At 40.7% G+C, this 144,179-nt stretch overlaps 1 protein-coding gene across 31 annotated transcripts; it reads left to right on the top strand.

Annotated features, from left to right (window-relative positions):
- Positions 1–49,068: 49,068 nt before the first annotated feature.
- Positions 49,069–123,268, top strand: adgrl2a (adhesion G protein-coupled receptor L2a). 31 transcript variants are annotated; one of them, XM_028999718.1, is made up of 27 exons: positions 49,070–49,565; positions 63,024–63,204; positions 81,524–81,737; positions 85,241–85,350; positions 90,174–90,188; positions 91,228–92,028; positions 99,715–100,017; positions 100,319–100,422; positions 100,966–101,151; positions 102,037–102,075; positions 103,194–103,377; positions 104,559–104,681; positions 104,982–105,187; positions 105,704–105,877; positions 106,666–106,875; positions 107,606–107,826; positions 108,317–108,383; positions 111,235–111,326; positions 112,631–112,675; positions 112,854–112,880; positions 113,614–113,782; positions 114,838–114,966; positions 115,705–115,801; positions 119,093–119,221; positions 119,811–119,862; positions 120,914–120,966; positions 121,319–121,378. In XM_028999718.1, the coding sequence occupies exons 2-26, from the start codon at positions 63,102–63,104 to the stop codon at positions 120,921–120,923; spliced, it is 3,810 nt and encodes a 1,269-aa protein (XP_028855551.1). In that variant the 5' UTR covers positions 49,070–49,565; positions 63,024–63,101; the 3' UTR covers positions 120,924–120,966; positions 121,319–121,378. The 31 variants fall into 31 exon arrangements, with proteins under 31 accessions (XP_028855550.1, XP_028855551.1, XP_028855553.1 ...); XM_028999719.1 differs by having other exon boundaries at positions 49,071–49,565; positions 119,811–119,828; positions 121,319–121,459; XM_028999708.1 differs by lacking the exon at positions 120,914–120,966 and having other exon boundaries at positions 49,076–49,565; positions 91,228–91,325; positions 91,500–92,028; positions 119,811–119,828; positions 121,319–123,268.
- Positions 123,269–144,179: the final 20,911 nt, after the last annotated feature.

Below are 144,179 nucleotides of genomic sequence, written 5' to 3'. Positions count from 1 at the left end.
TATCGAATTTTTTCGCTGTCGAATTGCTTCTTTTCGACAAACAAAGAAAGAACTATTCATCTCTTCGTCTTTTGACTTTGTTTGCGAACACCTCAGATTGGTCATGTATTATAAACCACATCAAACCTTATCATGCTGTACGTGCATAATGGCTCCAAGCAACTGTAGAAACAGAGATGAACAAAATTGACAAAGTAAAAATTAATGATGTAGTTGATCCAACATTTGTTGATGCACCAAATAGTCTGAAGATTATTGTTGCAACAGTTTCATCTTTTTTTTCACAGCCGTGTGGGAAAAGGTTTTTAATAATCAATGAACTTGCCTCAGTGAACGCAGCATTCAATTGGAACTCAAGGCTAATTGCTGCTGATAAAGGGCTTCTCAACATTTATATTCCATTTATAAACAGGGTCTGAACAGTATTTTGATAAATATGATGTCATTGAAAAAAGGATCTTTTTCAAATGACCATTAATGATACAGTATAGAGTATATATGAGTAAAATACACCAGCCAAATGCAATGATCAAAATCAAACCCAATAAAAATGAGGGACACGCCTTTTCTGGAGGCCATCTCATAACTGCAGTGAGGATGTCAGAAAGTTGGCTGTTCTTGATGACTCTCTAGCTTCAAGGACTTGCCTTATATAAAATGTGAACGTCTGGGGAATTATAGTTTTGTTGAGTACACCATGTTATCTTCAATTCCCCTCCCTCCATGTTTCCCCAGATCTTTTTAATTAATGTTGATGACAATTATTCTTGCATACCAATATAGCTTGAATTCTAAATAGGAGCCACCGAGTACAGCGGCCATATGGTGTTGTCTGACATGAAGAAATTAGGCCATCACTGCTGTCGGCTTCTTGTCACACACTTAGCCACATGCTTGCTTTTCCTTTACTGTAGGACTGGTTTACATCACATTCCTAACCTGGTTGTTGCTTTTTTCTGGCTTTGCACCAAAGATAAAATATTAAATCTGTACATCTGGATTCTAATATAACATAATCAGACTTACAGGCTATGCGGGAATTGAACTGTAGACATAAATATCTATAGGTAATAAATTAAAATAAACGTTTTACAGGGAAGGTGGATGTGAGTCCAGAGCTGAACATGTTTAAATACCTTATTAAGAAGCACTGTACATACTGAACAAAACTGCTCCCAAATCACATGGGGGTAGAAAAGTGCATCCACTAAAAGTTGCGCACTGAACTTTTTCAACCACTATGAATCCCCACTGTGAAGCTGCAATGAAGTTTCATTTCCTGGCGTTTGGCAGACCTTTGTTTTAGTTTCCTCATTGCTCTTTACAGTCCTATATTATCTATCTATGGTGATGGAGGCACACATGCACCACATGGAGAAAAGTCATTTAGCAGGTTCTTTCAAATTAAAATGTAACCATACATGTACACCATACACTTTATGGTGGAATTTGCATGTGGATCCATATAATAAAAAGTTAGCTTTTTCAAAAGAACTGTTCTAAGCTGTTCAAAAAAAGGTTCTTAGATGTCCAGACGTTTTTCTTTCCCGAGCCAATGTCAAGTCATCTCTTTGTTATTAATTCATACTTCTGTTATTTCACCTCATCTCTTATTCACAAAATATAATTGATGCTCATTTAACTACTTCAATAAGGAATATAAAATGTTGAATCTGATACCAATATGCCACTGGCAAAATTCAAACCATATGCCATCTGGCTTTATACATTTCTATCATAAATTCTCTTGCTAGATAATACAACTCTTATTAGGAAGACTTCTCAGTTTCACGCCTGTTTGAAAGAGCATTGAGTTTTTAAAAAAGGCACTTATATTTTCATACAGTGCCACTGTTCGAATTTCACTGGTGTTCATCAGTCGAAGAAACTGTCGCCTTTTCACCCTCCACGAGCCGGTGAGCAGAGAGAGCTCCTAAATAAAATGGCTTTCTGCTGACCTGTGGAACAACAAAATGAGGCTGCTTTGGTCTGTGGTTTTGAATAATTAATTCACCTCCGGAGCAGGAATGTTTGCTAAACAGTGGGTTCCTCGGCAGTTCACCGCTTCTGCTCCGCCGCCACGGCGCCCAGGGGAGGGCCAAAGTGTGCGCTTTACTCAGCCCCTCGGAGTACTCTGTCTGTCGCAGGATACCATCTACAGATGGTAGAAATATGCTTTCTCCAGGAGGCAAAGCGAGGCATGTACTGTACAGCCAAGTAGTGGGAAAAAAAAATTAAAATAAAAATTTCAAGTTAACCCTTTAATTGTTCAATCAGTTGTGCTTTCCCCTCGCTGACGTCATCCTTTGCTGCGCCCGGCTAAAAAAAAGAAAATTGCTTAACGGTTAGCTTTACTTCGGTCCTGCCCATCTTGGAGTCGTTCCCCACCCTTGCCACGCGGACTTTAATCATGCATAGAGGAATAATGTAGTGTGGAGAAACGTTGCTGGGCCTTCCCTCAGCTGCCAGTGTGTGACAGCTACTTTGATCTCCTCGCGAAAGGGCTGAAGCTCCAGGAGAAATTATCAATGAGGAGGGGAGAGGGGCCAGAAGGAAACATTGCCCCTGCCAATTAAAAAGTTATTTATTATTCTGAGTGACTCGGGCCGCTTTTCATTACGTGGGCACACTATGGACGAGAGGGAAAGTTCGCGGCATTGACGGAGTCCAAAAAATAAGACCATCAGTTGGGAACCTTAACAGATACGTGCATTTCCACGCATCTGTCACCCACGTTGTATTTCCTGGTTAAAACACTGTGTGAGCTGTACCATGTATCCATAGCCTTCAAATTACAACGCACATTATCAATACACCCCAAAATTTGAAATCCTTTATTGGTGCTCAAAACTGCAACATCTGGTGATCTTGGAAGGACGGCAGGGAACGCTGAACAGTTTGTAATAAAAGCGCTGTAAACGGCCTGTGGAGGATGCAATGCTCCAAGAAGTGAAACACTTCTTCCGTAAAAACTCTGCGTCAGAAAAGTGTGAAATATTTATGAATTTTTTTTTTTTCAAAGGGCACAAAACGTTCCGTGGTATAACGCAGGTTTTTCTGTGAATGAATGAAGCATTTTGTGAGATTCGCAGTGGAGTGATAATGCATGTGAATGTTTAGTATATCAGGGAATTGGGATTTCACTATTTATGCCTCCTAAAAACCTCTTTACCCTGATATTTCAATCCATTATCCTAGTGCGCATATTTTTGTTGACACCACACAGACCTGATTTTACTGATTTGGCAGGAAGGGGGAGCTGTAGCTCCTCTTATTGGTCTGAGGTTGTAGTCAGCTTCTCTCCTGAGTCTCTCTCTTCTTCTCAGCCTGGTTCTCACACTTGCCCCCCCCTGCCTTCCCTTTCCATGTCACACAGATTTAAATGTATCTGCTGAAGGGAAAATAATCAATGCAAATTCTTCGGCAATACACTCAACAAATAAGACATGTTTGATTTATCAGGCTGCCACATCTGTGGCCGGGCCCACTTTCACTCTTCCTATCTTTGTTCCCCGCATTTGCACTCGGCCCTTGTGGAGAGGTGCTCATTGTAAAGCTGAATAAATGGAGTTGTTATAGGCTCTCAGTTTGGCTTGTGAAATCCACACAGTTTATCAGAGCCGGGACTGGCCAGTACCCTTCACAGAGAGGTAGGTGCATTTCAGATGTTCAAATTTCTGATTTTGCATAACTTTAAAACGCGTATATAGTTTAAACATACAAATGTGTTCGCTTTGTTTACGATAACGTGCTTAAGCACAAATTAAAAATTGAAATTACGTCTTCAACATGGCTGCCACAAAAACGACCTAAGAGGAACTGGCTCATTAAAAGTGTAATGTTCAATACATTCTGTTTATGTAAATAGAGTCCATAAAATATCCTGTGTGAAGAAAGGAAGGAATATCCCCCCCACAAAAAATGATTAATGTGGCGTTCAGGTACACAGAAGATTGAGTGGTCCTGTCATCACACCATATGGTACCCATTTAATCTGGTGAAGGAAAGGCGAGACCGCTGGAGAGGCTCCCATGACTCTGACTGTGCCGCCACTACGTACCACCACTCAGACATTTTCAAACTTATCCAAAAGGGAAATGCAAGAAATGGGGGTAGAAATTCGAATCAATTAAAAAATACAAACGAGGTTGATATATGTGTGCATTAAAAAAAATTTTTTTAATTATGCCCAAATGTAACTTGAATCAACCAAGAGAGAAGGGATCCATTTTGGGAAGCCGTCAATTTTTTAAATGTTGGAATTTTCTTTTTCTAAAAACAGTTCTTAATTGTTAATGGTTAATACCACTTTTAAATTAATCTTTGTTTCAAATTGTATTTTTCATTCCAGTTGTAAAGGTACGATTTCAGAAAAAAAACTAACTGGCCCTTTATGCTGCGCACTTTATATAGAACAGTTTATATAGAATATTTCATCTTAAATAAAAAATGTAATAAATCTGTAGATCTCTGGACAGAAGGGCTCAAGATTCCACAATATTTATTCGTTTTCTAAGCTTTTTCAGAGAAGTGAAAATTCCAAATAAGGCATGGACAGGGGTAACCAAGGTACCTCTCAGCGTGTCAAATCAAGTTGAAGGATGTAATTTGCCATGCTACGGGGTCATCCTTCACCGCTTATCTTGGCCATATTCTGTCTGTCCTTTCTTCCAAAATATAGAGATTCACAAGTGTTTTGTACTGGATTTCTCCTCCTGTCACCTGAACTTCAAAAACCCAAGACGCTATTTATAGCTTTTTATATGAATTTTCAAAACACATAAGTAATATTTTTAAATTGGGGTCTAGTTTGAGACCTGCCATCATGAACCAGTCCTTTGAACCAGTGACACAGCAAAAGCCATCTGGCATAACCCAGGCTGGCAATTGAGGACACTGCCAGGGTTATCAGTCACACTTATCGCAAGCCAAACAGTCATCAATTGCACTTTCTATTCACTTTATTTTATTTTTAAACGGCCTCTGTCTCCACCGATAAACTCGTGTAAATAGGCATTTGCTGAAAATACTGATAATGTAGGTACTGAAAAGAAGGTAGAACAGATTAATAGTTCAGTTCCTACCACTCGCTACTTCTTCCACATTGTTAATTCTTCCAGCCCTGCAGGGGACTGTGACTCGGAGAGATAAACCTCTTTCAGGACAAACTCAATTGGTTTTCATTATCCAAGATGTGATTCTACTTTAAAGAACTCTATCCAGACCAACTGCTCTTTCTACGCTGCTGAACAGAGCAGTGCATTTAAGTTGCTATTATTTATTAAAAAGCAGCGTTTTTTTTATTTTTTATACATCGATAAGCAATTTGAAAAGTGAGAGAAGAAACACGGACTGCAATCTGTCCATGTAACGGAACTAAAGAAATAATAATTGGTCTAAAGGTACTTTGCGTCATAATTGACTTTCGCTGACCAAAAGCGTATAATATTTTTACTTATATATATAAATTCCTTTGGATTTGTGGTAGAAATAGATAATTCATTCTTAGATTAGATTGCTCTGTTAATAGCATTTGCTAAAATATGAATGCTATGGTTATATCGCTATTATTATGTTTTGTTTTATATGTGTTCAGCAATTCAGCATCATTCTTTGCAGAAATATTCACCATTGTTCAACCTCAGAAGTTGTAGTTAGTTCAACAAAGAAAAAAAATGCTGCAGTCTATAGTGAATTTATTACATGATGTATTATGAAGGCGTAGTGGACCCTAGGTAAAGAGATACTGGTTAAATAATCCTGAAGATTACTGTCCAGAGGCTGGGTTTTAGGCCATTTTTAGGCACGCAAACGGAGCCATCTGCTCTGGTCTACGGGGCAGTGCCTGATTAATAAAGAGACGGCGTGAGAGATCCACCGTGGGTCCCAGTCGAGCGTATCGCAGTTGAGCGCAGTTCAAAACAACGTCCCTTTTTTAAAACGTGAGGAGTAGCTGCAGACTGAGCTAATTTAGTCGTGCAGCTCTCATCCCCTGGTGTAGGACCAAAGGAGACCTGAATAACTAAGAATAACAAAGGCGGGGGGAAAAACACACCCATTTTGGACGATGAATGTTTTTTATCAAACTTTCATCAGTGGTATAAAGTTACAGCAGAGAACAGTAATATTGATAGAATTTGTCCACTGCATACGAGTTTTCCTTGTCAGTGGTTAGTTCAGGAAGTATAAACTGTGATGTGGAACTAAAAGTGCTACAGTCCTGCCCACGATCATAAATGCATGATATTGCATGTCAACTAATTTATCATTTAGAAATGTAGCATTAATCATGATAGAATCATTTCATTGTTGATAGGTAATTCAGTAATTTGAATTTGTCTCCCAGAGACAGTATATACTACATGGGTCTTGAAACCCAAGGAACGCAAACTGTATTTTGGTTTTATGTCTAGGGAAATGAAAAGCCATGGAAATTTAAGTAATAGCTTACCAAACCACCTAACAGCAGCTTAGCAACTACAAACAGTAACATGCCATATATATATATATATATATGTGTGTGTGTGTGTGTGTGTGTGTGTGTGTGTGTGTGTTTGTATATACATATATATATGCAGTGTGACATGTTGTATATGATCTGTAGTGTTCAGTCACATCTGCACAAGTTCTGCTCCATTACATTTTAATTTTAATTACATTTTATCAAGTAAAATGTGTGACTCACTGTGTTGGCCTGAGCAACAAAGCCCCACGGAATTGTTCTTCAATCCTGGTTCTGCACGAAGCCCTAGAGCGCTGCACATTTTCTTTTTTTCCCAAACTCCAGGTAATTACTGGGACTTTTATGAGTTGAATCCAGGGAGTTGGAGATTAACAGCACAAGACAGTGGGACCCCAAACCAAATTGTGGATTAAAACCATTTATTCCACATGCAACAATGTTAGTGTTTCACGTTCTATGCTTATTCTTTCCTCTGAAGCGCCAGTCTTAAGGAGTCTTGCCAGCTGCCAAGTACAAATCAGAACAAATAAAGATTGTCCATGTAAATCACACTTGCACAAAAAAAAACAACATTTGATTCTACAGAGACAATCTAAGAAGAACAATAACCAACACACAACACTTTACCAGTGTATACTTTCATCTAGAAACTGATCCAGTAGAAAAAGGCTCTTTTGGCTAATTGGTCTCCCTGTTTAGTGTTTGGCAGTCTTGTAAGGACACCGACACACAGAGGGCAGCGATGCATAAGCAGAAGCTCTTTTGTTCTCCACTTTTCATCACACTGTGTCCACAGCATTGCATCACTTTTGACACACATGCATATATACAGCCCATATCACAATTATATATATATATATATATATGTATATGCATGTGTGTCAAAAGTGATGCAATATATATATATATATATATATATATATATATATATATATATTGAATTGTGATATAAAAGCGCTTTTTGTTTTTGACCTATTTCCACAAGTCTACCTAGAGCTCAATTAAATCTGTCTATTTTCCTGCGGATGTCGTTGGGCTGTAACGTTGTTTGGCAGCAGTGTTGTGGTTTGGGGAGCAAACTTTGAGCTTGACTGATAGTCAGTGGCTTATACTCCTTTTTTATGAGTGTGTCCATCTGAGCGTGTCATCCATGAGCTGTACAAGAATTTAAATTTTTTGTTTTTTAAACAGTGTTTATATGGTAATTTTTACCCACGTTTTTGACAAATACTGTGTTACCAATCTTCTGTGTTCATGCCTGTCTCCAGGACGTGAACCGCGAAAGCGGGGTTTTAATGTTTAGCCTGTTCACAGCTTGTTTGGTTAGATTTTGTAATCTATGGGCAGAATTTATTTGGCCTTGACAGCTCTGAGACATCTTGTGCTGCTTTTTCAGAACTCAACCTTGTTCCGTAGCAAAGATCCCCGTACCTCAGCAGCAATTATTGTATCATATATGTATTCATTTGTATATAACCATTTCCTTCTAGTCAGGTGCTCTGGACCCTAACCGAGTGACGCCGCGTGGCATGAATATCCTGTCCCTTTCAGAATTAATGTCCTCGCCTAGTCATTATTCCCGCTGCTGACACTGAAAGGCATGTTAAGGCGTAAACTCATATGAGGATAAAGGCCGATACTTCATGTCTTAGTGCAACTTGTGCACATCAGCGCACGCTGATCTGACATTTGGACCTGTTCCTGTCGCCCGGGAGAACCTCTGCGCTATCTACTTTTGTTTGCCAATCAGAAAAAGGTCTTAATCTTTACTCCATGGTTATAGCTAATCTTTGCCGAGAGATTACAGGATTTGGTATATTGAGCATTGTTTCGAGAGAGATTTCAAATGATTAGCATTTAAATAGGTATGGTCAAAGGGATAATTCCAAGCACACCTTTCTTTTCTCTTTTTTTTTTTTATGTTCCAAGGTTGTCCGTCTTTGAAAAGGGAGATGGTAATGTCTGCTGTCAGAAATATTTTTTTCATAATATTTTAGTGTCACGTGCTAATGCTTGATATCAGATAGAGGGATAAAGAGACAAATAAGAAGCCATGGTGTAATGGATAGATTGGTGCTTTTTTCCTCCTTTTTGGACACTTTGTAGTGTAGTCATCTGGAACAAATAAAGCAATTTGTTTAAAGCAGTCATCTGAATATCACTAATAATTGCCGGAAGAGACTTTTATGAATTGCTTGATAATGCATTTGTGAAGCGGTGTCTTAATAATTCTTAAAAACATAATTTTATGCAAAGCTTTTTTTAAATTGCTTTTTACTTCAAATAAATAAATAAAAACCTTTTAGCATGATTTTTAAGCATTTGCCAATATTTCTGAAGTGACTGAGACAGTGAGTAATGTCTGTACAGTTGTACATTTTTTTTTTTTTTTTATTGCCAGACAGAAAAATGTGTAATTATATTTAAACGTCATCATGATTGCTGTGCGTAACCTAATGCTGATTTTAACGTGATCAACTGATATCCATCTGCCTGTCCAGTCCATGAGTCTCCTAATATGATTAATGGCTTGGGAAACCTGTCCCCCTCAGAAACGATGGTCTCCACCCAAAATGTGTCTCGTTAGTCAAGTAGTCAGGAAAACATGTAGAAAACATGCGGTAGTGTGAACTTTACGTTCTCTCGAATTGTTGTATTATATACATTTTATTTAGATTCAACACATGCTTATATCAAACGAATAGGCAATAATAAAAACCATAATATTAACAACATGTAGCAATTTTAGTATTCTTATTCTTTAGTATTCTTTATTATTTTGCTTGTTTCCTGTCCCGTGGTTTCTTTCCAAGGAGTATGACTTGCATGCAATGCCAGTCAGCAACTTCCCTTTACCATCAAATGCCCGTGTTTTCAGGGTAAAGCACGGAATATCACAACATAATGTGTTCAGGGATCCGACTATTTTCTGGTTGATTACTGGAATCCCAGTTGATGTCACTGAGCAAATTAGGCCATATGAGATGGATGGCAGGTGGACGTCTAACCCGCCAGAGCTCTCTGCTCTCTGGGTCTGAGGCTCCAGTTTCCCCCACTGTTGACAGCAGGTAGCCAGTGGGGAGACGGACCCCACCACCGCCTCTTGCCTCCTGTTTCTTCCGTGTTGGTTTGGCTTTGCCTCCTCAGCGGAAGCCCCTTTGGCTCTCCACAGCTGTTTTTACATCCCCAGACCAACAGACGTTTACTGCAGTCGGCGTCCCCTCCCATGTGTCCTTTACTCTTTGCACCACAGGGGATGATTTGCGGTGCAATAAACAACCATTTTTTTTCAATTGCCTGAAACACATCAAACTTCTCCTTTGTGACTTTTTTCTAGATAGCCTTCCTCTATGTGGGCCACATTAATCTGCCTTTTAAATGAATGTCTTAATAGGCTAACATGTGGAATTTTTCCCCATTAAGATTTCTGCCTTTTGTTTTTTGCAGTGAGACTTGAAGGTCTTTCAGCAACCTGTCTTCAAGCTTTCAATAGTCTGACTGGATGTTTTATTCACAGTTCTATTTTTTATTTTTTTTTGGTGATGCTGTTATCTGTTCAGAAAAATATTAGATCCATTTCAGATATGTGCATGCTTATTGGTGAGAGATCTTTTTTTGGAACGCACATGTTACTTGCCAGTCATTTGTCTTAATAGTACATGGGTTAGGCTGCCACATAAATTAGCACACCTCAAACATTCTGATTCATTTTCATGACATCATCCAAGTCAGACAAAGACTGATAAATGCAAAAATACATCAAATAAATCAGTCTTTTTGAATTGGTTAACAATTGGTTCACTGTAAAATCAAATAGCTCAGAACATTAGTCATAAGAACGTAGGTATGTATTTTGCATATTTGCATGTATTTCCTTTGCTTCTTTTGTCAGTTTAAATGTGTCTGAATGCATGCTAAGGTATTCACACAAAACTTTAAGAGTTACACATTAAATTACACGAGCAAACAGTCTACCACCACAGGGAGACTGTTTCTCTGTTGCTTATTTCATAACTTTAGAAAGCAAGCAATGGGTTTTTTTTCCACTCTCCTTCACCTAATCCAATGAATTAATTTCAACCTTGGGTTTAGTGTGTAGCTACATTAGCTTACATGTCAGCTAAACCTGGCATGGAAACAAGTCCTCCACAATGCTTATGGCTGCAAACGCTATTCTGTATTTACTGTGGATTCAGGTTAGCTCATTTGCAACAAAATGCCCTTGGACTCTTGTGAGACAATATGAATATTTCTGATATAATGTAATCAGCGCAGTCTACTTCTGTGAGAACAATTTGTATTCAATCAGTCCTCTACAGCCCTCACTCTCAAGAATGTGAAGTTGTTTAAATTTATCAGCCGTGCAGTGCTGCAAAAAAAAAGACGAGAAAAGAAAAGAAAGACAAAGCAGTTTAGCGCAAAGTAATATTTAATGGTTGAAGAGAAACATTTCAGAAAACTGATGTTGGATGTTAGTCAAATTGCCTGTAAACAACACAGGGATGGATTTAATGTGATTATCTGTGAAATGTCAGTTCGCATAAAAAGCACGTTAGAATAGAAACGTTTCAGTTAATTGGACAGGTATTTAGACCCAAGGGTGGATTTTTATTTTATAATTTTTTTTTTTTTGCCCCTTCTCATCTTAGAACATCTTTTGTTCTTTATTTATTTAGGTGGCTCAAAGAAAAATTGAGTACGGACCAGTGATTCATTTTATGGCGCGATGAATTTCATAAATAATCCACCGGGAAAGGTAATTAGTGCAGGCGTTTTACACGTTTAAGCCATCAGGGTGCACAGTAGGTTCACCGTTGCTCAGGCGAATGCCGTTGTATTGCATTAGGCTCATGACAACCGGGGAGAAAAAAAAATTGGTAAGTAAGCTATGGGAAGCATCACGCTGCAGAGCGTGACACTGACGAATGTTAGATCAAAAAGTCCATAAAAACTTTACATTCAGAATGCCCTGTGAAGCCATAACAATGTGTAGAGAGGTGACAATGCAGTGCAGCCTCACCCATCATGATCAGGATAGCGAGTATTTACTGTAGGACATTGCTTGTCAGCATAGTGTGTCACCGATCGAGTTTCTTAAAAGACTCCATTCAACATGTGAAAGCCTTAAAGTTATTGGTGGCCTCCATTCTATCCGTGCTGTCTTTCAGGGGACAAGCTTCCATACCCCATAATTTAATGGCTAAACCGTAGAAGGTATAAACAGTAATGTACACAGAACAGACAGACATAATATTTAAACCCGATTTCTATCCAAAAAAAATAATAAAGTGGTCACATCCTATCACACATGCTTGTGCTGCTTTCTTTGGCATCAAGGTTTGGACTTGAAACATTTATTTATTAGAACGTTTCAGTGCAGTATGAATGCACGGCTAACTTAACTCCTTGATGTTTCCTGCCATAATATCTGCTTTTCACACAGCCTTTAGGCATTTAATGTAATACGCGATTTGCAGACTCCACAAGTTCGCACGGTGACTTGTGTTTAAGTTAATAGTTAAGTGAGGCAAAAAAAAAAACAACAAAAAAAAAAAGTTTTTTCACAACTATATTTTAATGAACATCACTTGCAGAATATCCGAATGTGAAAGGCCCTCAACAACAACAACAACAAAAAAAATATATGGTTACTTCCTAAACCCCATTTATCAAGTCTCACATCTTATGAAAACTTCTAGCAGCAAGCTAATAGTCTTACTGGAGACTTCAAATTTGAAAAAATTCTTGGGTTGCCTTTTTTTTCTCTTTTTTTAGATCTACCCATCCTATTTCATAGGTCAGGGGGACAATGATGACTTTATGTAATTTTTTTTTTTTTTAAATATGCTAATCGGTTTACAAAGGCCGATCTTTCCAGTGCCACCGGCTACGAAACGAGGCCAAAGCTTTAATCGAGCTACCCTCAAGCTTAATAGTTGGAACACTGCTCCAGCCAGACTTTTGGACAATGTACGCCAAAACCTTTTTTTTTTAGGATTCTTCAGGTTTCCAGAATGCATCAGGTTAATTTTGATGATCGCTGATTTGCTGAATTCCGTGACTGGGATGCAGGAAGGGTTTTCATCTGTTAACTCTGTTGTGAAGGTCTCAGCCGTTCAGGTGCACCCGCACTCCGGGGAATTTTCCTGAAGGTCTTTTTGAGTGTCAGCGCCATGTTAGTGTGTTTTGTGTGTATAGTGTAAGGAACGTTTTGTACATTTTGGACCCTCAGGCCCTATGATTTGGTCCCATAGAATGAACCTGCAGTAGTCAGAATCCCAGGCTGTTTGGGAGTTCCTGTTAAAATGAGATGGACAAAAATCGACCCGTTGTCATACGACTATGGATCTAGGGCTGCCCTAAATCTGTTTCTGCATTGTACTACAGTTTTCCATTAAAGGCTTGTAAAATGTAGGATTTTACCAAACACTTTATACACGATGAATCTGGGGGAAACTGTACAAAGTTGGCAAGCTGTGTTGTGTGCAACCTGTCACATCTGAGCAGTTTATTTAAGTGCAGTTTGTGGCTCATGGCTGTGTCCATGGCCACAGCGCTGGGATGAATTATTAGCCAACGCTCAAGTGCCGCGGTGTAATTAAACGGAGACGAGCGATCTCTTTTGGAAATGCAGCAAAACACCAAGCATGGGAGTAAGGAACTAAGACCATATTGGACTGATGCAAATGTTGTGCCGCTGTTCCACCTACACAGAAACACCTGCTTTTAATACAAGCTGCACATGCAATGCAAACGCTCCTCTCCGTCTAATTTGGCAGCACCCTGCATTGCTTCAAGGCACTTAGTAATGAGAGGTGCGCAGTGTGTGTGTGTTGACTGTCTATATGCGAGACAGAGAGGCAACGCCTCTTGCTTTTTTTTTTTTTTTTTTTTGTGACACTGTCAGGAAGGTGCTTTGCTGAAAAAAAAACAGGGTTTCCAAAAGGAAAAAGACAAATCAAGAACATAACATTTATAACAAAGCAGAATGGTGCAAGAAGGGAACAGGGAAATGAATGAATTGAAATATCATGCATATGAGACCAATTTTGAACTATTCTGGATAACAACAGTGGTGGTTGTGGGGTTATTTAATTTATTGTATATTCATTGCATGTTGTTCCATAGGGGCCTTGTTTTCTGTTATTTTATTCATTTTTTGTGCCATTTTGTGCCATTCCTTCTGAAAACCCCCCACACCTGGCTTGGAGGAGCTGGTTTAAAACCTGCGTAAACACCCACGCAGACCCTTGCCTTAGAGGAATGTAAGGCGATGCACTGTTTAGAGACAGTGATTATTTAAATTGCATTGCCTGGCTTGCACTGAAACACTTACCACAGGATCAACCTGCCCAGCACTGAGACGATTTCTGAATCCCGGCTTCCTCACTGATCTCTGTGAATCAGAGGGGGAACGCACTCTCCTTTTACTGAGTTAGCATGGCCCATGTGCAATGAGATTACCTACCTGCAGATGGATTAGCCGACTGGCTTTGATTTGGAGAAAAGCCCTGAAATGTGTGCTTCCCCTCTGGAATGTGCGGGGTTTACTGGAAATCTGTAACCTCTGTAACATGGGGGTATTGATCACCAGCTATCTGTCAGCTTCAGATGAGTCCACGGCCTCTACAGAGCGCCCCACAGTCCTCTCTGCTCCTTTTTTATTGACTTATGGAAAATATTTTGTAGTCTGAATTGTTCTCGATTTCCTTTTTGCTTGAGCAGCAAGAAAATTCATTACATAGCATTCATCCATGGTCAAGCAGGTTTACAACTGTCAGCCAAATAAATAAAATGTACTTCATGGTGGGCTTCTGGCACTTTTCATCAATCTTTACTTCATCTGACTGTTTATTCCAGAGGCAAATTTCATTTCAACCTGAATATCGTAACTTTTTTTACTTTAATCTCTGTAATTAGGCAATTGGGGCAGTGGTGGCGTTGCATGTAAGGAAGCTGACTTGTAACCAGAAGGTTGTGGGTTTGAATCCTGAACCGCCAAGGTGCCACTGACGTCCCCACACACTTTCGTGGCTGCCCACTGCTGACCAAGGGTGGTGGTTAAAAGCAGAACACAGTTTCAGTTGTTAATCTGTTTTGTGGTGCTGTGTGATATCAAGAAGACCAATTTCAACATGAGAACACAGATTGAAAAGAAAGTCCCATTTTAACGCATAATGCACAGCAAGATGATGTGTGTAAAAAAGACGATGCGTGTAGAAACCACCATTTTTTTTTCTCCACTTGTGCTCTATGTAATGCATTCTATGCCTATTCAGCCTTGTCCGGAAATGTCTTAGGGTGGTTGTAACCTAGTGGGTGACACAGGTTAAGACACTTAACCTTAAGTTGCTTCAGGGGGGGACTGTCCCTGTAACTACTGATTGTAAGGCGCTCTGGAAAAGGGCGTCTGATAAATGCTGTGAATATAAATGCATTTTTGGCTTTTTTGGTCAATATCTTAACTTTTTTGTAGTATCTATTCAGTGCCAGTAATTCCCTAGGACGTCTACACGCAGCTGCAGAAATTGGATATAGAAATCAGTTATAACTCTAATTCCATTTTTTTTTCCAGAAAATATCTATACGCGCATAGCGGTCGCTGTTGTTCATTTGCACATCACAGAGGAGTCGAGCGTTGTCCTTGGCAGAGGTCAACGTGCTTTTCTAGTCAGTACCATGTCCACTGCTGTTAAAGCGTCTGAGCAGCGGAACTATGTTTGATGAGCCCAACAACGTCTCTGACAGGCGATCACGATGCAGCACCCTTTTAATTTTATATCCGTTAATGCACAAATGTGTTCCACACCTGCATCCAAATTTTTCCAGAGGAGATTTCACTCCCTGAAATCTGAACTTTTTTTTTTTTTTTTTCCACCGACAGCTTGTTAACGTTCTTTGCACGTCCGGAGCACATTTCTAGGCACTGCCATTGTTATTCATTAAAAAGCTCCACAAACACTATCAGCTCCTCGTATTTTGGTATTGTTCCCTCCTGCTGATTTGTCATAAACGAGTCGGGTAAGGGTTTAACGATTCCGTAACAGCGATGGACACGGCGTTAATGACCTCTCCGCGTGTTGCCATTTATTCCTACATGAGGTAGAGAGAACTTCGGGGAGGAGTGACTGGTTTGTCTAAAATGTCTTTGTTTAGACGTATTTCTTGCTGGCTCGCGGCTGTGCCATCTTTCTTTACTTGCGCATTACTCTTGGCCTTGTGCCTGAGACGCTCTGTTTGTCATGAAACCGCTCACTCCGCTTTGTTTCCCTCCGCCTCTCCCTTCTTTCCCCATCACCCTTTGCACATGCATAGTGCATTTTGGCTTGGCAAGAAATCTTCTTTCAGCTTGATTTTATACACACACAGATGGGACCACAAGCATTCAGATTAAAGAATTATTATGTCTGCTGGGCAAAGTGGATCACTGCATTCACAATGTCAATTTTTTACAACAAAAAAAATATATAAACCGGGTTGACCCAAATAAATATTTTGTGTTAAGTAAATATGCGTGAACTGCATTTGAAATAGTTCTGCAGTGGATCTGAAAAATAGATTAGAAGGTGAAAATAATGTCCACAGAGCATTATAAATAATTACAATCGTGATGATGGTGAGCGGCTTGAATGGGACGTTGGAGACGTGATCTATATCAGAACAAATTGTACATATGCTGAGAGCAGAGTGAAGCTGTGCTGTCGGGATGAACTCGGAACTTCCACGGGGACACGCGTGGAAGATGCCGTTGGCGTGTTGTTTGCGGATTGCGCTCGCTTGCGCCAGTCAGTTGCACAAGGGCTGCAGATCAAACAAACGTGTGCCACGACCACTCCAGCTGACGTACGGCGGGGAGCACGGCCTGGAGTGACGGCGTTAAATTCCTGTACGTCCCAGTATGGCGCGTGCGGACGCGCAGCATGGAGACACTTCCTATTCAGAGCTCCATTCGGGCCCTCGTGGGAAGGACGAAGACAGGATGTTATCTGCTAATTATCTGACTTACTCAACCGTCTGCGAAACAAAACAGCCACGGGGCTTTAGCCGCTTGTTGACCGTTCAGGGGCTTTGACACACATATAAAACCTCAGCCAGTTCTCATCTGGTGCACGAGGTGTCCCAGTTGGCAGTTCTTAATCAGAGCAGGAGGCACAATTTATTTCCCAGCCAGTTCTGTTGTGGTGCGTGGGAATTTGGCTTTGAGAGGCGAATTTGAATATGCCTGCAGCAATTCCACTACGCCGGACCAGTGGCAACATTCAAGGCATTCGTGTACTACAGCAGCGTCAGCACAAATATTGGTGTCATTGACCAATCAAAATAGCCAGACACTTCACCCACACGTCCTGCTGCATTTGTAAATTTGTTGCTTGAAAATACCCTTATATTAATGTAGAAGAGAACTCGGAGAGTGGAGACCTTCACAAAGGACAACAGTCAACCTCGCTATGATATGCAGGAATGTTTGAAGAGAATCATTATGTAAGTTTGAATACATTTTTGAAAGCTTTTTGAACAAGTGCACCAAGACGACTGTTCTCTGTGTGAAGTTTGACCAACTGCATGTGTGCATATCAGAAAATTTCCAGTGGAGAACAAGGCTGCAGGATTGTCCTTGTCAAGGGAAATCAAGGCAAGTTTGGCTATGGTGAGATACTGCGAACTTTGAAAGTGAAGCTAAATTTGCATTCTGATTTTTTGCAAAAGGTTCAGCTGAAATCATGCTGCATAATCTTACACACCGAAAACACTGAAAATGTCAACATCAGCAAATATTCCACACAAATGCTCAATGTAGATAACGAGAAGCCAATTAAACTAACGAGGCAAAAACTTACAAATCTTATACCCCAATCTGGAAAAAAAATTCACAGACATTTCAAGCTCCTTGTAGACTTTTAAATCTCTCCAAAGCAACCTTAAGAGCCACCTGAATGAATGAGAAAGTATCAGTTTGCTATCTGGTTAAATCCATATGTGACTATTTGTTGATTTTCATTTAATTTTAAACCACAAATGGTTTAGCATATTGTATTCATAGTTCTATTGGTTGCTTACATCAAGCCTGGAAGTAGTAGTTATTGTAGTATTTATGTTCTGATCCTTTGCAAAATTACATCATATAAAATAGATTCCAACTGAAATTGAACTTTAGGCTGAAGTCATTTTGAACTTTAAGGGTTGCCAGATGTAAACATTCATTTATCTGTTCATTTTTCACCATAATATATATTACTATCACTATTTCTTGCTGGTGTTCACTGGTAATACCTCATTTTATTGTGTTTAAAGTGGTGGTTTTGCTCTAGACTAAAACAACTGTATTACAATATATGTTATTGCTTATTTGAATACATATGTCATATTTTCATTTTGTACTTGGAAACAGTCTGAGTTTTTATACTGCACATCTATGGTAACCCCACAACATCTCTGGGACCCATTATCAGAGGATGGGGGAGGGCAGGAATTCTACACATTTTATGCATTAATCAGTACTGTTACTGTAAAACGGGGTTCACCTGAGGTAATCTAAGGTGCTGATGTCTTGGAATATATGGGGTTAACAGCACAGGAAGTGTGATCCACCCGGGAGCGTTGCTGTATGCACACCTTCTTAAAGCTGTTAAGCCACCGGTGTGGGCCTTTAATTAGATGATCAGCTTTACATAGAGATGATCCACATTCTGCTCATGACCTAAATCCTATGCACTGCTTCTACAAGATCTGACCACCTCTACTCGCGTGTCCTGTGCTGATGTGACACAATCAAGGCCTCTGAGTTTGACTCCAGATGGTTGCGTGTTCTATAATTTTGGCTCAAATTGAACTAAAAAGCGTTTAGTCGTCCCCTGATATTCTGAAATAATGACCTGTCCCGGTGAAAGTGATGCTGCCTCTCTTTGCCACTTTTATTTTTAGCTAATCCAGACATGTAGCTCAGCGGGGAAAAACTGCTGCATCTAGTGTAACAAGAGCATGAATAATTAATACTCTGTTATTAATGAACTTCCAGACGTTATGTTAATGAGACTGATTTCAAGTCTAATTTGTCAGCTTGGATTCTGTTGTGTGTTCATTCTTTGTATGCAACAAGAGCTTATCATAATGGACTTGATAATGAAGCACAGGCATGCTGTGAGCAGGGCTTATTGTTTCGAAGAGTGCTCACTGGTGACTTAATACAGAGGTAGTGCAGGTTACAAGCATCCACTTGCAATCTTGTCTGCTGCTAGGATCTCTTTCGGAATGCCCTTGTCATCATAGCTCAAGTTCAAGAGCGTCTCAGCCGTCAAATTTGATTAAATTATCCAGTTGTTTTGCAGGTGATGCAAGGTTGAAGTGTTTACCTTATTTTTTAAAAGAGTAGCGTTGTTGCCCGACCTGCTAGCAAGCTGACAAAAAGAACAAAAAAACTAAAACGACAGCAAGAGTTGATGATTGTGCATCTGTGATCTTAATCCGAACTTTACAGTAATCTGAACATTTGCAAATCTTTTGCCTAATACAAGATCAACATGGTCTCACAAATGCATACATTACATATTCTACATTTACAATTATATTTGTGGCATTTATCCAGAGCGTCTTACAACCAGTAGTTACAGGGACAGTCCCCCTGGATAAACTCATGCTTAAGTGTCTTGCTCAGGGACACAATGGTCTTTGTGGTCTTCTGGTTCACAGGCGAGTGTGTTGCATACTAGGCTACTGTCACCCCATACACAATTACACACTTACACTAGCATGCGGTGTATCTCATGGGCATGCACTTCCTCAAAAATGTACCTGTTCAATTGAACTATTTCATGCATGCATGTTTACATATCGACTTTTCCTGTGATCAGTCTTATGCCTGATATTATGCTTAATGCCAGTTTATTTACTGGAGGTCCTATTCCAATTTAACAGGTTAATATATGTACATCATCCATAGCAAGCCTTAAAAAGCCATAATTAGACAGCCATGCAAATACATTTTGAACAACAGCAATAGGCTAAATACACTGAATGAATCCCATATATATCCATATATTGTTTTTATAAAGCTTAATACGTAGACAGCTCACTACTCTTATCATATATATAAAAAATTGATGTCCTTAATTCAATGTCAGCCCCAAATTGTTGTCTTTAACTAACAGAATTGATGGGAGCTGATTACATGATCATCAGCATTAATGTGCATCATATGTCCACATAATCTTTGCAGGGTGTCACAGCTGCGGGGTTACATGGTTTTAAGATGACAAGCATCTGTGCTCAGATGGATGCCTCAAAAAATATTTCATGTTGAACCAAGTAAGTATCAAGAAGATTATTCACGTTGAATGAAGACATTTCAAATGAGCAAACTGAAGCACTTGTCAGTTCAGAACACAAAAGCAATTATTAATTAAGCAATTCTTTAAGCACTAAAAAAAGATGTCGATCTGTTATGTACATGAAATCTATGTGACCGCTTTATATTCCCACATGCTTCTTTTAGAATGGTATGAATACGAATGATTTTGTATGCATGTGTGATTGGTCTCTTTAAATGCAGTTTTTCATTCTGAGAAATACTGGGGGATAAACAGACAAAGCCAGGCAAAGGGCAAAACAACCTTTTAGAAATGACGCTGGTGAGCATGTCTTTGCCTCCGGAGGGCAGTAGAACCAGGAACACCCCCTTCCTCTTGGTAGCTGCGCTGGAGCTGTTTGAGGGGCTAAAGGTCAGTTTACAATGGATTAGTGCCCTCTTCTCTAGTGGGGCTGTGGGAGATTCAGCTCTGATGCAGATTATCTCAAAAGGTTAGTGATGCAATATATTTAATTTAGCAGGGCATAGCATATTTTTCCATGTTCTTATTCTGCATATAATGCAACAAAAACACACAATTTGTTGAAATTAGACTTGAAAAAGACAGATTGATTCCTTTTATAACATGCATATTACTGGTACAAAATGATGTTATGTGTGGTTCATATTTCAAACCTGGTTCGTGTACAAGGTTTCTGGAACTTTAGAAAGATTGCGTACAGACCAGGCCACTAGACTCTGGAGATGAGGTCTGGTTCTAACTCAGTTTTTGTGGCATTGTCTTTAAGACAGCATGTGATCTTGAGCAGTTCAGAGAACTGGTTTCCGTTACTTCTGTGTAAATGGAAACCCTGGGCACCCTTGGCCTGAAGCTGTGGCTTAATCGACTGCAATAACTCAGCAGAACACCTTGCCTGAAACTAAACATAATACTTCCTGTCTTTAAGTAAATCCATTTTTCTACCTATTTTAACAAAAGAATCAAAACATGTCAATACCACACCCCAAAGACATGACATATAGCTCCAATATAAAGTTCATATAAATGGAAAGCGAAAAGTGTATTGACTATCATCAAGTATGCAATTTTGCATGATAATGACTTAGAGGCTGCTTTTCTAGAGATAGTTTTATAATTTTACTTCATTACACCATTTACTGAAACCATAGGTTTGATTTTTCATTGCAAATAAATGATGCCCAACTTACACACAACACATGCAAATAACTGAACAGAAAATATCCTGCATACACACTGCAGGCCGAAGGTAGAAATTTTATATGTTGCGGGTTGCTAGAGTGCAGGACCCAAGCTAAATGAACCAAAACTGAGATGACCAGGCCACAATTTGCATAGTAATACTTTTCACAGTGTGCTGTACACTATTCAGCTGTAAGGCGATACACAGAAGAAGAGACAGGAGTGACAGGGAAAGTTATGGATGTGTTTTTGGTGGTGTTCCAACAGTCCTGCTGCATGCATGGGTTCTTGTGTCTGGAGAACTTGTTTTGGAACAACTGCCATGAATAAGGGCTAAGGTTCACCGTTTCTTAAAGGATTTCAACTTCAGCCAGGAATGGAGACAGGTGCTTGGTAAGAATGCAGTCTGTGAGGGCGGGAATTGAGTGGTGGCCAGACGACAGACAGTCAGTCGTTCTAGTCAGACTCTGCTCATCATCCTGTAATTAGCGCCTCACCGCTTTCACTGGGTGCAACACCCAGCTGGCAGGGTGTCTATCCCACCAAAAAGCACCATCTTGTCATGACATCTCCTATGTATTCTGAGATATTGCACTATTGTCATTTAGGCCACGGGCAGTGGTCAAAGTGACATCTGACCTCCTCATTTCACACAACTTTAAGGGGTCTGAAAACTTTCCTCATGCACTTTATATTAAAATACATTTCATCATGAATATACAGTGTAACTGAAATATTTTAATGCATTTATTAAAAACACATGAATATATTGCAGGCAGTGTAATTTGGAGTTTATTGCTTGTGTGCAGCAAAAAAAAGAGAAAAGAGTCAACGTAGAAACACACCATGGGATGCATCCGAATGTTTGCTTGCAGTATGTACACAACACATTCCCATCGAGATAACCCCCACTTTTATTTTATTTTCATGGCTAAATAAGGCCATATGTGGTCCAAAACGGACATCCATTTCGGGCTAAATTAGAGTAAACAGACCAATTTTCCACATCTACGTCTAGTCTAAGTAACAACCAGGGCAGGCCGACCTGATCTGGCTCTAGAATAAACTTCGTGTGTGTTCTATCAGCCTGTGTCAGCTTGTCCACTGGACAAGGAACAAGACTAGATAAAGTCAGATTAAAAGAACAGACCATCTTTGACCGTCAGACCATCCTTGGAGCAGAGACATATATGCAACTGCAGAAATCATGTCTCTGAGACATGATTCAGGGCCTTAGGAACTTTCTGTTCACAGCAAACACTGACACATAATGTGTCACCTTCATCTTGTGTTGCATCATAGCTTTGTAGGTTTTTACTGGAAACATTCCGAAAATTTAATCTTCACATTGACTTCAACTGAAGTCAATGTCACACTTTTATTTACAATAACGAAGTTTTTACCTAATGTGCAGGAATTAGCCACATTATTATTATTTATTCAGTGTGTCCACTGCTTAATCCCTTCAGCAGGGGGGACAAGTCTGAATTATGCTGCTCATTTCATGTCATATCTGTACTCCCAAATGTTAGTCTGGTAATATTATTAAATATATTATTGTAATATATTTAATATCCTCCCATTACACATTTTTCAGCTTGCATTCGTAAGGAGTTGCAAATCGGGGATTCTGGAAAACACGAGCTTCAATTTCAATCCAACTGTTTTACTAAGAAGCAGGAATGGCCGCCTGTCCTCCATCCCTAACCGACCATTGATATTTCGAGGCACAGCCCACTTATAGTTTAGTTGCCTGGTGTCTAGGGAAAGAAATGTATAGCTGGGTTGTCCTGAAAGAAATATTTTACACATGAAACACATAGAAAGACTTTTCCTCTGTTCCCACAGACACGTTCATTCGACACATTATTGTCACACCAAAAGTTTGCCAGAATTGTTGCCGGTACAGTATTTCAACTGAGGACATTTCAAATTGATGATCTTTACGAGAGAGTGTTTTATTTGTCACTTTTTTCACATGGTATGACTGTAAAAGATATATTTTTGAATGCTGCCAATCCAACCCGGTGCCCATCTCCAAGGGCAGGTTCGCCCCTTTATCAGCATCACCGTATTCCCTCCATCATCGTGTTGGTAAACTACAGTAAAATGGTGTTGTTATTTAAATGAACTCCAGCCTGGCAGATGGGGAGGGCAGGCTTGAGCTTGTGGTAAATCCTCTCCTCTACCTCCTTGATTGCTCCGCCTGGAGTGGAATAAAGAGTCAAAAGAAAACCCGTAATCACATTGGATGTCATTAGCATATTACCAATAAGTGAGCGTCAATGGCAAGACGAAGCAAAGACATTTCTCCGAATTTAGGGCGAAGCATGAATTAATGGGGTGAGTATCCACGATCACAGCTGCTTGGCGAGAGAGATGCATGCATTTGAGATATGCGCGCCAGGAAGTTTACCATTTTGATTGGAACACTTGATGTTAATATTACATTCCGGTCTTCTTCTTCACCAGATTTGCAGCTCGGATGTGGTCTTTCTGTTTTTTCTTCTTCTTCTTCTTCTTCTTTCTTTTCTTTTCTTTTCTTCAAAACTCTTAAGTGGCCTCTCCATTTTCGGTGGAGTGTTGCATCGAACGGGCGAGCTGCATAAATTCTTGATTTGTTTAAAACAAACATGGGCGTGTGTCTGAGCTTTCATCCAGCCAGCGAGTCTTGTAGACCACTGTGGTGCATCTGCGCTGACACGGACCCCTTTTAATCCCCTTTTCCCCCAATTTACAGCTGCCAATTACCTGACACCTCGTAAGTTCATCGTGCCATGACTCACGCTTCAATCCGAGAGGGAAAAGCCTCCTTGGATGCATAAAACGGTGGCTTGTTTTTTCGCATATTAGTTACAAGAGTCGGGGGATTGTGCTGTGTGGGAGGATCGCTCCGTTCCTCTGACTTTCTCCTTCCACTTTACAGGTCGCTCATTGGCATCTGGGAGGGATTGAAGCGTGATGAAAGGACGGTTCTCCGACCCAGGAGCCAGTTGTGTTCCCGTCCCCGACAAGGCACAGCTGGGATGGGGACACGAGATTGCTGGGATCTGCTCTTATGCATGTTTTCATGAGGAACAAAAAAAAAAAAAACGCATCCGTTCTGAGAACAGTCGTGTGTGTTTGTGGTATGTGTGTGTACGTAAATCTCTGGTTCTCGTGGGATGAGGGGTGTATAAAAAAGCAGAAAAAGCAGACGCAAATAATTAAATGTTCTTAATTCTACTGAAGCATTTATTGATTTTAGAGTGGGTCATTTCTGAAAATAGGAAAAGATGAGCGCGATTTGACCACTTTCAAACCATGTTGTGATGTGTTCCGCGGTGGGGATGGTGACGCCGTTGCTGTTTTGATGGATGCACTTGCGGCCCCCAGCCGGAACCCTGCACACTTGACATGCTGGGGTAGACAGCAAAGATTGAAAGGGTTGCCTTAAATCTTTTTCTGGCCTCAAAGCTGCCGCGAAGGCAAGGTGGGTCTGGATGTAGTACGACACGAGGCCACTGCTTTGTGAAGTAAATATATGTACTAAAACTATTCTACTTAATATATTGCATGTAGTATTTAGCATATGAATTCAAACAATATTTATTAAAGGCCAAGGGTTAAATGTCAGACAAAAAGACCATTAAAATGAATGCGGTGTTACTGTTCCCCTTCGCCTGCGCCCACATGCATGTTAAGGAAATGCCAGTATGTCGTTCTCAATACCCATGAAAATGAAAATTTTACTTGGCAGGTAAGAGCATAACATGTGGTTTAGCCATTTCACAGCTAGAGGGAGTTTCTTACTATGAAAGGAGTGACTATAAACGCAGCTCCTGGAAGTGTTGAAGGTGAAACTTTTTCTGTTTTTTTGCCTATTCTATTTCAACCTGCTTTAATAGAGGGAAACATGCACGGTAAATAACCATTAAATAATTTTTTAATTTACTGAAAGGCTCATAATGGAAAAGGTATGGTTCATTTGCAGCAAGATTTCATTCCTGAAAATCTCACTATTTTGTCTTCATGTATATAAAAGGACGTGTACTGTCTAATTGTTAATTACTGAAACATTTCTAAAATGTCTATATGATGGATAGGCGCTCAGTGAACATGAGGAATACAGATTGGCTTCTTCCATTATTTGAGGCTGGCTCATCTCTTTTCAGTTTAAGGAGACATGCAGACAATGATCCATTATTTGTTGCCATATGTGTAAGGAACACAACCACAATACCACAGAAGCCACAATACATACATTTTTTTTGCTGCAAAGGGAATGGGGAGGGAGGCGGGGCTATTATTTTCCTACATTCGCAAAGGGTCCTTGGCCTTTGCTGAATTGAAATGTTTGTAGTGCCGTGCCACTAATGAACTCCTTTTATCCCGACCAAGAAGGCAGGAACTATTAATAATATCCCTGTCACATTACCATTCAGCTCAGGGAAAATAGAATATATCATTAATTACGAATTCTGTCGCCCACTGACAGCCTGCACGGCCGCTCGAGTCTCAGTGTGTCGAGGCATTGTCTTTACACCTTGTGACCAACTATTCTCTCCGCAGTCTGAATGGACACGTCCTTCTTACTAATTTATTAAAGGTTCCACAGGCCCCTGTCACATACTATGTCCCCGTCCTGGCAACACACTCACAATAGCCATAAGGTAGCTCTCATGGTGACACGCAAGCACATTAAATAATTGTGGTTAAGGGACATTTTCCAATTCACGCATAAACGCTGCAATTGAAATCTTCCTTTGCACCCCCCCCCTCTCATAATGGAGATCTCAGTCGGCTTCAGCGTCTCATATGAGGAAATGAATGAGAGGGCTTTCTTTGTACTTTTCATCACTGTGGTGAAAATTCCAGCTGCCTCCACTGAGGATATGCATTCTTGGGTAAGTACAAGTGGATCTGGTTACATAAAGAATGCTTTCAAACTTAAAGCCCGCGAGAGATAATGGAGAACAGTTTGTAAACAGAAGGCTACATTTCAGAGCAAAGGGATGTGCTTGCCAAAACCTTTCGCTAAATTATAACATTTTTCGCTGTTCTAAACCGAAGTGGCACGAGCAAGAATACTCCAAGGTCTCTCGCTTCAATTCACGGGGTAAATATTTGCATAGCTGTTTTTTTTTTTTTTCTTCTCATAATGATGATAATTCATCGCCATTGCCATTTTCAGTCAAGCCATATCTCATTTAGTATTTCAATCTGCAGAGGAAACAAAGTAAGATGTAATAATTACTTTCTGAAGGGAAAACCGAGCACAGTCTGTGCCTGCGTTTTCACTATTTCAGAGTCACTAAAATCTACACTCCAAGACCAATCAAGCTTGCCATATCGTTTCGGACACATTAAACGCACGCCTTTGTTTCTTAGTGAAGCTTTGAATTACACATTTAATTGAATTGACTTGTGAATTTGATTTATTTATCTGAAGTGGTTGCTGCCAGACTTTCCCTCTACCACTCGCTGTTGACTGCAATGTTTGGAGGCAGAATGGCTGTATTGAATACAAGTTATTGTCTGTTGGAATCTGATGGAAATGACCATGGGAACAATGAATTACCAGGAATATGAACCTGTTATCAAAAAATAAATGTTTGTTATGCTACGTGTTTTATATGTTGCATGTTTGGCTAATAACTGTTGCACAGCATGAATTTCACACCCTAATAAAGAAGAAATTATGTTTTTTTTTTTGTTTTTCAAAATCTGAAAATATTGATTCTCTAATTTGCCATTTCCGCATTTGAGCTACACGTAACCTCATCTCACCAGCCTTATCCGAAAGGCATGATTCAAATAAAGGAATGTGGGCTTCAGTGTACAGTAGAAATTCAGTAGAATTGCTATTGGCATTTTGGGCATTGCTGTGCATCTGATCTGTTGCTGATGGCAAACACTGTTAATGCTGATTAATTGCCACAGAAAGTGTTTAAGCAATAAAAATACGAATGCATACCTACATTCTGATGCTGCCCCTGTGACATTCCATGGTGCCAAAAGATGCAGTGGTTTAGACTTTTGAATCTGGCCCTTCCTGCAAGACCTTGCATCAGTCAGGCCAAGAATCTATTAGCCAAGTCCTCAAAATGTAAATTGTTCTCACACTGTACTTCACTGAGAGAATAGTTCTGAAATGCCCCTACCAAAATGGATTCAGGCCATTGGCTATGAACAGTGTGCATGCCCTGGGGGGAAGAGCCCTTAAGACTTTGCTGTCCGCTTCTGGGAGTCCGCTGCATGTCAAAGGCACCAGATAAAGATAACGCAGCAGGACCTAAGTGACGGGTTTGTCATCTACTGTAAGTGCTTTTGCCTCCTCTTTTCAGTGCATGTTTCATTGTTTCGTTTTAAATGTGAGGCTTAATCCACACAGTGACACTTTCTAATCTGCAAGCGATTTGCATGTAGCTTTGGTACCGCATTTGCTTTTGGAGCTGTGGGATATTTTCATGGTTCAGTGGATTTTTTTTAACCCATTTTCACTTCAGCATTAAAAGCAAAGTCTGATGAAGACAAGATTTAATCTGGAGTGGACATTTCTGTCCCTATGTCTATTTTGCTTGAACAAAACATGCCAGATGCTTGCAAATTGAAGAAAACTGCATGGTTTTGATGCCATATCTATTTAATAAATGAAAGATTGATGGATTTAATTAATTAATTAATTAACTAATTTATTAATAATTATGAAACACAATAGGAATAAAATTGTTTGTTATATACATGCATTCGTCTGCATGTGTGTCTGTGTTTGTGTGTGTGTATTTATATATATAATTCATAACAGTGATAAAACTGGCAACACAGTCTCAGTGGAAACCACTAATGATGTTAGCTATTGAACCAGTCATACATTCATACATTCACTGTAGACCTACAGAAACAAGTCTTAAAGGGGTAGAAACATTACTATATATTAGTGTACGCAGCTATTAGGCACATATATTAATACATAATGGGTGCATTGTGAGGTCAGTGGAAGGGAAAGCATGTACTATGGTACTGTTAAGGAAACACTTTTTTTTATTTAGTTGAAATAGTGTCTTAATGTATAAATAATTTCATTTACTCTTTGAATTAATAATAGGTATGAAGAATTAACATTTTATTCCACTAGTCTCATTCAAAGTGGTTTGCAAATGCTCATTAAGCCATTAGAAATTATAAGGATACAAATCTGTTATAATGTTTGCTACTCATGGCCCTTTGCATGGCTATTTGCATTATCAAATATGTGCGTGAAACCAATAAAAACTAAATTTGCTCGTCCATTCAGATTTGAATATACAGTTTGGTCTCTGCAGACTCTTGGTAAAATTGCTTTACTCTTTATAAAATTGCTTTCACCCCCTCTTTTGACCCTCTAGATGGGCCATTACTTTTTTTTTCCTGCTCTGTGTCAGTGTCTCCTTTCTCTATACAGACATTTGTTGACTGACCTTCAAAATGATTAAAGAGATTTAAGAAACCCCTTAAAGCATTAAAAATTATTCTGAGGAAAGTGAAGGTAAACTGGGGAACGTTGGGGTTACTGATAACAGCTATTGTACGTTGATTAGGGAGGTATAACATCTATCTCCGGTGTGCTGACATGCACTACACCAATCTAGAAATGTAATACTTACTTTATCAGACATGAAGAAGACCAAGAAGACCCTCTGAGCAGGATGTTAAGCCCTTCATTACGTGTGTAAAATGTCAATATTTCAAACAAATCATGCATCTTATACAAAATTGTTGCTGCACACATTTTTGTATGTAGCAATCTACAGATTTGTAGTCAGATGATATTATGAAGAATGTCACAAAATGTGCTTGAAAAGGACATTTCTGGAAATGGGAATGGTTATGGTAAGCAGATATGATTTATATATTTTTCATGGGCACATGCAAATGTCATCACACTGGTGGCAAAGCCAAAAAATCGCCTTTATTGATTTACGCTGTATTTTAGGTACATTTCAGTGTATTGCTCTCATGAAAGCATTTTGAAATTGCAATTCTACCTTGTCTAAAATCAAACATGACAAAGCCAATGTATTCAGATATTTCCTTAAACATACAACTTTGTACGACATAATCATCATGCCTGCATATGGGATCTAGAGTACTTTCTGCAGGAAGCCCTTAATTACTTGTTGCAGCTACATTTTTATTTTATCTTGTTGTTCCAAGTTGCCTTTTTAGTTCTTTGTGTGTCCAAACCAGCTTCCATGTAAGCATCAATCCAGCATTTTCTCTGTGTGTGTTATAAAAATCTAATAATTAAAAAGTTTTCTCACAAAACTTGGCCATAACCCGCACCATTCTGAACCTATTGGATCTTGGTATGCTAGCAGGATGTTACCCTAATTGGAGGCTCAAATGACCAAGACCTTTTTTTCTTCTTTATCAGACATCATCTTTGTTTGTAGAAGACTTAAAGATGGAGCCTTTGAATGAAAGGTCACCATGGGACATCCAACTCAACAGAACTTAGCTCGTTTCATTTCCATTGCATCAGCTAGATGATGTAACATAAGGTAAAAATTGTAATAATAATAATTGTATTATTGAAAACAACAGTAACTGTGATAAAAAAAAAACATAATCGTGAGAGTAATTATAATGGTTGTTACTATAATTGTTGTTGTTAACTAGGGCCATTTATAGCCAGTTCATTATCTTGTAATTATATGTCCATTTTTATAGGTGACCATAAACGTGTAAGCAACTGTATGCGTGAACAAGCATGAAAAAGCTCTTGTTGGCTTTGATGCAAAGCTTAATGTTACACTTTAATGGCCGGTCATATATTAATCAAATAAACGAAAAACACAAAGACTTTCAAGCTCATGGTTTTCTGACTAGTAATTGCTGTGCATGGCAGTGAGAGAGAGAGAGAGAGAGAGAGAGAGAGAGAGAGAGAAAATGCCCTGTGTGTGGGTTGCATTTGCTGCACGCACCACGGCAAAATGAGACTAGTCAGGGCTTCATGTAACCAGCAAAAGCAAGATCAAAATCCATACAAACTCAATTAGGAATCAATTTGAGTTTGTGTCAGACAGTCTGGTGCCAACAGAGAGGATTTCTAACTAGCTTATGGTCTGGGGAGAATGAAACACTTTTCATTTATGAATTTCGCTCTCCCCTGCTTTGCAATGTTTGAGGATCGCTCGCACATTGTTGTGCCTGTGCTACTCTGATTATGGCATGGCACAATAGGACACTTTAGAATTTGCTTATGTTGAGGGACTTTGAAAGAAAATCTTAACAAACGGCTTTTCTGGAAGCTGTTTCAAAAGCTTATTTACAGGATCGGAAGGATGGGGAGAAAAGAAACATTATAATGGCTGAAATAGGCCACCGGGTTCATTTTTTTGTTCAGCAAGTCTTAGCTGAAAGAATGTTTAGGGTTTAGACAAAGGGCTAAGAAGCACTGCAGTATTAAAATCCATAACACTTCATTGAACTGAAACTGTTGTCTGCAAGCTGAATAGAGTTTAATCCTGAAGTTCTTAGGTCTTTTAAATACCTAAACACGCACTTACAACAGCGCCTAATTAACGTCCTGTCCAAATGCACATAAAGATATCTACGATGTATATCTATGGTCAAGTTCCATCCGATTACCATGTGCCACAAATTCACATAAACTTACTAAACATTTACAAGCAAAAGCATTTCTGTTTAGACTTTCTGTATGCAGATGTGCCTACAGGATGTTTTATAGCAATTCATTTTTCTTACCTTATCTGCTCCTCTGGCCATAATTTTCGCTAAAATTGCAAGAGAAGTATTTCTCTCAGCTTGTAAAACAGCAGAACTATCTGAGCAAGGGAAAGGCAAAGTGAGGAAAATCCACATCCATCTCACAGAAATGTAGACAATATACTGTAGCTCAGCTGTGGATGTGCCTTGAATAAGTTATGTTTGCCTTCCATCTCCGAGCAGCTACGTGAGGACTCTGGTCAGGAGATTGCCAAGGTGCCTAAGGCAACTCTAAAAGAGTTAGTGAAATGGGGGAAACTGTGAACAGGATGACAATAGCATGAGTGCTTCTGGAATTTGGGTCGTTCGAGAAGGTAGCGGGGAAAAAAAAAGTGGATATGGAGGAAAAATGTCAGACAACCAGCAAGAGACTGAGATGAAGCAGGAAAAGGTATTTGGAGGAACCCTTTTTGTCTCGGGTGCAGTCCTGCTGAATCTCAGCTGCAGTGTCTTCAGTTTTCTCTTAACTTGTGTTACTGTACACGATTTGTACTGCCCTTATTTAACACATGTTTTTTCTATAAAGGAGTATGAGGGAGAATTTAGGAAAAAAGCACCTCCAAGCGGAAAGCACCTCCAGGGGCAGTGGTGGCCTAGCGGTTAAGGTTGCCGGTTCGAATCCACTGAGGTGCCACTGATCAAAAGCACCGTCCCCACACACTGCTCCCCGGGCGCCTGTCATGGCTGCCCACTGCTCACCAAGGGTGAGGGTTAAACTCAGAGGTGTTACACGTTAGTGATGTTAAATCAGACGAGCACAACAGCAAATAATAATACAGGAAAGTTGGGAAAATTTCTTTACAGGTGTACAATAAAAACATATAAAGATTTAAACAGATCAATTAAAACAAATGTAAGTTTTAGTCCTTCATTCATATTTATCCATTACCCATTTTTTGCATACAAAAATAAATTATGCAACAAATAAAGAAGCAATTATTCATGCAAAAAAAAGACACCTATTACAAATGTGTGGTTTATGATGTCAGTGCTCAATTACGCTTGATTATGACCAAGATATGTATTGTCTGCATTAAAACAATAAAAAATTACTCTGCAGCAGCACATGCTACAATGACTCCAGATTCTCAACAAATGTCCAGTCCAATTGAAGAACATCCCGCTGGGAGGTTTCCCAATCCTTCTGATTAACTGCTCCAACTATGCATGATGGGAGCAGAAACCTATGGATGCTACAGTGCCTTATAGACTGCTTAGAGAAGCACTGCTGTGGACCTGGTTCAATTGGGTCAGGCAACCGTGCAGCCAAATACCATTGATTTCTAATGGCATATGGCAGCAAAAATGTCTGATTGAATTACGCACTATGTTTAGAACCAAGTCAGCAAGCCTGTGCATCATCACAAGAACACCAGCCCTACCCTGAAGCACGGTGGGAGCAGCATAATGATACGAGGGGAAGCTTTTAGACTTCAGGGACCAGAAATCTCATAAAAATAGAGAACAAAATGGATGGAGCCAATGTAAGGTGAAGCTTACACGAAAACCTGCTGCTGTCTGTAAAAATCCAGGGATCTGGAGGAAATTCATGTTACAAGAGCAACAATACTGTATGTACAGCCATGTATGATATATGCTATTTTTTCTTTATAATAAATATGGTAATATTTTACTGCTTATTCAGTTATCAGTGCTCATTGGCCAATAAAAATGTATTGAACTGCACACAAAACACAAAAATTAATACACATCGTAAGAAATAGATATGAACAGAGGTCACATTTTTGCAGTTTGTTTTAATTTGTTACATTTTCTCTTTGATGTTTTAAAGGATAATGGATTTATATTTATGACATTTATCAGATGCCCTTATCCAGAGCGACTTACAATCAGCAGTTACAGGGACAGTCCCTGCTAGTTACAGGGACACAGTGCTAGTAAGTGGGGTTTGAACCTGGGCCTTCTGGTTCATAGGCGAGTATCTTACCCACTAGGCTACTGGAACTGAAACTGAAACAACAAACTGGCACTAAAAGACAAGCATCTGTGCAATAGTCTTGAACACGGCTGATTCTTAGATCTGGACACGTGTTTTGAAATTTAATTGGAGTGAAGAGTGACCCCACGCCTGATGCAGGAAATTTGCATTGTTTGTGTGACATACAATGAGGTTCTCCTACAAGATCAGCCATTATTGAGAACATATGTTCCTCCTGAGATGCCACCTGATGTCAGAATCCTAATTCCAATTTTATGAATATGTAAAAAGCAGTTTATTCAAACTTAATAAGACAACAGGGCAAAGATAAAGGCTAACAAGTATTTTACTGACAGGGTGCATATGTGTACAGGATTCCATTAGATAACACAATTCACTAGTCTGTGTTAAGCAAGAAATTAAGACCACAAGAGGCCTTTCTGGAATTTGAAATAATACTCTTGATAGTAATTTACTGGTGACCTGTCAGGGGTGGCTTCATTACTTCCAAATTGTGAGATATAGTTGGCACTCTTTCCAGTTTATTGACTCGCGGATGGTTGTTGCAGCACATTTGTGGGTCCATTAGCGGGAGAAACAGTAGGGAAGGAGGCAAGCCCAACACGATCACAGTGTGACATTGTCAAAGGCTTTGATTAAACATTTCAAAGACAGATTTTTTTTTTCCTTTTCCTTTTTTTTCTTTAAGTTCATTATCCACCTTTTTTTTTTAAACATATGAGTTCTGGGGGATGTTCAAGCGTTTTATGAAATTTGATTGTTCAAAAGAGAAAAAAAAAAACAGTTCGGAGTGTGCTGTCTGCCACTGTTAGTTAACGTCTGCAATTAAGCGATCAGTTAACTCGTAACTTAATTCGTAAAAGTCGTACATGTCGGCTTCAAATATCAGCATGAACTAAACGTCTGCTCTGCCCAATCGTGATAGTTTTATTATTAGTTTGAATAATTTTATAATTTGATGCCGGGTCCTGGCCAAGCTCGCAACGCCTCTTCAGTGTGTAAAACTCTGTGTGTAAAGCCACTTTGCACCGCCATATCTTCACCTTTTGATTAATACGAGTAATGGATGAGGAACTTAGTGATCCATTAAGCCAGCTACTCGGCTGAACTGTGGGCGCCGCGCAGGTTCTTCAGTTCTATGCGCGTGAAACAGGACACTGTTTGTTTTTTATTGATACGGTCTCATGCGAAAGCCCCCGTCCCGCCCGGGCTGTCAGGCCGCCCCCCTCAGCAGGGCTAATGTGGTCTCTCCGCTTGACTGGCCCGCGTCGCAGGGTTGCATATTTTCTAATCAAACAGCTTTGCAGGTACGTGTCGCCGTGAGGCGCGTTTGGGCCCCCCCGCTCCCTCCGTCAACTGCTAATTTATCATTGGCTCCGTTCGGCGCGCGCCACGCTGGGGCAGTGGGAGTGTAATTAGGTCAACTGATTTTGTTATTTAATTCTGTCGCAGGCTCGCGGCTAATGCGCCCGCCGCTCCGCCGCTGTTTGTTTTCACCGAGTGGAATTGTGAGCCACCGCATCGCCTATAAATCACGCCACGCCGCCTCGATCTTCGGTTCTGTTCGAAAGTTGCATTAAATGGAAGGTTTTGTCAAACGAAGTCGACGCTCTCGACTCTGTGAAACGGAAACTCCATGCGCGTGAATGAATTGCAAGCGATGTTGTGAAATTTGGTGGCCATGGTAACTATAGTTTGAGGAATCATCACGGCGAGTTCGGAGCTGGAAGGCTGCGCAGACATCTGCCGTGACTCAAGGGGCCAATGTCGGGGCTTAATGGAGACGTGTGATGACAGTCACCTGACCCCGAAACAGGAGTGGCTCGCTGACAACCAGTCACTCAAAGGCTCAGCCCCCCACGCGAGCGCGTGACACGAGCCGCCATGTCCTCGGTCGAGGCCGAATAATTCGCGTAATTGCTAATTACACACCGCCGTCAGGCTGACAGTTGTGGCTCTTTCGATTGATACATCAGCGTCATTTCTCCATGCATCTCCGATGCCAATTAAAGGTCGCGTCGCAAAATGAGGAAAACCAACAATTGTGCCATCAGCTGGACAAAGAATACGGTTCCATTGGCTGGCCGAATACTTGATTCTCATTGGCCGCTTGCTCTGTGTTTAAGCCATACCATGAATTTTATGAGTTAACCACACTTTACTTTGCTTTGTTTTTTCCAGTTTCATTTTTCCAAAGCAACTTTCAATCAATTTTATTGTTTTGATGTCAGGTCACGAATAAGCGAACTGTTTGTAACAGACAGGTGGTCCTGAAAAGTGGTCAACACAGTAGTAGAAAGTATATAATTCAAAAGCTATTTAAGCCGGGTAAACTGTCACCTTCTACAAACCGTCATTACTGCCCTGCCACAAGCAATATTTTAACCTGATGTGATGTGAAACACGTTAAAATATCATTCATGGTTTAAGCGTTATACAAGCGATTCTAATCTTCTGAACTCCCGAAAATAAACAGCTTTGAAGAGTGGCGAACAAATGTCTACTTCTGATGTTTTTGTGTCTTTTGGTGGTTTTGACCCCACAGATGATAGAAAATAGCTGTATTTGTGCATCCAAATGGTTCCAATTCAGAGGAGGTCTTTTTCGCAAATTGCTGGACGGAGCAAACCCGCTTCGTCTGTTGTTAAATCTAAGCTCAAGTACGATTGCTCATCTGACACCACAGTGCTAATGCAAGATGTCAAACGGCTTAACTGTCACAGCCTACTAAACTTAAATAAGGCCAGCGAGACAGCCTTCACCAGATACTGTACAAACAGTGCCCTGGTCACGTCTCCTTTATCAATTCTTTTGTCCCTTTGTGTTTAATACATTTAATAAATCTGGACCAAGGATATGTGTTGGTTGGGTTCAGCGGGGGGGACACATGGTTATAATTATCACAGTGTGAACTGAGTTTTGAATGACAAGGCATGAGGACACGGTGTGAGGATATGGATGAGCACTCACTTGCTCGCACTTTCCTGAAAGACTCCCTCAGCAAACACACTCAGACGAAGACAAATAGTACGGTGGAATCTGTCATTTCTCTCCGGCCCCTCTTAAACCGTCAGTATGTACGACTAAACCATTTTATTTTCATCCTATTTAAAACACAACGGTCTTTCATTGCTTATAACTGTTTTTACTCATTTTGTCTTTTTTATTGCATATAATTCAATGTATATATCATTTTCTAAAGTAATTTATAAATGTTATTATATTTACTATTTTTGTACTGCTACACGACCTTTGGGGACGTATGTGACCATCCATTTCTTGGTGTCGGTTCCAAGCCTGGATGAACAGGGAAGGTTGTCTCTGGAAGGACATCCGGTGTAAAACATTTACCAGATTTTTGTGCAGACAACCAGACTGGTTGATCCTAATGAGTGAACTGGAAGGAGACAACAACTGTTTCTGTACAGCACACTGGTATGACACTGCATTATCTGTTAATTGTGCTTTATGAATAAATTTGATTCTGAAAAAAAAAATCCTGAACAAATATGTTGTTGCAAGAGAACAATATGTTGCACATTATGTTGCATGGTGTCTATTTAAATTCCATATTTAGGATATTCTCAGCCCATCCTGGTCGCCAGCCTACTGCAATTTTTTAGCATCTTCCCTTTGTATAATGTAAAATCATAGTATGGATTTTTCTATTAAAGTAAAATTGTTATGTGATTGCAGTGCTATGAATAAAATGGGTTTATGGAAGCATGCATGCTGTATGTACTGCTATAACATACGCTAGCCCTATACTACTAAATATCAGCTTTGCTGAATAATAATTCTTATTAGTGGTTAAAGAAACCTGTTTCCTCCCATCAGGTGATGTAATAATCTGTACTAGTTTCAGTTCAGTACTGTTCTACTTCTGTTCTGTACTAGTAATGCGACCGCCCTCGGTGCACAAATGCCTGCTTCTGGGCCCTTGTTTTTCTAAGTTAATATTTCATCCTGCCTTACGGGCCTGCTTCTGGACCCCTGAAGTGTCGGACGCCAGTTCCAAAGCAAACACACTGACTCCAGGCTCAAAGAAGCAGTGGAAACAGTGAACAAATCCAGACTTCTCCTTGCTTCTCCTTCTCTCTTTTTTTTTTTTTCTTGTATTCTATGGGAGAACAAAGTATGACAAAGAAAAGTGCTTTTTTCCCCCCCTTCATAAAAGTATTTCAGCGGCCAACTAGGGCTTAATAGAGGAGTGTGATGCTTCCATTTTAAATTCGGGGAACAAGGAAACCTTTTTTTTTTACTCTGTGGTATCTATTCAATTATGCCAGGAACCCTTAAGAGTTGTGAAATTAACATAAAAATCAGACTGGTCAGCAAGGGGCTACGTGGCACAGTCAGCTGCCTCCCTAATCCAATCTCTTTCTATAGTGTTGGTTTGGCAGTTGTGAAACGGGAGCAGCGGGGATCACTACAGAGGGGGAAAGTGAGTTCTGTGTGATTTCGTGCTCCGCTCCATGAAGAGGTCACTCTTCATTGGCAAACTCGCTTCCTCTCGCTGCGTTTACATCTTGTGTCTGGTAGGTGGACAATCATCAAATAATCTCAAGCGCTGACATCGATTTTGCTTCCTGTGTCCTCTGTGGCTGCGTTTCTACAAAGTCTCAGGCAGTGAAATGTTTCTTTTTAGGACTTTTTTTTTTTACAATAAAAATGGAATCCCAAACACACCTTCTCCCCGGTCTATTTCACCAGATATAAATGAGGAGACCTCCCTGGAACTTCAGTGCTCTGTGGACATTTCCATGTGTGAGGCCCTAGGAGGGCCGAGATGAATGCACCCCACTATTGTTCTCCATTAACAGCTGTGACTTAATGAGCCCATTGCTGAGAGCTCACCCTTTGCCCGTATCTGATCTGCTTTGCTATTGTGCTCTGAGTGACCACATGACCATCGTCGCCAGTAGCATTGAACAGATCTTAACAGATAAGTCTTGCAAGAATGCGAGCGGCCAAAGCCTCTGCCACCATACAGCAATGGAAGGAAAGCTTCAAAATGAGGGTGAAGCTCATAATAGAGGGTGAGCTGTGAATGTCTGAGGGTAAAGAGGGTTATGATTAAGTAGTCCCTTGCCATAATAGTCTGAAAACCAATGGCTGATGCTAAAGTAAGGCTTTCAGTGTAAGGCTGTATTGACAACTTGCTGTGACTATTACTGCAGCTGAGAAAAGGTAGTCGGAAAAATATCTTCAGAGAACAAGAAAAACTAGGTGTTTCCATGGAAATTACGATGAATTGCTCAAGACGTTTTTAATTAAATGTTGCCCCTTTGCTAGTTCGAACAGTCAGTGGGGTTGAATCCCTCTGTGATCTTTAAAGGTCAATATTAAAGACTCCTTGCAGAGCAATCTGGCCACATTCATGCTACGTTCTAATCCATGAACAAAAGTCACTATGGACAAATTTTCAAAGTGACTTTTCACAGTAAGCATTGAATACCAAAATGGACATTGGGAAATGCCAAAATGACCTTGGATTACACTGTATCTGAATGGAAATAGTTTCATTTTTATTCCTTTTGAAGAGTTTTTCCACAGGAGCAGCTGTCCGTCTGAAAGATACAAAGACAATCATGGTGAGCATGGAGTATGACTGAGTCTTCAGAGTGAGAAGACATTTATGAGCCTTTACAATATATGTGTGCCCTCCTCCAGGGAATTATACAGAATAGAACAAGTTTTTTTTTTCCTTTTTTGTTTAGATTTTTGTAGTACTGACAAGTGAAGGGCAACCATGTTGACAATAACACATTTCTTACAGAAATGATCAGTATAACACATTTTTGTTTTGTTAATTATTTTCAATCTATGTACTTTCACAATATGTTTTTAAATTAAAAGAATTTGAAGAACTATCTACAATCAAGAAGTCTATTGTAAGTAAGCATACATGGCCATTACTAGCTCACAGGTGAATGCGAGGACAGTCTGTAGAAGATGAAGATCTTTTCTTGTTCCTAAATTTGACCTATCAAGGACATTTAAATGCTTGTGACAAAACTGATCACAAATGCACAGTTCTATGATCATGGGATGGTAGTAGCCTAGTGGGTAACTAGCCTATGAACCAGAAGACCCAGGTTCAAATCCCACCTACTACCATTGTGTCCCTGAGCAAGACACTTAACCTTAAGTTGCTCCAGGGGGGGACTGTCCCTGTAAATACTGATTGTAAGTCGCTCTGGATAAGGGCGTCTGATAAATGCTGTAAATGTAAATGATCAGATGGGAAGACACACAAGATGCATTGAGGACAGATTATTCAGAGCACATTCAGCAGTGGTCTTGACCACATTTGGCCACATTCATCTTGCAGTTTCAGGTCCTGACAAAGTCTCATTTGTATTGTTTTTATAGCTTCGATTTGCCCACTTTTTATAGCTCTCACTTTGCATTTGGTATTGGCATCTTGCTCAAAACATGTCTTGATGGCTAGCAAGCTTAAAATAGTCTTTTCTGACCCCACAATAATTTTTCTTTGAGGCAAAGACATTGAGCTTCGGTGGTGGCAGTGGCAGTGGTGGCCTGGTTAAGAAAGTGGCCCCATAATCTGAAGGTTGCCAGTTTGAATCCTGGTCCGCCAAGGATCCTGAGCAAAGCACCATCCCCACACACTGCTCCCCGGGCACCTGTCATGGCTGCCCACTGCTCACTAAGGGTGATGGCTAAAAGCAGAGGACACATTGCGTTGTGTCACTGTGTGCTGTGTCTCACAATGACAATTACTTCACTTTCAGCTTCAGTCAAGAGGTCCTATCAATGTGTCTTTGGTACTTTCCCTAATGCTAAGCCTGGTGAAGACACAGACAACCTGTTGTAGATCCACATTCTACCTTTCAAGGCTCCCTCAGAGCTGAAATATGTTCCATTCCTTTTGTTTCATTCCAGTGAATAGGTAGCTGCTTCAGTTCTAGTCAGTTCTAGACAGTTTGATGCCTGACTGTCAATAATGAACATTGTTGCATTGTTGCAATTGCTGTCAACATGCATAGCCTATGTACTATTTCACTTCCTTGTTTTTATTAGATAAAAAGGTTAACTTAATTTTTTTTTTGTATAAAACGACCATCCACAAAAGCGCATACAAATAGATAGAAGTCCATATACTTCTGCAATAAAAATAGAGGCGGGAAGCAGAATGTTGGGATTAGGTAACATTTATTTATTTATTTTTAGAGCCCTAATGCATTTCGTTCTTTGGGATAAAAGAAATAGTTTCTAATGGCCTTTAGCGCTTCCTCATGTGAACTACCAGGGCAAAGTCATCCAAAGAGGCTGGTTCAATTGTGTGTTGGCCTGTGGTTTTGGGTCTTGGAAGTTTCTGGACGTTGAAAAGCTACCCACTGTGCAGAATCGGTTAGCTTGTCCTTTGCCTCCTGAGGTATGACATTGAAGAAAATATCAGAGAGCGTAGGAGCAGCTACAAATATTGCTTCAAACAACTGGCAATGGGTAGGCTGTCATGTTTCCATTGAGAATGACCTTTAACATAAACTCTGTCTTTCACGTAACTGCAAAATGATGGTCAAGAACTTTTGAGGGCAACCCAACAGTACTCAAAGGCTAAAGTCCACAGGCCATCCGGAATGATTAAACCAAAGCGAAGCTAGATCGATAAGGTCCATACAGACCAATGCTAAGCCTTTCTCAACAACGAAGGGCCAGATAACTTCAATGAAAAGGTTAGCTGCCACAACTTTGATGTAAAGTTGAAGCCAACAAATTTTCATGGTTGATATTTATTTACTCTGGGAATGTCTTCCAATGTAAAACCACTGAAACATCAATAATTGTTCAACATTGAATGCCGACTACCTTTGAGAACATTTCACATATTCCACATCCAGTCAACATTATTGACATTATTGGTGTATAAATAAGCCTGACTGAAGGTCTTGTGCTCAGCGGGAGAGTTCTTCCTTGAACACATTGACCAGAGAATGGTTCACTAACTCACTTGCCCACATTTTGAATACAGTTCTGGTTTGTGCCTAACCCTTGAGCTGACCAAGGCAAATAATGTTGGACCCTTCCTCGATCCCCTACTCCCCTATTTTATTAGATAGTTTTGAATGTAAACTGGCTATTCTCTTGCTACAGGTTGAAGGACACATCTTGAATAACCGCTATAGAACATTTAATTAAGAACACAATGGTTTTCAGGAAGTTAATTTTTGCAAGATTGTCCAACTTGTCAGAACAAGCATGACCTCGATTTGTTCTGAGCTGGTCCTGTTCCATTTAAGTCTGGACATTTTAGACCCACAGATTTACAGTTTGTGTTATTATTAGGTTGAAATGTTTGATATGCTGAAATAATGAGCACACTGGCTCTAAGGAGATGGTGTAAAATGGTGTGCTAGCTGCTCTGAAAGATTGGCATTGGCACACATCCTGTTCTCATTCCCTTGTATGAGACCATTAGACTTGGTACCACCTAAACTCACTACCTGTCATATACTTTTTCCTAATATGGGTCGTGACTTCCGTAGCCCATCCTGAGACTTTGGACGCAGGTCGTGAACTTACCCAAGGCAGGGCACCAGCTCTCCACGGGACACACACACCATTACATCACACATACGCACATTAAAAAAAAAAAACAATCCGCCTGCCGTGCATACCTTTGTATAACTGGAGGAAACTGGAGATCCTGGATTCACACTGGTACAAAGATCATAATGATTTGGCATATTTGAAAAATTCATACCTGATACTCCCTACAATTCTGAATATTATCAGAAAAATGTCTACCATATGCTAGCCACATGTAAAGATGCTAATTCGGATCCATCGCAGTTTCAAGGATTAAACTTCCATATAAAGGTATTAAGAGACAATGGACACTGGAAGGTGAGCATATCTGAGCTTTCGTAGATGCTTTTAGTATTGTGTTTTAAGGGGTGCCCGATGTTCTTAACTGTAAGCTATTTCTTCCTTTTTTGCCCTTCCTGACCACATCACACTGTAATATTCCCTATGGTCCATCCGAGGTTGCTGTGCCGTATCAGTGTCTATTCTTGAGAAATATCTTGCCATGAATGTAGGAGCATCTTTGTGGTGTACTGCTGTCATCCGAGTCCGCTCCTGTCCTAGTATTCCAATGTATCAATTTATTTCTCGCCTGCCGAGAAATTTATTTAAAGTGAGGATATCAGCTTGCACATACAAATCACACCCTTTAGGGTCTACGCTAGTCTCCTCTGACTCAGCCAGCCTAAACAGCTGTGGTTTGCTCTTCTTCCTTCGTAGGTGCATCACCATTTTTGGTTTAAGGATGTTTGGCCCATTGCACGTAAGGCATATGGCGCTTTATTTCAGGATGTGTCATACTTCCTCACGTCTCCTACTGCAGTCCGTTTACCTGATAATATGGGATACTGGATTATTAAGCATTGCTGCCAACAGGCCTTTTTCTTGTAAAAACGGATTTGCGCTACGTGAAAGAGAGATGACCACAAAGACGACTAAAGACGAGTTTTTATATCGCAATCTGGTAAATGAGAGAAGAAGGAAAAATGAAAATGTAAAAAAGTATACAGATATGTATCAAACTCTGAGACAGCAAAAATGCAGACGCAAACTTTATGTACAGGAAATGGAGTATATATGGAGCAAATGGAGTAAATCATAAGTGAAATCGCATCCGACCACACATGAACAGGTTCAAGCAAATATTTTTTTCAGAAATATGTTTTAGGTCTTGTACCCCATCTTTGTCCACAATACTTCAATGCCAGCCTGACCAACAGGAAAATTAATGAAATGCATTACCTACAAGACATTGAGACTTGCCTGAAGTAAAACTGTAAAATGTGTGACTTTATTCCCAAATTCATGTTTCTTGAGGTGAATGTGTTGCAAAAAGTTATAGTTCCATGGAAATTGTCCAATTACATCAGGCCAAAAACCTTAAAAAAGAATTAGAATGTACCATCAATATCTGTTGTCATCAGTAAAAACTTATATACAAATGAATTTAGACATTGATTTGGACATTTTCATTAACAATGACTGGACACTTTTTAAATCACATAAATAAATGGTTTCAGTTCTGTACAGAAGTGCTGCAACGCTGAAGCCTTTCAGCAAGACAGTGACCCTAAGCGCAAGGCCAAAGTGGTGATTGAATCTCAATCAGTCCTGGTTTTGTCTCAAAGGAATATCCATCCATCCTGAAGCAATATTAGTGTAGTGCCTGAAGGCCATGTAGGCCAAATTCGCGCTGAACATTATACAATGCCGGTATCCCAAAAGACATACAACTGGGTGTGCAGATTTTTGAGAACCGTCATGTGCATACATATGTATATAAATCACTTCACAGAACCATTCAAATTTTTTTTAAAAAATTCAAATTTTTATTTTTCATACACCAAGTTGCTTTTGGCCACCTCACTGCAATTTGAGCCTCCTTTACAAAATTAACAATGACTGCACAATGTTTGGACAAAAACATTTAAGTAAAATCACCCTAAATGGTAATGTAAATAAGTTCATGGTACTTTCTATAAGTCATTGAGCAAAATACACAAGATAAATATGAATTGAATAATTGTATAACTCAGCCTGGCTGTGTAAATATGAACGAATGTAAATGCATTGCTCAAAAAAGTAAAGGAAATACTTTAACAAGACAATTTAACTCCAAGTCAATCACACTGTGAAATCAAACAGTCCACTGAGGAAACACCACTGATTGACAATCAATTTCACATGCTGTTGTGCAAATGGAACAGACAACAGGTGGAAATTATAGGCAATTAGCAAGATGTCCCCAATAAAGGCGCGGTTCTGCAGGTGGTGACCACAGACCACTTCTCAGTTCATATGCTTTCTGGCTGATGTTCTAGTCACTTTTGAATGATAGCGGTGCTTTCACTCTAGTGGCAGCATGATATGGAGTCTACATCCCACACAAGTGGCTCAGGTAGTGGAGCTCATCCAGGATGGCACATCACTGCGAGCTGTGGCAAGAAGGTTTGCTGTGTCTGTCAGCACAGAGTCCAGAGCATGGAGGTGCTACCAGGAGACAGGCCATTACACCAGTAGACGTGGAGGAGCTTACATGCTGGTGCAGTTGGCCCTGCCTCCTAATGCAAGACAATGATAGACCTCATGTGTCTGGAGTGTGTCAGCAGTTCCTGCAAGATGAAGGCACTGATGCTATGGACTGGCCCGCCCGTTCCCCAGACCTGAATCCAGTTGAGCACCTCTGGGACATCATGTCTCGCTTCATCCACCAACGCCATGTTGCACCACAGACTGTCCAGAAGTTGGTGGATGCTTTAGTCCAAGTCTGGGAGGAGATCCCTCAGGAGACCACACACCACCTCATCAGGAGCATGTCCAGGCATTGACATGGGGAGGTCATACAGGAGCACACACTACTGAGCCTCGTTTTAAGGACATTACATTAAAGTTGGATCAGCCAACTTTAGTGTGTTCTTTTTCACTTAAATTTTGAGTGTGACGATAAATCCAGACCTCCACGGGTTGATAAGCACATTCAACTATGTAAATAACATTTCATTAAGTATTTAATAAGAATAGTTCATTCATTCCAATTTGAGCATTGTATAAACCACCATAAAAAAATCTAGTCCTAGCCAGAGAATACCGCTCATTTCAAAAAGGACTAGAATCCAAATGGCATGCCCATGACATGGTATCATTCTGTGATGTGGAACACTCTCCTTTTTTGTGCCTGTGAGCAGTCAATTATTCTTCAAGTAAACATAATGAGCAGATCCAGCGAAGACAAGATTTAATCAAATGTGATGCATAAGCATGTGCAGACGAGAAATGATTAACATGTTTAATCAAATGCACCAGCATTATGTATTCCTTGCTATCTGCGATGTGCTCAGAAATGGTTGTGCCTTTTAGTGTCTTCAGAGCTTCCTGGCCACTTAAGTTTACGGACTATGTCATCATGGCTAAACATATGGCAACCTGGGGTCTCTCTGAGGTTTCACAGAGGCACGAGTGTATAAATACTGTATATATTGTAATTTGTACTGTGTACTTAAGGGTGACTTGTGAGAAAAACCATTCCAGGGCATATTTTACCCCAGGTACTTTTTCTGCCCGCGTCAGATTTATTGTGAAAAATGATCAAGGTGCATTCTGTGAAATTACAAGCGAGGCCAGGCTCGCACTTTGCCGAGGTGCACCCTGAAATATTGCTCCTCCAAGCAACAATGTCGCTGCGATTGGTTTACCAACACAACTGTACAACTGCGCTGCTCGGCCACCCACCAACGCACAGCCAGCTCTGGAGCCGGAACACACAGGGGCTCGAGTTTTCCTTATCAACTTCCCAAAACGTGGACATAATTGGAAATGATTGCTCAGTATCTCTCCAGAAACTGGGGCAGAACGTTTTTTTTTTTTTTTTTTTCAGCAGCAGCGGTAGGATTTTAGCGCAGCTTCCGCTTCCATTCCAAATGCTAAGGGGTAAAAGACCAATCAACCAAACAATGTGATTGGATTGGAAATAATCTGGTGGAAGAAATAAAATATCGTTGGCCACTGGAAAAGAAAGAAAAAAATGATACCGGATCTCCAGCAGCACGAAAAAAAGCTGTCTAGTTCTCACATGCCAAATTAAATAGTAGCATTCAATCACAGCAAGAGGAAGAACAGGAAATAACACACACTTACCAAATAAATATAGTTGAGGTTAAATTAGTTTTTGTTAGTTAATGTTATGCATCAATTTTGTTCACTTTTATGCATTGCTGAACAGTCACCGAATATATTTAGAACAATATGATTTTATGGAAATAAGCTATATGTACTTAAAAGTTTTATAATTGCAGTCTTTTATATGAACCAATAGAAGTTACTTTTAAATTAGTGGAATTAATAGGAATACATAGTTGGGTCTGGGATAGTGCATTTAAAATTATGCATGGCTCTCAGTTATAATTTTTTTCCTCAATTAAAAATTCAAGCAATTATTCTAAAAGATTATTGACCTCTAAGGGGACTTAATGTCACACGGACACTTTTTCCTTCCTTCTCCCTCCCTTCATTTTCTTCCGTATTCATCTTAATTAACAAAAACAATTGATGGCCTTTTCCTTTCATACAGCAAATGTGACTTGGACAAATTATACGCACTGGATTAACCTGATAAGTTGTGACGGTCTTTGTTGTCAGAGGATTTAAATTTTATTTTGGTCATTCGTTTAGAACTGGCCAGATGAATAAATGGTCATTCTGTGGGGTTTTGGCTCAATTAATCATGTGCTTAAGAAGGGTCCGGGTTGCCATGTTTGTTTTAGAAAGAACCTTTTAAAGAAGCTTCTGTGGTGGGGCAATGCAGGTCTCACAAGTCCTGTTTGTTTCATTCGTAAGTCTCTGGATAATTTCTTTATATATTACCCCAAGTGTCAAAACACCACCCTGCAAATGTTTTCTACGTCTGTGCAAGAAAGAGACAGGCTTTCTCTAAATGAATACAGCACACACACACACACACAAAACATATCCCTAAACTATCCGTGATATCGTGTGAACCTGCAGCGGACCATTTTTCCTGGACCGAAGTAATTAGGACGGCTGTTTGTTTTTTAAGAAAGGCGCTGGCGTGCCACTTCCCTTGTTTCAGAAAAAACGAAATGTCCACATGTACACTACCCAGAGCACATCGGCGCAAAGTGAGGCAAATTAGAGCTGCTGGCCTCTGTTGAACTGCATTACCTGCATTACCATACATCACATTTTTGATGGGGCTCAAGCCAAGCGCATGTGGTTCCACTTAGCAGCGGCGGGCCTCGCGCAAGCCTTTACAATACGGCTTTTTGAGCCTACGCTTGCCATATAGTTCACGTTTCACGAGTTGTGGCGCGTAAAAAAAAAAAAAAAAAGTTCGCTGTATTGTAAAGCGGCTGTTATAGCTGTGGCAGGACGGTTGGCCGATGATTCGGGGGGGTTTAATGGCCTTGTTTCTATGACTGGGGACGCGTGTGACGGTGTGTGTCTTGGGGTGGGCGGCACCACGAAGGGCATGCGGAGTAATGCTTTGTGTGGACAAACAGATCCGTTGATCCGGTGTGGCGACCCCTAACGAGAGCAGGCGAAAGGAGACGACGAACGGCCCCGGTCCGATGGGTTCGGACTGATGCTGGCTGAATTGACGTTTGTTTGCACGGCTTGTTCTTTTTACGTTCACTTTATTTGACAGATGTCCAGACCAGAGCCCTTCATTTCTTAGTTTGATCTGAAAACCTGGCCGTTCCTATTTGTTTTAATTACTTCCTGACTGCAGTGTGCGCTACATGTCCCAGCAAGGATATTCTACGCTGGTGAGGTCGGATTTCACTCCATTTCTCCAAACCTCTCCAACGCTGAGGGTTTGGTCCATCTGGGTCACTGTTCCTGGGCTGGCTCTAACCGGGGTAAAATCATCCGCGTTCTTCTGGATCTGTAGGGTTTTTTTTATTATTTTTTTTTAACAACATTTTCCTGTGCAGCTAAGATCTAATAGCGAGTCGCCAGGGCAAGTAGCGTGACATGATATGATAATGATGAAAATGTTAATCTGCAGCGGACCGCTACCCAAATGACCCAAAGACAGAGCAGTTTTATTAGTTAATTTATCACACAGTAAGCCTTAAGTGAAATCCACACACTTGATCTGTTCCTACCACTGTGTGATTGATGCGATGCCAGAGAAATTCGGAATGTCTAATTTGCTGCGTCCAGAGCATTTTGCTGATGTAGCCAGATATGAGTCCAGCAGTTTGGATGTTTGAAATTAATAAACATATTTACAACACATAACAACTGCATATTGTATATTGGCAGAGCGCACGATGCTATCCTTACCTGATTTGCTAAGGACCTCCCTAATGATGTGGCTACTGGTGTGGGATTATACATTTTTCAATAAGCTTTTCCAGCTAACAAGGTAGTGGCGACAGATCACGGTGATGAAAGTCGGAGAAAACTGCTGGCAAGGATTATCACCAAAGACACCTACAAGACTGATGGGGAGGGGACGAGGGGACGGTCACACGCGCAGGAAACTGTACATGGTCAACAGAATGGACATTATGTGTTATTATTCTTTGAAAAAATACCATTTCTAAATATCTGTGTGTGTGTGTGTGTGTGTGTGTGTATTGTTTCCAATGGATTTCACGATCCATTTAAATCTATTATGCTGTACTTATTCTGTAATAACATATACTGGAGCAGCGTCCACAGGATTACATGGTGCACATTTACATGAATGTAAACACAAGGAACGGAACATAATTCCAGCATCCTGTCTGTGAATGGATAACATGAACCCTTAAATGCATCGCTGTTGACCTGGATGTAATAGCAAAACTCGGGCTGCCACCTTTCAGTAGTGGGTGTCACAGAGGAGCGCGGGTCACACATAATATTTTTCTCTCATTTTTTTTCCCACTCGCAGTAATGCTTATACATAAACATTGTTTTCCCCAAAAATGAATACCTGCCATTGAATGACCTTTATTGCATCTGTTTTCTCTTTTGTCCTCCGCGGCGGTGAGGTTATTATGTAAAATTATGCCTATGAAAACACGAGCACGGCTCACTCGTCCGCTCACGTTCACCTGGTGGATCTGACTCAGATTTGCGTTTCCCCCTTAGTGGCCGAAAGCCACATTTTTTTTTATTGAAGCCAGGTGGGACGCGGCCCTCTTCCCAGTGGTGTGCCTTGAAGCCTGTCTTGAGATCATCAGAAGTTTTCCGCACATTTTTCCCCCTCCTGACTTCACTTATGAGAAAGAAAAAAAAAAACTTGCCAGTTTCTCTAGGTGTCAAAAATAAAAAGGAATGTTATACTTTTGTTGGAATGCCTCGTGTGTATATTTGTAGGCATGTTAGGCTATGGCATTACTCCACTATGGATGCTGTGCAGTCTGCGCTCCTGTTAGGCGGGAAGAAAGAGAAGAAGAAAAAAAAAAACTCTTTCTGCTCTTCTTTTTGATGGTTGCTTGGATTGCAGTCACCATAAGTCCGCTGTCGTTGGCTGACGGGGCTGGACTGCCCACTGTGAGATGGAGAGAGAGCCTTCCATACCCCCAGCAAGGAGGGCATCCACCAGCTCAAATGGGGTGGAAAATGGCCAATGGTGGAATATATTTATAGATAATCTACTCGGCATTTGGGCTCATTGTAATCTTCTTTTGCAACAGCCGGAGCTAAAACGCAGAGGTTTAGCCTTGCTGGACATGATAATATGTTTATATGATTAGTTTTTTTTTTTTTCATCTGGTTGCGCACCCCCTCCCGCCCCAAACGACTCCGCTCAGCCGATCCGGATCCGTGCGCCGGGCGGCTCCACGCCGGGATTTGCGGGCGGCCGCTCCCAGACAGCCCGTGCAGCAGGCAGCAGGCGGCAGGCTGCATTCGACCCGCAGCGCCGGCCGCGCTTACTGGAAGCCCGCTCCCGACGCCGCAACTCTCCCGACGCGCGTCCCAACTTCGCCGCAACTGCCATGCGGGGGACACCGCGGAGCGACGCCGACGGCGGACAGGCGTCCCGCCCCGTCGCCCAGTTTTAACCTAAACCAAAAAAAAAAGCGCCGAAACACGCGCGGGGTCTCCGGGGCGCTCCGGAGCCGCCAATGAGTTCGGACTGAGCGCCAGCCGGCCCCCCCCTCACACGGCCATGGACCTGTTCGCCCGGTCTGGGGGAACGTGCGGACCCGCAGCGCGACCCGCCGCCAGATAAACCGAGTAAAAAAAGAAAAGAAAAGAAAAGAAAAGAGATCCCGATCCGTCCCGGAGAAGCGGAGCATGCCGGAGAGCCGCCGTCAGCAGCCCCGCTCCAGCTTCAGCACCCGCCGCCGCCGCCGCCGCATCCCTCCGCGCTCCCGGGAAGGTAAGGCGGGTGGCGGGACGTGTGGGCAGCGAGGAAGCGGGGGGTCCGGGGAGCGGTTGTGGGGAGTAGCGGGCGGCTAACTTGTGGGGAAAAAGTGCGGCCAAAATTCCGCTTTCGTCGAAGTTCACGAACAAAAACGTGCGAAAAGGGACCACGTGAAGTTAAAAAAAGCAGAAGCTAAATCTGGGATTTCTTGTGAAACGGTGAATGGGGTCTTTTCCTCACGTTTAACCCGTCAAACTTAAAAAGCACAAGTGCTTTATTCTGGGTTTCGCCGTGAATCTTTCTTTCGACTCCCGGAAGCTCCGTTCATTAATAAAGCGACGCGCGACCTGCGACAAGTTCTCATTATTAGTAGTTTTTTTTTTCTTAGCTGTTAATTAGGTGAATAAAATGTGTCGATTCGTAAATGGTGAGCCGGAGGAACGCACGGGAGTCGCTTTCGTGTAAATCGGAATCGCGGTAAACTTTTGGACTTAAGAGACGGAGACGGAGAGAGAAAAAGAATAAAAAAAAAGTCCGCAGTTGTTACTACGTTGTAACTACACAGAGCCGCCCGTCCCGCAGCTCTAAATTTATGCTTCGTTTCCCATAGTGCAATGGGAACCTTGAGGCTAAAACGTCGCTGTAATAATAAATTCAGCAAAATAAAAAAAAAAAAAAAAAAGTTCAGCGCAAATCTGTTTTGAGAAAAAAAAAAAAAAAAAACACCAATTATGATATTTTTGATTTTTTTAATGTTTTTTTTTTGAGGACTTAAATCTTGTGTGAGACACTTGTGCGCGACGGCAGTAAAATTAGATCCTTTTACCGCACATGCATCATTTACCAACACGGCGGCCCACTTGTCAGCCGGGTGTTAACGGCTGAGAGGAGGCTCCTGAACTGAGCGGGACCCCACCGCGGGCCCGACCTGCCTCGCCTCGCCGCGGTAGCCTCATTTTCCATGCATAGAAAAAGGGGAGAGAGAGAGTGTGTGTGAGACAGAGAGAGAGAGAGAGAGAGAAACCCGTGCATTTCACTCCGGGCCCCTTGATTGCGATACGAGCGCATTACGGCCGCGCCATTACTTTATTCCTTCGCCTTTCTGTCTTTTATTTTGTATTTTTTTCCTTCATTGTCCCTCTCTGCATCATTTCGTGTTTCCTGTCGCGCCGTGCACGGTTGAAATCCCAGGCTGCCGGCGCTGCGTGGCCATTTGCATTTGTTTCTGCTTGTAGTCGGTATTAGGATGCCGGATCGGTGCGGGCCGCAACAAAGAAAGCAGCCGGGCGATTGTGTTACAGCGTAAGTGCAGCGCCGCCCCGCCTGAATCTGCAATCACTTTCATTGATCCACTTTGTGCTGGGGGGGGAGGGGGGGGGGGTCGGAAACGCTACTTTTCTACGTAGGAATTTAATGCGAAACGATGTCGTGGTTCGAGTGTGGCAGTAGAAACACTTCGGACGCTTCCGCCGGGCCTGTCTCTTTTAAAACAGACACCTGGAATTAGGTCCTCCGCTCTCCTTCCAGCTTCGCGCCAGGCCACGGTGGGCTGGGGCATCCGGTGAAAACACGCCGAAATTATTGAGGAAAGACCGGCCTTTCCGCGCATTCCGTCCGCAGAACATAGTAATATTGGTTCCTGGGCCTGCGCGCCTCTGGATGTCCGTTATGAAGCGGAAGGAAGTCCCCGTCTCGGTTCCGTCTGGCGCAGAGGACGTCCACCGCTGGTTTCTCTCCCCCTTTGACGCGTCACGTTATTGAGAAGGCGAACCCTCCTGCCCCTGTCCTCTGCGGTCCTGCCCGTCCGCGGCACGTTGCACAGAGGCCGGGGTGAACGTGGGTTGCCAGGTAAAGACCCCGTACGGCACGGCGGCGCATTAAAGTGGGCCAAATCACATCTGCTGACGCGCTCGAGGCCACCAGCGCAACGACACGCGCCACGGACACGATGCTTTTACGTATGCGGAATAGACACAAAATGGTCCGAGGCGGTCAGCCTGGCTCAAAATGGACTCCTCCAAAGTCACGCCGCTCCGCGCCACGTCCGTCTGTCGGTCCGAAGAAAACGTCGGACGGCCATTAAAATAAACGGACAAGGAGGGGGGGGGGGTGCTCTGAAGCGCGGATGGCGTCCGCAGCGGCGCGTTTGAAGAAGCACGCTGCGCCGTTAACTGCACGCCATTAAAGCGCTTTTTTTTGTAATGTGTATATAACGCCCCCCCCCCACGACTCGACCATTTCGGGGAACATTTGTTTCCACTTGTATAAACCACAGTGGGGTGGGGGGTGGGGGGGGGGGGTGGCGGTGGCACATGACATTTTTTCTGCCTGCCACACTAATTCATCATCAAGGATTTTTGGGGGGGCCACACGATGGGGGCAGAAAGGTGACGGTAAAACTCGGTTGTAACGTTTAAACAACGTTTGGGAACCTTTAAACGCGGCCTCTACAGAAACTTCTGTTAACAACAGCAACAATAATAACTGTAATAATAATGCAAATAATACAAATGATGTTACAATTGGCATTTAGTTGTAGAAAAGTATGTAACTGTATTTACACTTCAACTAGTGCAAATACGAGTTGTATTAACACGGTCTCGCATGGTAATATCTATCATCTGAAGCCGAGCGGGGCCTTCGTCAACACGGCGAGGGCCGGGGCCCGGCTGGGGCGTGACCCGCTGTCCTTTTTTTTTTTTTTTTTTTTTAGAGAGAGAGAAGGAAAGAATGTCCCACGTCCCACTCTCTTTTTTACACACTTGTTCAGTCTCGTCGGGGCTTTATGGCCACATCCCTTCCGAAACGCGGCGGAATTTGGTGGTGAGAAACCAGGCTGTTTCAATTTTGGCTATTTTCTCTCGAGTTATTTCCGCTCAGGTCTTTTTTTTTTTTTTTTACAGACGCCGTTAATCTCGGGTGCTTGGTGTTCTTTCGTTAGCGGGAAAGTTGGGGGGGGGGGGGTGGGCGCCGCGAAGTGCGAGCCTGATGTTACACGCACCATGGCCGGTGTACGCCGGTTCTAACCCCGGTACTTCCGGTGAGCTGCGCTGATGCAGTGCCGGCGGCATAATCAGCAGTACTCCACTACTACTACTACAGCAGTACTCCAGTACTACTACTACTACAGCAGTACTCCAGTACTACTACAGCAGTACTCCACTACTACTACTACAGCAGTACTGCAGTACTACTACTACTACAGCAGTACTCCAGTACTACTACAGCAGTACTCCACTACTACTACTACAGCAGTACTGCAGTACTACTACTACTACAGCAGTACTCCAGTACTACTACTACTACAGCAGTACTCCAGTACTACTACAGCAGTACTACTACTACAGCAGTACTCCAGTACTACTACTACTACAGCAGTACTCCAGTACTACTACTACTACAGCAGTACTACTAGTACAGCAGTACTCCAGTACTACTACTACAGCAGTACTACTACTACAGCAGTACTCCAGTACTACTACTACAGCAGTACTACTACTACAGCAGTACTCCAGTACTACTACTACAGCAGTACTCCTGTACTACTACTACAGCAGTACTCCAGTACTACTACAGCAGTACTCCACTACTACTACTACAGCAGTACTGCAGTACTACTACTACTACAGCAGTACTCCAGTACTACTACAGCAGTACTCCACTACTACTACTACAGCAGTACTGCAGTACTACTACTACTACAGCAGTACTCCAGTACTACTACTACTACAGCAGTACTCCAGTACTACTACAGCAGTACTACTACTACAGCAGTACTCCAGTACTACTACTACTACAGCAGTACTCCAGTACTACTACTACTACAGCAGTACTACTAGTACAGCAGTACTCCAGTACTACTACTACAGCAGTACTACTACTACAGCAGTACTCCAGTACTACTACTACAGCAGTACTACTACTACAGCAGTACTCCAGTACTACTACTACAGCAGTACTCCTGTACTACTACTACAGCAGTACTCCAGTACTACTACTACAGCAGTACTACTACTACAGCAGTACTACTACAGCAGTACTACAGCACTACTCACCCCAGGCCTTTTATTTACCTTCTTCCTACGTCAGTAGTACGTGCTCAGGTGATTTATGGTTTTTGGCGGACATCTTGTTGCCATGCGTATGACTGTAAGTAATCCATTAAAGGATTATAAGGAGTAATCCCTTTAGCAGAAAAGGCAAATGAAGGAACGAGGAGGGAATGAACATCCTCGCCGTAGCAACGTGAAGAGCGAAGCACTTATCTCGCTTATCTCGCCACGTTACGCCGCAAACCGAGTGCAGAAACCAGCAGGAAAGGGATCCACTCATTCGAGTCCGATCAGCGGCGCGAGTCCTTTATCTGGAATTGACTCGGCTCGATTCAAATTCCACCGGACAGCGCCCCCGCTGTGTCATTTGTCATGAAGGCCTTGACGCAGGGAACGGCAGCTCCGTCCCCACCACGGCAGACACGACCCGTTCTTCTCGCATGAACACTGTGAATTGTGGCGCCTCTCAGAACCGCGGGACCATTTGCCACAAACTCTGCGTCGGTGTACGGGCGCGACAGATTTGTCCCCCTCCCTGGTGTGAGCCGCCATTTGTTGCACATGAAGTGGGAACTCGCAGGAATATTGATTTGTGGTCAGCCTCCGATATTTCAGTTCAAACCAGGCAAAGGAACGTAAACGCGGGGCTGGGGTCTCTCTAAAGCAGGCTGGCGTGGCGTTGGTGTTCTTCGTCACCTCGTGGAGCAGGGGCTGAGCCGACAGGACCCGGCTCCGCCAGCCATTCCCCTCTGAAAGACGTCCAGAAAGCCTGGGGCCGAGTAAACAAACCCGCCGTTCCAGAAATGAAGCTGCGCAGGGCCCGTAAAAGTTCCTCCTTTTTTTTTTGTGCCCGATAACATCTTGATTTATACTTTCGTTGCTCACATAAACATCTTGCGTTTGGCGACCTGGTTACTTTTTATGTTCCTTTTACAAAAGTGCTATTACTTGGGCCCATGATGTGGATGTGCACTATAGGCGCTGAAATCAGAGTCAATGCCTTTCTAATGAAGTACGGTAATGGTAATGTCTCTGTGGTAATCAGAATTTTGCTGAGTGGTTGTCTCCAATGCAATCATAATATTTGTCCATCTGCGTTGGACAAAAAAAAAAAAAAAAAATTATTCATACACACACACACACACACACACACACAGATACACGCTTTGTGTAACATTACAGCTATGTCATGATACCTGTGCATCTCTGTTGAAGAAAAAATCTACTCTTGTATTAAAAGAATGGCATTACATTATAAATGAAGCATATATAAAATATCAATTAGCACTTAATAAAAAAAAAAAACATCTTCTTACATCTTGAGCAACGCCGTGATCTGCAAACAACGATTCTTCTCAGTGCTGTAGTTCAGCCCATCGTGTGTGTTCACTTCTACACCCCGTATCACTAGTGAAACAATGGAACAGCAACTAGTTGTTAGCCATTAAATCCATGTTTTTATTGATGTGGTCTTATACATAGTTCATCATAGTAATCCCTGATGTTGATTTGTCTTTTCAATCGGCCATGCCGGAGAAAATATTGAAAATGCCGATGTATTATTTCTCCGTCCCCGTGGACCTTGCAGTGGTTGAGCAGGTGGAGTGGCGTCGCCCTTTTTGTTTTTCTACCATCCGGTTATCGTGGAGGAATCTCTGGCCTGGACTGTTTACGCAATTACCTCTGCTAAATCCACATTAATCTCACAATGAGATCATCTCCAGTCGCCTGGGCTCAATGGTTTCGCGTGTCAGGGAACGTTTAAGACGATGCTGCTGTACAAGAGATTTTCTCCGTCACCGAGATGCACCTACAAGGTATTAGGCCCATTCCCGCCACCGAAACGGAATTATAACCGTATCCCTGCAGTTACAAACGGCCTCTTACTCGAACGCAGGTTGGAGCAGTGCTCCACAGACATTTTCTATTTATGTATGTTACGCTCGTTCTTTCTTTTCGTGTTGCGCTCCCTGCTGCAGATCCAGTTTCTTAAGAGCGAGCCGAGGAACACGGCATTCAGAGAAGCTGGAGCGTCGGTGTAATTACCAGATTATTCCTCTCTCTCTCTCTCTCCCTCTCTCCCTCTCTTTTTCTCAAGTCGTCACAAAAGAGCGAATGCATCTGAAAGTGGCACACGGCGCGGGGACGTGATTGCTGTATCTGCTCTCCTGCTGTGGGTGGCAGACGACGATAACGTTGTCAGTAATCCACTTACATAAGAAATATTTTTCAGCACCGCAAGAAACAGATCCTCGAAAAAGATTGCGGCTCCATTAAGGCAGGTCAGTCCCCCGAAGGAAGTGTTATATCTGCCTAATTTGGTTCCACGGTAATGGTCACCAGACAGTCGGCATTTAAAACACGTCTGAAATCGCGCGCTATAAAAAAAAAAAAAAAAATCAATAAAAGGAAAGCAGCTCCTGTGCCTCCAGGAGGATTTCGTTCTGATTTGGTCACAGTCGTAACACATCATTAAAATGACACAGCAGAAAACAACATATGCGAAGCAGCAGGGCGTACCGTAAGACTGCGCGAGAGACGATGACGCGTGACAGGCCGGGGCGGTGGGGGAACATGGCCGTCCGTGAAGGAGCGGGACCGGCGTACGCGACGATCCGAGCCAAAGCGAGGCCTTCGGGAAATAGATCATTACACACAGTGAAACATGATCTAATTGAAAGGTTAATAAGGCCTTTTTTTATTTTTAACCCTCTCCCACCTGCAGCCTTTCTTATCCAACACTTTGATTTAATCAGCACTTCTGGCCGTGGGTTTGTCAGGTACTCAGAATTTGCAAGGAAGCCCCGTTAATAAAGTATTATATTATGATGTTAACATTAGTATTGTAAGTATCATAATGCTGCCTGAATAAACATTTTCATCACGTTTTCATCACCAATTTTTTTTTACTGATTTGCATATAACAATGTCTTGTTGTGCCTTATTAGAAAACCTTATTAAACCACCTGTCCTTTTAATAGTTCGGCACATACCAGTACATATGTGCAGTGTAGCAATATCGTAAAATGAATTTTAGGGTTTATCAATGAGTTTGCACCAAATTTTTGTCATGCTCAGGGTCGAGAAGGCCACTCCCCTCCCTTTTGTCTCCCGTCTTCCAGCAGTGAAACTGGGCTTTACTCTGAAATGAAATTATGGTGGAACGAAAAAAACAACAAAAAAAAGAACAGCAACAACATGGTATCAGTTGCTCTGTGTGTGTGTGTGTGTGTGTGTGTGTGCGCGCGCATGTATAGAAGATTGTATTGCGTCTCTCTCAAATCAGGTTTGAAAGTAGCCGTGCGGTTTTCCTCAGTCGGGTTTGTTTCCCGCCCCGCCAGCCCTTCTGAGGTAAAAAGCCTTAATTAATCAGCGAACCAGGGCAGGAACAATTATGCGGTCGAGCAGGTTAAAATAGAAACGGGAAATATTAGCCTCGGCGGTATAATCAGCACCCAACATTCAAGCAGCCTCCTGTTTATTTTTTATTTCATCCCTCTTTTTTTTTTTTTTTTCCTTCTTCTTCTTCTTCTTCTTCTTCTGAACATTGCCTTTTTTTGAGACATCTTCCCAACCTTTTCATGTTGTCTGTTGCCTCCCGCCATCTTAAAAATTAATCATCCTGTTGAATAATGCCTCACGATCGTGATGAATTATTGATGACCCGGTTCTTAATAGAGGGACAGAGGAGGCTTTTTACTTGTACAGCTGTTCATTTTCATCCCGGTCTGTGCGAGACACGTTATTACATGGCTGCCCACTGGAGCAATTAACCGACGGGGCCTTCTTTCTTCCTCTCCTTCCTCTCAGTCATTGTTCCGTTTTCCCGACCGGCAAAGTTGCGCTAGAACAGGTGCATGGCGATGGCCGAGAAGAACTCTTCCCCTTTTCCAGGAAGGAGACGGATGCGATTCACTGGCGGGAATGACACTCTGACCACGGCACGGTAAAGACGCTCCCCTTTGCGCCCAGTGTTGATTTACCGAGAGCTGACAGACGAGCACCGCCCTGCGCCCGCCCCCCCCCCCCCCCCCCCCCCCCCCCCCCCCCCCCCCCCCCCCACCCGTTGCCGCTGGCATGGGCCATGTGCTTGCCCCGCGCCTGACAGCACCGAGCGTCTTCATCGCTGCGGAATAAATGAAACATTCATGCACTTTATTTGCTTGAAATTGAGATGATGAGCTTCAGAGACTTTCTGTGGCGGCCGCGGTTCCTCGTTCGGAGTGTAGTTTTAATCTTAGTTCTAGTCCAGTCTTTACACCAAGCTGTCATTTTAGTCTTTATTAGTCTTAGTCAGATCTGTACTCATTAGTCTAGTTTCAGTCGACTACAAGTCTGAGCAGTTTAGTGAAAGTGAAGTGATTGTCATTGTGAAGCACAGCAAGCACAGCACACGGTGACACAACGAAATGTGTCCTCTGCTTTTAACCATCACCCTTGGTGAGCAGTGGGCAGTCGTGGCATGCACCCGGGGAGCATGCTTTTCAACCACGCCTTCTCATTTCTTCTCAAAAAGGTTCTCTGTTTTCTTCAACGAGACATTTTAGTACAGTTTTTATCTTAAACCACGTTTTGTTTTTATTCATCAACAATATTATTGTATATTTATTATAGTTATATTATAGTATATTTCATTTTAGTTATCGTCACATGACCAGCATTTACGTCAAAAAGGTTCAATGTAATTGTCAAGGTTCAAAATTCATTGTCATTGACAGAAACAACACTAGTTCTGAGCTTGCATTTTGTCCAGGAGTGATGATGATGATGGAAGAAAAAAAACAGCAGACTGAGACAAGCTTGTGTACTTTCTAGCCAATCCGTTCTGCCTCAAGCAGAAGTTTACAGTGTCAAGGACTTATTTATGTTGATTGACAAGCTCTATCATTGTAAGATAGCTGTATAATGGTGTGTCCCCCACCCCCACCCCTCCATATTTATCTGCTTGTATTAATGTCATCTTAATAATACCGACACTGAGGAGAGTTTGGAGGAGCCACCATTTATTGGCTGTGGCAGAATTACCCTTATCGTCTGTAACCTGAAAGGAGTTTTTTTTTTTTTTCTTCGTGCTATCGGTAAATGGAAATGACATTTTCAAATTTCATTCGAGATAATCCATTTTGGTTTCACTACAACATCAAAATTACTATTAACAACGTATGAAACCTGCATTAAAACTTTGTCACATCCGCAAATGGCCACTTTTATAATCCTCATTGAGAGGCAGGTATCAGTATTAATGGGATTTTCTTTGTGTTACTGGGATGATTGAGGGCATATAAATTACACATTTTCCAAGAGAAAAAGGAGTAGGGAAATAGTAATAATATAAAGTGTTAAAGTGTACACACACACACACTCGCACATAGTAAAGGAGAATGATACAGTAGCATTTGTCTACTGATCTACAAAACAAGATCTTATCCTGGCATATATGTCAATGAAATAAATGGCCAATAAAATGGATGGTCAGAAATTGTATGAAAATAACAGCTTCCTGTTGCGCACGTATTACTGTCGAATATGCAGCTGTAGTTGATGGAGGTCATTGGCAGTGACGCAGATTTCCAGAATCATTTTTTGTCTGAAGACGCACAAAACTTGTATGATTCCGTATTGACGCGAGCCGACTCCTTTTTATTCATTATAGATTGCTCTTTTAGGGCGGCATGAGGGAAATGTTGTCCTCTCTTCAAGAAGACCAAAATCCACCCGGGAGATATGAGGCGCGTAAAACAATCTTTGACCAGGCGGCACCATTCAGCCCGGCAGCATTAAGCGGCCGCGCCGCATTTCCCTGCGGTGTCAGTCACAGGGCACTGTGTCTCTGTCTCTCCATCATCTGGCCGAGGGGACGGTCATCCAGCGTCTCCCGGCCTGGGATGTGTCCCAGCGGGAATGCGACCGAGGCCATTCCTGACCCCGTCGCTCGTCAGCCGACTGAAGCCTGTCTGATCCGTGCCGGCTGCAAATCGCGGCATCCCTGCACACCCTCGCCACCCGTCTGTTCATGTTTTCGGAGTCGTGACCCGCAGCTGATGCCAGTTTGTCCTGTGCACCGCTCCAAAACCGCTTTACTGGTACGTTTTATTTTTTAACCTCCGCATTGCTACTTGACCGCCCGTTTCCTGGCCTGTTCATCTACTTCGTAGGCAGCTTGCGGGTTAATTCACAGGTCAAGCAAGACATGCAAGCTGTCAATCGTGCATTGTGCTGGGTCGACCCCTCCTTACTTTATTTTGGGGCCCTTTCTTCCAGAGTCCCCTTTAGACCAGCCCCCAACTTTCCCTCACACCCCTCACGTCGGTCACATTTTCTTTTTAATGGCTACCGTCTTCCCTGGCTTGTGACGTTTTTGATCTCCCTTCCCCACCTCGGCCTGCTCTCCAGTCTTCCTCTGCGATGTCTACCGCCGCTGCGCCAGAGAACAGATGCATCCAGTGTACATATGTTCTAATCCTTAGGGGACACAGCCCTGTGGCTTTGCATTCAGAGAACTTAATCGCGTGTCTCTGATTGTTTTGTATTGCACTGCGATCGGCGATACTTGGAGAACGGTCATATTTTCAGGGTTTTGTTTTTCTCACGGCTACTGCATGGCAATGGGGAAAAATCCCAATTATAATGAAATGAATGGCTTTATTACATTTTATTTAAAGGAGTAGCTTCATGCATTTGTATGATATAATCTATTTAAATAAGCAGAAACCATGGAAATGCATTCAGCACAGCTTGTGCATGAACTGCAGTCTGCCTAATCAAGAAAGAAAAAAAGAAATTCATTCATTAACTGCACCCCCCCCCCCCCCCCCCCCCCCCCCCTTCTCTGAGTTTTTTTTTTTTTTAAAGGAGACTCAACGCCGCTGCACAAGTGTGTACGGCAGAATTGTGCGATCAAAACCGAGTAAAACGCTGTTTAAGAAGTCACTTAACAGGTGTTGATGAGCGATCCTTGCAGCAGCTTAGCGAAGAAAAAGGAAGCCTCCCGCGGAGAAGGGAGACCTTCCTCAGATATAATGAGAGAGATGGCAGTCAAGCAGCCAGCCTGAGCCTTTGCCTTTGGTGTTCCAGATGAGCCGCATGTTAAACACTCACAGCATGATACAAAGATACTGAAGTATGGAGCGGTTATCATCGATTTACAGAACACCTAAGTCCATGTACAGTAGCGCTGCCTTCCTGCTTATGTATTTACCCTCCACACACTCATACACACACACTCAGGGACATGCATGGGTTTGTGTCCCTTGCAGTCTGGCAGATTCTTGTTTTAAGGTCATTTTAGCTCAATTAAAAATATTACAGGCATCAGTAATCTTTGTTTTCACATTGATGATAAATAATATGGCTAGACGGATAGAACGACATATAATGGATTTTTTTTTTTTGTTTTGGATTGTTTGCGCGTACCGTGCCAGTGTAGCAGAACGATGTCAGGAGCGTTGAGCATTGAACAGCAGTTGGCGCCGGATTCAGTTGAGAGACTACCATTCAGAATTGAGCCCTCACCTCTATTCAGCACATGTTGTAAAGGTATTCATAATAAATACATCTATATATACAGATGTTGACACTGAATCAATGATTTCGTTTTGTCCTCCTCTGTGCGACATTCAGTGCTGTTCTTAAACTCTATTGAAGTCACTTTGAATGCTTTGGCAGTGAAAGTTCCAATATGATGAAGGTTGTCATTCGAAATGGCTTTATTATGACAGACATAATAAGTAATGCACATAAAGATACTTGAATCTCTTCATTTTAAAATAAAACTATGTATCATATCATTTTGGTAGCAGACTATCCTGTACATGGCGAATGGTGAGATTACACACCTTTTTCTGGTGCTGTATTACGGTTGGTATTTGGTTGGCTTGGTATTCTCTGTTTGTTAACGCATTGATTTCGCGAATGTATTGCCATCTACCAGTATTTTTTCAAATCTAAGGAAAAACTTGTATTTGGCAGATATGAGCTCAATAGAATGTAGGATAGCTGTTTTATTAATGGTAGTGTTTGGAGTTGCAGTCGGCTTGAATGAAGGCACTGCAAGATGTCCTGCCTTTTCCGTTCATCTTCCTAGGCAGTGGTGTGGACGGTGCAGGGGACTATGACACTTCTAGCTCTAGGACATCTCGACACACTGTGGTAAACACGCTTGTTGACACTGATAAGGGACCAGCTCCTTTATCCCGGCTGCAGCTGCCATTTATTTCCATTCACAGGCTTACGGCGTGAAAATAAAATGTTCTTCACTCCAAACCCGCTTCTTCTTGGCCCGTGTCACCCATGATACCATGATGGGGTGATTTCCTGTTTTTACGGATGGCTTCAGTCCTGTGTCAGAAATTCGTGAGTCACACTTAGCACCTACAGGGGGAGCCCGGGAGCACCACATTGTAGATAACGCTGCTTTTGATATTTTCTTAAAAAAATAACATTTAGAGTCACACCGTTTAACAGGGTATTATTACACTGTGTCTCCATGTTACAGCATGATTACAGCAACTTACTGAACACTATACAATTGTCGGACTGGGGTTAGGATATAGTTCAGTGTATGGTATAACCTTGTTATTGACACAGTGTTGTACATTGTAACAATGGCAAGACACAATGGTACTTCTAACTGGTACTTCTTTTTTTTTTTTTGTAGCTTTAGATTTATTTACTAATTTAATACTAATTCTGCACTAGCTGTAGTCCGGGCAAGTTTTCTCTTTAGAGGCGTACAGTAACATTCTCGGCTGCCTCTGCCTAAAAAAAGGGTGGGGTGTAAAAATACAAACTGTTTTTAATGGGGTCCTATGTGACTCGTTACTACAGCGACCATGCGGTCCCGCGTGGGTGTGATAGTGGTTCTCGGGAAGGCAACGCGGGCGCAGTCAGTAAGTGTAAACATGTAGACAAAGAGGGAAGCACTTAATACCGTGCAATACTGTACACATGGCCCAGCTCGACGGCCTTCATCACTTACTCCAGCTAGTCAAATGATCAGCGTGCTGATAGCGAGAGCGCGCCAGACAGGTACGGCCGCAATAAGATAATGGAAATGTTTTTTTTTTTTTGGCTTGGCCAGAGATAATTCAGTTTGGACTAATTGGCTTGTTTTCTTGTTTGTTTGACGCGGGCAGCTCTCTGGCCGCCCCGCTCTTTAAATCTGGGATGATAGGCACATCCCATGAAAACGGTGAGCCCTTAGCTACCTTTTAAAGAGATTTTCTTTACAGGATTATGTCCAGGCTTAGTCTGAGTTGTGTGGATGTGTGGCTTGTTGTTGTTGCCTTTTTTATTATTTTTTTTTTAATAGAGCCCCTGTAGCAATCGTGTTATGCAAATTTTGGATAAATATAAGATAACCATCCGGTTGCCTGTTGAACTGTGTGTAAAAATGGAACACCCCACTTTTCTCATTCTGTAGGTGCAGAGATCAGTGATGAACACCTCTGAGAGCGGTTCTCCCAGGCATTTGTAACCACCGCCACCAGTTCCGCCGCACATGCAGGGCATGCCCGAGCCGAGCAGAATGGCACCCTCTGCATGGAGAGCATCAGCTGTCTGCTGCCTCGCCTTCGCACTGGTTTACGTACAGTGCTCAGATGGTAAGTCGATGTTATTTTCTGTAATGCACGTAAGCTGTGCTGTTTCTGTTTCTAGCTCCTCGAGGGAGGTGGGCGGACTGAACTCATGAAGTTGCACTAATTGTTGGATTAAGAGCTGTATTATACATTTTTTTATATGGTCATTATGTTGATTTGATATTTCTGGTCAGTGTTCCGGTTAGCGATTGTGCGTGGCTGTAAGAATTCTTTCTTACACTCCATACAAAAGGTACCTGAGTCATATTTAAGTGACTTCACAAAGTCCAATCAGGCTTTACTCGCTTGGTTCTCCAACGGCAACTGTAGCGATCAGAACACATCAGTTCATTATAAACAATATCCCCAAGTAAACACGGTTCATTAAACTGCTTCCTGTCTGTAATATCTTTTTAATGCATCTTTATAATTGAATTAAATGGGTTACTGCTATACCACAAATGGCTAGAGAGAAAAAAAAAATCTCTCTCTCTATATATATATATATATATATATATTTTTTTTTTTCGGTTTTGAAGATGCTCAGCAACGCAGCTTCAGGGCTCGTTTCACATCTTGCTTTGCTACAAACATCCTTTTTTGTGTGTGTTTGTGTGGGCATTTGATGTGCATTACACTGTTCCTTTTTTTACTCAGCCTCTTTCAGTTTAGGTTCGCTCTGGTGAAATTCCTTAATTAGCTGTAATTAGCTGTATGCTCATATGTTTAGAATATTTTGGATTTAACTAAGTGAAATGTGGTATACTGTCATAGTTCTGGCCTTCATGGAAATACTTTAAATATACTTTAAATGTGTATACACTGTATTGTTCAGTTCTCCAATAGTTCCCAAAGGTCGCTGTAGAGAAAAATACATTTTCTGATGACTTTGTACGGTGTGAAAGTCAGCTGCAGCAGAGAAACATCATAAATAATGAGTGAGTGGTCAACAATGGGAAGAGGTTTATTGTTCGTCACCATCTGAGGACAGTGAGATGATATTGATTAGAATTTACCGACTGTGATAAAAAAATGCTAATTTAATGCAGAATGGCCACTGGACCTAAAGTGTGTGTTTTGGTTTGACACGATACGAGGGTGACTAAGCATTGTATAAACCAAGCATTGTATAAACCATATTTATCACCCTCGTATGATTTATACAGGTTATGTATAATGATTTCATGCATATTTACAGTATTTCAGGCCTCATGATGAATGATGTTTGATATCTGTTCAGTAAGAATAAAACAGCTCTGCTCACAGAAAAATAAGTTGACAATAATGGCAGACCTCAGAGATACCTGGAAAGGTACTTCATTGATCCCGAGGGAAATTTTGGAGCAACCTTTTACCATTTAGTGTATAGATCTTATTTTATAGTTGTGTGAAGTTGTCTGGTGCAGTAATTGGCCTGAGCAGTGTAATGTCTTCTGTGAGATTTATTTCTGTCAGTGGAAAGGGTCTGCATTCCGCCACAAGCTATTTGACGTTTCCAGTCATTTCTTTTCAGGATTTCTGATGACTCGAATAGGGATTTAGGTTCAAGAGATATACACACCCACACAGGGCCTGGAGCCCCTGCCGCAGTGTTGGGAATCGGGTGCTGGAGCAGCGTGTCGAAAAAGCCCTGGGCCGCTGGCTGCACGACGTGTGGGTCTAGTGAGGGTACAGGAGTGAGGTTAGCCTGGCACTGGGACCCAGCTGGCTCACCTCCGCTACATGAAGTCCCTCATCCTGTTAAGAGGACAAGCTGCAACCCGAGTCCTCTCCTGCCGAAGACCTAGATATGTAAATCTCTGCCTGTCTGTCTGATAAATGGTGCCCAAAATTAAGTGGAAACTGTCCAGTGTATACATGGTTGGAGAATATGATTGCCTTTCTTGCATTAGCAAGACATTTGTCTCAAGGCCATATCCCGTTTGCATAAATGCGCCTTAATTAGTCAATAAATCACATGTGAGAGTTGAATCCAGACCAGATTCTGCATAATATTTTAGGACTATGCTCTGTGTACCCGTACTTGGAGATAATGTTATTTAGCACTGATTATATTGTAATCTATTTGATTTAACATTTACATGTACACTATCTAAAAGTTATAAATGTTCTAAAGGTGTCACTAGGCAGGGTCTCAGTATTTTGTATAACAGTCTTTACAAATTCATTGTGGAAGATTATTAACTGCTTTTTAAAGGTCCCCTATCATGAAAATTTCACTTTGTGGGATTATTTAACGTTAGTACGAGTTCCTCTAGCCTGTCTATGGTGCTGCAGTGGCTAGAAACGGTGGCATGTATAAAGAGTCTTTTGGTCTATCTGCTTCGCCCTTCAGTGAGCTGCAACTCAAATGGTCGGATCTAGAATTTGGTCCCTTATGTTGTCATAAGGGGAAAGGTAACCTTTGCTTTCTCATGCCCAGAGCATTTCCCACCCCTCCCCTACAAAAGAAACTCCACCGTCCATCATGGCTTCCAAACGTGCGAAACATTCCAGTTGCTCGGTTATTGGATGTAAGAGCCAGTGGCTTAATTCAATTTTTTTCTGGAAAAACGTGACACAACTTCCTGTCTGCTCCAAACATTGCGGTCAGTGAACGGTGTTGATGACCGTTTGTGCGAATTCCCCCTCAACTTGTATAGGCCGCTCTTCTCCTCTTCCTGCTTCTCTCCTCTTCATCAGCATCTACAGCTACAGACACTGAAACAGCGCGTCCTCGGGAAATCTCATTGTGGGACTGGATCAAAGTGGCTGTACCAAGGCTTCATTTCGGAAAGAGACTTTAAATACAGTATTAAGGGACCACTAAGACAGTGTCAGGGGACTTCTCAAAATAATCAATATGGAGCAGTTTATATGCATAACAGTTATATATACAGACAAGACATACTGCTTTGTCTATTGTGATGCAATATTTAAATTGGTCACAGTATCTGTATTATTTTTTGCATATTATATTGAATGTAGTGTTTAAAAAAAAAAAAGCTTATGAGCGCCCATCATAACCTGTCAGAACTATGGGTTGACTTGAGTAGTACTGCAGATTGTACTAGTCGGAATGGTACAATGGGAGTGCACACCGCTTAAAGGCTTTTTTTTTAATAATCCATTAAATGATATCCCTGCTTAAAGCCTTCAGTAATCCAGTAAATGACAGTGGAGCGCGTCCTTACACGGGGGCAAATTCACAACATTACACGATCAACATGATACATTTTCACGTGCGCCTGCAATTTAATGTCATTTAATAAGCAGCTAATCTAACAGCTGAGATGTTCCACAAATGGGAAATTATTACTTTTACCTTATTTAACTGTTTGATTTCACATGGTTTTAGAAAAGCACATGCGTATTGAAATCTTCATTAAGAGTAATTGTAATGACGGTTGTGTGATGATACTATGGCACACTCTAGGTCCTCGTTCTCAACCTCAACACACACACAACCAGTAAAATACAATACATTAATTTTTAGTTAAGTGCACAGTAACAGGAAGCACTGCTTATTGCTTTAGAAATAAAAATTAAAATCTAGATTACTGCAACGTATGCGCAATGTCTATTGCTGTTAGAAAGAGGCTGCCAGGGCACCTTGCGCTGTTAAGGACAACTTTTTTTTCTTTTTAACTATAGTAAACTGACATTCATTGAAAAATTCATTTTTTATTACAAAATTCTAAAAGAGTGTAGTTAATTGTCTTTTCAGGCAGGTTAGAAATAATAAGGAAAACATTTTTTTAATTACCGTTCTCTCTCTAAAATCCCTCGGAACAGCTCAGAGTGAATTTCCCGGTGCTTGACAGCAGGAACATGTCAGCGTTAGTAACAGCATGGCAAATCCCAGCCAGCCCCGGTGCACTCCCTGCTGAAAACCTTTCCTCTGCATGAAAGCGCTGAGCGGAATTAGGGAAGATCTTTTGGGCGCTGTGTCGTTGATAAGATTGACAAGGTTGTGTTGTGTGTCTCCAAAGGTGTCAGGCGAGCATTTCAGGCAGAGAGACAAAGTGTAAAAAAAGGACATCTCATGGTTTCAGGTGTGACCCAGGTCCTCACTAGTCATTATGTATCTATTTTGCATGTTTGTCCTGGATACATAGGGGACAGGGGAAAAAAAAATGATTATCTTTGGTAATCCTAACCTGAGACATGCAGCAACAAAAACAACCTTGAACGTACAAATATCTGTCTCAGGGCGTAATGTTTTGTTCTAGACATTTCCAGGCACAGACACTGGAATCTCAGAACCTCGTGAAGCTGTGGCTGGAGAGGCCAGCTCGCCACTCCCCTCTTCTCCACCCAGGCCTGTCATCAACATCCAGTTGTCAGAGATAAGCAGATAAGGGGACAATGGACTAAAGGCCAGGCATTCACAAGGTGTGACTGTGGCTCTGGTCCCCACCCTGCAGAGCACTTCTAATCCTCATTAGGATTTTCAGCAGAGGAAGGAGGGATTTAATGGATTACGGATCATCACAGCTGGCTCCTGGTTTGTGTTTGTTGTGCAAGATTATGGGGCTACTGTGGTTTCCAAAATGGCTCTTAGATACATTAAATATAATTCTAGCTAATTCTGTCTGAAGTGAATATATTGATTATTTTGAGACAACAGAACAATAGCCATGGCTGTGACATTCAAATTACCCTTACATAACTCTGATTAATATCTTTTTGCAATTAGGCAATTCGTCTGTGTACGTTGTTCCAGATTGCTTGTTTGCACTTAGTGTCTCTGCCAAAAAAATGTGACATGAACACTAGACATGCAAAGGCAGACCACATTATCAGCCTCAGCTGTTGGTGTATTTATTTAGGAGGAGTTGTAATGAGAATATGCAACAATAACTACGCGTTGCATACTATTTCATTACATTACATTACTCATTCATTATGTGTAACTATGTCAGCGTTTGCTCAGATGCGTAAAATGTTTTTTTTTTATTAGTAAGCATATTGAAACCCAGTAACCCAGTAACTTCAGTTCTTTGTGAATCTCTATATAAAGTTCAGAACGTTGTGGTTAGAATTTTCTGTTGGTTGAAAAAAATATGTATGTAACACGCACTCATTAATATCTGCCAATAGCTTTTGGTGACAATTAAGTGGTTGGCCTAGTCACTTTGCTGTTCTTTTGCATGTTCAGAATCAAATGACTCCACATTGCGGTGCTTCTGTAATTTGTACTGAATACAAATAAGCATTTGCAATTGAGAGTTGCCTGTCTTTATTTATTTTATCTACACTGTTTATACAGTACAGGCCAAAAGTTTGGACACACCTTCTAGTTCAATTTTCTTTATTTTCATGACCATTTATGTTGGTAGATTCTCACTGAAGGCATCAAAACTATGAATGAACACATGTGGAGTTATGTACTTAACAAAAAAAAGGTGTGAAATAACTGAAAGCATGTTTTATATTCTAGTTTCTTCAAAATTGCCACCCTTTACTCTGATTACTGCTTTGCACACTCTTGGCATTCTCTCGATGAGCTTCAAGAAATCGTCACCTGAAATGCTTTTCCAACAGAAGGAGTTCCCAGAGGTGTTTAGCACTTGTTGGCCCCTTTGCCTTCACTCTGCGGTCCAGCTCACCCCAAACCATCTCGATTGGGTTCAGGTCCGGTGACTCCAATTTTTGTTAATTACATAACTCCACATGTGTTCATTCATAGTTCAGTGAGAATCTACCAATGTAAATGGTCATGAAAATAAAGAAAACACATTGAATGAGAAGGTGTGTCCAAACTTTTGGCCTGTACTGTATATGAAAAACACAGCAGTCCCAGCCCAGCCCAGCACTATTTTGGAGGTAAAAGTATTCTCACCTCCGCTGTCCTCAATAATGAGAGTTGTAGTAAAACTGCATGCACATGCTTTTTGTCGCTAGTTCCTTGCTTTTTGGGGAAAAACGGGCTTTGATATTTGGAATGTTTTTTCTGTAGTTGGTCAGAAGGGATCGGCACCATCACAGGATTTTTTTTTGGGTCATGATAGCTGAGCAAGTTGCAAAGTATCAGACCTCCAAAGCAAAATGTGTCAATGTTGCTTTTATTCTAGCTTTGACCTAAAATTTACAACCAGTCAGCAGGAAGCTGAAGTGTGAGAGAGCATTCGAGCAAGTATGATGACAGGAATGAATGCACACTTTAAAAAGAATTGTCTGAATTGTAGAAAAATGTAGAAAAGTAAAAATGTAATTGGATCAAATTAATCTGTGCTCATGTATGATTTGTTGAAATGCATGAAAAATGTGACTTCAGACATCAATACTATTGTTACCAAGAGTTACCAAGCTTATAATAGCCCTGATATCTGAGCCTTGGCTTCGGTAATTTGGTAAATCGTAGTATAACTTTAATTCTGTATTGTTTTCTACATCATTTTGAAATGTAATGATGATTACCCACCTATCATGCTTTATTAAATGTATAGCACAATGGGCTATATATCCCAGTAAACCCAGTAATTCTACATAGAACTTCAGTTCCACGTGAATCTCTATTTTATGTTCAGAACGTTGTGGTGTGAATGAACTCATATTTACTGGTGTAACACGCAGTCATTAATATCTGCCAGTTACTGCTGCTAATAAGGCCAGGTTGAGGAGAACAAGCTCTGGCAACACCTGGTTATCTGCAGGCTCTGGATGCTCGTCCGTGCCTGATCGGCGTCGTGATGTTGCTTTTCCTCAGGTTAAAGGCAGCACAGAAATGAACCTCCGGAGGGAGCAGACATTAGAAAGACGTGTTTTTGTAAATGAACTTCTCTTCAAAGAGAGCTCACCCCAAGGGGTAATCTGTGTCCAACGTGCTTGGTGACAGCTGTAGCTTAAGATGAATATGGATATGTTGTAGACGTTTCTTCGGAGCTAACGAGAGAGACTGAGGCACTTTTGGCTTCTGTGTGTCTGGCTCGGTGTCATTTTGTTCCTTTCTTTTTTTTTTTTTCTTTTCGCAAGCCTTCAAGTGACAAAGTTTTGTTGCGAAGATGATCATTGTCCACACTTTCAAACTGTTCCATGAAGCCATTGGTCATCTGAGCATTTTGGAAGTCTTTTCTGTTTTTTATTTTAAATGAACAGCTTTGGACGAAAACAAGAGACCAGCATACCTTCTTTCACATAATGTGCTGCTAACTAGATGATCGACAGATTAAAGTCCTACCAAATGAGTGGAGGTCTGGTTTCCACTGTTACTAACTAATCCATCCTCATCCTGTCTCATCCTGTTGTGTACTTTAAAATCTTATTGTTGTAAAATGAACATTTTGTAATTGAGGTCATTAAGAACAGGGGAACTGTTTTCCTGTATTCTGATTCATTCTGATTCAAGCTTTTAAAAATGGGAGTCATGGGCTCACATCTGTGTCATCTGCCCCCATGGCAGATTTAGTTTGGTTTTTTATTCTGCCATGTCCTTCTCTCTGTGATGCTTTGTCTTGTTTTGTTCTTGTGCAGACTGTTTGTGTGGTTATCTAACAAGCATACCCCAAATTATCACCGCAACAGAGAGTAGACCACATGGCATGAATTTCAAGGGAAGGAAAAACACCAGCGACTTATCGAGCACTCGTGCGGCTGCCCCTGCCTGAGCAAAAATGATCTGTGGAACATTTCATTTTATTTTGCACAACCGGTGCGGGTTGACTCGAAGCCATATCTGATGTGATTGTGACCTACAGGAATGTCCTTTGTGAGTAGGTTCCTTGATGTGATATGCTCCCAGTCTGCTGATTGCAGGCAGTATAATAAACAGTTAGTTTAATAACGGCATTTCCTCGTTGAATATGGGTGTCTATGAAGCCATTGGGCCCAGCCTGCCATCTCAATGTTTTAAAATAGCCACGTAGATCACATATCGGCCTTAAAAGAGTGAAGGTCAAGCACCCAGTTGGGAATAATCCCACATATGCTGGTTATACAAAGCAATGCACTAAACCCACATACACAAAAATGTGTTTGCATTCTAATCTCATTTTTTTCTAGGGTAACAAGGCCTTTTGCTTCCTAAGTCTATAATATTGTGGAATTTTAATGTGATCAGGTCATGTGGTATTAGGGTCAGACAGCTTGGACCACTAATTTCATGTGACTTTTTAAGCTTTCTTGTTAACGCCGTGCATACAAACAACTGCAACACAATTTTGTGGAGAAGGGTATTTGCATTTTTATACTTTTTACTCATTTTACTCATCAAGTCACTTTTTAGTATAGTATCTGGCAAGTGCATAAATCCAAATATTTTAAGTGTTAAGAAGAATTACATAAGTTGCATGTTTTAACAAATGTGATAGTTCTAAAATGTTTATACACTAAAATAAACATACTTCTAGGCTATAGACTATCCTTCAGAAATGTCTTTAAATTAGGGTTCAGGCTGCTTCATGGATCATTCCTTGTAGATATGGACTTGTAATCATAAGATTGTGGGTTCGAATCCCAAACCGCCAAGTTGCCACTGAGGAAGCACTGAACAAAATACCGTCCCCACACACTGCTCCCCGTGCACCTGTCATGGCTGCCCACTGCTCACCAAGGGTGATGGTTAAAAGCAGAGGACACATTTCGTTGTGTCACTGTGTGCAGTGTATCACAATGGAAAGACCCATGTTGAGACCTATGTTCAGAACATACTTTAAATATGGGGCAGTGGATGGATGGGGCAGCCCCGAAATCAGAAGTTTGCAATGATAATGAAAAAAAAAAGATTTGATTGAACTTTTTATTCACCTGCGGTTTGGTTGCAGGGAGTGAGTGAGTCGTTTTTATTCATTTTTTTATAGAGTTGTGTTTTAATTTGAAATGTGTATGCCTTATGGACATGGTGTCTTGTGCAACTTTGTTTTAAAGTCCCTCCCACTCGCACCAGAATATGGCCAGCTGTGCCTTGCACAGCTCAGAAATGATATCAGATTTAAATAAAAATAATAGTAACAGTTTTATCATGCAGTGATAGCATTTAACACATATTTACAGTTATGGCCTGTAATGTGTACAGTATATTCCATAATGTCTGAAAGTTGAGTCATGGCAACTGGACTTCTTTGCAGAATGAAACACATCTACCTTAAAGAAAGAAGTCCAGTTGCCATGACTCAAATTTCAGACAATTTCACCTGGTTGACTGAGAATCTTCAAAGATATATTCCGTAATCGACCAATAATTAAAAATAATATTATGAAAATATAAATTTTTTGTTATGTTTAATACATTTTCCATCATCTAATTACCTTAAACTTGACAAATTATATATGTGTATAACTCTTACCCTTGTTGCTTGTTACCGACAGTAAAAAAATGATAATTCCTTGTATGGCCCTGCAAATTAATGACCATGACTGTGGTCAATTAATGTGTTCAGGGCCGACGGCTTGGAGGCAGACTTGCGAAGGCCACTCTCTGGGTTTAATAAATACTTAATAATTTACTATTGATTTTGCTGTCAATGTCCCAAAGAAACAATAGGCATCCACTTTTGTACTTTTATGATATGAAATGGCGCTGCCAACATTATGCTATGTTAATGTTAAAGTCGGAATTGATCTAGGAACTGTTATTACCTCACAGTGAGTCAGGCACTGACCTTGTGAGTCATTTGACCCATTTCTTTCAAAGCCGTGAATGGAGGAGATAGAATCTTATGCACTTTGAGGTAAATGATGTCCAGGCAGATCATGACTAGATACGGTCCTCCAAGGAATGCCGACTGCCAATCAATAACATGGGAAATGGGAAGTGTCGAAACCGAACTCCGGCTACATCCACTTTGTGAGCGGTTGGCAGTACTAAAAAATTCAGATCTATGTCATTGTCATGTCATTGTGTCTGGAGAACATCAATAGTGTTCCATGGCAGTTTAGGACGGTGAAAAAAAACTACGATCATTTTTGGGATTTACGGAAAGTGTGCTGTTCCACAGAAATGTTTAGAGGCTTGCGTCTACAGAAATAGCCTACTACTGAAATATAATGCTTTTTTCTAGACATACACGTACAATATGCCATAAAATGCAAGCTATGAAGCTCTGGATTGAATAATTAACATATTTACTAATGTGAGCATTTATATTTATATAAAATGCAAGCATTTTGCTTTAAACTAAATCTACCAGATGCTTGATCTATTGGCCACTTCATCATCCTTCATGCAGTTGAAATCAAACTGGGAAGGATACTTTAAGTCTGTCCCTTCAAGCGGCCAGACTTCGGTCAACACAGACTGATAATTACTAATATGCTAATATATAATACATATATAATATTTATAATACACAAAACATACATACCACAGCCTTTTAGTTGTTGTTAACGATTGTTAACGACAACTGCAATGATGAGTAATTTGACTTGTCGGGAATGGTATTTTTTAAAAGTGAAAATCTACCAGGAGCCTAGTAAAGGAAGAAAGAAAGAAAGAAAGAAAGAAAGAAAAAATCATCAAGGCTCAACTTTAATTGTGCCTATATTTAGGATGCTGGAAAGCACTGAATGGCAGCAGTGGAGGGGCTGTTTCATTATGTGAGGTTGCCCTTGCTTTGCGATGTCCCAAAATGTCCCTGAGGGCTTTTAAATATTAGGCCGCGTACGTTCTTGTGTGAAAGCAGTGTGCTGACATGTGCAGAAGAAGTTTTGTCAATAATGCATTATAAAAGAAGATTTTATGACCTTGATAAGTCCCATTGTGCTTAATTAGGCTTAAAGGTTGATTTACAAGTACAACTGTGTGCAGCCAGTTGAGGCCATATAACCCATTGGCTTAAATTACAGTTTTTTTTTGTTCCCCCTCAAGCAGTCTTATTTTTTTTGCTTGTTTTTCTGTAACGCACACACACACACACACACACACACACACACACACACAATGTTTGCGTTGACATACTCTTTTAATTGTGTTAAGTGGTAAGCAGGGATATTATAACTGGAAATGTATACAGTGTGACGTACCTTGCAGTTGTGTTAATTGGGGGTACAATAAAGGCAAGCTGCACGTTGTAAATGGCTCAGCGTACAGTGCGGGCATCTATTTGTCTGAGCATTCTCCTGCTTCCCTTTCCCTCAGCCCGTGGGTGGGGGCTGCAGCATGCAGATGGAATCGAAACATCCACACAAGTCTGCATCGGCGTGGCTTTGAGCGGCCCACCTCGCCGCAAAAACACAAAAGCTGCGGGGGGACTTTTTTTTATTTTTTATTACAGTGTCTACACAGAGTTAAATGACAAGGTTTTTTTTTTTTTTTTTTAGAGCCATGTACCTATATCAAACATTCTCCTGATAGCCCCCCCACTGCTGCTGTGGAGGGAAAAAAGATGTAAATGAACTGAAGCAAACTATGGCTGTGAATACAAATGAGCTTGGGAACCTGGTACCCCACAGGCTCGGTGAGAGAGGGGAGCATAATACACCATGCGGGGAAAGTGCACGCCCTGCCTTTCATAATCATGGGTCCATTCACTTTGTGTGTATGTGTGTGTGTGTGTGTGTGTTTTAACTAACTCTCATTCTTTAAGCGTTTCTATATGACCCATCATGCATATTAAAGATAATATATAAGAGTTTTATTTAGTTTGAGATCTCTTCACCTAGCCATGGTTATACATCAAGACGTACTTACTGTGTGGGTGCAACGGACATGTTGCATAAAGACAGCCTATGCAGGTTGTGTATGTTTTTTTGTGATTATGAAGAAAAACCATATTCACTACGGTGCCATATCGTACCACTCAGTACTGGATTTTTCTACATGTATGAATCATTCAGTACAGAATAGAGAGAAGAAGGCACAGACAGCACTCTTTTTTTACTCTACAAGTACACACACATACGCACAAATTGCTGTCAGGCACCACTGGTTCTGATATGCATTGTATGTAGCAAAATTTGTATTTATTTATTTAGTGTTGCTCGAATAAATGAGACGTTTCATTCCTTTACTCTGGTTATATTTACGGGTGATTATATGGCGTGAAAGTTCCCACATCAAAATAGACGTATTAATGTGCAATAGACTGTAATTTTGAATTAACTGTAATTATAGGTTATGGATCTTCATGACTAATACATGTTGGTTTGTGTTGTAATTTTTGCATTTATTAATTGAGAGCAGCTTCACTCATCACTCATCAACTTCAACTATCCTCCAAAAACTGTATGTAGAGCATAGATAACCTCAGTTATTTAATGCGGATTAAATAGTGTGCTAATGTTTTTTAATCCACACGAAACTGTACATGTACATGAGTAGATCAATCGAATACGATAAATCGGTCTTATTGACCCTGCTGGAGCCCGCGCGTGTGTCTTTTTGCCTTGTTATTAGGGAGCAGTGTTGGGAGTGGCGCTGACCTCAGTCCACTCAGCCTTGACCAGGGGGTTGTTGCATTAACTAACATGTAAGCCCTGTGCTTGCATAGCTGAAGGACTCTCAAGCAAAACGTCCTGCTTCTTCAGACCCCGTGACCTCTGCCAAATTGTTCCCTGAGCAAAAGAAGCCGTTTCTCACCATGAAACACATTTTTTTTATGGATTGCATTTAAGTGTGAAATCGCATGAGTTTGTTTTTATTGAAAGGACGTGAAAGAAAAAAAGGAGACCTTCTCGATTCGATTATGGATATTGGCGGATTACAGAATCAGCTCTGTGGGAAGAGTCTGAAGTTAAGAGGCTGCTTTCCCGCTGCAGACTTCCGTGCTAAGTGCTGTGATGTGTTGGTGGGGTGTGGGGATGGGTTTCCTGCGGTTCCAGGCTCATTGTGTACGCCACACTTTCCCTGCTCCTCAAACCCCCTCAGCAAGCGACCTTGTCCGCCAAAAGCGTAAAACGATGCCGGTCAGCCCGGCAACGGTAGCTCATTTACAATCAGCTGTCTGCTGTTGTCAGAACAAAGCCGAATCAAAGTTGGATTAAGTGCAGATGACAAGCGTCATGATTGTCTGTCCTCTGCTTTTTTTGTTCCCTCCCCTCTGCTGAGGAGGAGAATACGCGGCGTCCAGCGGGAATAATCCCAGGACGGAGCTATTCAAAACCTGCAAGAGCTCACTGGGAATTTGTATTGGATTCAAATATTTTCTCATGTAATGTTAGCCATTGTTTGACTTACGGTTAGAGGAGAAAAATTAACCCCTGAACGTCTTTAGGTGTAGACCAACCATCGGTGGGACCAGAAAAGCATTCAATTTCAAAAGTAGTTCAGTAAAAACAACAGTAATAATTTTATTTTTAAAGTGATGTATGGTATTTTATATGGCATATCAAACAGTTTTATATGTATAGACCCATCAGTACATTGAAATAAAATCATTTCTTTTAACCCCTTACAACTTACACAGCGAAACATGTTGAATGTGTTTTTTATTTATAACATATTACATTATTAAACTTCTATAAAGTTTTAATGGGTTAAAAGAATTTAATTTTTTTTTTATTATATATTACGTACTGTTATATATATATGAAATGTGTATGAAATGACGACCTCTGTATGATGATGAGCATCAAATTGTGAAGTAGCTGCCAAATCTAGTCTGACTGTAATGAATCTCCTGACTGTAGGAGATTATGTGGAGAAGATGATTATAATCCTAATTGCTGCCTGTTTGTGTGAAACAGGAAAGTCTTTGTTAATTACCCGCTGTCCGATGGTGGCCATGTCCTGGCAGATGGTCACTTTCCAATTGGTTTGCTCTGTAGAGGAGATTAAAATGTTATGGGGCCACAGAGACCATAATATGTCGTCACATTAGCATTTTTCCAGGGCGCGTACCTGTGTCACACCAAAGGTTGTAAGGGATTTCGAGTATGTGCGCTCTTGAAACATAAACGCCCATCAGGCCCGCTGCCACCCGCACCGCTGGCGTATTTATGGCTCTCACTCTGCACATTTCTTTTTGGTGTAGTGCGGGTTAGGGGTCCCTCAGAAACATGTGACATTTATGCATAACATAGTCATTACGGGGTGAAACAGAGGGCCGCTCCTATCACTTTGCTGGCATATAAATCTGTATTACACACCGGATTTTACAAGTTAATTATAGTTTGGGGACGGGCGAAGGCACGGTCCTGAATACCGGCCATTGTGCGGCGGTGGCGGCGGCGGCGCAGGCCCTGCTGACTTGGGTATTGCATGGCTGCCTGAGGGGAATGGAAGAGCCGCGCTCAGTCATCGGCCGGAATACAGAGTGTGGCGGATGTGTCACAGTGGCCAGGCCCAGATCACAGCACGTACGCCTCTTGAAGGCAGGTCGCGCTGGCGATGGGATTGGCCATTCTTTGTGATGTTTTATTAACAGCGCGTCATTTAATCAGACTGAGAAGAAAGCGCTGACGTTTATAACTAGGGGTGGGTGAGTGTGGGTCCACTGCTTTTTTTTTTAAAAAGCATTTAATGTAAAGCTTTTTGTGTTGCATAGTATTTGTATAGAATGTGCTCTGTAAGTAAAGTTTGATTTATTAAACCTCTCAGTGATGCCTAAAGCCGATGTATGTTCAAATGAAGGTCAGGTGGGCTGTGAATAATGTAATGAATCATATAATAAATGACTTGGAGAGATATTGCGTCACATATGGCCTGTCCTTGTGTTTCAATTCACTTTACTTTAAGTCTAAAAGACAGAGGTACTTTTAGATTTTTCAGCCATGTATAAATACAAATTCTGCTCTGACAACTTTACCAGACATTTGATTGACATTTAAAACTGATGCTTTCGAGATATATTTATTTGGTATGGAAATTAGTGAGCATTTCAATTTGATTCATTTGTTCTTATTCAGTCGGCCTTTAAACGTTCACAATCAGGCTGCACCATCTATTGGTGATTCATTATATAACACTGAACATTTCTGTTTGTCTGTGTTGTCTTTGGCAAATACAATCCGGCATGCACCTCATTTAGTAAAATTTGTATTAAACGAATGACGCCGCCGACAAGCCAGTATAAAAGTTCATTGCAGCTGCCTTTGTTTTTCGTACGATCCCCGACTGTTCATTTAACTGCAGCATGAAAAGTACCTTGGGTTTTATTTTTCATTGAAGGAATTTTTTTCCTGAGGTCGCGCATAGCTTTTCATTCTTCCTGTACAATGGGGAAGCATGGAAGTGGGACGGCACGAACTGTGATCTGGCTCCTTTTCATTTATTAGCATGGAGCAGAGAGTTTGATTAAAATGAAGCATGGAAGTCCTTCATTACAGCGCTACTGAGGAACACATTTGCTTGATGTCATTGAGGTGCTAATGCATTTCAGATCGACTTTTATGCATCTTCCTCTGCCAGCAAAAGAAACGTTCATGTTGGAAATGTCAGAGAATTTGGGCAGATGCTCCTGCCATTTTATCTCTCATAAAACTGCAGATGTATGGGCACACATGGAATGATTCTTTTCATGATTTTGTGCTGCACAATCTAAATGGGGGGAATTTTTTTCCGTTTTCAGTTTCTTTCTTTTCATTCATCTCACACCTGGTATGCATCTCTCTTGGATTATTGGATATCAAAGCCTCTTTTCCACTTATTTATAATATTTTGTTTCATCTTTTAATGGGAATCTACACATTCAGAAATGGCAAAGTACTGCCATCTCATGGAACCAATTAGTCTGGTTGGGCTGATATTGCATATTGATGTTGCATTTCTCAGTGTTGAGGATTTCCCTGTTAAAAAAACATACAAAAAAGGTGAAAGCTGCCTCTACAATACATCATCATGTATTTTGTAGGCTACAGTTTCTATTCATTTCTTCCGAGGGAAAGATGACAGCCATTATGGATTTGCTTATGTGTTCATTTTTTTCTGTCAGATAACACTGTGTGGCCCAGTGAAAATACAATTAGTGTCTGAAACCAACAAAACATACATTTAAATGAATTCCAATATTCTGGAAAAAAAATAATAACAGCAATCGATGATAATAATAACAGCAATTCTGCTATTACTGTTACTACTAATAATTAATGAGGGATTTATGATGCTATATTTATTATTAGTAGTAGTAGTTTCACATGTTTTGTGTAAATCTGTTTATCTCTGTATGTGTTTCACATTTAATTAGAATGAATTTGCTTTTCAAACAACTGTGGGAGAGCCGTTACATTATTCATCTTTTAATTTAAAAGATGATATTTTTCCTGTTAGATCGTCAGGTCTAGGCACGCCTTTCACATGGGCATAACGGATCTGCTGACACACCCTTCCCTTTATTGATTTTTAGAGTCAGTAACCCTCTTGTCCTGAAAAATCGTCCACCCCGGGCTTAATCAATTGAGAGGTTTTCAAATGCTGTTTATGAACCGGCTTTGACTGTAATAAATGGAGCGGACCACCAACGACTGGTGAGCGGCACCGTCACACAGCTGTTTTATTTCATGATGTTGCACCGCCGATGCAGGGCTTCCTCCGCTTCTAGCGTTTTCTGCCTTCTTTTACCAGTGCACTTTCAATGATAAAACCAGATGCAGACCTTTTTAAGAGCCACAGCACCAAGCTATTTAAATGCTTTAACAGGGCTCTCGAGATGCAGTTCATGGGTGGCTTGGCTTCATGCTGAAGATCAAACTGTGTGTATGTGTGTGTGTGTGTGTGTGTGTGTGTGTTAACATGAGCCACATTTATTCCAACGGCAAACTAGGACAGCACGTACCTAATGTGTCCCACTCAAATGAGCACAACTGCATACCTCATTGATCCGTGTGAAGTCTGTATGACCTCTGTATTGAGTAAACAGGAATGTAGACTAATCTGGGCCACAGGGAGAGAGAAAAAAAAACATTGGACTCTAAGAGCTAAATCAATAAAGCCTCTTACATTTTTTTTTAAACCGTATATAATGTACATTGGCAAAGGTTTTTTTTTTTTTTTTTTCTGGCAAGGTTTAGATTAATGTGAAAGTTGTAATTTACCTCTGATTGATATTTCAAGTGGCTGCTTCAGATCTTGATGCACACTGACACCGGGCTGCCATATATATAACATCAGATAAAGGCGCTCTTCACTGTCCTTTCTTGTTCCTTGTGAATAGGCTGCCATGCCAGCTCCTCTGATAAACTATGTGTCAGACCGATGTAGACGGTACACCCCGTCAGTGACATTCTGCCAGTCTGCCGAGTGTAATGTGAGCGCTTCACATGAAGACTGTTCACAAGAACCCTGCCCGTTTCAACGGTTTTAACAGTCATTCATTGTTACTTAAAGCTGAATTGTACTAATTCTAATAAATACTGATATTAACAGCAGTGGTGGACTATTCAACCTTGTGTGCTGTGAGGACGCACCTTAAAGTTTCCCGATTTGAAGCTGAAATTTTTCAAGCTCTAGGGACTTCTAAGGTGTATACAAGCATATTGCTGGCAATACCATGTATTGTTAATGTTAATTACCATGTTCAACACAGTCGTGTTGCCCAAACCATGTTATTTTGTCTTTGAGTTTATTTTAGAACTACTTCTTCAGTAGTTTTCAATAGATATAAATCAGTCACTTTTGATACAACACAGCAATAGCAAAAATGACCAACCGTAGCTGAAATATTAATGACCTACATGACATTCAAGCTTTACTACATGTCTGGCCTGTCAAAGCCAGGTTAAAATGATTGTAATGTCTAATTGCACGATCAGTTCCTCTTTTTTTGTATATGGTAGAGAATTTTGATTTGAAAGATGTTTGCTGTTAGAAGAGCAAATGATGCAAAATACGTCTCTTTTCCCTTAAGTACAGTTATTTGGCAGCTTTCACATTTGCAGAGCACAAAAGCGTGCTATTGATTTTTTTATTTTTTTGGTCTCCTCTTTCTCCAACCCACTCCGCACAGCTTTCGTTTTTTCCTTCGACTGTCAAGACTGTGAGGTTGATTAAATTACACATTGTTGAAGCCCTTATTTTGTTTGTTTATTTACAGAGACAAGAAATAATGAAGGTGCCCTGCAAATCATTGGCTGTTAAAATGGTTAAAACTTGAAAAATACCTCAATTATTTGAAACCAGAACAAATTGAATAACTGGGGAGATGTTTGCCAAATGTGAGTCTGTGGGATCATAATTATGGTAATAAGGAGGAGTCCGAAATTTCGGCTTTATTAACACATTTGTTTCAATTTACTTATGTTGCCAGTCTTCAAAATCTATTGCATTAAACTGGAATTTCTTACCATGTCAGATTCAGATGGAACCAGAAACACAGAGATGCTGTGGTGATAATTATATTATGTGCACATATCAAACTAATCTTATCAGTATAAGGATAGGGGAAAAGAGCCAAATGCAATGTTTGGTTTTGTGAAGGCAATGTGCAATTATGGCAACGTCCGCTCTGTCTTTCCTGTGTGGTGACATGTGATCTTCTCTCTCTTTTTTTAGCGTTTAGCCGGGCAGCTTTGCCGTTTGGCTTAGTGAGAAGAGAGCTATCCTGTGAGGGCTACCCAATCGATCTACGCTGTCCAGGAAGTGATGTCATCATGATTGAAAGCGCCAACTACGGCCGAACAGATGACAAAATATGCGATGCTGACCCCTACCAGATGGAAAACATCAACTGCTACCTCCCAGATGCCTACAAAATCATGTCGCAAAGGTAACATCCAAATCTTTACTTGTATTTTTTATTTTTTTTTATCTTTTAGAGTTCATGGTCAATTTTTATTGGCCTCTGGCAGCACAGCTCCCTTAATTCTTCATACTGCCATTGCTGGTGTCAGCACATAGCCTTGATCTCAGCCTGGGCCATCACCTTAGGGATGAACTGGAATGCCGAATTAGAGCAAGGCCAAGATGGTTCTTCACCAGAGATGGAGACTAGAAATGCCTACTGAATAAAACATGTCTTTATGGCTAGAAATGAATATCATGTTTGCCCACTGTGGAGTTGATGACTTGTTAATTGTTATTATACAGCAGCCTACCCACTAATTTCTGATTAGCAGCTTTTTGTAAAATTGCCGTTGCTTCGAAAATCAAGTGAAGTCTGTAAAGATCAACATGGCCATGACTAAGATTAGGCTGGGTGAGCTGTACTTTCAAAGGACATAGAGGCTTTATGAATTGATGTGGCATTATATAACATGTCTCTAAAAGCATTTCCACCACTCTCTTTGTTAAACCCCGCCCACACTCTATCGCACTCACTTTTCACGTACAAACTCACACCTGTGTCCAATTTAGAGTTGCCAGTCCACCTAGGGTGCATGCCTTTGGGCTGTGGTGCAAGTAGAGGATTGCATTTTGTGAGGTTGCATTCGTGTGAGGAGTTCTAATATGTATCTGTTCTAATATTACAGGAAATTTGTTTTTCATTTAGTGGTTGGATGATAAGGGTCAAGATTATTTGCAAATGCATTTTGGGATGAGGCCATTATTAAGTTTTACTGTGTTCGTTCTGTGCCTAGAACATTGCAATAATACTCACACCATATCAGAAGGGTACAGTAAATGATTGTGTTAATGACAAACCTGGGATCTCTGGTCAGTGGACCAAGTCCACCGTAAAAAAGAAGGCATCCCATCCCATGATGGCGTAACCTCCAAGCAGTTGCAAGCACTTACTTTTCTTCGAAGCCTCCTGTATCGACTTCATAATTTCAAGAAAATAACCATGGAGCCACTGTGGCTCAATTAGGCCTTTCAGCTGCAAGCAATTAGCTGTCTCAAGTGCATAATATTTGTACAGATACTTTTTTTAATGGGGATCCATCCACCGGTTTGGTCTAGCAGATGTGAACTTGCATTGTTGATTTACCGTATATTGAGTAATGCATCATTATAATGGCGATTGTGATTATTTATAAAATGTGTGAGAGCCATTTAACAATCATTACATTTTTGGCAGTTGAGCAGTGTTTTCATCTGATTATTAAGGCCTTTGTAATTTATTACAGTCTAGACTGTAAAAATACATACAAAATTTGTATGTCATTAAGATAAATTGAGAGTCCAGGGCAACGTCGCACTGTTACTGCCGTTAACCGGTGTGACCGTGAAGAATGTTCCCTGAAAGGCTGTGTGCTTCTGGTTATGTTTGATACCACTGCATGTGGCTCACATGCCACACATATATTTTCATTCATGCTTCTGCCAAACCACAAGGCAGAGCTGGCATCAGAATGGGATAGGGACAAAGCATGAGTGAAAAGACTCATTGACGATTTTTTTTCTTGAGCCGCCACAACCTCAACACTTTCATTAACATAGACTAAATATAATATTGCTTTGTGCTGCTGTCAAAATGACTGCTTAAATGCCGTGAGAAGCTCCCTTTGCGTTATCGCTATTTATATCACAGACGGAAGAGCCGGAGAGGCTCTCCGAAGACGACGATCATTTCCACTAGACGTTGTTCTTTCCTGGTACACACACAGACCCTACAGTTTGTACTGCTCAGGATTAGGCTTCCATGAGATCATTTTCAGGAGAATAAGTCGGCGGCCAGTGTAGTCCTTTCAAGGCATACTTTTCAGTGAAATGACATTTGCATCATAAATTTAAGTTGTTCTTTGTGGGTTTTTTTTTTGTCAGCAGAAGAAACCTTTTCATTAAAATTATTTGTAGTAGTGGTCAGAAAATGTCAATATTAATAGGATATTTATTTGATCATATTCCAATACAACAATATAATAAACTAAATAAATTAGGCTCACACTGCTTAAAATTAAATAAAAAAGTTTTTTTTACCATAAATTGAACAGATTAACCATATATATTAAAAACCAGTACACTGGAGACTGAATGATCAGTTGTTCATCTAGCACAAATTTTTCCTGCTTATTGGTTGTATTCATAGTAAAAAATAAATCATGGAACTTGGTGAGGTGGATGCCAGTGTTTTACTGGCATCCACAATCAGCAGAACACCCAGGGAAATGTGATTTCTTTTTTGATAATTGTGCCATAAACCTCATCAGCATTACAGATAGAATGGAAACAGACAGGTCACAGCAAGTTTAACAGGCCAAAATTTAATAGAAATTCAAAGTAGGGCTTCCTCAAAGTGAACTGTGTGGCTCCATGTGGCATTACACCCACTCTCAATTTCCTTACCTAAATTTGAGAGCCAGGAGATGTTGTTGCAGGGTCTGGTTTGACTGCTTGCTGGGCTTCTGAGAAGGACAGCAAATAAAAAATACTGAATAAATGCCATAGTATTAGCAAAAGTAACAGATGAATAGTGACTTGACTTGTGTATATTTAATTTTAAGATGCTATAATGGCTTAAAGTTAAAAAAGATTAGTACATTATTTAGGGTGTTTTAACCAAAATGTATTGGTTAAAATAAATAAAAAAAAAAATATATATATATATATATATATATATATATATATATTGAGAATATAATTAGATGTTCAGTTAGATGTTGTATCATACATGAGTCAGTTACTGCTTTATGGACACAGCATGGGATGTGTGTTTAATTTTGAAGTCATAATTGGGGTTTATGAACAAAAATGCTTCTAGTAAAATTTGTTAATAATAGCACATCACATATGAGGATTATTGACCCTGGAAGGGAAGCTGTTTCTCTGTGGTATCTGTAGCCGAACAATTACAGTAATTTCTTTACAACAAGTTTTCGGATTAATATGTAATGTAAATTTAAAAATATATAATATGAGAATCAGTCGTTTTTAATGAAGAAGATAATAAACAAGGTAGTACTAATTACTATTTTACAAGAATACAGAATCAAATTCAGTTCTCAAATAGGACCAGGTGTGAAGTTAGTTTTTATAGATAACCAGCGGGAAGTTGCTTCTTTTCATATGTTCTATATAATGTCATGAACATGTGCTGTTTATTTTGTGAATGAACATTCCTGCCCTTTTGATTAGTTGAGATGGATTCTGGAACTGACAGGATCGTGCCGTTTCGTATTGTTCCGCCTTCTATCTTCACAAATATCATATGACATGCTGCTGCTTGAAATGGCAGAAATGTTTATTGTTGCAAATACCATAAATAATCAGAATAATAACCTTGAGGTCATGCTATACAACCTCTATCTGTGTGTTTGAGTGTATGTGTGTGTGTGTATAAATATATATTCTGTGTTATTAATTCTTCTGCATGCTTTTCCCTTTTTATAGGTGCAACAACCGAACACAGTGCATTGTCATCACAGGGTCTGATGTATTCCCTGACCCCTGTCCAGGAACTTACAAGTATCTTGAGGTCCAGTATGAATGTGTTCCCTACAGTAAGTATAAGCCTCATTTTGTGTGTTAAAAGTATGAGTGCTTTGTAGTCACAGTCTCTATGGTAAACTAAGTTACCAGAATGTTTACTCACTTTGCTTAGTTCAGTGTACAGATAATATATTTTATAATAATTATTACTATATTATATTATGTTATATTATATTTGCTCTGATACAGCAATCGTCAGTGTACAGTCAGCAGTTAAAATGGCACTTTTGTTTGTATTGTCACTGTGTTTTCATTTGAATTTTAAACAGTTAATTTCATTATTTATCTAGTTATTTTCTGGATGGATTCTAATATGACTGCAGTGACTTGCAACATGATGTGTTTTTTCTGATTTTGGGGGAAAAAAAATCACATGCAAATTTGCAGTGGCTATATTTTTTTGTTTAAATAAGTACGATAATTTTTGCCTTTCATCAACACAAGAGTATGTATATCAAACATATAAATACTCACTACCCAACGTAACAAGATGGTGGGTAAAGCCAACTTGGGTAGCACTATTAGCGCTGCAAGCCATGATTCCTTAGGAATGGCACTGATTGTTAAAATTAGTTTGGATTTATTATTGGAACTCTACTGGACATTAACTTCCTGGCTGACACTTCAATACACAGATATATTTCACCTGTAGATGGTAGCTGGCTGTTGTCACGCCACTCCACAGTTTCACAACTCACCTCAGTTCAGTTCAGTTATTTATTTAGATATTTATTTATTAGTATTTTTTTTTGTAAGTGCTGCATTATACCCCATCTGACTGATACGCTTTCTCACTGCTTTCAGCTTACTTTTCCTTTTTATTGAGGCTGTCCCCTCCCATAAAAGAATGTCACTGCCAACCTCCCTCTTTCTTACTTTCTGACAAAATAACTTTGACTGTAATAAAACTGCTTGCTAACTAATTGCGAAAATGATCATAAGCAAACACACTTGTGCAGTATAGCTTTTGAATGTACTGTAAGTTGGTTTATTAAAGCAGGTCAACATGGCAACAAAGGATTAAAGTGATTAGATTGATATCACACTTATGTGCTGTATCAGTCACTTAATATTAAGATTGCTCTACACATGTTCCTAGCACCATCATTGGTTTTATTCTTTGACGGCAGGACTCGTATAGTAATTGTATTGCTTCAATCTAAAATGACTGATTAAAGGAGGTTGAGAATAGATATAGTGATCCTTATAATTTAGTCAAGTCTTTTTACAATATGAAGAATGTATGGTACTTCACAGTAGATGTAAGCCAATGCAACTTAAGCAGTCAATTTGTGTGGTTTGATCCACTTTCAGATTTATGGGTAATCTGAGTTGATGAAGTGCAAGAAGTATGTTTCACATATCTGTACATTTATATTACAGCCACTGTGTAATAACCAACAATTTCAGAATTTTTATTTCCCCAGTATTTAACCAAATGTTCTAAAATCCTGATTATAAAATGAATACCAACCACATTTGGTCAAAATGTAGCTGTGCCTCACTGGAGTTTAATATGCAACTATCTGCTGCGTTGCAGAGCCAAGAGTGATCAAACATATTTACAGCAGGAGATCTCTTCAGGCTCTCAGCAGTACATTGGACAATAGTTCTTTCAGATTCAAGATAGTTGACATTTCCAATTTGAATCAACAGGTTTCCCAAAAACAGGTTTGTGTAATGTTTCAGTAAATAAAACCTTTGGTTCGTCCCCATTCATTTCCGTTTATCTGAAATTTGGTGTCGTCCCGCCAACATCACTGAGTGGAAGTACATGTGGGTGCTTGTTCAGTAGGAAATATTGCCATTCTACTGTCATCAGTACTTAGGTGCCAGTGTTATAGCGAGGGTTAAATGTTTGATTAGGTATTCCCCATCTGTTATCAGAGACAACAGAGCTACTTAACATAAAACGTCAGAAAAACATTCAAGGTTTAAGAGAACAATGAATGTACTTCATTGTTTACTTCAGATTTTTTTATTTGCTATTTAATAAATGAATTAACATGTATGAATGTAATAACTAATGAATCCTCTCTTAATTGAGTTGAACTTTTTGTGCTTTAGATGTACATTTACGTTACATTTACTTTTACGGCATTTAGAAGACACCAGATCTCTTTACAATCAGTATTTAAAAAGGACAGTATATAAACACACACACACATGGTTGGAAATTAAACATGCCTTACAAAGAACTTTAAATCCTTTTTGTTAATTTGTTTTCAGTTCTTAATCAAAAATATTCAGATTATAGATTTAAAACAAGTCTCTTTTATTCCCAACTTTGAAAAAAAAAAACCTGGGATGAAATAGTTGTGCCTATTTCATCCCAGTTTATTTATTTTATCACTGATGATTTCATGAGCTGAAACATTTGTCACTGGTTCTTTTGTGCAACGCTGAAATGTTTAATTATGCATCCGATGTTCATTTCATTTTTAATTGTAGCTTTCGTCTTTCGTATTTGACTAGTGCAAAGTTTTTCCATCAATAAGACTGATTGGCAGATGGGCCAATTAATTTTTAGTGTCCTAAGCAATTTTACTTCAATTGCAAGTGATTATCGTCACTAACGGTTTTGGTGCTCAATTTCTACTAAAGCTATCAAGTGAATCAAGCCCTTAGGGCTCGGTTCACTCTAGCTATTATACTACAAAATGCCATTAGAAACCAATGGCACATGCAACAGAACTAAACTTTATATGCGATTTGTAACTCAGTGAGGCAGGGCTAATGTGACGTGTGCATCTCTTTCACAGTAATAAAAGCTTTGGTTTATAATTTAATATGAATTAGATCTTTAATGGTAATCCAATGAAATTCATGCATACAAAAATTGATGTATGTTCTTCTTTCTTGAGAATGTCTGATTCGTATTGTTCTGTTGTCCTTTTTTCTGCTTTTTCTACTCTGGGCCAAATAGTAAATGTTATGCTCATTAGCAACATAATCCCTGGGCCTATGCCGTGCAAGGTAATTTAGCCTGGCATCTAAAGGTAAACAGAATTGGCACATGAATTGCCTTAAAACACGCAGCATTAAAGTTAAAGAGTGTCTTCATTAGAATGTTTTTTTTTTTTTGCATTTCCAAATGGGAAGACAGAGTCGTTCAAGGTAGTGGGTCATTTTAAATGCACAGGCATGCAAAGCTTTTGTAGTTTTTACTGTCGGTTTCCCAAGAGAACCTGTTTAACACGGTGGACATCACTGTTGTCCAGTAATTCCTTTTAATTTTTTGTGCTTCTAGAGGTGAGGAATATAGACAACTTTAGACCTTCGGACGCACCTTCAATCTGAAATTTAGCCAAATATACTTTGTACCTTTGCAATTGCTTAGACTGTCAGCAGTGGAGAGCTCTTCACCTTTCCCAGATGGGCAGGGTAAATTATGTCGTCATATCAGTGCTGTCAAATCTAAATGTTGCTGCTGAACTGTTCTTTCACTCTCTTCTCCCTTCATGAAATCTGCAGGAGCACATCAGCACCTTGGCTCATTTTTGTACCTTCACTGACTAGAGCTGCTTCTGGAATACTAACCTTTCCCCTCCCCCACCTACCGCTGCTGTTTGCTGAGGTCTTCTTGACTGTCTTGCCTTCTTCTTTCCAGATGAATATACTTATCTTGCTCAAGCCCGTTGTGGGATGTTACAATTCTGTGTTTGACTTTTTTAGGCAGCCAGAATACGATTTGGTTCCAGACTTGCTGCACACTGAGAGTGAACATGTGCATTTCACACACACACACACACACACACACAAACACACGCACACACACTTGAAGGGCTTTTGTTATTCTAAGACATTTACTTGACTGATTTTTTTTTAGTGCAGCTGTAAATGCAATGATCAAATGTCTCATTGTCAATCAATACATTGATTAATTAAATGCATGTACTCATTTAGGATTATTTTGTAAAATGTAAACAACCTGCAAAGAACAAGCATGCCAATTAAGCCCAAATAAAAAAATGCTCTTTGAAATGTCTTAAAAACATATTTTAGTTACTGAAGCCTCTACTGCCCTATAATGACAGTTTATACATGAATCTGCATATTTGATTCCGTCAAATGTAGCACTCAGTGAACTGGTTTCAGCTACAGTTATTCAGTTATTAATTTTCATTTTAATTATCATTTTCCCCCACAAGTTATGTTAAGTCAGTTTTATTGATCAGGTAGCTTTTTACAGAAATTATTAAAATTATTTTTGCTGATTTAAAAAAAAAAAAAAGTCTGTTTCAGGAAACAATTGTAATGTTGGGCAAAGGGTTTGTGCAAGAGCAGTATATTTAACATTAACTGCAAACAACCCAGATTAAAATTCCTCAAACCCCTTAATTACATTTTTGTCCAACAGAAATTTGACGTGCAATTAAAAAAAATGGCTGTGATTGAAAAAAGAAAATATTTCATTTAATAATTGCACACCATAAAAGTGCCGCAGCCCTTTATTTTTTGCAGAGATCCCGTTTCTTGCACTTAGCGCTCGGTTTGCTTAGATAACAAGGGAAGCACGTTTAAAGCTAACAACAAAGGCACATCCCACAGTCTTTCATGTCAGAAAGAAAGGAAAGCTTTGTAGTGATGATGTTTCCTAACCCTATTGCTTTTCTTAAGTCAGGAGTTGCCCGCAGTGTCTGTTCATTTCTCTTCTTCTTCTTCTCTCTGTCTTTTTTCCCCCCTTTCGCCTAAACAGGTATGCGTCTCTGTGTCCTTGTCTCATGCCATGTCTTATTGCATATGTAACCCTACAGATGATAGTTAATTCATGTTAATCTCTTTTTTCCCCCCCTTGCGCCCCTTTCATTCTCTCTTCCAACGCTTAAAATAGAAGTGGAGCAAAAAGGTAAATAACTGACACAATCCAATCCCTAGCTCCTTGTTTTGTGGTATATGGTTGTAAACCTTCCTATCCTCACACTGTTGTAATGTTCCCGGTGAGCAGTTTTAAAAGGTCAGTAGCTTGCAGTGATGAGAGTAAGATATATCCCCACGTACGTAAAATCACATTCTTAATTCTTACATTTTTTTTTTTTGTGTCTAATGTGTCCGTGGTGACACAAGAAGCTGGAATTCATTTGGGGTTTCCGTTCCCATAGCTCTGGGTGCTTTTTTTTCTGTTTAGCACAGTCTCATATTGCCTGGCTTCCCAAAACCCTCTCCATAGCATGCCCTTAGTAACAGGTTTTCTCTTGACCTATCAGAACCACTGCTCCTCCTGTTTTCTCTCCCTGCCCTGCCACTTAACGTTTTCTCCCCCCCACGGTAGAAAAGATACCTGTACATGTTCGACTATATGTATTTGTGGCAGAAGCATCCATTTGCACAGTTTAGAGAACCTCCCTCTCAGGTATAGTGTAAAGTGTGATGTACATGACCCTTGCATCAGAACACATATTTACAGATCTGCTGAATCCTAATCCTAATTTCCCTCTTTGCTATCAGTGGTCCTGTAGTTGGCTGCTTTTATTTACAGGACAAGTTATTTTCTCAATTTTGACTTTCCTTTGACTACATTCATTTAAACACTTTATTCATTTTATCATTTTGCCACCAAATATGAGTTCCTCAACTGTATGTGAATCAGGCTTTCTTTTGTTTCAGATAAACAGTCTTCTATATTCTTGTGTATCCTTTTATTTAATGTCCTGCTCTTTGTTTTTTATTTTATTAATATAATTATTTTCACGTTTCTTTTTTTTTTTTCATTGTGTAGTTAGTCTCATGGCCAACTAAATCCTTGTTTGTCCCCTCTCCTCTTGGACAATCCATTTCTCACGAGGAGCTAGAAGCTAAATGGCAGAATGACTAGGGAATTTGTGCCGTGTTTGAGATGTTCTGTGCGCCCCTAAATCTGTTTCTTGTTCTACTCTCCCCATTACTAGTTTTTGTTTGTCCCGGGACTCTGAAAGCTGTTGGAGATCCTTCCTTTCTCTTTGAGGCGGAACAGCAAGCAGGGTCATGGTGCAAAGACCCCCTCCAGGCAGGTGACAAAGTTTATTTCATGCCCTGGACGCCATACCGCACGGATACTCTCATTGAATACTCATCACTCGATGACTTCCAAAATTCCCGGCAAACTGTAACATACAAGCTGCCCCATCGGGTAGATGGCACTGGATTTGTGGTGTACGATGGGGCTGTGTTTTTCAACAAGGAGAGAACTCGCAATATCGTCAAGTTCGACCTCCGGACCAGGATCAAAAGCGGAGAGGCCATCATCAACAACGCCAACTACCACGACACCTCCCCGTACAAGTGGGGCGGAAAGACGGACATTGATTTGGCCGTGGACGAGAACGGCCTGTGGGTCATCTACGCCACCGAGCAGAACAATGGCATGATGGTCATCAGCCAGCTGAACCCCTACACCCTGCGCTTCGACGCCACGTGGGAGACCACGTACGACAAGCGCTCGGCCTCCAATGCCTTCATGATCTGCGGCGTGCTGTATGTGGTGCGCTCCACATACGAGGACAACGAGAGCGAGGTCAGCAAAAGCCTCATCGATTACATTTACAACACCAAGCTGAGCCGCGGCGAGTACGTGGATATTCACTTTCCCAACCAGTACCAGTACGTTGCAGCGGTGGATTACAATCCCAGAGATAACCAGCTCTATGTGTGGAATAATTACTACGTGTTGAGGTATAATTTGGCATTTGGACCACCGGACCCTGCAAATGGTAAGCAGTGTTCCAGATGTTTTTTTGTTTTTTTTTTTCTCACCATTATATCATTTACATTTACAGCATTTATCAGACGTATCCAGAGCAACTTACAATCAGTAGTGACAGGGACAGTCCTCCTGGAGACACTCAGTGTAAAGTGTCTCGCTCAGGGACACAATGGTAGTAAGCGGGATTTGAACCCGGGTCTTCTGGTTCACAGGCTAGTGTGTTACCCACTAGGCTACTACCACCCTACTAAGGTGGCTACTACCACCCTCTATAATTATAAAGTCACCGCAAATGACATTTCGGCTCCCTGCAGCAGATAGAGGTGTTTGTATTCCATGGGTATTCCTGCAGACTGTGTGTCAAGTGCCACAGATGACTGACTTTTAATTTGGAATCTAATATGTGTTCAACATGTTTAAGGAAGCCTTTGAGCGCGCGAAACATCTTGAGGCCAAGTGCCGCACCCCGTCCGTAAACATCATCACACACTCAGCTACCATATCATGAGGGATTGGCATCGTGGGGATTTCTGCAGACGCCCCCCAATCACCCCTCCCCCTGCCCTCATCGACAGCTCCCTAGCAGAGCCCCAGAGGGCAGCGCTACGAGCGACCCGTCCCAGCGAGAGAGAGAGAAAATCCGGTCTCCTCGGTGAAATTATACCTGCCTGGACAGGTACACAGGCTGCCTTGGGGCAACAATAGATCAAGTCTCGGCGGAGCGTAATCTCGGGTTCCACATCAGCGTTTAAACAAACAGTTCTCGCTCCCGTGGCGATGTGGAGTGGGTGTTAAGGACAGGAGCCAGACATCTTGGCCGAACAAGATCAATCATAAAGGTCAGGTCAGCTGCACTTGTTTTTAATTTAAGTGGCGCATGCTGAGCGGAGACGGCCGGTACGATACACCCATCCTCACCCCACGTTTAGAAAGGAAATAAATAAATAAATAAGATGCGTACTTAAAAATAAACTTCAATTACCATAATCCCTGCCGGTCGATAATCCCCGTGCCGTGTAACGGTCTCCGTCCCCTTTCCGGATGAACCAGACACCTTTTAACTCGATTGAACGGGGTTTAGATCCCTCAGAAATTGTAGGCGGGGGATACCATGCCAGAATGCGTCAGAGTGAAATTTGTTGTCTCATTTACTGTGTGAAAATGGCCATTGGAAGCGTCACCTCTCGATAACACTTCGCTTTTTCAGGGCTTACGTTAACCCCGCTTTCACTTCAGCAGCAAGAAGGTCCGGACCACGCCACAGCTCCCCAGACTGACCTGTGAGGCACTGTTCAGCCCACCCGCTTTCAGGAGTTACCTTGAAGACGTGGAACGGTCCTGGCACAGGCACACGAACCGGGTCGTTCTCGAACAAAAAGCCATTAAAAGCAAACACGAGAACAGCGGTCAGGAGATTAGGCCGGGCAGTAATCTGTAGCGATGTGTTTGATGTACTTGTCAAACGCAGGCAGAACGTAAGAGCGGCGCGGCACGAGTGGGTCCATGATTGGCTGGTTCAGTTTCCACCTCCTATATAATTGCTGAGACCCAGGGCAGCGACGAATGAGACGTGACTTGGAAATCCCGCAAGCTTTTAGCCGCCGCTCATTTGAAATAATGATGGCTGACGCCGCCTAAATTAATTTTTCCTTTCATCACCGAAATCGGTAAACATTTTCCAAAAAGAAGGCGCGCCACGTAATCTCTTTCATCAGCGCACACTCGCAAGCGGCACGGCAGCGAGATCTGAGGGAGCTCGAGTGGTCTGATGCGGAGTTGCTCACCTTGTTTTACTTTTCAGGCCTGGCCGCAACTGCGCCTGCTGTTTTTTTTTTTTTTTACCTTCATTCCATATTTAGTGCACAGTCACGAGCTAATGTAGCTTCTGGCTGTTCATTTTATCGAGACCGATGCAGTCACTAAACGTGAGCCTCTGCTTTGATCTAGATGTGGCTTGCTGCTGTGTATTTACAGAACTCTGAGAAATGAACGTGGAAATACCCCCCCCCCATAATACCAGTATTCTGTTTCTCTCTAGAACCCAACTGTAACACCGCACACATTTTCAATTTCAGATGTGCCTTTGAGTGGGGGGAAAAAGCAACAACTCGTATTCTGTGGCCAATATGGTAAAAGTTAAGAATCCTTATTTTTCTTGTTTTTCCCAGGTAGAATATTCTAGACGAATGCAGACCAGTAACCACATTTCTAACAGTCACCGAACATCCTCGCCTTGTAGAAGCTGTAAAAGTTCAGTCTCCTTCCATTTTACGTGTAACGTGAACGTGAATGGGGAGGGCGGGGCACAAGGGGAAGGGAGTTTAATCAAATTTGTAGAGCAAGCCCCGCCATGGCACACGGCCCTCTGCATTGCAATTGTCGGCGCCTGTGAGCCCCGGCAGCACGGGATCAAAGACCAGGGTGGCGAGCAGGAAATAAAAGGTTGGTGTTTGTTTCGACAACAGTACGCCGGTGTGCGGTGCATCCAAGTGTACGGTGATGCGAAAGGAAACCTACCAACGTGGAAAATGATCACGCGAGCACGTCTCTCTATTGTTCTCCATAGTAAACAGCGGCAGAGCCGGGGGGAGACGGATATTGGTGTGTCTTGCTGAGATTTGTGTCCGGCCCTGATCAAAGTGGTCTTGCTGAGCCCATCTGCGCCCCGGGGGCCGCTCGGGGTCTGGCGCGCGGCGGAAATCCAGACCGCTGCTCCGGCGGCACCGGCTGCCTCGTGTCTCCTCCGCATCAGCAATAAAGGAATTAATTATGTCTGCAATCAGCGCTGATGATAGCAGCAACATGCTAATTCGAAGATGGATCCTGTCCCTTGTGCAGTACCCTCTCTGAGGCATTTTCCTACTCTTGAGTCTAATCGTCCATGAATCCAGTGCTAATAGACTATGGTTTTATTTATTGTGCTTGCCGTAATTTCCCTGTCATAGCGTCAACGTTCCCCTTTTTTACAAGGACGCAGATGTGAGTATGCGTCTGAGTGAAATATGCATTTGTTGTTTAATTTACTGTGTAAAAGGGTCATTTAAAGCATTATCATTGCTTAAAAATTGCAATTGAATCATTGCAATATCATCCTGGTTTGGTCGGGGATAATGATTATGGATCAAGTGACACAACTCAACAGAAAAACTGTTTCTCTTCTTGCAACACATCTAGTGATGTTAACGTGTTAATCTCTTTGAATCATCAATTTAAGGTGTTCAAATATTTTAACACAGCCCTGTTTGGATTACTTTGTATGTGGGGTCTGACCTATGACATGGATGTATACATTTATTTTACATTTATCTGTCCTTATATAAAGATGGGCAATCAAAGACTTTTAGGACTGGATCATATCCCCGCCATTCCCTGTATGAGCCTCTTTTTTCTGTCGTGGTTTTAATTATTCATTATAGCAAGCTTTAGTCTTAACTTCAATTAATTAATTGCAAAATGTCTGATTTAATTTGTTCCAATATTTGATCGATTGACAGACTTGAATACAGCAAAATATGATTTCATACAATGTAAAATTTTGCACTTGATACTTTTCGTATGCTTGTGACAAGGTACCAAATGTAATGGATCAGTTTTCTCAGCCCTGGCTACTACGTCTGCCCATAGTCACGTGACAATGATGCATTGAGATTTTAAGCGTCATGCTTTGCTGAAAATCTCTTCTATACAGTAGATTAAAGAAGGGCTAAGGTTTCCCTTAAGTCAGCTTTGAGCCTTTTCATTTGTTTTCATGACAGATTTGCTCAGTCTCTTGACAAAGGCTGAACTTTTGATCCTGAAAACAGTCTCAAAATGTTTCAGTGCTGCTTTCAACTCCTTTAATATGACGATTTCTGCTGACAATTAACAGGCATGTTTTTGCATTTTCCTTAATGACTAATGGTTTTTATTTTTCATAGAAGACAAGTTGCCATCATGCGAGGTTCCTGTGTGTGTGTGTGTATGTGTGTGTGTGTGTGTGTGTGTGTGTGTGTGTGTGTGTGTGTGTGTGTATATATATATATATATATATAGTCTCCCAGAGAGTCACCCAGACTCAAGGACTACGAGATTAAAACATTTGCATGACTTTTTTGCAAATGATATGTGTGCCCCCACCACCACCCATATTTCCTCAAAATAAACAAGATGCGCGAAACATGCAAGGCATTACTCATGTGAACAGCCATGCATTTCGCATCTTAAGTGCTGCCATTAAGCGCAATATGCACTGTACACTTGCTGTCGGCTTTCATTTTTCACATGCGTGTGAGAGGGGAGAGCGAGGCCAGGATTCACTGCACCTTGCTGCCAGGGTCTGACAGTCCCCCGCCCCCTCCCCTTCATACATTATTGTCTCTGTGTTTGGAATGAAACAAAGGTCTGTATACCCAGTGATAATGGCAGCGCGGTGACACTATGCTAACATGTGAGTGTCAAGCGTTTCAAGTGGATGGCGGTGGCTTTCTCGGGACTGTGCAGCATGTTTCTTGTAGACTCTTATTCAGTGACATTTAATTGAAGGTCCCTCTTGGGTTGAGTACTAGACAGACATATTAATTGAGGACGGTCTATGGTTTTTCAAGTATGAAAAAATGCCTTCGTTCTAATGAAAAGGAAGGGTACAGGGGTTCATTCAGTACACAGCGTAAAGGCCTCATTAGTTTTATTTAAGTTTCTAACATAAAGCACGTTCATGCTGTCATAAAGCAGCAGTCCTGCCACTGCTGGGCAGTTTTATATAAGATGTCTGTTTATAGGACAGCAAGTTACAGCTATATAAAGTTCTTTCTTTTGATACCATCTTACATTTATTCATGGATGAATCAACCTCAAGGTCAAGGATGTGGTCATAATAACAATAATGAAAAAATGTTTGGATAGTATTCAATATCATTCAGCCATTAAATGTCATTTCAACCACATTTCGGCTTACAAGCGTTGAATAAACTATTGTAATAAAAGTGGAGGATTCTTCCAATATTGTTGACTCTAATACATCCATTTTATAGAACGATAACAGACAGAAATGTTCATAGATCTCAACACACAATAACCACTTTTTAAGCTTTTCTATAATTGTTTCCGTATAGTGTATGACTGTAAGTTGGAGCTCATGAACTAGGATGCGATGTGGATGTGATGTACACATTGTGTCCATGGTAACCTCCATCAGAAGCTGAGCCCTGGTTGCGTTTATAATTTAAGCCTGAGGCCAAAGAAATGTCCTCTGATTTAAAACCGAAAGGCACATGCAGTTTTCCTGCTATAATAAGGACATACATGTTTCCTGAATGTGGTGCACTCAAGCTTCAAAGCATGAATGTCAATGAATGTACATGCGTGTGTCAGTCACAGCATTAAAAACCCAGACAAGGGTTTTAAATAAAAACACATGTATTATCTGGTCACAATGGCACCTAGCAGCAACTGACCAGTCAGATCATTCGAATCAAATTCAAACTCTAATTTTATTTGTCACAGACGGTATGATATGCAGTGAAATGCTTTTGCAGCTGCTCTGGATAAGGGCGTCTGCCAAATTCCCTTAAATGTAAATATCTATAGACCTCAAAATTGCTAGTATTCAAGTGGAACCAATATGCAAAAATTTGCTAACATAACCAAATATTACAATTTTATGTTTTTAAACATAAAAGCAGTCCTGCCACTGTGGGCAGTTTTATATTAGATGTCTGTTTATTGGTCAGAGATTGATGTATTGGAAGCAGAGGAAATGGGTTCCATGTCTACAATCTTGTTGGGTGTAGTGGTTAATTGTCAGAAGGGAGCAGAGATTAACCCATGTTAGCTAGACCCATGCCCCCGGAGGCAGTGTGATTCTGTGGACAATGTTGTGCTAGAGAAGTTTGTGGGTGTCACACCAAGTACGCCCCTTCATGACAACATAACTGCAAGATAATGTGACACGACGGTGAGTTCAAGGTGCTGCCGTGGCCTCCAAACCTACCCAGCATCAAACAAGAATAGCATCAAATTGATGGCTTTTTATTTCACTTTTGTGGCAGACATTGCAAGCGTTGTATGGTTTTGAAGTACTTGAACCAAGTTGCAATGCAATAGCTTGTAATTTCTCAGTCTATAGAAATCTCTCACAAAGCTTTGTGGTTTTCCAAGAGCTTACTTTGCAATTAAATGGAAGAAGAATTTTCACTGAGTTAAATATGTAGAGCACAGTTTAATTTGTTCACGGTGATTTTCGCCCAGCACCAGAAATGAGCTTGAGAGGAACGTGTCTTGTGTCTATTGAAGTAACTGCAGCAGGAACCGCAACACCGTGGCAAGCCAATAGCTGCCATGTACCTGCCGTATAGCCCGGGGTCCACAGCAGCAGGAAAGGGATTCCATTAGTTGATTTACAGACCATTTTATGCTTTGAGTTTAATCACTTTTTAGGAAAGTGGTTAAATGTTTCCTTGGAGCGGCTGGTATTTTCCCGCAACACCCTGTGGTTCACTTTTCCTAATAAGTTTTTTAAAATGCGAACTTTTTAACTCATTTACTTAAAAATCTTCATTTTCGATTAGGCTTTTATCCCCAATGTAGTTTATACAATCTAGCAATGACAATAAGCAAGCAAAATTTGAAAAAAAAAAAAAAAAAAAAAAGCCCTGTTTAATAATGAATGTGTTCCAGATACACAGCGCTGCTTTGGATAGGCAGATCCATACATGGTTAAAAAAAAATAAAGAAATAAAACCTCGTTTATCCTGCAATTTTGAAATTGCGACTAAGAAAAGCAGTTCCACAATCCCTGCAAGGGTCGATCGCGACTCTTCCCAGCAGGTCGCGGCCATCCTCGGAAGCGACACCCACTTTTCTCACCACGCCGAAATCTTGTGTCGGCACCGGGGGGTGGGGGGTGCTGTTAGACATGAACTGTGTCCATCAGCAAGTCATGTCACGGCGCCGAGTTTCAGGAGCGGCGTTCCCAGCCTGCTTAACGTGAGTCATGCAATAAGAACACGGGTAATTTGAAAAAGCGCTTTTGATGTCTAGACGATGCAGGGCATGCAGCAATATGTCGCGTCGCTCATCCGTCCACACAATCTGCAGGTTAGATTGGTCTGCTGTTGCGGAGGAGGTTTTTGACTGACGCCAAGGTTTTAGTCCATTCTTTCTTCTCACGACGCTGCCTTTTTCAACCAATGACAAACAGGATGTATTCTCGTTTTATTCTACAGGTGTGTTCTTTTCCCTCGTAGAGCAGGTTGAATGGGAAGCCGTAACTTTTCCCCCTTTTTTTTGCAGGATGATGTGTTGGTGTTTTTTTTAGGCCCCAGGCATCACATTATTTACTTCTCGCCTGCTTTATCAAAATCACAGGACCGAAATAAAGAAGCAAGTTCAAAATATGTTGCGACAAGCAAACAGCACATACATACAGTGTCTTTCTCTGTCAAAATGTAATCAGCCATGCCTCTCTCAGACTCTCTCAGGCAAGAAAGACTGCCAGGCAAGAAGATGTTACAGCAATTATTTTTGTGTATGGAGCAAGCTGAGTGCCTAGAATATCAGACGTTGAAAAAAAAAAAAATCCATTCTAACAGGGCCTTTTCTGTAGTTCCCACTGTAGGGATTTTTTTTTTTTTACCCACTCGAGTGCTTGAGAGGTGACTGAGGTCTAATGAATAACAGAGTCTGAGCATATGTAACTCTCTCCAACTCCTCCTAGCTCCAACAATCTTCGAAGGTACCATTGCACCCGAACTCCCCAAAACAACGACGACCACCACCACCACAACCACCACCCAGGTGAAAACCCTGGTGAACACGGCGACCACCCCCGGACCCAAAGCAGGGGGCAAAATTGCCAAACCCCCGCCGGTGCTTCTTCCCAAAGTGACCACCCCGCCACCCCTGGACTCCTTCCCGCTCCCAGCGCGCTTCTGCGAGAGCGCGGAGAAGAGGGACATCGAGTGGCCACAGACCCAACGCGGGATGCTGGTGGAGAGGCCCTGCCCCAAAGGGACCCGCGGTGAGTGGCACGTTCACGTTGCAAATTTGTCACTTCATTCCGCGCCGCTCACAACGCACAGAAGAAGCCTAATGCCGTACTGGCAAACACATTTCATTGCATTAGTCTCCGCCGTAGCTCATATTGATATATTCAGCACAACTGACATATTCGCATAATCTCAAGTGAGTAAATTTTACAGATCACTGTCAGCACAAAATGAAAATATATTGAAATTTGAGTTGCTTTTTTATTAATTTTTTTTCTCATACAAACAGCATTATTTAATCTGAATAAACCCATATCTCCATATGTACTGTAGGCACGGCCTCGTATTTATGTCTGCTCTCCACTGGTGCCTGGAACCCGAAAGGACCTGATCTCAGCAATTGCACATCCCACTGGGTCAATCAAGTAGCTCAGAAGGTTTGTATGGCCCGTTTCAATGGTCTGAACAATGTAAATGAGACCCCGCCCCCCACAACCCCCCCTTCCACCCACACTCCCTAAACAGTTTGTGCTGTCTGCTCCATGAATATTGAAGAGCGTGGCAAAGTTCAAATTGCATTCCTCTTTACTGTGAGAATGTGTGGTAAAACATGAAACGTCGCCTTGGTCCCCGCAGTCGGACGCCCCGCTGGTTTGATTTGATCACGCCACGCCTGAAATCCCTGTTTTAACATGTTGTAATCTTTGATGATGACTCACAATGAAATATCAAGTTATTAAAACACAATGGCAAATTCCTCACCTTTTAACACTAGCAAATTAACTTTTATCATAAAAAAAAATGGCAGGGCTAATATACTCCAGGAATATTATCAGTTTTAATTAGTCACCAATTGCTCATGAATGGCGTTGCGAGGGAGTATTTCGCTGCCAGAAGATGCGGTAATGAGAGGAGAGAGTCCCATTGTCTAATGTAATATTTTCTGAGTCATGCTGAGAGGATAATTTATATAACTTCAGATCCGGAGTGGGGAGAACGCAGCTAACCTTGCAAATGAGCTGGCCAAGCACACCAAAGGGCCCATCTTTGCTGGCGATGTGAGCTCCACAATGAGGCTCATGGAGCAGCTGGTTGATATCTTAGATGCTCAACTCCAGGAGCTGAAGCCCAGCGAGAAGGACTCCGCGGGTCGGAGTTTTAACAAGGTATTCCCTTCGTCTCCTTCCTTGTCTTTATTTCTTTTTCTCCTTTTTTATTTTTGGACGATGGCCATGTCATCAGGCAGTCTTTTTACTTAGATTATAACAGTTACTTAACTGTCCAATACAGCAATCTTTTTACAATTCAGATAGCCATGTACAAGTGTTTTGTGGGTTTTCAAAGTCAGACAAAACTAATTCACTTTTGGAGCCCCGTGTATATACATTCACAGTATATGAGGTGCTGAGTGCAAATGGAATTACTTGTAATGTAGTTTTGTGATGAGGTTGAACTTTTGGAATCATCTATTTTGATTAACATTTTGCTCACGTCACCCAGACCCGAAGCAGGCATTACCTTTCTCGGAGTTATCAACAATCTCAGGCTTAGCTGGATATTTTCGATCCATTTATTATGACCCCATTACAGTCCAATTCACTTTTTTTCCCTACCTTCAAGGTCTTACCTTTTCCTTTAATTGATGTTCCGCTTAAACCCAACAAAAAGAGGGGTGGGGGGGATGTGTGGAGGGATTTTAGGGGAATTTTCTCTACCGTAGCTGATTATGTTTCTGTGACATCTTGTCTGCTTTTGAAATAAGTTCCACATGCCATTAATGTTGACCCCGTAGACAGGATGTACAGCACGAATCACAACAGCCTGGGCTCAGTTTCCTTTAAGCATCTCTGCGCTCAGATCAGTGGCACAGGGAAAGGAAGCCACTGCTGAAAAGATCTAGTGCCACGATCAGAAACCCAGACCTCGATTGTCTGGCAAAAAAAACACTTTTTGGATACTTTGCACTTTAACTCCTTAAATTTGCTAATTGTGTGTTTTTTCTTTCTTTCTTTTTTATTTATTCATTTATTTATTTTTTGTTTTCCTTCAAGCTTCAAAAGCGAGAAAGGACTTGCAGGGCATACATGAAGGTATCTGAGTCGTGCTACTGTATTCCTCCTCTTCCTCCTCCTCCTCCTCCTCCTCCTTCGTTATCCTTTCCCCACCCCCAGCTCAGTAGCATGAACCTTTTGTATTGCCATGCAGCCTTCGCTTATGCCTGTGCTTCCTGTACGGTACCACAAACAGTTTGTGCCTATCAAGCTGCTGGTAAAAGCGTTACTAATTTTTTTTTTTTTTACCTCCAACAGATTCCTGATTTTGCTTTTTGCTTGTGGAATTGTGTGTTTATTTTGTACAGTATATATTTGTTGTGGTTGCAGGGTATTTTTTTTGGCTTTGCATTTAATTTGATTTTAGAAATATACAGTTTTTGGCAAACCTAGTATGCTGTAACTCTGTATTTTCAGGACCATGCTGCACAGGCCAAACAGAAAAAAAGAACAAGAACATTTGTGATTATAATGCAAATGTTTGCAATTTGAATCTTTTTTTTTCACCGTTTGTTCCCGTTCTCTTCGTTTTGTTCCCTTTATCTACCAGTTATTGGAGCTGATTGTAACTTTTGAGTCAATATTTGTCTTTTTTCCCCACTTCCCAACCTCATCTCTTTCCACATTTTGTTCATTGTTTTTTCATGACAGAATGAAGAATGTCCTTCAGTTGTATTTGAATCAGTTAAATGTATTGCTTCATAATTTAGTGGATGGAACATTTAATGAATATGTGTTACATATTATGTAATTTTCATAAAGTGAGTTGGAAGACACTGCAGGGTTTTGAGTTGTTTTTTTTATTTTAGTCATAAATTCCAAATGTAGAAAAGCTGTTGTCTCACATGTGAGATTCATTATTTGGCCTTGTTATCTATAGATTTTTTTGTAAGTGCTTTCTTGCATCTGTACAAAAGATTTTAACCTGCTTTCCTTTGAAGCATGAAGTATTGGTACTTTATCAAATGCTCCTGAATCCAAGTCTCCTCTGACAGTCCTATAGCGAAGAACACCCGTTCATTAAAATGAAATTGTCTGCTGGATCAAAGCAGTCTGACATTGATCAGTGAAAATGCGCTTGCTGTCTGCACGTAGATTTTCTTTACCGCCAATGTATGCAGCAGTGCTGATGCTTTTTGTTGTTTGTGTGGATGCAGGCTATTGTAGATACAGTTGACAACCTTCTGAGACCAGAGGCTTTAAAATCCTGGCAAGATATGAATGCCACAGAACAAACACACGCTGCAACAATGCTGCTCGACACCTTGGAAGAAGGGGCCTTTGTCCTTGCTGACAATCTAATGGAACCAGCAATTGTGAAAGTACCCGCAGAAAACATAAGTACGTTTTTTTTTTTTTTTTGTTCTTTACAAAAACTCACACATCCATTCTACATGAGCAAATGTTTTTTTTTGTCTGACACCTTTTCAATGATGGTATTGTAAAAGACCAAGTTGATTATCCTAAATTAGGCTAAATATAACATGCAAAAATACATTTTTATACAGTGTTCCTATGGTCATTAAAAACCTGGAAAGAGAATTTTCCCGGTCTGGAAAAGTTTTGGAATATGAAATAAATGTATAAAGTTATGGAAAACCCATTGAAATCTAACTGACATGAATGCATAATGAAGTACATAGTTCCTGCAAGACTAGAAAAGTTTTTCTGCGCTTACAACTAAGTTTAAAACTACAGTGTCTTTGCTGGCTTTAAATGTTGAACCGTGTCACGTGTCCATATTCCTTTTAAAAGCCAATTCAAATATGGCTGATGATCTATGCCGGAACATGATTGACTCGGGCTACGAGAACTTGGAGGAAGAAACAGGCATATTTAAGTTAAGCTTTTCAGGGTTGACAGGGTTTGGTAAATTTGACTTTTTCCACATTCGTACAGAACATTTGCCTTTAAGTTATTGAAAAGTCATGGAAATAATTTTCTAAAAAAGTGTTTATAATTTTTCACCCATAAAGAAAGGATTGGTTCTTAGCCAACCACGGCCATAATTTTATAATCACTGCTGTCTCAGATAATACAGATTATTTCAAGAATAAAAACATATTCAACTCAGATGACCGGTCGCTATTGTAATTGCGAAATATGTGGCTGCAATGCTGATACAATCCGCTGTGCATCTTTTGCTTTAGGCATTTAAGATCTAAGGACATACAAGATCTAAGAGACTTTGGTGTTCTTATAGAAAAAAAATCTATTGACTCCTGAACCAAGTAGAAGAAAGGAATGTGTTCTTAGCAGTACAGGTTATTCATGTAAGAAATGAAAACAAAGGTTGTCCGTGGCTATGTTTGGGAAATGTCATATAAGCGCCTTGTGGCTTCTGATGGCGTCTGCTCTCAGATCTCTAAATCTTTGTAAGACTCACAGAAGCACAGCCTTACCAGCTCACTGCAGCGGATAAAACAGGCGCAGCAAGACGCTGCATTAAAACTTCTTTTTGCCCAAACACAATGTAATGTCTCCTGTGTTTTCTCTCTCTCTCCCTCGCCAAAAATCCATAGTCCTGGATGTTTACGTACTGAGCACAGATGGCCAGGTGCAGGATTTCAAATTTCCACAGACCAGCAAGGGTGGAGTTTCTATCCAGCTGTCTGCTAATACAGTCAAGCTCAACAGTAGGAACGGTAAGCACCCTTTTTTTCTTTAGCAGAGAAGAGCAAAAATTCTGTCACATGTGGGCTGTCAGTTCAACTTGTTCTCACTGACAAATTGTGGCCCAAATGAGGAGTTATTGCTCGACTGCAAATTATTACTTTTCTGAAGCTTCTGAAACGTCACAGTGAAAGCTCCATATTGATTTTAAATGAAGCAGACAGAACTTGCTGCATTTTAGTTTTTTTTTTACAGATATCTTCCTTTTTCCTTTGTCAAGTTAAATGTGTTTTCATCCATGCTATTCATGCATGCCTTTTTTACAATTTCAGGTGTTGCCAAGTTGGTGTTTGTTCTTTACAAAAACCTTGGACAGTTTCTCAGCACGGAAAATGCCACCATCAAGCTGGGAAATGAGGCTAATGCACATAACCTCTCTGTTGCCGTGAACTCGGACGTCATTGCCGCATCCATCAACAAAGAGTCGAGCCGTGTGTTTTTATCAGACCCTGTGATTTTTACCCTGGAGCACATTGACGTGAGTTTCCCTGATAAATGGGGAGGTCATAAAACCAGTGGGACTGAACAGTCAGCCAGACAGGAATCAGCCATTTGAATTGTAAATGCCTGGCTGGGTCACACAAGAGTTTATTCAAGTCATTGAACATAAAATTAAATAAGTCTGAACTGGTGGTTATTTGGACTTAAGTGAAATGTTAATGGAAATTAATTCTTTAATCAACATTAGGATGTAAATGATGCCATTTCCCTTCATAGTGGGAAATTAACTCCTAGATTAGCCATACAATGTAGGAGGAAATTACTTGAGGACCAATTATCTTGTGACTTTAAAACTGTAGAGATGTTGGGTTTAGCTATTCATCAATTAAACTGCACAGTTTTAAGGAGGTGCTTTCAAACAATTATGCCTCTTGCAAATACTGCATGTGATGGACTGAACCTGAGAAATCAACATCATTATTCTTTTAGCCTCGTCAGTTTAGTTGTGCATCTGTATATGTGTATATATATTTATAACTTTTGTATTTTCCAGATGCAACACTACTTTAATTCTAACTGCTCGTTCTGGAACTACTCCGAGAGGAGCATGATGGGATACTGGTCCACCCAAGGGTGTAAACTCATTGGAGGCAATAAAACACACACCACCTGCTCCTGCAGCCATCTCACCAACTTTGCTGTGCTTATGGCTCATCAAGAAATTGTGGTAAGAAATGTGTTTTTTTTTTTTGGCATATTCCCCTGCTGGATTTTAAAAGGGCACGCACTAAAGAAGATGAACACTTTGAACCATCCTTGTCTAAATATTTACTCGTGTTTGTCAGATATGGGGCACAACTTATACAGATGAATTAGTTCTGAAGTAAATATAAATTGGCCATCTTGGGACATCAGACATTTTGCTCAAGCTCAAGAATGGCAAGTATTTCCGGGTAGGGCTGGATGAGGAAACAAAAATTGTCCCAATATAATTATTGCTGACACTGTGCATGTTGGGTCTTAAATCGTGCATGCATTTTTCAGGCAGGCTTTTTGCTGGACTATAGTACAGCCACTATCTCCACTACCTCTGTATTTAATCCCAAAAAACTCCAAAGAGCAGACAGGACCATCGCTTAGACTTAAATGCTCCCCAGAGACATTAACCCATCTTCGTATCACTGTATGTTTTGGATGGATTATAATTGTATTAGTTAATTGTGTAATATAAAGTTTTAGTATTATCTTAGTCTCAAAATGTTATTATCAGATTTGCTTAAGACAGCATATGCCTGTCCCCTGGAATACACACCCAAAGTCGACTGTCTTGCATCACACACTAATTGAGGTCATCTGATACACTCAGCTATTGATTGATGACAGTTGGGCACTTATTTCCACCCCTCTGTCTAACTAAAATGTCCTATTTCTGATGTGATATACGATAGTTAGCAAGGTCCTGTTCTATCTATTGACAAACAGGCATAGTCATTTCCCCTCTCTGGTATTCCACAGGGCAACGACGGAGTGCATGAGTTACTCTTAACCGTCATCACCCGGGTGGGGATAGTCGTTTCTCTCGTCTTCCTGGCCGTCAGCATCTTCACCTTTTGTTTCTTCCGCGGCCTGCAGAGTGATCGCAACACCATCCACAAGAACCTGTGCATCAATCTTTTCATCGCTGAGCTAATATTCTTAATTGGTATTGATATGACAGAACCCAGGGTAAGCTCCCAGATTTATCTATTGATTTTGTGATTCTTTTTCCTTGCTGCTTGCCAAAAAAAAAAAACAACCTGCGCCTGAAAGTGAGGAGAGTTGAGCATAGCTCAGTTTTCAACCTTCACTCTTGTTCTCTGACAGAGTGAAGGCTAGATGTGACCATTAATGCTACGAACCCTATTAAATTTTTCATAGGGATTTACTTTATTAAATGAGATACAGTTTAGTTCTATTGCAGTAGCATCTTGGGCCTAATTTAATTTGATTTAAGCAAATTCACTGGCAATAACTAAATACTTCAATACTAGTTTGAATACTGCAATATTAGTTTTGCTTACTTATTTATTTGCAGTGCTCTTATTTCTTAAATATTATTTGTAATAAGATTTTGAGAAACTATAGGATTTAATAATTAAATTTCATAATACTACAAAAAATTACTAATAATAATTTAATAATTATTATTATACTAATAATAATTTAATAATACTACTACTACTAATAACAATTTAATTAGATATCATTTATGAATTTTCTTTGGATATTTCACCTAAGAGTCACTGTTAAAAATATGATTATTTTAAGCACAAAATCAGGAGTTTTAAAATGCCATTAAACTTTTTTTTTTGGCCTTCAATCCGCATATGTTAGAATCTGCATGTTTGTTATTTTGTTTACTGATTTTTATTAATGAATCCAGTGGTGAAGACATTTGTTTAATATTGCTACACAGATTGGCTGCTCCATCATCGCTGGAATTCTGCATTTTTTCTTCTTGGCTTCGTTTGCCTGGATGTGTCTGGAAGGGGTTCAGCTCTATCTCATGCTGGTGGAGGTTTTTGAGAGCGAATACTCGCGAAAGAAGTACTACTACGTGTCTGGCTACCTTTTCCCCGCCATCATTGTGGGGGTCTCCACTGCAATTGACTACAAGAGCTATGGGACAAAGAAGGCGTAAGTGCAGTATGTTTTCATGAAAACAAATACATCTCTCTGTGCCAAGGATGGACAGAACTGGGAAACAAAACCTGTGATAAATTATTTGCATTTTTGTTTTCCTGGGTTTGGTCATCACAATTCTAAAATGTCCTCCTTAGAGAATACATTTAAAAAGGCCTGATAAACTTGACTCTGTGGTTACAGACAATACTGCATTAATGTCTTTTGTTTAAAGACTCTCTTGCGACCTCTTGTTTGTAAATGGTTTTTAACAGAGAGTGGTGCTTGGGAAAAGACTCTTACACAGATTAATGATGGCGTCATAGCAGAGCATCCGCTCGAATCCCGATCGCCAGGCTTCCTTGTGCTTTGCGCAAAGATTTGGTTACTCTCAGGACTCTGAAGAAGGCACTGCTCTGCCGGGCCTATGCAGGAGTCTGTATATGAGACTTTTTAATTAGTACTGTGATGTGTTTAAATGGGTGTGCATTAACCTATTTTGCAGGTGCTGGCTGAGAGTGGACAATCATTTTGTCTGGAGCTTTATAGGACCAGTGACCTTCATTATTATGGTAAATTTCTGGTTTCGAATTTGACCAATAATAATAATAATAATGCATATAATATTTGAAATGTGTACTTTATATTACTCTGCTGTTTCTGTCGCGCTCACAGACACATGCACACAAACACAGAGTCAAGTGCCTGTGTTTACAGCCAATAGCTGGTTAAGGGGTTGAATGCTCCTGCAGATGCGGCTCCAGTCAATGAGTCTACCGGTTGAGGACATATGCCATGTTATTTCGACATATGTAGTGTTTGGCTGAGCAATTATTTACCGGCCTTGACATTATTATCTCCAGCAGGATCAGTAAGACTTCAGTGTTAGGGGCCTTGGGGAGCTTGAGAAACCATGTTAACAAAAGAAAGACAGAAATGAAGCAATCTCAGATATTGTCTGCAGGTTTGCTTTTTGTTATATGAGAGGTCACAGAGAACCTTGGCCTTTTATTAACATATTATTGTATATCACTTATTGTGTGCAGTATAGTGCTATGTAGTTTTTATATATATATATATATATATATATAGAGAGAGAGAGAGAGAGAGAGAGAGAGAGAGAGAGAGAGAGAGAGAGAGAGAGAGAGAGAGAGAGAGAAATGCAATGAAAAGCTCAGCTTTGTATGGTAGAACCCCAGTCTCTTTGCCAAAATGACATCCCCAATTCTTATGGTCCTTTACCTTTTCCAAGGCTGGCAGCTGATCTTCAGAAGACTAAATGACCTAAGTCCTGTGTCAGTTTCAATATTTAATTTTAAATGTACAGATTGTTGCTTTTTATGTTGCTAGTGTATTATGTGTATTTATGATAATACAAATGATTAAATAACATTACACTTTGATAATATCAATAACTGTTATTTATGCAAGCATTACGCAATACACAACTTTTTAACTTGTATAACAAAAACATTATGACACATGATTTAGTATTTGGCCTGAATGAATCTGTGTGTATTAGCTGCAGTGAAATACAAAGTCCTGTGAAATGCCATTTATGGACGTGATTTATTGTCCAGTGTGACATCGAACAGGAACTGGCAGACGTTTAAAGCAGCAATTGACAGCGACAGATAAAGCACAAAGGTGCCAACCTCAAGGAAATGCAGGGAGCAAGGTTTCCTGCAAGTTGTAACCCTAGATTCTCAACAATTTAGCTTTGTCCTTGTGCAAGAGGCACCTTGAATTGGAATCGCTATTTTTCAATAATTAATTAAATAAATAAATCCCACAATCCTGCTTCTCCCTGCTCCTGGTTGGACCATAAGTAAGTCCTTCACCACAAACAGCAAAATGATTTTTCCTCTGTTGTTTTTTCCCCCCTAAATTACTTGTCCTGCAGCCAGATGGGACTAAAGCAGCAGGGAAGCTGCAGGAAGCACTTTCAGCTTGTAGACAGACAGAGGTTGCCCCGCCTGTGGGCACAGAGGGTATTAGCTCGATGAAAATAGGAACATGGAAGTAATGAGTGGTTTTGAACCATTAGTATGCCCAAGATGTTTTAACGCAAGCCTGGATCATGACACGTCGAGCGCTGTTCCTGTCATCTGGACATCTCCAGCTGCACCTTTAATATTTCATCCAGTTCACCCGGAGTTCACCGTGCACGCGCCACCCAGTAAAAGCTTTCTCCGCACTCCCCGTGAGCCTTGGACTTCTGCATGGCTAGCGGTGATGATTCGGGAGATGTGAGGCTCAGGCCACGAGTCGCTCTCACAAGGCGGCGGCGGCCCCAGGGAAGACAAAGAAAGCGCGTTGGCTTAGGTGCGGATGGGGAGGTGGTGCTGGCTGTTCAGCTAGGTTACTTTAAAGCACTGTGTCCCCCCGTCCTCTGTCTCATTGGATCCATGTCACCACTTCAGGTGGTGCGAAAGGCATTTCCAGGCCCTTGACTCGGCCGAGGGCCACAAAAACAAAATACATCATCACGGCAGTCTATGATATAAAGGCCTCAGCTCCATTTTTTTTCTTCCCTCCTCTCTCCTTCTGATGGCATTATATTGTGCGACAGTGGTGGCTGATTGCGCCGGGGATGAAAGTATTGATCATCGTTGCAGTTTTGATGGCAGGGCGGAGGATAAGGGCCATGACTGTGGCAGAGGAAAGGACAGAGTCAGTAGATGGAGGAGGGATCTTGCTCTCATTTCTCTTAAAATAAGCCTTCACTGGTTTTGTTTGTATTTCATCCAGTGAATTAAAAAAAAAAAAGTCATTAAAAAAGTTTTTTATTCGAAGACTAATTAGATTTTGGCAGCTGCAAACAAGCAAATTACTAATTGGAGTACACATTGCAACATAATTAAACTGTCATTATGCAGTAAATAAATAATTGTGGCTATAGATGTTAATTTATTTTTAATTATTTGCACAGTATCAGTATATATTATGTCACTGCACATTATGTCAATAATGATATAATTTATCTACATAATACACAGTGTATTTTTTATATTTATTGTTTTGGTTAGTAAAATAATTTGTAGTACAGAAAACAGAAACAAAATTAGCCCACAATATTATATATCTGAACATATTTTTCCTCAAGATTTAATTGTTTTAATGTTACAATATTTCCCCTTTTTGAAGGCAGATAGGCTCTTTTATTGTACATCCCAAGGCTTTAGTATCAGTGCTCCATTGGATTGTAATTCATTTTCAGCCTCTCACTGATGCACATTGACTCTAAATTTGGCGCCAGTCTGCTGGCTAGAGTCTCGGGGCATGCTGGGCGCACACTGTATCAAGCGCTGCATGGAGGACACTTCGAAAGCAGCTCCCTTTAAGGACAGGCAAATTAACGTCTTATCCTAATTTTACTACTCCCCTTGATGTATTAACAAGACCATTATTCTGTTTTGACAGTTAAATGTCATCTTCCTGGTCATTACCATGTACAAAATGGTCAAGCACTCGACTTCCCTGAAACCTGACTCCAGCCGACTGGAAAATATAAAGTAAGTTTCTCTGCCCCTCTCTCTCTCTCTCTCTCTCTCTCTCTCTCTCTCTTTCTTTGTCTCTTTATTTTGAGTCTCTGTTCCTCTAAAATGATTTTTGGTAGTTGGAATATTTTCTCTGTCTTAATACTCAAAATTAAATATCGGATCTGTTCTACTGGGAAGTTCAGGGTTCCCGATGTCATTCAGAACCCCCCCACCTCACGGAATGCTTTTGTCTGTCGAGTTTCCCCCCTCTGCTGCGTATTTAAATTGTCCTGACAGGCCATTTACCAAAGGAATTCAAACAGACTCCAGACAGATTAGGTCCTTCCCGGAGTCTGCTTTTGAGTCAGAGAGACCTTCCTTAGCATTGGCAAAATTGGCTCATGGAGGCCTCCGCAGGCCCCGTTGTACCTCGCTGTAAGAATGACCACAAAATTTGGCCGGCGTGGCAGACTGCATTCAGGCTCGCCACAGCGCGCTGATTCAGGCACGTCGGTGGAAGGGCAGCTGGGTGTGGCCAGAGAAAGGGCCGCCATGTGTTTCAAATGGAAAAAGACGGTGGGGGGATGGAGGAGGGCGGGTTGTGGCGAGTCCCAGGAAAGGCGCATTTCATTTTCCTCCAGAAAGTCTGTTGTCCAGCCACTTTACTGAGGAGACGCAGCACGCTGCAATGTGCTGAGAATGCAATCGATTATTTATTGTGCTTGATGAAAGGAGAAAAAAAATTGTATATCTCCATAACACGATGTGGTGCAGCGGCTTCTTTGTTTTCATCTGTATTCAGACCTAGACAATATTCACATTGCATTAGTGTGTACAGTAGGGAGATGTGATTCATTTTAATTCAGCATGTAGCCAGGCCCAGACTGAAGGTTTGTTTACCATCAGCAGTAGGAAGCTACATTATTGGTATTTTTGTATTATTATGTCAGCATCATTCGTGGATGCATTATTGGAAAAATCTATATGTTTTTAATAAAAAATAAAAAAAAAATTAACCATGTTTTTATGGTGGAAGTAGCATCTGCAAATGATAATAAATCAATGAATAGTCTATATTTAGTTATTAAATAATATGAATGTAATGCAAGTGAAATAATATTTGAAACATGCTTGCCGTTCTTTGTGTCTTTTGATGTTGCTGTGTTTTGTGCGCTGGTCCTCAGGGGTTGGGACAAGAGATAACTGTGGAGCAGTAGCATGACATTCCGCTGCATGCTGCATGTGAAAAGCGCTAATCTGCAGCATCTTGTCTCCTCTTTTTTGATCTTTTTTGCCCCCCTCCTCGTTTCTGCTGTTTGTCTTCACATCCACACCAGTAATTATCGCGTATGTGATGGCTACTATAATACCGATTTGCCTGGGTAAGCTTTTTTGCCATACAACCTCAATGTATGTTTGCTATAAAATGTCTCTAGAAAAGACAATCAACTTTTTTCAATAAATACAAAAAAATAAATTAATGGTTAAACATTTTGTTAACTAATCACACTGTGATTGGTCTAATTCTGTTTCTCTCTCCTGCCTCATCATGCTTTCTAGCTATGAAGATAATAAACCGTTTATCAAGTAAGCGCATTAGCAAGCAGCTCATAGTCTTCTTCCTCTGTCCTTCTCTCAGACCTACAGTGCTCCACATACTCTGTTTAATGTCCACATCCTCCATCTCTATCAGTCAGTTCGGTCTGCTCATCCGATCTCTTCTGGGACTCTTCTCCTGACATCTCACCTTTTATTTATTTATCTATCCGTCTCCCTTTCCTGTAACCCTCTCTTCAGTTCCGTAGCTCTCCCAGTTTGACCCGTTAATCAGACTGTTGGTTCATTGGAGATGTGTTGATTTTGACTGCGGCAACAGTCATTTTGTTAATTCCTTCGTTCAGTTATGTTTTTGCAGCCCAGATTCATACAACACAGTGAACTTCAGCATAGAAGTAAAAGGTTTCCCACTATCCACCACTAACCAACGGCAGTTCAAACATATTAAACATATTGGCCTTTTGCAAGTGGCTTATACAACACCTGAAAACAAGCGAGGAGATATTATGTTATATTTGCTTCAATTGAATCAAATTGCATGGCTGTCACTTGGTAAACTATTTACACAAAGACAAGATTTAAAAAATAATAAATTCAATTTAAACCTAAGCACCACAAGTGTTGTATGGATTCTTCTTCTTTTTCTTTTTTTTTTTTTTTATACTTCTCTCTGCTCTTCTGGATGCCCCTTGACATGCTTCAGAGATGATGTGCTGCTTGTGCACCCACTAAAAGAAAGGCCTGGATTTGTTTATGCTTCTAGGTCCTGGGTTCTCGGAGGCTTTGCGCTTGTGTGTCTGCTCGGTCTGACATGGTCGTTTGGTTTGTTCTTCATCAACGAGTCCTCGGTGGTGATGGCCTATCTCTTCACAATTTTCAACACTTTCCAGGGAATGTTTATCTTCGTATTCCACTGCCTTCTTCAAAAAAAGGTGAGTGCTTGTTCTGGAAATGCAGGTCTTTTTGGTTCAAATGATTGTGAGTGAGTGAAATACAATTCATATTTCTTAACTATTAAAATAAAACCTTTTAATACCATCACAGGAATCCTATGTTTTAGTGATGTAGATGGTCCGTCTTCCATGTTCAGTTAGATTAAATGTGTTGGCAGGTATTAAATTGGTGATGAACTTATAACAGTGTTATTTATAAATATGCTATAAAAATACAGGAAGTATTCTTTCTGCGTAACAGCTGTCTCGGATCTTTGTTGTCCTGATAACAATATATTCCTGAACAGTCAAAAATGAGCTCTATACAGGGTTTCTACAGTCATTAAAAACCTGGTCATGGAATTTGACAAGAGAACTTTCCAGGCATTGAAAAGTTTTGGAATAGGAAATAAATATATAAAGTTATGGAAAAGTCCTCGAAATCTAAAAGACACAAGTTAAAGAAAAAAGAAGAGAAATGAAGAGAAAACTACAACATTTAAAACTAGCACAGGTCTATGGTATCTTTACTGGCTTTGCGTATTGAACCACGCCAGTGTCAGTTGCTCCCATATTCCAGCACCTCCGCAGCCGTGTGTCTCCTTTTAAAAGTCATGTAAATTACAGCCAATGATCTTTGCCAGAACCTGATTGGGGCCAGTTTTACTCAGGCTCGGGCTGCGAGGGATAAACACTCCCCTTCAAATGAAAATTTTCACCATTGTCATGAATTTAGTTTAATAATATTTTGGTAAATTTGACATTCCGTGTTTTTTTATTTTTTATTTTATTCAAATTTGCACAGGTATTAGGGCAAAATTGAAATTGAAAAAGTCATGTAAATTCTTTTGTAAGAATGTGTATAGACTTATAGACATATAATCTCCCGGTTACAGAAATGTGCTGATTTAAATACCAGCACTACAATGTTTGCTAAACAAGGAACACTGTTGACTTCCGAATTCGATTTTGAACTGCAGAATAGATATGTCGGGTCGGTTTTGTTTTTCTGGTGCGGGTTGGTAAGTTGGCCTGTTTAATTCTACTCATCGCAGGTGCGTAAAGAATACAGCAAGTGCTTCCGCCACACGTACTGCTGCGGGGGTCTGCCCACAGAGAACTCCCACAGTTCCACAAAGACATCGACGACCAGGACTAGCGCTCGATATTCCTCAGGCACCCAGGTACGGTGCAAGCCAAATCAGAGCTCTGCATATATTTGCATTGCACAAGAGGAGAACAGAATGTAGCATATAATTATCTTTTATAAGGGGAAAAAATGAATTACATCATCAGAATCAGTATGAGGGGTTTAAGTTGAATAATTTAGCAGTACAGGCCACACACACACACACAAACACACTGCACTGCACTGGTTAATGCATCATGTCCGAACTACCATGCATGGTGGCTTTCTCAGCTAATCTGGCCCTTTTCCTGCTCTACACTCTCAATTCAAGCCTGAAAGTTCCTCTGCACTAATGCTTTGAAATTTGTTTGCAGACTGTTTATCCAACACTGCTCAGGATGTGTCCAACTTTTTACTTTAAACTATTCACAGTGGGGCAAAAAATGCCTCCTGATGTTAACAAAATTCATTTACACACTGCCATAGGGCTGAATTTTTAATAAGTGAATCATTTATTAAAGTAAAGGAACTATGTAAAGTGGATTGCTGATACCCAGCCACAACTTATTAACCTCTTAACACTCTCTGAATTAGCACCTTGAGATTCATTTTATTCATTATCTGAATTTTACTGATGCAGTAACTACATGAAATTGGTGCCTGGAGCCCTGAGAATGTTAAGGGGTTAAAATGCACAGTAGATATCAGTTTAGAAACCTGACAGGTAAGAACTGGTGCTTGAAACTGAACCATTTTATTCAGATCTAATCGCTCTCCTTTGTTAATCTGACAGAGTCGTATCAGGAGAATGTGGAACGACACCGTCAGAAAGCAATCTGAATCCTCCTTTATCTCAGCTGACATCAACAGCACATCAACTCTTAACCAAGGTCAGTCTAGTTGGGACCAACTGGCAACCGGTTAAAAAGGTTGGGAAACAAACACCTTTGACTCTCAAACCCAGCAAATATTTGGGACTGAATCAAATTGCTGGGCTGCATAACCTGAAGTGTCATTAAGGAGAACAATCAGAAAAATTGAAAAATAGGAAATAACAGAAATCATTACTGAGCGTGCTGCATTATATTATCATATTTCTTCAATCACTCGCCTGAGCTTGATAAACTTGACAGTCAACTTCAGGCATTACATGACTAGCATCAGCGTTCTGCCAGTTCCGGATTACGGAAATCCTCTTCAAATCCTTTATGCTCAGTCACTGTGCAGCAACACTTGCCGCAAAATGAAGCTTAATATTATTTGATCGTTTCAGGCGACCAAAGTCCATGACTCAGTCCATTTCAAGCAAAATGGGGGCTGGGGGAATACACCACTTTTACACAGACGACAGCTACCTTAAAACAAAAGTTTTGCTTGAGAAGTCTTTTTTTTTTTTGCAATGCAAATTACTTTGCATTCATATAAGATGACCTGTTCTATTTCCAGGCCTTAGAGAAAAAAAAAAAGTTGTCATATATTATTTAGTCATAGCAGAAATGTGATGATGAGAAGATGATGTTCAACTCTGTGTGACCCCGAGCGCTGAGTGTGTTGTTCAGCCTCACTGCCCCGCCATGCACTAAAATGGCCTCTCATGCATGCAGGGAAAGCGAGATTATGGGGAGGTGGCTTGATTTCTCCCCCTCCCTCTCTCTAGTGGGCTCTCTTTTGTGAAAGGTCTCGCTTCAATTTGATATTTTTAAAAGTATACTTAAAAAGAGATCATTTGGATGTATGTTAAAAGAATGGTATAAAATATATTACTGACTTCAGAAGTCAGTGATTTTGTCCTGTAGCTACATTTTATGCCTTAACAGCATCTTTTTGAGGTTAATTACATGATTTATATGAACAAAACAGTCCTGTTTCCTGTGGCAGCTGTCTTCAGGCAATCGATGAACATTCCCAATTTGGCTGTAAGCAACAGTACTGATCTTCCTGGAGACTAAATGCTCTAAAATGACACCCAAATGACAAGATGGACGTGCTGGCCTGACCTGCAGGAGAGAGGCACAGTAAACACGGCACAGTCTGCAGGTGGCCAAGGATCGTTCAGAAGTGGATGTTTTACCCAGGGGCCTGTCTAATGACTTAATGAAATTATTAAGAGGTGCACACTGAGCCCCATTGTGTCGAGTCAACCTTTTACTTTTGCTTGAATTGCGCAGTTTTTGCTTTTGCCTCATATTTGGAAGTTCTTACTGAAAATACTGTTACAAAGTAGGTGGAAGACATTTCCCACAGGAGTACAATTGATCACAGTTACAAAGAGAGAAGAGGGAAAGTGTTAATGATATTTTACAGCACGTAGCAGACACTCATATCCAGACAACTTACAATCATTGACATTCTCTAACTAAATATCCTGCAGTGGCAGTAAATAGGACAGTCCACCATATCGGTACAGATTATTGTCTCCAAAAAAGTTATAAAACACTTATGTGAGCAAATCTTTGAGGTTTACTGAGAACTGTTAAAAAGGGTGACTATCCAAATAAAAAAAATATATTATTATGATCTGTGATATTTAAATTGATAATTAAATTGATCAAAGTACATACTTCATTGTGTGGTCTGCCGTGAAACAGTGTTTATATATATATATATATATATATATATATATATATATATATATATATATATATATATATATATATATATATATATATATATATATATATATATATATATATATATATATATATATATATGTATGTATGTATGTATGTATGTATGTATGTATGTATGTATGTATGTATGTATGTATGTATATATATATATATATATATATATATATATATATATATATATATTTTCAGCCGCATCTCTAATTTTTTGATCATATCTGCATTTCTCAAAAAACTCTTCATAAATCTTCATTCATCTCTTAAAAACCTATTTTGTTCCATTAAATTAAACATATTTATTGTATTGTGGTTCCTCTGTGTTCATCTCTTCAGATGTTCTGATCCAGGACCTTTTGCAATTATCTTTTAATTTCAAACTGAACACAGTACCACAGTATCTACTCACATTGCTGCCATGAGAGACTGGGAATAATAAATACTACCTGCTTCAAAATCTAGGGGTCTCATCCTACAAACTAAAGTACCTGTTATTTTCTGCTAGTTTAGAACAAATGTAACAGATTTTACATTCAGTGCAAGTTACTCTGAAGACACTCAGATGAATGCTTCTCCAGGGAGTGTAGCATAGAAAGGGGGTCTACATATAGTAGTGTATATGGAGTGGTGGGTGTGTAATGTCTGTGTTAAGAAGACCACTACACACCACAACCACAGTGAATTTAGAACATTAGGGGGTGTGTGTGTCACCGCAGTCATTTTTAGTCCTGCACATCCGTCACGACTGGACACTGATCAATGGAGACAAATGGCACTCTTTGTCCAGTGATAAACTATTCCGCCACGTGCTCGCTTCATGGAATCGGATCAGAGTGGCACGTTGGTGAATTAATTGGTGTTTGACAAAGGAGGAAGTCAGGGAGATGAATTTAACAGCAGATGGTAACAATGAAATGTTGATCAAAGTTGGCAAGTTCACAGCGTGGGTCGTTAACATGATGGGAATTAGTTGTTATTAGTGTTACACTTGCGGCTGACCTTGCATTGCATCCTGGAAATCTGGAAGTGTCATCTGGTGCTGTTCGGATTAGAAGGGCCACATTTGTCTTGGAACAATAACAACAATGAGAGATGCCAGCATTCAGTGGGATATAATTAATTAGTTAGTTAATTAGTTAATTTTCATTCTGCTCTTAGTGTTACTCTTTATGGCTATTTGTGATTGTAGTAGATGTTTTGATATACAGTATGCTTTACAATATGCATCAAAAGCCCATCTTTCCCCTTCATTGCTGTCTGATATATATGATGTATTTTATGTTAATGAAATCTTACACCTACAATTAATGATTGTATTATTTTGTATGAATGCCCATATAGGCATTAAACTGTTAGAATGGAAATTGAATTTAGATCACCACGGGTCCAATTGGCAGTGACTCTGTTTGAGCTTGCTGGGAAAACAGCCTGATTGAGCCCTCAGTGCCAAAAAGAGATCCTCTATTCCCTCACCATTTCCCAACGTGAATCAATGAGCTAACCCAAAAATGTGTTGTATGTAATACACTTTTCTCTTCTTCTGTCTCACTGCTCCAGGAATGACGGCCAATTATCTTCTTACTAACCCTCTTCTTCGACCACAAGGCACTAACAACCCCTATAACACCTTGCTGGCTGAAACGGTCGTATGTAACACGCCCACGGCTCCAGTGTTTAACTCTCCAGGTGTGCCTGCTTTTTCTCCCTGTTGCTCTTCATGTTTCTGTCCACAAGCCAACAAGAATGTTTTGCTGCCAAAACACGAAGCGCATTGTGTGGGTGGCATAACCATGAGCAGAGGAATATACAATCACTTTTCATGACACGTACCACTAGAGCATAACTGGCAAAAACAATTGATGGAAATTGTGCTGACAAAAATGGGATTTCAATAGTTTTTCAGATTGGCATTTTGAATCTGACCATGATTCTGCAAATTCTGGCACATTGGACAAAATAGACAATTTTTGTATTTTATACAGTAGTTCACACAACTACCACTGATACAAATTATTTATGAACAGCTAGCAAATTTGCACACCAATTTATAAGTAAATTCTCAGCTCTGGCATCCATGTTTTATTACATTATGCTATTACTGCTTATTACTATGTTTCGTTGTTTATGATGATGAAGTGTTTCTATATATATAATGAAGTACATTATATATGTGTTATATTTTTTAATTGAAATTTACTGATATATGTTTTCATTGAAATTAATTTATATCTTGCATTTGTCTTTATTTCTGCTCTCTCCTAATGCTTTCCTGTAGTGACCTACAGAGAGACAAGTATGGGAGTAAAACTTAACTTTGCCTATCAAATGTAAATTTTTTTCAGCATGGTTCTTAAAAAAAAAAAAAAAAAAACGCCTGGCACAATCAGTGGTTTACTTCAGGTCATTGACACACTCATGCAGCGGGCAAAGGGTTCACAAAGGAGAAGCCAAAATTCACCAACAATAAATCATCTGCATTTGAATTGATCCGGCATGTTGGTCAAGGCAGTACCATTTCAAATTGGATGCGGGAGGGGCAACTTTGATAACATCATTGTACTCCCCCGCGCGTAAACGAGGTTAGTTGTCTGAAACTGCTGCCCTATTTAGGTGCGTTGCGCACAAGTCGCAGGAGAGAGGCTGCTCTCGACTATTCTCGTTACCGACAGCTCCCAGTGGCATTCAGCAGTCGCAGTGTCCAGTTGTGTTGCATTTACATCAATTCCCCCTCCTTCCAGCCTGTATGGAGATCATTTTATAGCGAGGTACAAGCAGATGGTTTGAATATTATGGTAGCAGCTGTTCATAATCTTTTTTTTTTTTTTTTGTCATTACTCACCCCACTCTTTTTCTCTGCTCTGCATGTGTGTGAGTGTTGCATGTTGGAGCGGCCCCTGGTTGTCTGCATGCTCGTATACATCACCTCACCCTCGCGTCTTTAACAGGAATGCCACTCGTTCTGACCGTGTGCTTTGTGCCGTGCCTCCCACTGCTCCCTCTCTCTTCATTTGTTCCTGAACACAGAAAATCCCTGACCCGCGCACATCGACCCGGATGTGTTGTTTTCTTTTTTTTTTTTTTTGAGGGGGGGGCGTTCTGAACTGTCACTGTGACTGATGCTGACTGCTGGGCTGTAGGCTCAGTCTGACCTGTCGAAGCCTAGGGCAGCGAGAGTCAAAGAAAATGAACAATTGCACATACCAACTCGTTGGACAAATAAAACATAAAGCAAAGAAAAAACAGATTCAACATTAATTTGCTGAACCCTTGCTCCGACTAATTTGCCTGTTATTTTTTATTTTTATTTTAGTTCTTTCTTTCCTTCAGCGACTATTCATCATGTTACAATAAATCATTTTATTTTCTTTTGTACATCAGCTACTCTTAGGCCAGATAGCCTGAGCAGACAGACATGATGTGAGGTGTCCAAAGTGAGTCGTCACAACTGCTCTGTGTCATGATGTTGGATGGTGCTTGTCTGCCCCATAGTGAGAGAAATGGCTGTCCATGTTCAACATTTCTTTGTTTTCCTTTCTCTTGTCGCTCTTCATGTTCTTGCATCGTTTTGCTTTTTTCCTCCCTGCTCATCACATCCTTGTGATAAAAGTATTAACAATGTTATTTTCATAGCTTGCTGGTCTGTAACTTCACATTTATGCAATTACTTGAAACAAACAAAACGAAAGTAATTTTTATGAATGGTCAGGTATGTAATATTTACCCTGTAATGGCTTTTTACAGATTATAAGTAATGAAAATCCCCAACATGCTCTCTCTTTTCAGGACACTCAATGACAATGAAAAATCCGAGGGATACAAGTGCAATGGATACTCTACCGCTAAATGGTAATTTTAATAATAGCTACTCCCTCCGCAACGGGGACTATGGTCACAGTATGCAAGTTGTGGATTGCGGACTAAGCTTAGACGACGCAGCTTTTGAGAAAATGATCATCTCGGAGCTGGTACACAAAAATCTCAGGACCTGCAACAAGAACCACAACCTGGAACGGACTTCAGCCAAAGTGGGCATGGTTGGCAGCAGCAGAGAAGACGATGCCATCATGGCCGACACCTCCTCTCTGGTGCACAACGACAACCCGAGCTTGGAGTTGCACCAGAGGGAGCTGGAGGCGCCGCTCATCCCTCAGCGGACTCATTCGCTCTTGTACCACCCGCCGGACAAGACCAAGATGGACTGCATGGACAGCTACGTCTCTCAGATCACCCCTGAGACCGAGGAGGACATACAGTCCCCGAACAGAGACTCTTTGTACACTAGTTTGCCTAATCTGAGGGACTCCCCGTTCCCTGAGTGCAGCCCTGACATTGAAGAGGACCTTTCTCCCACAAACAGGAGCGAAACCGAGGACGTTTACTACAAGAGCATGCCGAACTTGGGATCTGGGCATCAGCTCCACGCCTACTATCAGATAAACAAAGGGAGTAGTGATGGCTACATAATTCCTATTACTAAAGAAGAATGTATCCCTGAAGGGGACGTAAGGGAAGGACAGATGCAGCTAGTGACAAGCCTTTAAATGTATTTAAATAGTCACCACCATTCACCTGGCAATGTAGTACAAGTTGTTGGGAGGGTTTTTCTTTTTGTTTTTCTTTTTTTTTTTACACAGGCAGGTTTCCACATTACAGTGTCCTGGTCATACCACCACCAACGCCACCGTCATTATAGGTGAACAGTACTGCTGTCCAGCAGTGTGATGTCATTTGGTTCACCATGAAACAGACTGTATATAGAGTGCAGCCGACCATTTATTTATATTTGCTGCTGTTTTGGAGAAAGAAAGAAGAAAAAAATACGGAACAAAATATTGAAGACTAAAAACATTTGCCATTCCAAATCAGCAGTTTCTTACACAAAGTTGTACATACACCTCCACTGTTAATGTTTGCCCCATGCTGTTTTGTATTATATACAAAATGGTACTCCAGGACAAAATATGTTGGACTGTCAAATTAGGAACATAAGGTCATGGACTCTTAAGGCCCAGTTAGAGTAAAATTTGGATTATATAACCACTAGCAATCACGTCCCCAGGCCTTATATTTTCTCAATTGTACATTGAAGTCTTGTCAATGGAAATGGCATAAAAAATATATATATATATTTTGTTGTATTGCTAGTGTAAAATAAATTAATGCCAACCATAATTATAAAGAAACATTTTAATTCTGAATTTAATGTTTTGAAGAGACTATTGTGTATCTTGCACATACGTGTTTATTCTTCCTCATAATTCATTGTAGTAAACAAATAATGATAATCAGATAAAGTCATCGAAAAAACAAGGTTTATTCATCCTCACCTTTTACATTGTGGACAGTGTTTTGCCTACATCAATTCATATACCTTGTCCGTAGTTCAGAGCTGAAACATGTGTGTAATATGTTTCAGTATTATGAGTCATGACTACAAGCATGATAGAGACGGTCAATTTTGCTCGCCAACTGGGTTTGGATATTTATTTCTCCAATAAATAAATATCCCCAGTGGGGTTTGGATATTTATTTATTTTAAGGTCCCCCCCCTCTAAAAAAGTATACTTTGGAAACCTTTATTTTTTATTTTTTTGTGAATATTTTCCAGCATTGGTATAGATAGTACATTCATTTGCATAAACATGTTATTAAGAGTCCCATCACTTTGAAGAAAAATAAAAAAGAAATGTAAATTACAACACTTCTTTGACAATAAAATACATGTGAATCTTTTTTGAAATGTCATGTATTTTTCATTCTTCTGGTATTCGTGCATAGAGTATGTGCAAATCACAAATATCTCCGATTTGAATATTTGGACAATCACATGGGCAGAAAGTAGGATGGAGAGCAGGCCTGACCTTGATCATATGCCTTAATAAATGTTATTGTCATTCCAGTGTTTTGACCAAAACTATACAAGTGTGGTGCCATTCTTCCAGTTTCAGTTTGAGATGATAACTTGCAGTTATTATTACCTTAGACATGGTAAATAAAAATAAATAAGTAAAACATGACAAATCCTGACAATATATGACGACAGTTTGAGAAATCTTCAGAAACACACAGTGGTTGGCAGATGGAGATAAGACAGGAAGAGTTGCCTAGAGGGCCCCTAGACTTCAAAAAATTAAATTCTTTAATTCTTTAAATCTAACACTAATTTGTGTTGCACTCGATCAAAGCCAGTTGCTGCCAAAAGTGTGTGTGATTATGTGAATTGCAGGTACGTGTTTTGAGAAATTAAAAAGTACAATGTACAGAAAAATGAGTTGTGCTAAGAGTTAATGCTTTAGGCATGTCTGGAAGGACTGGGGGTCAGGACTTGGGCATTGTGAGCCTCCAGCCAAGGTTCAGGGTGAGATGAAAAAGGTTCAGACAGGCTTTTTATCTGGTTTCATCTGTATGTCCGGAGTGTATGAGTCTCACAGGGGTGACTGGTAACACCAGAACAAGGATTGCAATACAGTCTCAATTTGGAAACAATAACTCAACCTAACAATCCTAAGTAAAAGGTAATGTGATACGACAATTAGTGTTCTGCTTTAGGGTAGCCTGAAAATGTTCCGATGACTGCTGAAGTTGCTGACAGCTTGTGGAGAAGAAGCTGTTCCAGAGTGTAGCGGAGTTGTTCTGAATTCTCCAGTATCTATGGTGTCAACAGTGTGTTGCAAGGCTGGGAGATGTCTGCCAAATCTTGGTGACTTGTTGACAGGAAAGACCAAAAATTCTTGTATGGTGGGAAGGGTGGGCCAAGAGATGTCTTCAGCTTTGCTTAGGAGCCTCTCTGCGGCTTGTTGGGGTACCAGAGGTAGAACAGGGCATATTTCAGACTCCCGAGACTTTATGAAAGAGAAAGGAGTATTAGGAAGAGAGGAAAATAATCAAGTGAGACAATCTCAGGTATCAGAGGTACTGGCTCTGTGACTCTTGACTGAAGAGGAGCTGAAGAGGCTTAGAAATGAAAGATGGAGGATCAAAAACCAGACATGGATGTCATAAGTTCTATTTGAGACCAAGTGATATAAACTTGCAGCATCTGAACTTGTGTGGTAACCACTCAAAGATGCCATTGGAGACATGGTAGGTATGATCTTGACTTGGACGGGTACCCGACATGGGACTTTTATCTCAAAATGGTGCCATAGACATGAACAGGACCTCAGAAGATAGATGGCATACCAATTTGTCATGGACAAGAGACACAAGTGCTCAAACAAGGAGGTCCTGTACAGTGCTTCTAACATCTTGGAAAACGTCCATTTGCCATATGGAGCCCTGCCACAGGTTTACTGATTGGAATGTTCTTCACATCATCTTGGCAGTGGTTGTAATATTGTGGCTGATCAGTGTAATTTTTTATGACAGATGCTTCAGAAACATAATTACAATTACAAAATCTCCTTTCTGTTCAAAGTTTGTTAAAGCGCTAAAGTAAAGAGTTTATTTATTTGTTTATTTACTTAGTTTTTTACCGGTGCAACTCATCACAATATCAGATGCATCTATTACAATATCAGGCCAGTAGGTTGCAAATAAAACAACCACAGCCCCCAGGCTTGGGGACACGATGGAATTAGGTATGCATAATTGCCAGAGGGCAGAAAGAACCTACCAAGGAACAAAAGCAATTTACACCAAGACACATTAGCAGTGCAAGAGCCAGTTGTCATCAGAACACATGGGAGAGGAGGAGTTGATTAGTTAAGGAGCCGTTCCCTTGGTAAGCGCTCCGCATTTAATGTTTTTGTGTGTTTACTTTGGGCTAAATGAAATAAAGACTCAAAGAATTCCCTATAAGCCCTATAACATGCACAAAATAAAGCGCCTTACAGGAATAAAGCATGGAGAGGTTCGATGACAGCCAACCTACCCTCCTACCACAAATGAACAAATCACACCTCTTATGCTATTGTGCAACAAATGCAAGGTTTATAGTACAGTTGTAATAAACCTGTGTTGTAATAATTATACCTCAGTTAGAACTAAACGTTCAGAAATAAAAATAAAAGTTCTCATTTAAGGCTATTTTCATAGTTGCAATAGACGGATATTTATATTATATGGTGAATATAATTAAATGTAGTTTCTCTGTGTTTTGGAGGCAGACATGATTGCCATGGCCAGGACCACTTCACCTCAACATCTGAGTGTAAAACAAAATGTTATTGTTTAAAAATTCATCTTAAATGGTTTGATTTTTTCCCCCAAGTAAAAAGGCAGAAAACCAGGAAATGAATCCGTACTATAAGCCTAAACCAAAAAAATCTGATTAGTTCCAATTGCTTAGAAAGTCCACAGGATCCTGCCAGGCGCATGATTTTGGGTCATGCCTTATGGGTCAGTCCTAATTAGGCTCAATTTAAAGCTGGATAATTAGCCGGCGAATGCAGTCAGGTGTGTTAGAGCGGGGTCCAGCCCCCTCAGGACCCGGAGCGGCGGTTCCCTGATGTAAACAGTGCTGGAGTGTAAAAGTTCGCCTCTGGCCTCAGCCGAGCGTGAATTCCGGACCCTCCGTGTTCCTTAACGGCGGAGGCGGGCGGTCCAGGCCCACGAGCGCAGGGTTTGCTGCAGCGCGCCACTGACACTCCTCTGGGGGCGTCTCTCGGCTCACTCGCTGGCCTGGGCGGTCATTTGCATCTTTCGCCCAGTCCTGCAGTTGACTGGCAGAGGAGGGTTTAATGTTCTCTCGAATTATCTTCACAGTTCCCCGGCTCTGTGATGGTCTGCTTCCATTTCTCACAAAGAACTGTGGGAAGCTGATAAGGAGGCCGCTGAAATTAGCACCACATGTGTATCCTTGCACTGCGTACGCGCCTCAATAAGCCCTGTCTGTAGATAGGCATCAGTACGAGAATGAAAGGCCAAGAGATCCTCATATTTTGACAGAGGGAAAAGTCCTGCCTACCTTCCATACATAATGAACTTTCTCCCCCGGCTGAAAATAAAAGAGTTTTTCTTTGCTGGGTGCCGACACGGCGGTGTCAGCATTTTAATTACAAATGTTGACCTTATTATTTGCAGCGAACTGTTGCTAAAGCCAGATATACAGCAGAATGGCCCAAGGGGAGGCGGTAATATTCAATCACAGGCCGAGTCTTTTCACAATGTAGTTGAATTTGAGCCTCATTATAACCTGCCTTCACCGGTTACCGGTTGGGTCGTTATGCAGACATGGAACAGCAGCCTTCTGTGAGTCCCACTGAGAACGAACTTTTGAGCAATATGGGCAGTGATTAATCTGATTATTTAAAAGTCCCTGGGCAAGTAGATTATTGAGCCTACTGTGAAAGATAATCATTTAAAGAGGGGTAATATTCACAGTGGTTCCTTGATGGCAGCTCTGAGCTCTTAACCCTACTACAAAGTAATATGCTTAATTAAATACCAAATTGCTGGTGCAGTATATAATATAGCCATAAATATATTGTATAATACGATCAAACTAATTACGTGCATGTATACAGCACTGAAAAAACAGTGAATTCAGCATGACGTACTTATATACATATATTTGACTTTGGCCCGCTTTAGTGCAACTCAGATTAGCATTTTGAAGTCAGTTACTGAAGCTGAATGATGTGTCAGCTGGCACCTCTGGAACAGAACAAGAATGCATGCATTGGCAGGGATTTCAAATGATAGTCGGCAGCGCATTTGGCAGGTGTGTTCAACTGAGCGCTTGAAGAAGAAAGACATTATTACTAAATGACTTGGGGGGGTGGGGGGCGGGGGAGAGAAATGTACGAGAAACTGTGTGCGTATCTCCCATCTCCGGTGGATTTTGAGAAAAGTGGATGGTAGGGTGCATTAGAGCAGAAAGGCAGTCGCTTGAGTGTGGTATGAGCTGACCCTACAGGAAATAAAGCGCTGAAAGAATGGGTGGGGAATGGCACAACCATTAATAAACCTCTGGCTGTCACAAGCCAATGGCCCAGTAAATAAACAAGTGTTCGCTTGTCATAGGGAAGAAAGGAATGCATCTTGTCTAATATACCCTGGTAATAGTCACACGGTGTTGCAGTGCTGCCAGAGTTTGCCCTGCCAGGCCTCCTTGGGATTCGCCTGCCGTCTATGGTGCCAAGAGACAGAAATACATTCTTACTGCTCATATAGGGGTTCCCAAAAAAGAAATTGTGTCCAGATAAGATTCCAGTTTGGGGAACCTCCATCCTTTGTGCAGGTGGAATTAACATTATTATGCATAATTGGCCTGATATTGCTGAGGGTAATTATGTAGTACTATGCAGACACCAAAAAAGTTGTCATGTCTGCGTTAAGGTGGCACTCGAATGGGAAGCTGAGGGTGGCATGTGTTGATGACTTCCAGCAGTTGCTATTTATCATCTGTCAAGCTCTGTCCTCCGAGGACAGAAGAATACCAAGTGAATTATTACTGTTAGTGTGGCTTAGGAATCTCACATGACAGCCAGCAGAAGGGGGGTGACAAAATCATTTATAAGCAGGTGGATTATCAACACTCAGAAAATTTGTCTTCATAATAAACTTGGTGCCTTGGGGGGAAAAAATGGAATCCAACCGATACCGACCCTTCATGTAGCAGAGAGTGCAGGGTGACACCAGGCTCTCTGTGTGACTTGTCATTAAATAAAGTGTCACGGGGAGGTCTAAGTGTTTGTCTGCTATCAGTTAAACACTTAACTGTGTCTTAAAAAAAAGATCCACAATGCACCTGGAAGGGATTCAGTGCAAGAACTGGTGGAAGTGACAATCCTTCTATCTGAAACCATTTTGAAAAGTATTTAAGTTTAAAAAGCTTTTTATTCTGATGTTTTTATGCTGACATTTATTCTGATATAAATGATTTGTGGATCTCCAGTAGAAGCAGATCTTTGTCCAATTTTATTTCACAGGGCCAGTAAAGTGCTGCTTAACCAGCCAACATCTTGAAAGGTTCAAATTCAGCCAATGTTCCACATTTTTGTAATCGGTGTTATTTGAATACTTTACTATTTGGAATACATTGACAAAATTCCATATCAAAAACAGAGAAGAAAAAAAGCACCGGACCATTAAACACGGTAATTAGTAAACCAGGCAGCCTATCAAATAAGTAAAGTGCAAAATTTCACAGCTGACTATCCCTACAATTTGAGTATCATCCTCTGGTGAGAACTGTTAAAAGAAATAAAAAGTCAAAGCTCTCAGAACAGCTGGCTATCATTGCTGTTGTCCCGGTAGTTAGACCTGTTCCTGGGAGCCAGACACAGCCCTCCCTTAATTGGGTTCATATGATGATTGCTAGTCTCAGAGTTTAAGTCGGCGTAGGAAATAAAGTGGTTAGAACATTAAAAAAAAAAAAAAAAAGAAGCTAGCAGCGGCCCCATAGAGACAAGGTTGAAAATCACTAATTATACCCTCTCCAGTTTTTAACATGGCTTCAGCAACCACAAACTCAAGCACCAGAAATGCCACTGGAAATGTGGGAGGCTGACAGCACAGGGGTTAAGCGGCAGATTTCAGGACTGCACTGCTGATGGGAATTCCAGCTGTGTTCTCTGAACTCTGGCTGGCTGGATGCCTCCAGGTGCATATTTCCCTAAAAGATTCTGTTAGAAATGGTCATATTTTCACCCATTCAGTTTGGGGACGGTCATAGTCAGCCCCGCTTATAGAGCATTTAACTCGACCATTTTATCAGACAACTGTCTGATTACTCAATATTACATTTCTTCAGCCGATTAGATCAGGTTGTCCCTTCGCTTCAAAGATTTTGAAGGCGTGGCTCCCATGCGTCATTCAGCCATCATTTATAGCACAAAAAAATGACCAACAAGCAATGCTGCCGCCAAGGCAACGGAAGCAGAGAACACAGTTCGTTGTATGTGCCGTGTGCTGTGCTGCAGTGTTTCACAATGACAATCACTTTCCCTTTTCACTCTCATTATTCTCATCACACTAGTGCTCCTCCTTGAAACTCAGGTATCGCCTGTGCTCAGCTCCCTTTAGGTCACTAAGGACGGGGGCACTGGCAAGGCCATTCCAGGACATTGATCTTGTTTTTCTTGGTTGAGTTGGCTGTGTGCTTCAGATCGCTGTCATGCTGAAGGGTGAAATTCTTCAGCCTGCTCACAGAGGTCAGCAGGTTTTGGGCCAAAATATCTTGGCCATTCGTTATTCCACTCCATCTTGACCACAGCCTCTGTCCCAGTAAAGCAAGAAAAGGTCCCAGCTCCATCCCTGAATTAAGATACTGTAACTATTAATATTAAATATTAAAAGCTGGTTTTAAAACACCATGTATTACCATTGAGTTTTATCAAGAAACATGTGTTGCTCATTTTTTGTGCTATAAATGATGGCTGAATGATGATAAGGCCACGCCTTAGCGTGACTTTGCCCCTAACAATTTACTATTTATAAAAAATGCAACTAAATCATAGTAGTTAGATTAGCACCAGTGGTTTCCTGCTCCATTGTGACTTGCACCTGCTATTAGTTAAACCATCTCTGCGTCCAACAAGTGTTTATTATGTTGGAATACTGAATAATTGTTTTAACATTTTTAAACTTTATTTTGCATAATTATTGATTTTTTTAACCATTCAACACAATGGTGTGATAAAAACGATTTTACTTTTGCATATTTTTACTGCTTTACCCAGGCTTAAAAACTGTCCATAATTGACTGAAATTATTTTAATGCCCATATTAATCTGTTCAGTGTAACTGCAGGATATTAATAGGAATAAGACTGCTCCTTTCCCACACATCAACATAACCATTAAACATACAGACGTGTGATGAATGTCATTATATGTCTGTTATCCGGTGTTCTGCATTTCCTTACCCGTCAGTGAAGGTCATTGATTTCTCATGCTTAAACCTGAAGCTCTTATTCAAAAATCCACCCCGTTTAACTTTGAAAGCGTCCACCTCAAAGACATTTCAAATGTGGGGATCACAAATGACTAGGACATTATTCACCAAGTGACCCATAAACTGCGCAATATAAGAATGCATGTGTTTGTCGCTACAAACCAGAGCCGGTGTGCTCAAGCGTTGTGTGTAACTGCTTTATATTCCATTTGGAGAACACAATCCTATTCATGCATCAAGAAATATCTTGTTTCAACTGTAATTCAAGTGTCTCTGGTGAATATTGCAGCTGCCCAAATTGAAAATTAAAAAGTAAAAAGATTAGGTAATTTCCTCTAATGGAACCCATTATGCTGTCAAACGTGTGACAGAACAGTTTTTAATTTTGTCCTCATATGAGGAATGAAATTCTTGCTGGATGCAGAAGTGCACCTTAACCATCACACATCATTTCACTTCATTTAAGGCAGGACACTTTGATTTATAAGCGTATGCTTGAAATAAAATGTGGATCTCATGTTCTGTCTGTTCTGTTTATATTTGCATCAAAACACTGAGGCTGTCTCACATTCATTAAAAACCTGCTTTAAATGTCCGATATGAATTTACAGTTACAGTTACTAGTTGTTCCAGATATTAATAATAGTTGATAGTCACCCTATTATTGCTAATGGAAACTAGCAATAATAAAACTGCACGGTAGACAGTAAATGAAGAATCAGAATGTAAATGATGGTTATGGGCGCGGTTAGTGACCAGACGTGTGTGCGGATTTTACAAATATCTCTTAGTTAAACAATGAATGGTTTGGAAGCCATCTCAGTGATCATTATAACAAGAGTAAATGTGTTAAGAGTGTCAAGCCGGAGAGTTACAATGTTCCATGGCTGAGAAGCAGCAAACTGTTCACGGGACAGCAGCCTGGATGCTTCGCAAATCTGGCCTTTAAAGGAGGGTGGCAATGTAGTCATTGTTGAGCAGGGCCTGCCAGAAGGCATGTGGGAGACCAGTCTTACAGATACTGCATTGTCCAAAAAGACCTGAATTGAGCATTTTGGCCTAATTACTGGAACTGGTTTTGGCACCAGTGCACTTTACGCAGTGGTGGTTGCAACATAATGTTATTTTGATGCATCCTAGGGATACATCCTAAGTTTGTAAAAATTGCAAATTGTACGGTAAGGTATATAGAGAAATATAGTTTGGAAATCCTGCTGCAGTCTGCAAAAGACCTGGGACCCAGATTTATCTTCCAGTAGGACAATGACCCAAAACATACATCAGGATATGAGCTAGAAACTGGGAAATATCTCTTATTTTTTGTTTTAGAACATGGAACTGTGCTTATTTGGGCTTATTTAAAATGCGCCACATGCTACCATGCTATTAGTGTTTTTCATTTGCCCAAAATTATTATTATTTTTTATTTATTTATTTATTTTTTTTTTTTTCTGTGCAGCAGTTGTTTCGAGTTAAATGTGAGTTTCCTCTCAGTGGGTAGGAACAGCAGCTATCTAAATGTAGGATGTGGGCAAATTTAATCAGAGCTGTTCCACAAAACCCCAAACGCTCAGCATCTTAATCAGTCAAGGCCACGTCGATGAAAGCTAACAACTCTGCTAAGAAGTTTGCCATCAAAGTGCGAGGGCCATCTGGCTGGTGGCAGTCCTCTCTGGTTGCACTCGGTGTGGGTGATCTCACCGCAAGTGCTGGGTCGCAGCCAGGACGTCTCTGGGGAGGCCAGAATAAGTAGCCGAGCGGAACCCAGTCAGGATGCATATGAGAGAATAGATAGAAAGCACTGAACCTGTGAGAGGCAATGTGGCGACAGTGCAGCTTCTTCATTCTTAATAAATTTCTTGTTATTTTTATCATTTATATTATAATGTTATTTTTCACGCTGGAACATACAACTAATGGGAGGTAGTTTAATTGTGGCACTAGACAAATGCAAATCACAAAAGTTTCCATCAACTTCCATTTAACCATTTTATTTTTAAATTTAATTACAGCTATTTTCTTTGTAATCTTAATGTTGGAGTGATTATGCAGTTGCATTGTCCAAAACTTGTCCTTAACACTAACGCCTTCTACCCACTAATCTGTCAAACAATTATTATGATAAAATTAATTGAATAATTCTGTCATCGTTCATAATCAAGATAAATTTGAATGAATATTATGGGACCTTGTGATAAGACCGAATCCGCAAGCGGCACTTAGCGATAGCCCTATAGAGATAAAGCTAGATAGAAAAAGAAAAGAGAGAGAGAGAGGTTATTGTTATTAGAGCACACTACACATATATCAGTTTTCGACATGTTAACTACATGGCAATGGGATTACTGTGGCCAGGCATAATGTCACTCTTACTGCCCAATATAAATAATGTACAGCCCACGTCCGAGGCTTACCCCCAGCGCAGAAATCTGCGAATATATATGGTCTTCTGTGGAGCACAGTTCCCAGGGACATGACTGATGACCATGACTGCTGTTCAACCCAGGCTGTGCCATGTCTTGTAGTTATTTTCAGTGCTGTGGCCCTTTATTTGTAAAAGGAAAAATACATGCTTTGTTGAGCATGTGCGACAGGGCAGCCAAGATAGATGGTCTCTATAAGACCAATGCATTTATCTGTGATGTTTATTTTGGGAAAGAGAAGAATCAAGGTGCATGATATAATGGTATGGTACAGTAAGGTTCGAATGTTGTGCAGGCTGATGGATTTAATCAATCTGGCAGGTTTATGACGCGATGCAATTAGAATCAAATTTCTGACTGTGCTTAATTGGCAGCATAAAAAAGAATCCAAAATCCGTTTTCCCCCTCTTGTACAGCTTTAAAAAAAAAACCACTCATTGCAATCAGGCCATTCTACAGCCAAACCCAATTGAAGCACAACTGAAACAGGCTGCCACCCATTCTGTACGGTCCCAGCTGTACCGTGAGCACTCAATCCCATCCCTCAAACAGATGAGTGCAAGTTCTTGCAAAATGCATCATTGACACATAAATAAAGATGCTTTAAGATGTGAAGGACTATTGCTTTAATTATGCAACATTTGTTGTCACTAGAGTAATATCTTATAGACACTGGCACAGTCTCATGACGTTAGTTAAATATAAAGAACTATGGGAAATGACAAAGGTGTGAAACACTACAGGCTCTAATTTAAGGCAATAAGCTTGGAAACACATTTTATCGACTCTCCCGTTTTGTCATTCTGCTGGTGCATTCATTTACTCCCCCCTCATTCCCACAGCCACAAAGCCCAAACCCCACAGTGTGCAGACCTTAGACTCCAGGAAGATATGGTCAGTATAAGCGTACTCCTTAAACCCCTGGAAAAGGGAGTACAAGTGACTGGGGGATTTTGGGTGGGAACAGTGACCTGAAAATGCACCCGACTGGGAACTCTCATTCCCTCGAAGAGACACAGATTGAGCCAGGGAAAAAAATGAGGTCAGGAGCAGAAGTCCAGCAGAACAATGGGAATGAGGAAGCAAGGAACCTATAGAAGGTACCTTTGGATGATTGAGAGGAGGGTAGAGTTCTGAATGGTGTTACAGAACTAATCTGCTCGGAACAGCAAGAGCAAGAGTTAGATCATTTTTATCATCAGACCATTCCTTTCATTACCAACGGGGAGCACTTGGGTTCAGACGCCATCAGCAGGATTTCTGGTTTCTGCACACTGTCCACTGTCTCTGATCAGAGGACATAGTTGACAGGATGACCTTCATTCTGATCTCAGAGTTCGCTAAGTACATCATCGTTTTGAAACTAATAGCATGGAGGAGACTGAAGTGCTAATATACAATATATAGCTGAATATACGAACCCTACAGAAATCCTCCAAATACAGAGGAAAACCTTTATTCATTAAACAAATCGCCTTGTTGCATGTAAAATGACAACTTAATCATCACACGTACTGATAAAGCTGACCGGACTTGTTGAGTCATGAAACTGGCTTTACTTCGGTATGCTGTGGTATGATTGAAAACCTTCATTTTGAAAGTGAAAGCACACAGTGACACAACGAAATGTGTCCTCTGTATTTAACCATCATGGGCAGCCATGACAGGCGCCTGGGGAGCAGTGTGTGGGGACTGTGCTTTGCAGAGTGGCACCTCAGTGGTTTACCAGGGATTCAAACTGCCAACCTTCCGATTACCTTACCTGTATTATGCAAGGTGGTGCCTTCCCCAGATCAATATTCATTTTGGATTGAGATCTTCTAAAGCCATGTTTGCTTTCTGGCAGGACACATTATTGTGCTGAAAATAATGCATATGGTCAGCAGCAATTGTTGTTATACGTGGTAGGTCTCCAAAATAACAGTCGTATGAATACAGGACACAAGGTTTCCCATCAGAATAGCCCAAAGTAGTTCAGTCCCAAGGAAACTGACACACATGCTCCTGAACAGCATTAACCTTTTCACCAGTACTAATCTATTGAATCATACAGTGTGCATCGGTGAGCCTTGCCCATTTTTGGCATAGATGAACTAGAACATTGGTCAAATGTATGAATTCACCAAAGGAGCCTATTTTCTTCTGGTTGCTTACAATCATTGTTATTTATTTGAGAAAAAATGACTAAACCAGAACAGAATAAGCATATTGTGATTTTATTATTTATAATCACATACTAAATGTTTAACAGGTAAATGTAGAAAAACATTTCTTACTGAAATAGAGTGAGTAACTGTGAATAAAGGTGTGGGTGTGGGCAGCTTTGCTAATAGTCACCCCCAAACTGTTGCAGTGATGAATGACCCCCAGCCAGTTGTTTTGACCATCGCATCGGCCCCGGGGTGGTCACACCCATCATTCTGATCATTTTTAAATGGTGCAACAAGGCATAGGCAGAATACAGTCTAAGAAACCAAGTTGACTGAATATTGCTACCAAATAGTGTTGTTTTTGTCAACAAAATTTGTGACTAAATGTCTTTGTGAACGAACCTTTTTGATGTGATGAAGACAAGATGAGACATAAATGCTGATCATGTGACAATAACCATAGCAAACAATATCATAGAATATGAAAAGGAGATGAGATGTTGTTTCCTTGTGTTTAATTGTGTTATTATACTGTGGTTTTGGTTTCTTGTATCTCCCATCCGATCGTACAGATGGTTTTTGGTGTGGTCAAAGAACATGAAACGAATCAGAGCGTCTTCCGTATCTGGAATGAATGTAGTGTATTCTTGAGCATATTAGGCAAGATAACCTTGTTTTAATTATGGAATGGGTTTTTCTAAAAAAAAAACGGTATTGTCTGTTCTAAGTACTATATTGACTGGGTTAAATAGAATTGCATTAAAAGAAAAAAAAAAAAAATTCGTTGATTAAAACGTCATTAGTTCTCATTTACTAAAACAAGACTATAATATGACTAAAATGCTCAGACTTTTAGTTGAATGAAACTTGACTAGACTAAAATGAGTGACTAAGATGAATAAAGATTAAAATGACAGCTTGTTGCAGACTAAAATTAAAACAGGCTGCCACAATTTAGTTCTAAAGATTTGTCAGTAGGAGACATGTATTCATGTTTAATGTGTGTGATAAAGTCATTTATTGGGGAACTTTTGTTCATTCATGCTATTTCTTTTCCACATTATTCTTATTGTCTACATAGTTGTTTTTTGTGTAAATTTTTTTTAAAACCATGCTCACCATGTCCATTCCTAAACTGGGATTTGACAGACCATCACACACTGTATAGTTACATTTACTTCAGGCTCAGGCAAGTTAAGCCTGCTCATTATCGTTCTGAAGAACATTCAAAGTAAACATCTCCTGCAGTGCATGAACAGAAATACCATTCTGTGTTCTAAACATTTGGCTGAACATTTCTACCATGAATTGAACCTACGCACAGTCCATGGAGGCAAAAATGTATTAGATGGAGACAAATCTGTATTAGAGTGGAAAAGGGATCAAATTTGGATTGGAGCTGTTGAATTGAGCGGTTAGGGTGATTAGTGGGTTCATTATTAACGGAAAGTGCTCTTTACTAGCCTTCCATGTCATCAGGAGCACATTATTACAACAAGTATATGTATACTCCCTGATTAGGTTTCAGGGCATTAAAAGAAACAAACTGCAAATATTAAAGTTTGATTTTTGGGCTAAATGTTTGAACAATGACGGAATCTGATTAGGTTATAACTGTCACAAGGACCTGAATCTGAATACCCAAGTCACAAGTGACTTGGGAGATCTTACGTTTAGCTGCAGATGGCTTACTGGCTTTACCTGGACTAATTAAGACTTTGTTACCACATGCAGCATTGGATCCTATGAATATGGCGTTGGGTGGATTTGTTGTGCAATGGCCATCAACCACCATATTCCCTGAAGGTTAAAGGTCATGCTGATTCATGTAGGGATCCCGCTCAGAGCATTATTAAATGAAGACTCCAGTGTACAGCATTCACAAACTGGTGGCCTTGCGGTGGCCTAGCGGTTAAGGAAGCGGCTCCGTAATCAGAAGGTTGCCAGTTCGAATCCCGATCCGCCAAGGTGCCACTGAGGTGCCACTGAGCAAAGCACCGTCCCCACACACTGCTCCCCGGGCGCCTGTCATGGCTGCCCACTGCTGACTCAGGGTGATGGGTTAAATGCAGAGGATAAATTTCACTGTGTGCAACGTGTGCTGTGCTGATGTGTATCACATGTGACAATCACTTCACTTTTAAACTGTCATATCGTTATGACCATAGGAGATTAAAAACGACCATAAAAGATTATAAAAAAGTCTTATCACATCAAGACTCACCTGAACAGATTCTATTTCAGCTTTTATACTCATATTTCTATAATGATATACCTGCAATAATCTTGGAAAAGTGAGTTTCCATCTGTGCTAATATTTATGTTGTCACGTTATTACAACACATGCAGCTGAGATTAAATCATTAATGCAGCTGCATAATTCTGATTCAGCACAGCATCAGTTATCATTAATACATTAATAAAGTTCTGTGGACTGATCATTTTTTCTCAGGCAGACCCTCCCGAGGTTTCACTAAATGCATGCAGACACAAATAACTTTCATTAATTCGGAGCTAAAGTTCAGCTAATGAAGACAGTTTCATTGTTTCAGTGTGACTAGTCTGTGTCAAGTGTGATTGCAAAACAAAATGCATTTAGAAATTAACATAAAATGAAAAAATCAAATTAATTATTGAATCAGTATATCTACCCCTCTTATCATGAAAGTTCCTTCTGAACTGATATATAATCACATTATTATATTTTGGGGTATGTATTTTTTTCCTAGACACTTTCAGTAATGACTGTGTTTGAGTTCAGTGATCAGATTTACTGACTTTTCTGCCATTTTCTATTCTACATTCATGCATCTGCTGCGCAAACTGCATATACAGTTATAAATACAATTTGTGTATTATGAGTCTGGGGCACTTTTGCCATGTTAATAACCATAATAAAACTTTATATAAAACGTCTCTCATGCTGTCTTTAAAAGACAATATACTATAGAAGCAATGGAAAGGTTGACCTTTCTACTGTAGTCCTAGTAAGTGGGGTTTGAACCTGTGACTTTGTGGTTTTTCTGGTTCATAGGCGAGTGTGTTAGTCACTAGGCTACTACCACCCCAGCTCTGAAGTTGGTCATTGCTTCTCTGCACTTTTAATATCCAGGACTGCTCATCACAGTGCCTCAAATGGGACTGCAGGACAGTGAAAGGGTGTCTGGTAAAGTAAGACAAAAGAATTTAGACAAAAGATATCAAGTTTATTCGCTCAGAGCAAGCAGCACACCAGACATGAAGATTATGTACCTGAAGCGATGGGCCAAGATGTTTATCCAGATAAAAGGGTCCATTTGAAAAGTGAGCTTATGAATTCTGCTTTTGAAAATCATTCTACGCTGTTAAAAACAAGAAAAGTATTTTAAGACATAGTTCATATTAATGGCCTTTTCCCTGTCTCTGCCTCATTGTTATACCTTTCTTGTTTGATCTCTGTTTTTTGTCATCCGAGCGTATTCCACAGCTTCCTTTTAATGGGAAATAAAGGAAACAGATTAAAGGCTTTGCCTTTGTGAAGTAATTAGCTACAAAGGAGCCTAAAGCAGATCAGATGGTGAACAGCTGGCTTGCTGTTGGATAACTATCCAGACCTCGTGTAGCCACGCTTTATTTAAGTTCACACCCAAAATGACACACATTTACTGCTCGTCTGTGTGTGGACGGACACCAAATACACTTTAGAATGTCTTTAACTATAGTAAACCATTAATGTATGAAATCAGGCCTCCGTTGCTTCGTGGTTTAACTATGACCATTAGTAGGTAGTAGCCTAGTGGGTAACACACTCACCTATGAACCAGATGACCCAGGTTCAAATCCCACTTACTACCATTGTGTCCCTGAGCAAGACACTTAACCCGGAGTGTCTCCAGGGGGGACTGTCCCTGTAACTACTGATTGTAAGTCGCTCTGGATAAGGGCGTCTGGTAAATAATGTAAATGTAAGGAGGAACCTCTGCCTGTTCAGGATACAGCGTTCGTAGGCCAGTCTGTTTACTGGAGAGGGTGTCACAAAAGCTTCTTTTTACGGCCTTTTCAGGTTCAGTTCTAATACAGTGTCAGTGTCTCGGCATGTGGAATGTTGACAGGGTGTGAATCCACCTTCACTCGTTCGGCTTCCTTGTGACCGTAGGGTCACAGCTTCAAATCCACAAACCACTGGGGTGCCGCTTGAGCAAGATCCCGTCCGCACACACTGCTCCCCGGGCGCCGTTCATGGCTGGTTGATGGGTTAAGTGCAGAGGACACATTTCATTGTTCAGAGTGCTGGGTATCACACATGACAAATAATCACTTTCACTTTAATACCAGGGCATATTCCGACCCCAAAACGTATAGCAAGAAAATTGCTGTCAGGCACATGGTGGCCCCGGGGCCGATGCGATGGTCAAAACAACTGGCCGGGGGTCATTCATCACTGCAACAGTTTTCAGAAACTGTTATGAAATGGTGACAAGTAGACCTCGGTACACGCTGTCTGAGCCAGCTGCCTTACTGGAGCAAAAGTTTCCTCAGTTTTGCCCTGTCTTTATTTGCAGTGATGGTTTGTGGGAACGAGGTTGCATTGTCAGTCTGTGGTGCTTATTTCTGCACTTCCACTCTGCCTGCTCTGCGTTGCTGAACAGACTCTTCCTGTAGTTGAGAAGGCGTTGCTTGGCATTTAGAATGCAGCCCACAGTTTGGGAAGTACGTCTTCCGTGTGGAAGTTTAGGTTGTCAGTGGTCCTATCTCTATAGTCTGTGTCAAACCAGTAGGCATAAAGCAGTTCCTCAGAGGCTCCTCTCTCGCAGAAGACCATTCCCAGCAGGAACGTGCTGTGGTGGGCCAGCTTTGTACACATGAATTAAGAAGGACCAGATCATTTGGGGTTCAGGTTTAGGAGGCACTATTGCATCCCTCAGTCCCTCGTCTTAGCATAGCAATGGGTATAGAACTGTTTTGTTTTTTTTCCAGGGGTTTCCAGATATGCAATTCAAAGCACAAATCCGTCTGATCGGACTAAAATCACCAGATCAAGTCATTTTCTTTTTTGGTCATGAAAAGCAAAAACAGTGTATTCGTGTGTGATGACGGGTTTGAACGTATTCCAGAAACATGCAGAAGATGTAACAGGCTCACAGAGCAAAAAAAAAAAAACAGGACACACTCTCATGCCAGCTGCTGCTCTGAAGGTGTACAGGTGGCCCTTTTTGGCTGCTTTGGAGGTTCTTGCAATTTCCTCTTTGGAAATTGTGCCTCCATCTCAGCCAGAAAGATTGGCTGAGACTGGCTTTTGCCGCAAGATCCTGCTACTTCTGATCAGATTTTCTTTTTTATTTGTATGTCAGTTATATTTTTGATACTAACAATTTTTATTCATTCTGCACTTCATTCATTCAAGCAACCTGTTTCTTGTTTCTAGTACATATAATATACATGTAATCTGAATACATTTAATCTGTAATCATATTACCATATGGCAATTATCTAAAACTGGTTTATATAATTTCATTATATAATTCCTCACAGAATGATCAGGAATAATTCTCATTAGCAACATTTTCAAAGGAGGGCAATTAATAAATTGCTGTTTTTTATTACACCAATTTCCATGTTAAATGAACAGAACAGGACATCTACATGCAATGTTTGTTAGTGTCACAGGGACAGTGAACTTTTTTATAGACGAATGAAGTAGCATTAGACCAATGAGGAGCATTGATTATATTGAAAGAGCTGAACATTGTGAGAAATGAAAACTTTATCTGAAACAAACAAACAAACAAAAAAAAAAAAACAGGAAAAATACCCTTCAGGTAGATTTAGTAAAGGGTCCTGTGAGTGATCAGGACCCAATAATCAGGATGACAGGTACCATTTGGGCAAACCACTACAAATATCAATACTAATCATAAATACAGACATCATTATAGACATATTTTGGTCAATTATATATGGAATTATAGTAGATTGTCAGATATAGCCATGAGGTCCACAGAATTTGATACAAAGTGTTTAAAGTTAAAGTTAATTTGAAGAAGGATTTCTGCTCCCTGGACTGAACATTAAGGGAAGTCGGGAAGACATACACACGATGGGACTGACCAAGTTTAATTATTTTTTACAGGGCAGTTCTGTCACCCCAAACTACAACTGCTCACCAGCCTTGCCGCTATTTCAGGGCCATAACAAGCCACGTATTACTGTCCACCCTGGGTTTAAGGGTCTTGGCTAGAAGAAGGCAGTAGATGTTTTCTGCTCCAGTGCTTCATAGACAGCTTTATAATACAGTGCAGTGGTTGGAGGAGGACTTGGAGCTCCTCATCCACCCACAATCATGTTAGCAGGGGCCACCTGGGGGCTCAACACATGTTAGCCAATGCACTGAGAGGAGGGCAGGTGAGAAGCTGCCTTGGAATGGCTGCCTACACACTAATGATATGCTCTTTTCATGAATAGTTTAAGGAATGAACAGGGCCTGTGGCTTACATGAAAGTAGGATCTTAATTCAATTAATCTCATTAGTTATTTAAGAATTTAAGATGTAATGCATGCTTAACTTAATCTCACGTGTAAAGGTATAGACATTTGGCCTTGTTACCATCCCTCCATCCTTGTTACTATTGTATTAAACCCGTTGAATCATTTCTCTGGAGCTAATGGTCTGACTGATGCAATAAGAGGGTTTTCTTTAAATTAGACTGGTTCCTGTCTTACTGGTGCCATTCATGGTGATAATGTGCCTCCACCTTGATCATTGGATGACTGCATCCAAACATAAATGTGTCAAGTGTGAGTTTCAAGCAGTTTTGTTCGATCACATATAGAACTTTCATGAAATATTGGATGATGAAGAGAATGTCTGCAGGCTGTTCAGTAAAATTCACTTCATTATCACAACGAGCATGAATGCCACACCATGTAGAACTTTCTATTAGCAGAAATGGAATTTAGCATTTAAAAGTATTATTTCATGCAAAATACCATAATAAATAGCCTGAAAACGTACTTTTCAATATTGCATTTTATTTCTGAATGTCATGATGCATTGCCACATGTAATAGAGCAGATTAAAAAAGTTTCAATAGTTATTCTTATATCATTTACAACAAGAATAAGTTCCTGAGCAGGGGTGTGTTGGACAGAACATAGCCTCACATCACTCACATGTGACTGTCGGATGCCAACTATATATGCTTATTATTACTGGAGGGTTAAGAATTTGAAAAAAAAGCCAATTTGTTAGAATTAATTAGCCTAAGAAATGTAATACATGTTGTGTTTTGGGCTAAATAAAAACTAAATGTTTATGATGGCTGTGTTAAGTGACCTGTGGGATAATCAACACTGTCAGAAAGACGGGTACTGTAGAGTCTATTCCTGTTTCCAAAGTCAATTTTTTACGGTCAAAAGGTATGTAAGCAATAGATATAATGTACAAATAAGTACTTTAAAGGGTAGTGCCCCAGTGAAAAGCCCCAAACCCCCTAAAGGCACAATAAAATACTTTATTTTCTAAAAGTGTAGGGTTAATACATTGGTCTACCACCCAGACCTCTGAATAATAAACCAGAAGAATGTTCTAGAAAGTCACAGATGAAGGGGGTCACAGGTTTTCTTCCTGTTTGGGTTTTTCCTTTCGGCTGCCTGGTAAGTGCTTTAAGCACAATCACAGTTTTCATTCACCTGCGGTAGGAGAGCAGGGGTTGTGAATGCTGCCAGATGGTTCTGGGCTTTCTGCAGATGAGCTTCTCAACCAGCACATTGCAGAGTTTAGGGCTTGGCCTCATCGTCAAAGCACATGTTGTTGGTAGAAGGTGAGGAATTGGACATAATTAATGCATAGACAGAAATAGTGAATCTTGCAATTTACCCCTATAGCTGGAGTACCTTTTATCCAGGCCACCATATATCAGATATGCTACAAAACAGAAACTATCAGGATTTTCCCCCCATTGGATGGACGCATTATTCAGGTCAGCTGCTACACTGGGAAGCATTTCCTCTCCGCAGTGGACACATTAACAGACGCTAAAATATGCAGGTGTATTTTAATGCCGTCGGATGAACGGTGGCGGGGACGGGGCCATAATGAGGTAATCTCTGGAGCTGGCATAATTCAATTCTGTCTGGGGGACGCTGATGCTGCCGAGTCCAGCCAGTGCACCAGTACACCTGCTGAAATGAGCGCCGGAGCACCTGCAGCAGCGGCCGGGCCGCGGTCGAAGGATCCCGGTGCCTCACAGCTGTTCTGATTATTCCAGTGCTGATTATATTTTTTCTGTCTTCTCACCCGATTTTGCTGATATTAAAAATGAAAATACAGCTGGGTCCATACGAGATAATGAGGTCACAGTCATCCCAATAAGTCCTGGGAAGAAAATGAGGGATGTTATGGAGGATTAGGCAGAGGGGGGATATGTGCGTTTTGTCACACATTATAAACTTTATTTAAGCTTAATGCAGTCTGAAGAAAAAAAAAATGAGGAGAAGCCGCTGGATGAGGACCATCTCGCAACTTCTCCTTTCAGAGGAGTGAACTCACACATAGATGTTATACGCATTGTAAATATGGTGGCCTGAAAAATATGGTTGTGAGTTTGAATACCGGCTCTGGCTTTGTGTATGTGTGTGTGTGTGTGTGTGTGTGCTCTCACCAGGTTGGAGAAGTTTCCTTCTGGTTTTCTGGTTCCCTCCCACCATCCGAAAGCATGCAAGCTCGGTAAACTGGCGACTTTAAATTGACCGTAGATGTGAGTGAATGGTGAGTGACTGGTGTGTATGCCCCGCCCTGGGTGAATCCCCTCTCTTTGGTTAATGTGTCTGGATGGACTCTGACTAGGATGCGGCGGTAATAGATAGAAAGTACAAGTAATCTAGATAGGAAATGTTAAGAATTCTAAGACTTATTAGCTGTTTTCTTTTTTAACCTCTTGCTCATGCTCTAATTCCAATAAACAAAGTAAAAAATCTTAATTCAGATGTCCTTCTACTCTTAAAACCAAATGGATGTGGTGACATTGAACTATTATGCTTCAATTTTATTTTAACTCACCTGGCTGCAAGTAACTTCTGAAATAAGTGTGTGTCTTATATTTTCGTTGGAATGATAATCAATGAGGGCCGTGGGAAATTATTTAGGATCAGCCCTGCAACACACAACAAAACACCTGCTCTTATACCTGCTCTTATATGCCCTTATTAAGGCGTGTCATAACTTTGCATAAGGTTGGCATGGCTTTCCTCCAG

Source organism: Denticeps clupeoides, chromosome 13, assembly GCF_900700375.1.
Source record: "Denticeps clupeoides chromosome 13, fDenClu1.1, whole genome shotgun sequence".
NCBI classification, from domain to species: Eukaryota; Metazoa; Chordata; class Actinopteri; order Clupeiformes; family Denticipitidae; genus Denticeps; species Denticeps clupeoides.
This window is presented reverse-complemented; position numbering and strand designations above follow the sequence as displayed.

What these genes read in the sequence shown, in the direction of transcription:
- adgrl2a (XM_028999693.1), top strand. Translation starts at nt 63,102, where the DNA reads ATGCAGGGCATGCCCGAGCCGAGCAGAATGGCACCCTCTGCATGGAGA. An exon ending in TCAATCAAGTAGCTCAGAAG is followed by an intron (nt 100,423 to 100,965) that starts GTTTGTATGGCC and finishes ATATAACTTCAG; the next exon opens with ATCCGGAGTGGGGAGAACGC. An exon ending in ACTGCCTTCTTCAAAAAAAG is followed by an intron (nt 113,783 to 114,837) that starts GTGAGTGCTTGT and finishes TACTCATCGCAG; the next exon opens with GTGCGTAAAGAATACAGCAA.